We start from the raw sequence: 144,179 nt of genomic DNA on the forward strand, positions 1-144,179 counted from the left end.
AAGGTATTCTCAAAATATTAACAAATAAAATTACTTAATCCATTTTTTGCAGAAGAGAGTTAAGGATGAAGAGAATTCTGCTCTCTCCCAATGGGAACCTCTCCATTCTGCAACATACCCTGAGGGGTAATGAGAACAGACATTGTCCTGGTCCTATGATCTTTGAAATTAGAGGATTTGTCAACGCCAAAGCAAGATAAGCTGAGCTGTTATTAGATGCCCTGTTATTTCCATGGGAGGGGAGGGGGGACGACAAACCCTTTATTATCTGGTCCGGAGGATGTTGAGATTACTCATGCTTGGTTACTAAGTTTGACATTTTCCCAAGGGTGTCTCTCGCTCCCCCTTCTCCGATTAACCGATTCAATTCCAAAGAAAGAAAAGGGGGACTACATCCCTTCCCTTATGTATGTCCCCTACCCAAAGTCCACTAGTGAAGCTTGCAACACATCAACAACAAAAAACATAAAGCATCTCATAGCCTCAGAAAATATATAATAGGCAAGAATTGATGGCACCCATTATGTGCCCACTTACAATAGCCTTCTGTGCCTCACAGATTTAAGGTATAACACATGACAAAACAATGTAGTACTCGCCTTTACGATAAAACATAGACTATTTTACAATACTAAAAGGCCTGGTGTATTAAAAGTAACCTGCTTTATGTGTATGCCCTGAGAACTGCCATCTTTACTCCCTTTCACAGGATCTGGATGATTATTCCTCCCCATTAAGTGTTTTCTCCCCTTTTGTTAAATTACTGTCCCTCTTTGATAGCAGCTGTCTTGGTCTGGAAGCCTTAGTCTGGTTTGGGAGAAGAGGTGAATCGGGGATGCAGTTAGGACATTAGTTAGATATGTTACTTCCACCACATTTTGACACAAATCTCAACTCCCACAAGTTAAAAGTATTTTACTTTTAAACCCACCCTTACGAAAAAAATGACTGCAGTTTTTCTGAAGTAATACTGCAGTTTTTTGGACATGAAAAAACTGCAATACTGCACATTTACTGCAATCTTACTGCATTTGTACTTTACTGCAGTTTTACTGCACATTTACTGCACTTTTTTTTATATTTCAAACCTACAGTTGTACTTCAATGTACTGCAGCTTTATTGCATTTGTACTTCCTTACAAAAATAACTGCAGTAAAACTGCAGGACAGTGAAGTACAAATGCAGTAAAACTGCAGTAAATGTGCAGTAAAAGTGCAGTATTGCAGTTTTTTCATGTCCACGAAACTGCAGTATTACTTCAGAAAAACTGCAGTAATTTTTTCGTAAGGGCAATATCTCCACAGCAAAATGACAAAAAAGTTTTAATAAATGAAGATGGTAATGCTAAAAGTCGTAATGGTGACAGGCTCAAACTTTTAAAGATGACCCATTCATTGTTGCAACCACATTGCCAGCAAACAGATAGATCATATAATAATTGTTAAACATTATAACTTTTATGCATGAGTGATGCACCATTTGTGATGAATGTTGAAGGTCTAACAGCACTGCAATATAACTTCTGGGATGGATGAGGTCCTCATGACATTTTTTAATTCCTATTCCATTAATACAATAGTATCTCCCCAAACTCACTTTCTGAATGGTATTTTGACCCCACAGAATGTTGGGCAATATTGTCTCAAATTCCTGGATTCCATGAGATAATAAAAATGGTAGTTTCTTGGTTAGTTTGTTGCCAAAGTCTGAACTCTTACCGGAGATTCCTGGCTTTACAACAAATCTAAATTGTAAGATTTTCAGGACAAAGATAAATCTGATAAAATAACAAGCTCTGTATTAGGTAAACACAATATATCCCTTTAGCAGAGCTTAGTCTCAAAGTATTTTGATGTCATTTCCAAGGGAAAAGGAGGCCACATGGAAGCCATAGTGGAAATCTCCCAATGTTAAAACCAGCATTACCTCTAACTTGTAATCATGCATGTTAGCTATTGGTAAAAGTGTACGAGAGCTTATCATAACCAAAGCCGTATGTTCATTTCCAGGCAGGGACGTGAGGAGGGGCAGGAGGGTAGTCTCGACATTAAACCCCAAATGCTGCTTTAATGACATTTTCTCGGGATTTGTGGGAATGCTTTCTTCTGAGTAACTTTTCAGGAAATAACTTCAGACTTTAAAGAGCTGTACATTAAATCCTGCTTGTTGGTAATTATTCCATCATAAATCAAGTTTGTGATGCATTTCATTAACTTTAGAATCAAAGAAACACCCATTATAGGAGCAAAGATAGAAACACTTAAGCCTGCATTCCTCAGTGATTCAGACCAATTTTAACTGTTTCATCTGCCGATCCTGCAGCTAAGCAGCAAAGTGTTAACTACTATTCTGCTAACACCTTGTGGGAACCCGAAGTGTCGTTATTAGTGTTGGTAGGCTTGTAATACAGTGTCAAAAACAACAGGGGGTAAGATGGATACCCAGCTATTATTTAATTAACCACACTAATTTATTTAATGGCGCCTAAATTGCCAAATACCTATAATACTGAGGAATATATTTCTACAGTAAAAATTAAAAAATAAAAAAATATTTAAACACATGTAGCCACTAATGTAACTTCTAAGTTTCAGGACACTTGCGGTTGTAAACTCTTTTACACATGTGAACCGAACATGCACTGACCCCAACACTTTGATTGGAACGTAATGGATTCCACTTAACGATGTATTCTTTTCTGCTAAGCCATTAGTTGCTTTAAAGTTTTTTTACATGACTTATAATTCGATTTGTAGAACCAAGGAACATCTACTTTCCACAGTTTCACTGATGTGCTCGCACTTGTTCTGGTTGTTAATAACTCAATCTGCAGTATTATGAATTGACTGATTAATCTGGATACTTGGCAAGGCAAAGTGAAATTTCTGTAGTCAAGTCTGGATCTGACCATGGAGTGAGTAACCAAACACATGTCTCCTTTACTGTAAGTGGATGCTTTAATCTCTAGACTACAGCTGGAACAGGTATAATTTCTTGAGCTTTTAGAGTTTGGCCTTTACTAGTTAGTACTTTTATTGGAAGTTTAACCCGTGAAATAACATTTTATTCCTACTGTATTCAATTGCATTGTTATGCAGTAATCTAATAGAATTGTAGTGGCAGACATTTCAAACGGCCAAAGAGGGACACCTGTTTTAGGTGTCGTGGCACTAGTGGGGAAGGACATTACCAAGACTTTTTATGCCACTTTCAGACCGAGTTAAAAGTAAGGCATTTACACTATTTTAACTTTTGGGGTTGTGGAACACTGGCACACACTCATAACTACTATATAAAAACGAGGGACATTTGGGGAAGACTAGGGGTGGGGGGATTTAGGGCAAAAGGAGACACTGTCCCTAAGGGGCACTTAGGAGGTATAATATTGCATAAAATTATCTTATTTGCATTATGTTCCTGTATGTCTCTAAATACATATAAACTGTTTTTGTGTTAAATATTATTGTACAATTCATTTGCTAAGTACAGGGAAGGCAGAATGAGAGTATTGGGTCCTGACCATACCTGGGAACTTCCTTGTTTAGGCTACCCATAATTCTCTCTCTTATCTATGTGAAGGCTGGGGCTAGTCACCTGTCGGGGTGAGGCTAGCCCCAGACGACCTTAAGAAGGTGAGGAATGGGAGGCAGTGGGCACAGTCAAAGACAATTCCCCTGCCCAGAGAAGAAACCGACCTACAGACCCAGGGGAGCAGGGGTCCTCCCAGAGATGAAGGGTCAAAGCCAGAGAGTTCCCAGATATGGCCTCGATACCAAGTATGAAGAACCCTGACATGCTCCATTATTCCTTTCAACCCAACTGATGACAGATGACATACCAGGAATGCCACAGAATACCGTCTCTGAAAAATATAATAAATACTAAACAGAACCTCCGATGTTATCAGGTAGTCCTAGTTACGAGAGAAAAAAATGTAAAGAGTGACAAATGTAAAATATAAAAAAATAAGTGTTCATGTTCTTGTATCAAAGCAAAATTGTAAACACTAGTCCATGCTTGCATATAGCTCAATTGCTTGTTTAGATCAAATGCTTTTGCAAATCTAAATAGATTACATCCACAGTATTACTTTGTTTGATGTCCATTACATATATATCACCAGAAACCCAGGTACATCCATCAGACCTTACATTTATCAAACCATGTCGATAATAATCTTGTTTCCTGTAATATAATCCAGCATTGCACCCTGTGCTATCCCTTCAAGTATAAAGTGTGCAATGAAGGCAGTGAATTGGTAGAAAAAAGCTGAATGGAGATCATACAGATGTTACCATTAGTGTTTGACCTACAATCCTATTGAGGTGATTTGAAACACAAAAAAATAATAAATCCGATTTCACCCGACGTCTACAAACTTTATAGTAATAATATTTCAGAAACAAAGATAAATGTATTACTTAAAGAGCAATCAGGTACAGATAACTCGAGAAGGAACATTAAAATGAGTCAAGTACATCAGTTCTTGGTGTTCCCCCAAAATCACCCAAATAGCCAAGGCCGATCATAAAGAAAATTGATCTAGCTGTATCGGTCCAATAAAAGGTGAACTCTTTAGTCAAATATGATAGCTTTTATTGGGTCAACATAGAAAACACAAGTCTCAGATAGAAGTGTAGGCGAGACCTCCAAGGTTACCAAAAGCTTATGTGACTCTCCATATTCTTCAATAAAAGATATCATGAAAAAAACTTGTTCAGATTGATCAAGAACAAATATGCAGGCAATATATTGCCAACAGTTTTAGTACAGTATCATTCCAAAGAAGCGCTGTTGTATTTCACTTTATTCTTTTTGTATGAGTTTACGTATCGTGCTCAATATTAAAAATAGAACTATTTAATATATATACCGTATATATGACAAATATGGCTTAATCGTGCTTAGGAAATATGAATAAGGTAAAGTTTGTTATATGTTACTAGTAAAGTATAAATAATTCTAAAAGTAGTTTTCAAACCATAATGTTGAGCAAAATAAATGAAATCCCACCGTTAAAAGCACACCTTTAATTTGCAACATATAGTTTTTGATATTTATTTTTGAAGTATAAATACTTATTTTGGAACACTTTCTTTAGCTTATCCACCTGTGTTTGCATGCATTCAAAATAAGACTGCTCTAGGCTACAGAAATAAAACAGTTTTGTTTCATTTAATTAAATACAGTAATTTCACCTAAGCAGGAACAATGCTGTTTATTTTGTCTGGAGCACTAGCCTAAACCTCAGCAGCTGTTGTACTCTTGCCGACATTCACCATTACTACTCAAGAAACGTTACGTATGTTGATTATATGTAAATATATAATCATACTTCGTAATCTGAATAAAATGCTATACACATGCATGCATTTTTCCTTAAATAGGAACTGACGGTTGGTGGGCTGTTTCTGCAGCGGCATGGACTCGGCGTACGGGAAAAGTACGTAATTTCTCAAAAAAGCCTAGTTGTATAAGTCAACGCAGAAATTTCTATTTATTTCACTAAAGCGTGACACCGTCCACTGACTGGTATCATTGGGCAAAGATGTCAAAGTGAATAGCACAATTTTAAAATGACCTCCCAGTGTAAGGATAATTATCAAATCCCAAATCATGAAATAATTCCCATTCCAAGGTTTATTGCACCTTCACCTCATGGCACAAAGCTTTCTTGAGTCTAGGAGGGAGATATTTGTTAAAAGTAACTCCGGCAGTTATATACAAAAGATATTCTGGTGGAGCTAAACCAGGTATCAATTTACAGAGTGGTCCTGCTGACCGGACCATTATATTCGTTGCTATGGAGACCAAGCTACTTTTTAAACTTTGTACCAGAATCAATTTTGTACATAATTGCCAGTAAATTACTCCTGTGTGTAACTGGGTTAAGGCACACATTCCAATCCAACATACCTAAAGATACATAGGTATACTTTGTCCATTCTCTTCCCTTACAACGGAATATAAATACCATGAAATGTTTTAGTCTTCCACCTGTATGGCGGAAAAGTACTTAAACCTTTAAGAGAAGCTGCAAATGGAGTACTTGCTGCACACAGTGCTGGATGGCAGTGAGTTTTGAATTTCGGTTTCACAATCAAAATGGGGCCTGGTCCTCAAAGTCTCTGTTTTGGAGGGAGGAGCCGGCTGTGCCTTTTGGCCACCACTTCTCCTTGAAGGCTCCTCTTTAGGGCGACCCTAGAAAATATGGCCCTCCCTAGGCTTTAGTATGGAAGGGAAATGCCGCATATTCCCTTGGGGAAGTGCGGCCTCGGAAGACAAATATGGAGGACCTGGTTTCTACTGTAGCCCTGCCACCTTTGGAGTACCGAACCCACAGATTTTGTTTTTCCACAATGACTGGGAAGCACAAGACCCTCTGGGTTCAAAGCCATGGGGGAAAAAAGAATCCCATGGTGGTGCTACCTATTTGGTAGAGCTAGCATTAATTCAATTTAAAAAGAAGCATAAATACTACCATAGAAACGTGCCTATCTCAAAATATTCCTGTTTAAATTTCTTCTGGACTTCGCACATACGTTTCAAACCCTTTAGACATGAAAGTAGAACATCTGTATTGAGAACTGTAAATAGAAGCTAATAGACCTAATGCTATTATTCACATAAAACTAGGTATATTAAAATCATTACTGCAATATCACCTTCATTTTGAATATACTACAAAGCTTCCATCCGGTAATGACGTGTGGATTGTTGGCAATAATAGAGGTAGGGAGGGGAACCAGCAGTTAACTTGTAACTACAAGCTGGCCAAAAGTGCAAAAATACAAATTACAGTACTGTGGAAATGTTTTAGGCAGGTCTGAAAAAAACGCTGTAAAGTAAGAATGCTGGAACAAATGGACGTTAATAGTTTATTTTTATCGTTTAACAAAATGCAAAGAAACCTAGTGCAATGAAGTGAACGCCATACAAAAAAATAAAATCGCTTAATCAAAGGTGAAAAGCAGAATACCTGGGATTACGGATAATCTGGCATTGTAGTCATCATGCAATGCAGTCATTGTTGGTCAAGCTGGCCCAAACCCTTTTTTAAGGCATTTATAGTATTTATTGCCAACTCTTTTGGCGGTTAATTCAATATGTATTGTTCTTGCTGTAGAGAAATCCTTCCTTTGGATAAAATCTTTGCTCTTCCGATCTCAGAAGATGACCTCTTGTTCTTTATATATTTCTGTTAATGAACAGGTCACTGTAGAGCTCTTTCTATTCACCCTGTACATAAATATATATATATAGGACTTGACTTTGAATAAAATGAAATTGTCAATTTAAAGACCTGGAGTGTTGACCATCTTTTGAAAGTGTTTTATATATATATATATATATATATATATATATATACACACTGTTATAATAAACAACTTTCTAGGGTATATAAATACAACGTTTTAGTCTTTCCATCTTCCATCCCCTTATTCATTTTGTAGCCCTCCTTTGCAGTTTTTAAGGAACAGTGCCCAGAATTGAACATTTTCAAAGCAAGTTCTTTTCATTGATTTTTGAAGAGGCAAGATGATATTCTTCTTCTGTGAATCAATACCCTGTTTTATACATTTGAAGGGGCTGACTGGCATTGTGCACTGTTGCTAATTCTGTTGCTGACAATTATTCTCTCCTTAAGTGAACTTGCAGATGGGTGTCAGCAGTGATACCTACTGAGAGGGAAAGCCTGATCATGTGATCTGGCCTTCTCTGAATGATATGGTACAATCTGTTGGCAGGAAGCCATGTTTGTACTCTATAAATGATGCCGCGGATGCCTTGCTTTTATGTTTGAATGCCAATTTCTTTATTAAATCTCCTGCCTTGTATTACCGGTAAGCGGTATTAGTTTTAGGTTACTTCTTTTGTATTTGATTCCCAAAAGGTATGCATTGATGTGCGCAAATTTCAAATGTGTGCTTAAAGGGTATTCCACTTGTCTTCTGCGATTTGTCCAGAAAAAAATCTAGCCCTGTCTACATGTTCAATAGAAGCCCCTATTCTGTGAAGTTTTGCCCTCCTATTATGAAGTTCTTGGTGAAATAGTTACCAGTTTCTTTTAATCTCAAATGAAACCATGTTATAGTCACTATTTCCCAAGTGTTCTCTTGGATGTTTGAGATATGCTCCCCGTTGTTCCTCACACCTTACTGGGCTCTAATTTAGGATTCACAGATCAACAAATGCCTCCCCTTTTCTATTTACACTGACCCTTCTAAAAAGTGAGTATCCTTAAGTTAACTGACCAGTCATGCGTATCATCCCTCGCTTCCGTGATACTGATCAAACCATACCGTTTCTCACTATCCAATATCTTCAGCTCACACATTTTCAAGCTTCCTGCATTTGCTAAAAGAAATTTAAGATTACTCCCCCTTTTTGGTTTATCAGCGGACAAACACTTCATGACTGGAAGCTTAATGTACCTCCTTATTGTCTATGCTAACCCCACCACTGCCCTCACCTAATTTTCCCAAAGCTAGACCCCTTTACAATCTACTTTAACTACCTCTCCACTTCCATCTCTGCCCAGAACCTAGTTTAAAAACTACTCCATCCCTCAGCCCCCTCATCATGGAGTTGCAGTCCATCCCTGCTGTAGAGTCTGTAGCGAACTGCAAAGTCTGCCCAGTACTTAAAAAAAAAAAAAAAAAAATCCCTTTCATAAACCTCCTGCTCAGCCATGTATTGATCTCCAACACCTCTTCCAGACTGCCAATGACAGAGAACCTGTACTGTGCATGAGGGTTAGTGCTAGGATTCTTAACCCTTGGCAAACTGTCTTTGGCTTCCACCCTCCAGCATGCATATTGTTATTTGTGTAATAATTTGACCATTGGTTGTATATATGACAGGATCTTTACTAATGGCTACTAGACATCCTCATTTCAAGGGCATAAAGAATTTTTTTAAAGTAAGAGTTGAGGTTTCCACTTCTAGACAGGTAGTCATTATGAAGGCCCAACACCAGCAAGTTCCTCCAATAAGGGAAGAGCCAATCCTGTGTAAGGCACGCTTGAATGGGTGATTTAACTACACATTATATAGGACAAGCAAAACTCTTCCTACACAGAAGCTTACTCTATGGTTGGACCTTCATAATGTGCAGTGAAGTCAAGGAATTAAAACCACAACTCCCCTTCAAGCTCTCTAATTACTGAATGAACACCCCAAGTGTAATACCGATGTCTAAATTAGGTCAGTAAATTATATAGGTCATGCTAATGGTGGAAAACACTCATGGACAGACTTTGTTATTTGGTAGGTATGTATCAGTATGTGGAGGTGAATGTGCTTATGTTGAAAATAGCAGATTTTTCAAGTGCAGAGTGAGGGTGCACAAAAGATTTAATTAAACACAACTTCAAATTCCTTGGCTTCCATATATCACTTAATGTAAAGGAAAAACGAACTGTTATAGCACAGTATATCAAATGTCTCTTGGATGGTAAAACATAAACCGCCTATAGGTATACAATTAATATCACACAATGGGAAGGCATTTTATTTTAGTAGCTACGTGAGCATACGTTTTAGCTAACTGGATGTTCACTTTGTGAAAATAGGTTATGGGTTAAAAATAAAAAAACTAATATTTAGTTTACAAGTTATTGCGACACTGTATTGTGTCAACAGCTGTGACTGATTGAAGTTGTGGATCACTGTAAAGAGACACTGATCAGCCATAACATTATGAGCACTGACAGGTGAAATGAATAACACTGATAATCTTGTTATCATGGCACCTGTCAGCGGGTGGGATATATCAGGCGGCAATTGAACATTTCATCCTCAAAGTTAGTGTTAGAAGCAGGAAGAATGGGCAAGCGTAAGGTTCTGAGCGACTTTGACAAGAGCCAAATTGTGATGGCTAGATGACTGGGTCAGAGCTTCTCCAAAACTGCAGCTCTTGTGGGGTGTTCCAGGTCTGCAGGGATCAGTAGCTATTGTCCAAGGAAGAAAAACATTTTACATTTTCTTTTATGTTCCGTGCATCGTCGGGTGCGTCGCTTACCTGGAGAACACATGGGACCAGAAAGTATGGAGACCCCACCTCTCAACTTACAGGACTTAAAAGACCCGACAGGTCAGGGCTGCTTTGGCAGCAAACGGGAAATACAGAATATTAGGAGGAAGTCATATTATGGCTGATCAGTGTATACTGCCATTTAAGATCATTGGACTACATCATCAGAAGTGGGACCTATAGGGGCATCACTGATAAACCATGCTTGAGTCACTTTTCCTCTAAGGCAGAAAAGAATAAACCTCTGATGCAAACAACGTAGCAGTAGCCACCTCCAGCCTTCAAAAATTATTAAATTAAACAAATTACTCGCAGTGCTTGCCTATGGACAGACAAGAGGGGTTGGGTGGTTATGCTAAATTACCATAAGATTGTAATACAAAAAACTGACTCCATTATTTTATTTGTACCATATGGTTAATCTGCTGGATGTTGTTGTCGGTTCATGCTGTCTATGTAAGGACAAGGGAATGGATTATTCAGATACAAAAAAGTCTAATTCTTTGTTCCATTGTAATTTGATTGAAAAAGCAGTACATATTTTCAGACCCACTAAATTCATATTTTTTACTGAAAACTGATATGATATAAACAAAATTCTTGCATTAATGTTTTTCTTGATTATTAGACATGTAAAAGGTGTACTTCTAAATATTGTTTCAAATATCACACCCACAAGAATCATCTTTTCTTTGAACTGGGTACCGTCGCATACTATTGAATGCTTTTTTCAGCGAATGAAGCTATAGAGACGGAAAGGAAATAACACGCTGTCTGTATGGTTCATTTAGAACAAACGCAGTCTGAGAAACGGTTTTGGTCACTTTATTAAATGAGATATTAAATATATTTTTTAAAGTTTCAACTACTAAACATCACTTTGAATGGTGAAAACACAGAGTATAATTCCAGACTTGAATGCTCGCTCATTAAAAACACACAACTTTTCAGTCCTTCAGTATATTACAAAAAAAAAAAAAAATGTGGGAAGAAGTAACTTTCCTACAGTACTTCAGGATATTAAATACAGAAATCAAAAAGAAAAAAAAGGGGCAACCCTTCACAGCTGTATGATTTCAGCAGCCAAAGCTTGTTAAATGGACCGAAACTACTATACAACTGAGACATACATGTACAATATCACAAATACCAAGCCAAAACGCTTTACATCCAAAATAACAGGTCTTGAAGTGTGGAGAATTTCGCAGGCAAAAATGTAGAACAGGCAACTGTTAACTTTGCTTAAAAGCAACGGCAACTAGTTAAATCACCTAAAATTAAAATGGAAATAATAGCATTTACACTTTTCCAAACGTACGTCTCTTAATATCTGTTAAAGCTGGATGTTAATGCAAAAAATGGTAAATATAGCTAAAATGTTCTAGTAATAATTGTGAGTGAATGGTCCTAATTGCATCGTCCACATACAGCTTCCCATTCAAAACGGGTTAGTAGGATACACAACCACGCGATTACTTCTGATTTAAGAAACTTTTCTTTGCACATTTTTAAGTTTTGAGTACAAATAAAAATTCTAAGCACAGATAAAGCATGTAGAAGGGCGAAAAACCCAACTTACGCACACAAACATATCATGGGAAAGCTTCACCTTAATATTTCAATCTACAAGCAAGACTTTGATGAGAATTGCCAACAGTACAACCGACAGGACAAGAAACCATGAATCACTTATAAATGACAGTATTACAAAAATAAAGATGTACACAACGGATAGAAAGCAACCGTTTGTCCATGTAATACTTACAAACTAATTTCAGGAAACAACTTAAACATATCCCTTAAAGTGTTAGTTTATGTGCAACAATATATGTTATTGGAAGGATTATATCAGAAAACTATGTTGGTCTAGTTACAGGATCTGTGCTCATTAGAAACAATCAGAGGGGAAAAAATAGGACCTTGAAATAATGCTGCACATTTATACTGCACATCTATATGAATGTTCGTGGAAAAACACTCATATGCAAAACTATACCAGTAATTAAGGGGTGGAAAATTCGGAAATGTATAATCAGCCTAGTGAGCTTCAGTACTACAAAGTAACCGATGCAGAACTTTGAGGCCTGTATAATAATACAAAAACCAACAATTTAATATATCTGAAATGAAAATAAAGCATTTTACAGCCAATGGATTTATTGGACTTCAACATGCCATCAACAAACCAAAACAAAAGTTATTCCTTCATTCAAACACTAATGGTTTTATAGCGGAGGTTGGAGGGTGTACTTCCTAACGTGAGAGCTACATCTCTATGCATTTTGAAGGGGCAGCCCCAGTGAAGTTCCCATGCAAGAATGGTGAACTGCCTCTATATGATTAGTGAATACTACTTTATAATGCACAGACAGATCAACTATTCTTCCAGTAAAACTCACCAGGGACGGCCCTTCATAACATACAATAAAGGCTGACTTGGAAATGTTCAAGTGACCTGCAAACTTCAGGAATAAGGGGAAAAAAAACCCTACGTTCTCACTTAAAAACCAAGCATAGAAGAAAAATAAACTTAATGTCTTTTCTGTAATGAAAATGTACACAAGTTGGGGCGCTAACCTTGGGGAATATTGCACAGAATGCAGTATTTAAAACATGTTGTCTTACATAAAATGTCCTTCATGTTCCATGGGGTCTGTAAATAACCTGTAATAAGCCTGGATATTCTTTTATTTGTCAATACATGTTTCATTAAGTTCTTGTGCTTAGCAAAGAATTGGCCATCATGTTTATAGACCCCTACAGTCTGGATATGTGTGTAAGAAAAGCAAGGCCCAGCACTGCCAACGGATGCTTGTTTCAATAATAACGATGGCATAAAAACATGGCAACTATCGCTGGAGCAAGCAGGAGAAAGTCAATGAAAACGTGCTGAATTTTCCACTTAATGTGTATTAATGAACACGTACCCATCGGCACTGGCTTTATGTAATTAAAGTCTCCACCATTAGCGACGGACAACCTTTTCTGGCAGACTACTTCCAAGGTAGGTCAACTGCACGAAAACGACGAGCGTTTTAACATGACCTGGAATGCATGGCTGAAACATCTCAAACTACAAAGTGTTAAACTCAAGAAATGGCCAGCACCTGTCTCTGTATTCTATACTGACAGCTTTGAAAGCAAAATTAAAAATGGATTGTGGATAACTTTTACATAAATGTGTCCCTCTCACTTGACCTGTACTGTAATCAGACTGGTTGCCATCTACGTAGTACATTACCACTCGTATTAGTTATTTTCCCAGGGCTTACAGGGACTTTGGAAGTGCATCTGTAGGACTTAACTACAGGTGCAAAATTTTACACAACGACAACGATTTTATAAAGGAGCCCACAACCACCATTATTATTTTAGGGCAATTAGCGTTAAGTACCTCATGGATTTGTGAGCGGTAGTAACATAAGGAACGGTACATGTCCGCTGTGTGTGAACACAGCGATCACGGTATCAAACTGTTAAAACCATCCAGGTTTTGATACACAATTTAAATAAACATGTTCACTTACAAGCAGAAATTTGACCTACCGTGTTTTAAATGTGGCTTTGCTTTAAATGTGCAAACTAGAGCTCAATTTTGAAAAATGTTTTTTTCAGGAGCCAACCAATTATCTGGACCAATTAGAATCATCATCCCAAAAGAACTTGGGATGGTCATGGGGGCATGTTGTTGAAGTTGACATGTAAATAATATAAGATGCAAAAGAAAAAAAAAAGTTTAAAAAAGAAAAAAAACTATATTTACAAAAAGGCACAGGATGTGCATGAAACATTTAAAAGCAGACATTAATATGCAACAAACATATCACATGAACCTCAAATGCTCCAAAGGAGTAGACTGGCGGTCTCTGGCAAGAATTTCAAGAAAGCTTAAAACAGAAAAATTCTGGAATCCAACGTCATAAATACATGTTAGACAACAGTGCTTTAGGCTATGTGATATCTAAGACTTCAGCTGACAAGAAACACTTATTTAAATGCAAACGCTACTTCTTAGATCATTATGGTGTTTTAACCAAAGTCAGTCAGGTCGAGTCATGTTATATGCATGGATCCAAAGCAGTGTTTTGTACGGGTTCTGGTGAAGAGTGATGGCTTCTGCACCACAAAATTATGTTCACCCTTCTGCTGCACCAAAACATGTACCCTTGGTCTGATACAATGCCGCCGGGCACCTGTAAGGCCCCTTCTTCACTGGGTTGTAACCTTAGTGGATGTTATAAACTGCATGTAAGGTGCACTGGGCTAATAAGGAACAAATCTTCTGCATACCGATTAGCCTGCTTCTGAGGTGGCTTTGCAAGGTCAGAGGCAAAGGGGCATATAGATTTACATAAGAGAAGCTGGTATAATTACTGAAGGCGTGTTTTCATTGAAAACATGTCTCTTCTGCACTAAGGAAGCAAAAAAAGTTCATTGCAGCCCCTGTGGACTCATCTCGAACACCAACGTGTGAAAACTAAAAAACAAAAACTAAATGATTACACTGCAAAGCTTATACAGTTTGGCATTTAAGAAAAACCAAACGCCATTGCTTTTGTACAGCAAAGTTATGTCAAGCCATCGATTTCTACACAAAAAGGGAAAGGAAAAAAAGATCTCTATGATTGAAACAATCCATGTAAGGGTTCTAGTGCAATATCACATCTTTTTCACTTGAGAGCCTCCTGCACTTTTGTTTCTCATGGGCGGTGGGGCTCGTTGCAATGGATGCCCCTGCATCCCGGGTTGGTATATTCCTTGCAGGTTGATCTGCGAGAAGTTGGCTGCATTCAGTAGCATGGATGCAGGCTTTGGCAACATCATGCGACTGAGCGCAGCCTGCTGCTGAAATGCGATTTGTTGCTGCTGTTGCTGCTGTAACTGCTGCTGCTGGTTGAACTGCTGCTGCAACCTTCGGCTCATCAATATCCGCTGGACACAGCCAATTAACTGCACAGAAAAAAGGTTCAATTAAGCCAGTACCAACACCAAAGTATTTTCCTTTAGTGTGAATGACCCCACGGAAATATCTTTGCATTCATATAACTGTTTTCTTATAGAGCACCAAGGCAGGCTAGCCAGGCCCGTGTCTACACAATGCAAAACTGCTTTTTAGGAGGTGCCATTATGTTCTGAAGTTTTAATGTAAAAACAAAAGATAAAGTAAATTTAAACAGATTTTTTTTAATAAAACAGCATTTGCTGTCTGCAACAAAGAAGAGTGGAACAAAAGCGACTTCAGGAAATTCTAAACTAAAGAACACGGGGCTTCCATCTCAAATATCCAGAGGGAGGGAACAAAATAGTTTCTGCTCTGAAATCAATTAGTAAAGGGACACCCCACCAGATGGGAAAGCCATTAAACTTATCACCATCACTAATAGGCTAGTATCCAATGGACAAGGACTGTAAAGCGCCCTTTCAGTCAGCATGACCACGCGGTTAAGCCGTGTTCATGAGTTAAACATTGTATCCGTACAGAGCAAAGCCAAATTCACATTTATTTCACAGAGGTTTTGTTAGAGGGGGTTTTCCAATATAGTCACAAAAGGGGCAATTCCTCAGGCAGGACTGGGAAATGCTGAAACACAAGTGGAAACAGAAATGTAATGGTGGAGGAGTATTTTGATGAATGCTGTTGATCTGGCCAGCGTGGTAGAGAGGCCAGGACATTCCTACGCAATGCGGACTGAAATTAACTTGTAACCTGGTGACTGGAATGACTTTTAATTGAGTGAAGCCTGCAGCTGGAAATAGCCGTACAGGAAACACTGGCATTAACAATTCAAAGGGATTCCGCAGGAAGGATAATGCTTTATTTCTTTGGTAAAGACTCAACTACTGACAGTGCCAGAGTCTCTCGGAATGCACCCCGTTCTGCATGGACATGAGATAAAACATTAGGGGTGGAAGACCCATTCCAGGCCTTTTCAGTTGCTAAATCCATGGGTTCAGCATCTTTGGAATACTTATTTCTACACTGGTTCTTGGATAACTTTGGTCAAGTGCTTATCTAGCAATGGCAGGGAGAGCAACAACCAGGTGCATCCAAGACTGCATGACATGAATATGCAAGCAAGGAAGGAGACAAGCATTAACTTTCACGGCAGCACAGCTCTTAAAATGATATTTTAGCTGCCTTAAGCACAGCCTAGGTGTTAAGATATCTTATCCATAGTTCAAGAAAACAAATGACTTTACATTTCTGGTTATATATTGTCCTTCAAAGACATACTAATCTTATCCGATACTCCTACTCACAACTGTAAAACAAAGCCTGGGATTAAGAGTCTGCCTGTAAAGACTCTACTGAAAAGCTCTAAAGAAACATTAGCAATATTCAGTCAATAGCATGATTATGGTTAAAAAGTGATAGAGCATACATAGTTCCTGGGGGTATTACTACCCTAAGAAAAAAAACACACCGTTAATGCATTCCCAGAGTGGGTGCTACCTTAAACAACATTTTGATTAAGGGCCTAGTTCCTTCTAGGAAAAATAGTTACCATCTGCTGTTTGGTCAAGACATCGTTATAAATGGCCTCCCGCCTCTTGATTTCCAGCTCTTGGCTTGACTGTCTGCTCAGTGCCAAAGATTGAACCTGGGCCTCTGACAAGGTGGGATTTTCCTTCCACTGGGGAGGAGATATTACAGAAAGGTTAGTGAATAGCAGCACAGATATGCAGAGATAAAAACATTAACATTCAGACAGCGTACCACTGTTGCAATGATGTCATCCAACGGCTGGATTCGCGCCGACGCTATGTTATTGGTAGCTTCAACTACCTTTTCTCTCCCTTGGTTAATGAGATCCTATAAAAATACAAAAATGCAGGATGAGTGATCTAAAGTATAGAGAAAACTATACAAGTCTTTTAGCGAAAGGTTAATAGAACTACTAACACAGAACTCAGATTCTCTAGACTCAAGTAGTAATTATTCCTTGCAGCACTAGAGGGGGGAGCAACTCTTACCCGTGAAGTGCATACCCTCACTGAATGGGTTAAGTAAGGGAACAGCTGTAGAGTAAGACAAGCTATCAAATCACTTTTTGTCTTCAATGTATGTACGGCAGTTGTAAAATATAAAGATAAACCAGTCTCAGTGTAACTGCACTTGGTTGGGGAATCACTCTTTAATGGCCATACTTAATGCAATCTGTTTGGATTATACGACTTACCTCCAATTGCTGGTTAGTCAGAGAGGACAACGCTCCCAGGTTCAACGGCATGTAAGGAGACTGAGAGTTGAAATTCATTTGAGAATAGTTTGCCCCAGCCGCGACTGTCATGTTAAGGCGATTGGTCAAGCCCTTTGAAAGAAATACATGCAGATGCTAAGGTTTCATCAACTATATTACGTTGCTTCACCAAGCGTGCGAACAAATGTAATTAACAGAGGCATTTTAAGGAGAAAACAGTTGCTTAAACAGTATGTACGTAATGTGTAACCGAACAGCATGTACCTTTACTCTTGGCTCTGCACATAATCTGGGACTGGGATGTGCGGGGTAAGAAGGACACTAGTATTTACCACCGCTCATATTAAATACTGTTTAAAACAATGCAAAAAAAAAATGCTTAAAATGTCCATCAAAGTTAGATAAATGACTAGTCCCACACACTAGATTAATTATCCTATATATGCCTTTCAGATAAATCTCTCCCATCCCCTCTGAATGTTTTTGTGGCTGCCCTCATCAGTATGTACCGTATTGGCTCGAATATAGGCCGCACTTTTTTCCCCCACTTTAAGTTTTTAAAGTGGGGGTGCGGCCTATATTCGGGCTCTAGCGCCCGACGCCCGGGACATGCAGTCCCGGGCGCCGGGCAGGCAGCGGGGTTAAGATACAGATCCCCCGCAGCGGTGCAGGGGACCTGCATCCTTCTCCCCGATACGCTCAGACAGCCTCCCCTGCCAGCACTTCCCACGGGGGGGGGTGCCGGCACGGGAGGTTATCTAAGCGTTTTACCTCTGCCCCCCCCTCCTCGACTTACCGGAGCAGACTCCCGGGTGTCTTGCGGGGCCGGCGGGAGACATTTACGCAATACGCTCATGCAACTTCCGGTACCGGAAGTTGCATACGCGTATTGCGTACATGTCCCTCGCCGGCCCCGCAAGACACCCGGGAGTCTGCTCCGGTAAGTCGAGGAGGGGGGGGCAGAGGAGGACAGCGGCAGCGGATCGCGGGGAGGGAGGACAGCGGCAGCGGATCGCGGGGAGGGAGGACAGCGGCAGCGGATCGCGGGGAGGGAGGACAGCGGCAGCGGATCGCGGGGAGGGAGGACAGCGGCAGCGGATCGCGGGGAGGGAGGACAGCGGCAGCGGATCGCGGGGAGGGAGGACAGCGGCAGCGGATCGCGGGGAGGGAGGACAGCGGCAGCGGATCTCGGGGAGGGAGGACAGCGGCAGCGGATCTCGGGGAGGGAGAACAGTGGCAGCGTATCTCGGGGAGGGAGGACAGAGTGGCAGCATGTTTTTTGGTGCTTTTTTAAAGAAAAAAAACTTTTTCTTTAAAAAAGCACCAAACTTTTAGGGTGCGGCCTATATACGGGGGCGGCCTATATCCGAGCCAATACGGTATGTAAAATTAAAATCAAAGGGAATAATACCAAGCCCATGCCCCAAACTGAACCTCACACTGTTTTGGTGGTTTTGATGTAAAATGTATAACACATGTATACATCACTGCCGGGGCCATACTTGTCTAACGTAACAACCGAAATCCTACTGCATGCCGATGGACAGTGGTTAACGCCATTAAAGAACAATGTGCTACAGGCTTAAAGCTGCTCCTGCAGTCTGTCGAAATGATCATTGAAAAATTATATTGGCAACATCCTGCAGGGACGGTAAAAGTATCACCTGATGTAGACTAGTATGACGGTGGCAAAATGACAGTGTGCAGGGAATTTAGAAACCCCATAGCCTCCCTCTCTTTGAACCATCGATACGCAGCAGACTATATGCGGTCCCAATCAGTTCAAGGACTCACAGCAGGTAAAAGATAAAGCTAGAGAAATACAAACTCATTGGCAGTAAATCACTATACGTTTGATCTACAATTGGATAAAAAGCCTTACATAGTAACATAGTATTTTGAAAAAAGACATAATCCAGCCTATAAAACAGATGATAAACATCAACTGGAACAGATGGCGAAGTGAGTCAAGAGGTGTTTCTCGTTTCATCAGGTTGTGTCAGGTCAAAGACAAATCAACTTCAAAACAAACTTTGGGCTGTTGGGTGCTGTATATTCCATAAAGCTTTTATTTTTAAGTGAAATGTTCCTTTTTGATGGGCTTTAATATCATCTTGCTTTGGAAAGTTCTTTAAAATATACCCACTGGCCACATGAGGGAAGCTACTCGCAACTAGGGCTGCAACTAACGATTATTTTAATAATCGATTAATCGGCCGATTATTTTTTCGATTAATCGATTAATCGGATAAAAAAAACAATATGCAAATTTTTCGTTTATTTAAAAGAATTTAATGAACTGGATGTTAAAAAACAACTTAAAATTTACATTAACATTCTTATTTTGTTATGATGTAATAAAAACAATATTTTCAAAGTACAAGAACCCAAACACAATATTTATGAAACAAAATAACCCCAAACATTCTGAAAAGAGGTGGACTATTACTGTTCAAGAAACTTTGCCCCAGCACTTTGCACTTTGCACCCAGCACTTTGCACCCAGCACTTTGCACCCAGCCCTGGCACTTTGCACCCAGCCCTGGCACTTTGCACCCAGCACTTTGCACCCAGCACTTTGCCCCAGCCCTGGCACTTTGCATCCAGCACTTTGCACCCAGCATTCAGCACTTTGCACCAGCACTTTGCACTTTGCACCCAGCCCTGGCACTTTGCACCCAGCACTTTGCACCCAGCCCTGGCACTTTGCACCCAGCACTGGCACTTTGCACCCAGCACTTTGCACTGTGCCCCTGCACCCAGTCTCTAACTCTGCCCTGCACCCAGCCCTGCCCCCACATTCTGCCCTGCCCCCACACTCACACTCTGCCCTGCACCCACTCTGCCCTGCACCCACACTCACACCCTGCCCTGCATCCCCACCCCCACTCTGCCCTGCACCCAGTCTCCCACTCTGCTCTGCACCCACACTCACACCCTGCATCCCCACCCCCACTCTGCCCTGCACCCAGTCTCCTGCCCTGCACCCCCCACCCCCACTCTGCCCTGCACCCCCACCCCCACTCTGCCCTGCACCCCCACCCCCACTCTGCCCTGCACCCACACTCACGAACCGCTCTGTGCGAATGGAGCCACTCGCACAGAGCGAACCTCCGCGAGCGTTCCCCGCTTCTGCTACACGCTCTGCAGTCTCCGCCTTCTTTTAGCTACGTGACGGATGTGACGCGTTCCGGAGGTAAGTATTCTTCATGTCTATGTGCACGGATCGCACAGAGCGAACCGCTCTGTGCGAATGGAGCCACTCGCACAGAGCGAACCGCTCTGTGCGAATGGAGCCACTCGCACAGAGCGAACCGCTCTGTGCGAGTGGAGCCACTCGCACAGAGCGAACCGCTCTGTGCGAGTGGCTCCATTCGCACAGAGCGATTCGCTCTGTGCGATCCGTGCACATAGACATGAAGAATACTTACCTCCGGAACGCGTCACATCCGTCACGTAGCTAAAAGAAGGCGGAGACTGCAGAGCGTGTAGCAGAAGCGGGGAACGCTCGCGGAGGTAAGTAAAAGGAGCCGAGTGCTCCAACAACGAATTGATCACTCGATTAATCGATAACGGAAATCGTTATCGATGATTTCCGTTATCGATTATTATCGATTTTATCGATTCGTTGTTTCAGCTCTACTCGCAACCAAGACGCAAGCAGTGCTACACAGAAGCCAGTCATTGAAATCAGAATTGGAAACTGGGGGCTTTTAAAAGGGACAGTTTACTGTCCACGGCAGCCCTTGTAAAGAAGAATGCATTTTGAAGAACATGCATTCTTCCAAAATAAAAAACACACATATACACTGAGGTCTGATCAGAGCCCGGCCTGCGGAGCCAGAGCTGATCAACCAGCAGGGCATTTGGGGGAGCATAAAAATCCCCCCTATGCATTTGTAAAACGGATAACAAGAATCTTTTAAAGGACCACGCAGCTATGATACGCATTAAAGTGCATATGATAGAGGGAGCATCCGCTTTATGATGTTGGGTTCTTTCCCTTCAGCCCTATTTAAAATAAAATGCAGAAAGGAAGTATTTTCTGTTTAAATGCGGATACATCTACCGCCTCTTGTGTTTATACCCCATCTCACTTATTACCCAAGGTAATGTTTGGTTTATGCTTGGAAAGATTACTATTTTTTGAAATTAGGAATAATACAGAATGATTTCACAGAGGAAATTTAATTTTGTTAAGCGACAGGAGGACAACAACTTCCAGACTTGAACTTGTATAAGTAGCCCTAAATCTTACTCTGCATTAAGAATACCAGTTTAGAACAAGGAGTGCTCCTGTTATTTAACAGCCAGTGCCATGATGTTAATAGAAGATAAATAAAATTATACAAGTAAGCCTTGTGCATAGAGCTAACCTTCTTCTCTGCTTCATACTCGTCCCATGCTGCCTTTCTGTCTTCTTCAGTCAGAGCCTCCTCTTCTTTGTGGTCCAGGAGGGAGTCGTGTTCATGGTAGGTCACTATGTGCTCCTTCATGACTTGCAGCAGCTCAGCAAGCACCGTATCCTGAGAAGGGACAAGAACATAAGTGTCCTTAATATGTTTTCAGACAGACGTAGAGGTGATAGAGATGTCCTGCTACTGGCCTTGATATCTAGCCTAAGAAAACAAAATATTACCTAAAAAAGTAAATATTTATATATTAATTAGTGTGTTCAGTCTAATTATTACAGATGCATTTAATAAGAGGCATGTATATACTTCAAATACGGGATACATCTTCAAAACCCAAAAGGTATAGAGACTTTTACAAGGAATACCCACACAATATAATCTGTGTGCCTGACTGTTACAAAACTAAAAGGACTACACGCAGATGTAAAGTTACTCAACGCAGATGTAACAGTTATATATTTAACAGCATACCTATCTAATATTAATCCATCAATATTTCCAAGACATTTCAAGACAAAAAACAACCCAAAAAACTGAATGCATCTCAACTACACCCAAATATCTATTTTTGTATGAAAGATACAGAATTTGCAATGTTTCACGCGTTATCCAAGAATCCAAGCCGGTATCTCCTGGACTCGCACCAAATCCACTAGCCCGGCACTCTCGAAGGAAGAAGATTGTTTCAATTTGCTGCCATGTGCCAACTAGCTGTCAGTACAACGGTGAACATAATAAACATATGGAATGAAACATATTATTGATCTCTTTAGGGAGCATATATTTTAGTGCCATAACTTATGTTCAGCCCGTCCTTGAGATTGTTAAACTTACTGTCTCTAATTATCAAAATATATCATTCAACAAGACTAAGGTTCGGCCTGGGCAATGAAACAAGAGATTGCAAAATCAAGCAAAGGGCTTGATAATCGTCTTCGTTCTTATACAGGTAGGCATGAAGACTCTGGCCTGCAACATATACCTTATGTATTTTATTATTGTGAAAAGGCAGATCTATAGCACACAAAAATACACAAACAGCTTTATTATTAGAAACCACAATTACCACTGAAGTAACGTTATCAGCCCCTCTGATCTCTGTTGCACAACGGGCTTGGCATTTTTATTACATTTCTGAAATTGGTGATAAGCTGCCAACTCACTATTATAAAACAAGTCATGTATAATCTGCCAGCCCCAGGGAAGCGAGCCAAGATTAGTACATATGTTAATTGAGTCTGGCCGAGTATTCGAATTTAAAGACTTATATATGCTATTTGGAATCCAATAAAACGAAGATGATTTCTGGAGGTTTAATATGGCTGCTTGCTGGCTTCGCGGTTAGGGAAACAGATACAAGCACCCTGAAATTACTGGACCCAAAATGGGTCTTTGCTGTAATCGTCTTGTATCATATAAGGCACGTACGACGTCAGCTCAGGCCAGTACTGCCCCTTCGGGTCCAAAGGCCGCCCTACAAAGGACTATACTCAACTCTCACAAGTGCTTCATTTCCTATAGGTACAGGTTTGAAAACAAACTCAGGGGTAACCATGTCAACGGCATGCAAGTTTTCCTCCTCTTCTGCCTCACATAACAAAATGCAACTTGGCACACATTACTAGGCTCTCAACTGACAATACAAATACGACACCTACAAAAAGCAAAACAGAAAAAAAGTTTATATTACGGGAACCAGCATCTTAAAACATGAGCTGCAGGAATTCGGAACGCATCGGGTAACTAAAGATGGACTAAACACTGCATTAATATAAAAACCCAATATATTCAAAGTTGTAGATTTGACTACGACAAACTCACGACTGCATCAGGTGCGCCTCCACATCTCACCATGGAAGAAACAGGAAAGCAAAATTAAGATTAAACGCAACCCTGAAATCTACAAGCTTCCCAGAAACCATCAAAGCTACCATGTTAAATGTTAATCTATTCCACACAAGTCAAATAACACTTTAAGGTAAAATAATCTGCAGAATGCCTGTCATGTTTTATTTATCGTATGATAATAAAGACAAAACTGGCACTGAATGTTTTTATAGGTGTTAAAATGATCAGTAAGCTGGCAGCTCTGCCAAATGTTCTTGCCGACGGGTACCGAAGACACAAAAAACCCAGGTGTATTATATCAGATAAGCGAGATTTCTCTGAATTCTGCTGCGCTACTTTATAAGAGCCAGCACAAGAGATGTGCTCGAGCTCAATAGATACACAGAGAACTTTGCTGAACTGCGTACAAGTAATATACAACTTAAACAAAACTCAGAGCTTTCTAGTAAGCTCTTTCATACGCATTCTTCAAAGTGGGAAAAAACCCATGTACCAGACCTAAAAGATGCAGCTGCCCTTACCTGAAATGAGCGGTACACGAGACATGCATGTCGGGGCAGACTTCCATTGCATCTGCTGCGCCAGCGCTGTATCTGACCAGCGGTAAGTATAATATGTGCCGGGAGACAGGACTCCTTTAGTCATCGGCAACAAATGCGGCAGGGGATAAAAGGACGCCGCATCTACATAATAGTAATATAATAATAATAGTCCTCAATACCCTGGTACCCTACACAGCAAGAGGTTTTATCTCTCATATGTAACTAATGCTGGAAGGCACCAACAAATGCAAATGTGTGCCTGCTTCGTAAATACGCAAGCACTGTATATCTGAAAGTACTTAGAGACACTCAAGACCGTCATATACTTTAACATAACTGCTTTGTTAGAGCGGCTGTATGGGGCACCGGACTGCCCCATTTAAGGAAATCTGGAGAATTACTGCCCCATTTCCTTGGTGAAAATTCGGTATTCTTGTTTCTTTGTTGATCGACCAATTTTGTAACAGATTCTTATAAAAATGTAGCATGTGCTAATGTATTGTTGGAATCAAAACTAATCGCATTCAGGATCATCTCACCCCTTATTAACTGCTCTCCAAAAAAGGGTATTCACTCAAATAATACAAACTGGGGCTAAGGACTAAACAGCACCTGTTGTTATTAAGCCCTGTATTAGACAGCATTAACCACAGACAAAGTTTTTTTCGAAGGTGGTCATGAGCACAAATACTGCTCGAGTCATTCTTTGCCCACAATAGTGGAAAAATGGAATAAACGCAGGACACAGGAAGAGTAATTAGAGACGAGATCCCCCCATCTTGCCCGGTAGACATTGCAAATAATGCAAGACTAAATATTACGGCATTTCTTGCTGGCAAAAGGTACATCATTGAAGTTTACAGTATGAACTAAAGCGGGAGTTTGCAAGAACGTTCTGGTTTCAACTATTACGTCATTTCTAATTCCTGCATTACAAAGGGCTAACCAGTGAGATTTCTTGAAACACCTTGGAACTATTACACAGGGCCATTTGGGGTTAACCCCCCCCAAAAAGTCCTTAAGCGACAAAGAAATCTTTGGGAAACCCTTTAAATTTGAACAATTAATGAAAGAGCACATGCAAGTGCAATTGTAGATCTTAAAAAGATTAGCTATTGGAAAAAGATAAGAACGACTGACAAATCACAAATTAAGGCCAATAAATTGAATAATCAAATGGCAGTTGTTATTTTCCAGCCTGCCTCCGCATGATGAGCCAAGTTCCCAATCTCCGGAACTAGCACAGCGGCAGCGGTATCGCGCAGACCTATTATTGGATAGATATTTAAACCTAATTGAGCATGCCCCCCCACACACTCCTGTCCATGTAGGCACACAAAGATTTACCATACAGAAAATGTTCTGTTGTAAAAGATTGAGGCGAAATCATACTTGTCTGGATCACCGTCACGTCTAAGAAAAAAAAAGATGAATAGAATACCTAACATAATTTAAGAAACGTAGGTAAAACATTGCTAAGAAAAATGTACTTCATCGTATACGCAGCTAAGAACGGGGAAGAAAGCGCCTCTCTCGTCTGTCTAAGCTGTATTTCTCTTGCTGTAGCAACATTAATTTGCTCCTTAACCAGCTGCAAGGTCATTGTTGGTGGTCTGCTCCAAAAAAAAATCATTAACGGGAGAGGGGGTAGATAACGGGTCCCTACAACACAGCCAGTTAAGAAGTTAAAAAAAAATCTTTTGTTTACTTCATTAAACCTTATCTTGCAAGCCTAAATATGATCTCCAAGGTACGACATCTCATCAATCTCTCCATGAAAAGGGACGTGTTCCCACTCTGAAGGAAAAAGCCATTATTCTACCGTGTAAGTCACCTAATATTCACGTCAAGCTTCAGTTCACACTGGATGGCGTTCTTTTTCTGTGGGAAAGATCTATGTTGGATAACTGCATGGTTGAAGGGAAGGGGAGGAGGGGTAACAGGAGACGGTACTGGGTTACCTTTCAAAGAATCTCAAGTGAAAAGGAAAGAATTACTCTGAATAAGCAGAGCTGCAAGTTGCAATACATCTCTACTTTTCATTGGACAGATGAAGGTTTTTGGTATTTAACAATCATGCCTGAAACAAACTTACTTCTGATGCCTATTAACAAAAGGTTTTCAATTAAGTGCTACCAAAACCATACCAAACGCACTGAAACCCTCCCCGTCCTTTGAATAAGCTGGCTAAGCAAGAACAGAACTGTCCATCCACACACACTGGGAGGTTCCAAATGCCCAAGTTGCATAAAACGTTTGTGTGTGTGTGTGTTATGACGTGATGTCAATGAGAACAAAGCGATGCCCAGGACACAGGTACATCCCCAAGAAAGCTGGGTTCCTGATCAACTGTGTGGTTGCAGGTTGTGGCCATAGGTCCTTACAGAGCAGCAGTATGTGTAATGTTAGAGAACACATGCAACGCTACAAATATTAAAGTCACATGTGGGGAAAAAACTACACATTTCCTTAACAAAACAGAAAAAGCGGTAAGCAAACAAATGAATAATAAGACGTTAAACAGTAAATATTTATATGGTCGCTTCTAGTGCAGGTAAAGTTTAAGAAATCTCTTGGAAAAGGCAGAGGTGTTTCAGCACTAGACAGCATGGGCATCACTGCCCCTTTTACCTTGGGCAGCATCGGGGTCTCCCGCTTTTTCTTTTTTTCAGAGTTTGTGTCATCCAATAAATCTGGCTCAAATGCGTAAAGTTCAGTTAGCTCATTCATTGTGAAGTGCCGCTCAATTTGCTGTTGATCAACAACTCTGAATGACAACGATTGCTTGGTAACCTGTCTGTCATAAATCTTCTCTTCCATGGTACCCTGTTAAAGGAGCACAAAAACAAAAATCCTCAATCCAAAAGATTAGCCAATATAAGAAATGACCTGCCAGTTCTAACAATCAAACTAAAAGCCAATACGTTCAAAGACATGTTCATCTTATGCATTCCTGAGTTTCCAGGTATTTACTGTCCTTTATGCACACAACTTCTATAGTAAATAATGAGATTAAAATAGACAGTTTTGCAAACATCATTTCCTTCAGACAAGAAAAAAATCAGTTTACGTGAAATAAAGCTATTTCCAAACCTGTGCAATTCAAAAAGATTGCCAAAGGCTAGCTCTGCTAGGTACAACTAGCTCTACTATAGCACTTTTAAATGTGTAAAAAGGGTACATTGATGTTATAATTTAGCAGACTGATTAAAGGAATTATTTGTGCCTTATTTACACAATTGGGGTGGTAAGAGCTCACATGGACAGATTTATACATTTTAATAAACCTAATTCTTTACATACCTGTGCCAAAAACCTATAAACAAACACAGGCTTGTTCTGCCCAAATCGATAAACCCTGAAGATACTCTGAATATCATATGATGGGTTCCATGAGGCATCAAAGATAATCACACGATTAGCAGCCACAAGATTTATGCCAAGGGATCCTGCCTTTGTAGAAATGATGAACAGACGGCCTCTGGCAAGATGAAAGCGGAGAGAAGAAAGGCAAACGTTTACGCAGAACAGTCAAAAGGAACACTGGGCAGCTGTTATTTGCAACACAAGACTCCTTTTACCTCACATTGGTCTCATCATTGAACTCCTCTGCCCATTTTTTCCGTGTCTGAGCCGTGGTCGACCCATCTAAACGGTAGTAGTCAATATTTCTAAACCACTTTCCTTCACCTAGGAAGATAAAAAAAAAATACAGAACTTTTGCAAAGGCTGAGCAAGCGATTTGATGATGTTCAACAGCGGAAGGTTGAAGAGAATCGCTAACCATTTTGTGTTCAAGTGATTGTTATCTAGGTATCAGAGAACAAGCAGTAGAGTCTCAATGCCTAAACTCTCTCATCGAAACAGTAGCCCAGTGACTTAATGTTGGCTTGCAACGACAGAATTAAGGGCAAACCTACACTTAACACAGGGCTCAACAAACCCTGGGTGTGAGGTCGCCATGGTGACTAGAAATCATTTCCTGGCGCCAAAGGTTTTTTTGTAGGTCAAGAGGGAGCACTGGCCAGGAACACATGAGCATAGGGCGCGAGCATGTGTCACTGCGAGGTGTGCGTGGACGTCAGCATATAAATGTTAGCATGTGTCAGTTACCTCACGATGTTATAGTGGGTAAGCGTATGGTTGTAGCACGAGTGCGTGTGTGTCAGTAGTTGGTTTTAGCGTGTGCGTGTGGACGTCAGCATACAATCTTGGCATACGTAAATTACTTCATGATGTTATAGTGGGTAAGCGTTTGGTGGTAGCATAAGTGTGTGTGTCAGTATTTGGTTTTAGTGTGTATGCGTGGACGTCAGCATATAATGTTAGCATGTGTCAGTTACCTCATGATGTTATAGTGGGTAAGCGTTTGGTGGCAGCACGAGTGTGTGTCAGTATTTGGTTTTAGCATGTGTGTGTGTGTGGATGTCAGCATATGAGGTTATCATGAGTGTCAGGAATGACCCTAAGGTTACTGGCACCTAGAAGATGGTGAGAAGGAGTAGGAGACTGCTTGACAGACTTATCATTGATACGTATTTGCCACATTTTAATGTATTAATAAATACTTAATTTCTGTTATTTATTACACAGTGATATCTTTAGAATAGGACATTTATTTTGCATGAATATATATGTATTATATTAAGGGTACATATGATGGAGCATCATAGACAGAAAATAAAAACATGTTTGAAAAAACAGCTCTTACATATTTTGCTGGCTCCTACAAATTTGACATAACGATTATTGTATCCGTTTAAAAAAAAAAAAAACAACCCATACAGTAAAGAATTCTAGGCACTATAGAACAATGCAGAAAAGTTGTTTTAGGGCTAAAATATTAAATTGGCTATCAATTTATTAGTACCGTTTGACCTTTCATGAAAGGAAAGCAACAAAAATACAACATGGAAAAAAAACAGCATAAAAAATATTTTATAAAACCTATTACATACCTTTATAAATAGTGGGCTTATCTTCTGGGGACGTTCCGTTAGCGAATTGCAAGAAATCTTCTATCAAATCCAAAGATATGAGGGACTGGCTGAACACTAAGCTAAAATGTATATATCAGAAACAAAAGTTATTTTAGCCGAAATAGATTTATTAGAGATTTCATGTATATAGCGACTTGACACATGGCACCCATACACAACACTTGTAACAAGAGCTCTGCTGACACAGGGTTTGAGTGATGGCTTTAAAAAGGCCATAGGTCATTCCTAAGGGCAAACAAGGTGCAACTACAGGTTATTCTTAAAAGCAGGCGCGGAGGCATGATAGTGATCTGGGAAATGCAACTACTCAATCTAGCTCTTATTTAGGAAGTGATTTTAATCAAAACAATCTAGACAAACTTTAAAAGGAAATCCGTCATGTCTTTGTTGTAGTTCTAAATATACTTCCATGACCCGATGTTTATTAAAGCGGCAGTTCAATGTCCAATACAGACCCACTAAGGAAGAATTTCTTATCGAAGTACTTGGATATGTATTCTTTATCATTCTTCCTTTGAGGAAGAGGTGTGGTATATGTTAATGAAAGGTATATGCTACAAATCCCCAAACATTAGTATTGAGGGGGATCATCGGCTCTTATCAGAAGTCGGAAAAGCTGCACATATGGGTCATATTTTAATCACGAGGGATTTTAATTACCCAGACATTGACTGGAATACTGAAAACGTAGGTTTAGCAAAGGTCTGTTTTGTAACCGGTTAACCCCATTCAGTACTGAGGGTTTTTTGTAGCCGAGACAGTATTTTTTTCAGTTTTAAAATATGTTGGTTTAATCAAGATTCCCCTTTTCATGTTTAATGTACCCATACAGATTAGACATCTTCTTTAGGACAAGCATGGCTTTGAACATTAAATGCAAGAAGACAACATGTTGCAGAAGGCCATAACCACATGACATCCATGTGAGTTAAGAAACATCCAATGTTATGGGTTTCTTTGCAAAATAAGTACACATATGATAGCACATTGCATTTAAAAAAAAAAACATATTATATATACTAATGGTGTTTGTGATTTTGCTCAGGAGCGATTACACAAAGACCTCGATTTGTGTTGTGGAATTCCTCCATAGCGAGGCATTTCAGCAGCCCTGACAGAGCAGAGCTCAGGAGGCGATCAATGATTGCTTTCTAAGCTTGTTTATCCCCATGACACGCCAGGCACGTCATTGGTACTTTATTGTATCTCTTTTTTGTGATGTAACTGGCACATCAGTCATTAAGGGGTTAATATTTAAATATGGTCATATGGAACCTAGAAAATAAAAGCATGCGCATTACAAATGAATACATAACAGCAAACATATATAGCTACATAACTCACACTTTGTCTCCTAGCTCTTCTGCCATGCGTAGAATCTCAAAGAGAAGCATCATTTTCCCGGAGTGTTCCATGATATCAGCATCTGCTTCCGTTACAAATTCTTTATACCAGTCTGCGGCTGGGCTACCAGGGTTGGATGCAGCTGGGGCTTTGCCAGTGGGAGGGAAAAAAACAAATAAAGGTAAAGAAAAGCGGCTCATTTGAAGGTTGTACATGCACTGCTTTCAGATCTGGAACTTTGAGTGTTATCAAACAAAAGAGAAAGGTTAAAAAGTAATAAAATCTAAGCGTTTGTCTCCAATTACATTGATAGGCTTTCTATCAAGTTTGGTGGAATTCGGCAGCTTCGTAGACATTAATGTTTAACTACCGAGGTTACAATTAGCTAAACTTTGGCAGACATTTACCAAGTAGGAAATTATCTGTGGTCAATAATCACATGCCCCGCTAACACTATAATGGGAAGTAATAAGTATACATAAAATTATCTTACTCTTAACTTCTACTTATTTCTGATTACTGCTTTCCTAACCTAGGAGTTTAAAAAGTTGTGTTTATTCTGTGCATCGTGGAAAGCTGGTCTCCAAAAAACACTCGAGCTCTACATGGAGCGGAACACGGAAAAAGGTTTTTCTGCTAAACTGCAGATTGAAGAACTTTTGGAAGCAGCAGCAGCGCACAACGTAGAAAATCACAAATACAAATCACGTGGTCATCATGGCTGAGGAGCATAACTTCAAATTCAAAGATAGCAACTTCATTCACTAGCTCTAGGTGTGAATTCAACATTGATTTTTTAACCTGATTTTACTAAACGGAGAATAATGAGACTGTGCCAGAAGACATCAACAGGAACATCACTTGAATTTTTTTTTTGGCAATCTGACCCCAGGCCAATGCAATTTAGACTAAGGATGGAGAGTTACTAAGAAAGTTTCCACAAGATTAGGTTAGCAACAAAATACGGAGACAGCAAAAGTCTTGACTACTGTTTGCACAGCTGAAAAAAATAACCATTTAAAAAAATAAAACTACCCAAGCATTTTCATACTACATCGTGTGTGATGAACTAAAATGAAAAGCAATTAAAGCGCTGCTAATTAAACATTCTGCCATACTGAGAACCTTTTAGACAAGCTAACATTCCATGTTACCAACAGGCTATATTGTTTGGATGGCACCAATGGATCATATCTTGGTTCAACTGCTATAAAAATACTTGGCACAAAGCAATGTTCAGGTATTATCTTAAAAATTCCTTTATGTCTGATCACGAGTACTTTAATGATGTGCTGAACAGCCCAACTTCTTTAAAGTTCGGGACTTCTACTCACTTTCTTCTACTTTAAGCGATGAACTGTTGGTAACAGCATCAGCCGTGGAATCCTTCCCGTTCCCACCCCGTGATCTGGAATTCCAAACTTTAATGACCTCTACATCATTGTCACTTTCCTCTTCACTAGAGCTGCTATCGTGCTTGCCTTTTCCTTTCGTTTTTTTCCTAGAAAACAAAACATCGCTTTATTAAAAAAGTTCCAGTGGAACCATTTTCATTTTTTTTTTTTAAATGCACAAACAAAAAAAATAAAAATTACAAAATTAAAAGTGCATAAAGGAAAAACCCAGAAAAACAAATCGCTTCATCAATTTAATTCAGATGTTGGCAGAACATAAAGCCACGAATAAGATTGGTTGGAATTTAGCTCTGATTGTTTGACTAATTCCTGGTGATCTTTTACATTACGTTATTGTTAAGTGATTTTCTGGCAGAAGACAATAAACAAAAATAACCATTCTGGTAGGTAGAATGCTTTCCAGCAGAGGCCAACGTTGCTCATAATTAAAACACTTTCCACCAATTGTAGTCATAAAAGTCAAATCATTCAAATAAGGTCGCGACAGAATCCATGTGAAACCCTTTAAACCCCAGGATTGTCAACTGGCTTACTTTACAACTTCCTCCTCAGAACTTAGGGTCATAGAAGACTCCTCGGAGTCAGATGCTATGAACTCATCCATGCTGTCTTCATCAAAATAGCCCTGTAAAAGAGACACTTGTGACGTCACTGATATGGATTATTTAAAGGCAAGCAATGTCATTTTAAATTGAAGTCTGTTCAAACATCTGTTTAAGTCACTTGGAAAACGCCTGGCTGACATCTCAAATAAAACTTTAAAATTGGGCATACATCTTTAAATATAAAGGCGCATGATCAGAGATCAAAGGGAAGCAGGCAAATCTATAGCAATTTACTCGCAAAAGAAAAAAAAAATCCATTATTTCACTGAAATTCAACCCACTATTTGGCATAGATTTTTGGGGAAACATTCAGACAAAAATATGCAGTCTGATATCTGTCTTTACCTTATTTTCTTTGCTAATATAGTCCAGCTGCAAACACCAAGGGTGAGTCCAGATTCTGCTTAAAACTTGGAAATCCTGGAAAAGCTTTGTTCCAGACTTGCCCCGGACTCCTCCTTCAGCGCTTGCACCAACACCTGTTCATGCAAACGTTTAATAGGGTTAACACCAAGCTGTCATTTTTGTATTAACGCCCATGATATGCAAGTCAAGGAGCATATTATAGGGGGTCCCATTAAAAATAATAAACACAAGTTTATATGAGAAATCCGTGGTAAAGCTCTAGCCACCACAGGATTGAAACCCATTTCTAATAACTCAAATACCCAGAAGTTTTCGGACTCTGTATTATAGAAGATTGACCGGCTCAGCCCCCTCGTACATAGTCTGATCTAAAAAAACAAAAATGTATTCAGGGGCGGTGAGCTTGACAAGTGTTCATTTCAGGAAAACCTAACCAAATTTTCCTTGTCATGACCATTCTGTGCCATTTCTTAGGGCAATATGGAACATTTAAGGTTGGCTATTCTTCCTAAAAGTATCAATATGATATTTTTTGGAAATTTTGCCAGCACTCAAGACACAGCGGATAAAGTGAAAATGTTTTGTTTGTTTGACAGTCTGTTTGGAAAGATTATAACTCCATTACGCTACTTTAAAAATACGTATTCTGAGTTTCAAAAACCCGAATTCAAAACATCTCGCTTGTTCTAACAAACCACTTGTAATGTGAAATGCAGACGCATACGGAAGTCAATTTATCATCGAAAGACTGGCAGAGAACTTTATCATCACTTAAACAGCAATTCATTTACTTCTAGACTGTAAGCTGGTTTGAATAGGGGGCGCTTTAACTTTTGCTTCAGTTTGTACAAATTTGTATGCCTAGTTTACAAATATAAACCCAATAGCTGCTGATCCTATTAGATTAAAACAGTCATATGTCAAAATGTAAAAAAAAAAGCGTATTTTTCGGGCAAAAAATAAATTACTAAATGCAACTGAGAACAAAGTGTATTCGTGTATCACACGAAAAAGAAGGTAATATTTACAATACAAGATGCTGCAATAAAAACATTTAATGGAAATTTAAAGCGAAAGGAAGAGGGGGGGGGCAAATGAGCCGCTCTAGAAATGTTTTAAAGTTACAAGAACGTTAAGGATTTATTAGATTACTTACTCAAATACTTAGTTCCCGAGGGCAACTAATGTAACATGATTTATTTTTTTTCAATGGGTATCTTAATACCATGAAATCCAGCCTAATGATAATAGTCTGCACCAAATTTGAAAGAAAAAAAAAAAAAAAAAAAAATCAACTGGCAAGTTATCTAAGGCATCCTTAACTATACAAACACAAGCAAAACGGCTTAGTGAATGGTGCCCTTTTGTACCCAGATTTAGCATCTGCTGTCCATCACGCCTTCGTAGACGTATGATATCATTCTGTTTTTAAATTAATCCTGTTTAAGAAACTTCAGAGACTAATTCCAACAAAAGTCGGAAGAAAACTCTCCTAGAATGACTATAGTAATTAGTTCAGACCCAACATACTTAGCGCAAAGGGGGAAAAATAAGATTAAAGAAACATTTTCATCTTCTGGTGTCTAGAAATGTCAACGTAGAAAGTGGTTAAAAAAATATATAACCTGGTTAGCAAGATAATGGTTCTTCGATGGGTATTATCAGATTGTGCCGAAGAATGATTTCACCGTAGGGAATGCATGGTAAATAATGACAGGCGAGATGCCTGGATGTCACAATCAACCATGCAGGGTACCAGAAAGACATTTTATTGATATACTGGTAAGATTGGCTGCTGAGATGATATTCACATAAGTATTTGTTGATTTAGCGGCTTGTAAAGAGCCACATATGTTCAATGCTACCAACTATAAGCTTTCAGGAAAACTAAGCAGCGTGTTAAGGACAGGCGACACGCTTTAAATGGCTTTTCAGCTATTTGTGATTAAGTATTAAGTTCATAAATACATTTTACTTCAAGGTGGTTCCTATGTTAAGGGAGGGCCTCCCAACTGTGGAACCAGAAAAGGCCACCTGTGCCCATGAAAGCCACTTGTGAAATGATCACAAGAACAGTGGATGATCCACAAGAGATTGGAAAACACACTGGTGGAAAATATGATGTTTAGAAATTGGCACACAGGCAAAGTGATCTATCCATGAACGATAGTTGTTTGGACTAACAACTTGATCCAATCTTGGCAACGGACATGGCATTATCCCGGCAGAATGCTCGGCATCATTGCTATGCACACAATTTGTCAGCCTCCAGTTTCTTCATAACTTTACTTAAAAAAGAAGAAATTGCATTTAAATTAAGAAAAAAGTGAAAGACCTACCTGTTAAATGGTCTAAGTAGTACTGGTAGAGCTTGCACTGAATTGGAGACATCCTAATCGATAAAACGTATTCATGCTTTGGTGGTAAAAACTTTGTTAGAGCGGTGTAATCTCTCCTCTGAAATGCGAAAGACACAGACAAGCATAATTCAGTATATGAACATTTATTTATAACATTTACTGCTGTAACCTTATCAACATTCAGGTACCCGTAAAGCCGCTGTGAAACGGATGTGTTTGCCCAGCATGCAAAGAAAAAACCTTGTAAAGTACCTAACTAAAGACAAACACACAGTTAAAGAAGAACAAGTTACCATATGGAAAGCTTTCCCTTTAAACTTCTATGCTGCCACTGAGCTGTTAAAGAAGGGGTGTTCAATGAGCCCCAAACATAACCCTTTAATATACATGGTACAGACACAAAGCCTTTAAAGCTAATTATGTTAACATATTTGGTAAATGAATATTTTTATCACTAACTCGTAATTCAACTAGTTTTAAAGATAACTCGCCTGCACACATCCAGCCAGCATCTCATAGAGAATGTGAGCGCGCTTCTTCATTACTCTGACATCGACCATCGTGGAATCCGCGCACTGGCCGTTCTGGATAGGATTTATAAAGCGATTGCGGAATTCTTTTACAGAACCAAGCAAATTCTCCTTGATGAAATTAACCATGCAGTGATCTGGAGAAAGGGAGACAGACTTACAATCAGAAACAATTGATAGACTGCAAATTAAGTAACATTCTTCCTCCGTCCAAGATCCATTGAAACCGTATGCTGAATATCAGTTGTATGGTTTACATAAAAAACAATGTGTCCAGGTGGCTGCAAATCAAGTCTAAAACAAGCAGACATTTTCAGTATGATATTCTCTATTAAACAAGGTAACAAAAAGACAAAATAGTGCAAGTGGACATTAACAGGACACTCAACCTGCTCTTACTAAACAAGTGTTGGTCTGATTAAGCTCCTTGTCACTGATGTCACGAGTCCTGCCCAGGTTCACAGCTATGATATATCTTCAATGACTGTATTTTCATTTGTAAAAATGTAAATGTTAGGTGGTCTAAATGTTAATCACCCTATTGGACAAAAAGCACATTTGCAATGCACACTGACTCATTAGAAACAGGTTAAGTACGCAGCGTCATAAACCCCCCCATAAATCTGGCTTTACAAATTCATTTCCTAGACATATTTTTTAACTGACACATACCTGCTCACTGCTATGTGGTCTCAAGGCGGCAGCCATGCCCGTTTCATCGGGTATTAGTGAAGCAAACTGTATTTAATGTAAAACGCTGCTCATGTAAATTACCTAGCAGTTGCCTCCTGACATGGGATGAATGAATGAACTCAGATACCCAGGACTGCGTGGAATGTGCTTGCATGAGTATTCAGAGGCACTCAGAGCGTGCCGACAAAAAAACATTACGCAGGCTCCAGGAAAGGGTGGGGAAGAAAATACCCAGAGTATACCTTTACAAAAAAAGCGTTATTTAAACAGATGCAAATAAAAAAACTCACATTCAATAAGGTTATTTTGCAGAGGGGTGCCCGTCAGGATGACCCTCCTCCTTGTTCTTATGGAATTCATAGCCTTGGAAATAGCCGATAATTCATTTTTAAGAATGTGTCCTTCATCACAGATTACAAAGTCAGGACCTAGATATAAAACAGAACAATTATGTTGAGATGCATACAAAAAAAGCCATTTTAGGCAGAAAAATTATTTTGTATCTATTCTTGCTAAATAGTCTTAAGATATTCTCCAATGTACACCAGTAACAAGACATACATCTCAGCTTTAAAATAAACAATTACTGCTTCTGAATATACTCTGCAAGTAAATAGAGTGATAGACAAATGTAGGAAGGCTTCACAAACCAGTTTAATGTTTCGTGATTTTTTTTGGTGTATACATACAGACTGACAGTGACTTATCCTGGCCTAGGCCAAATAGGCCCAGGGCGGCTGGGGTAAACCTGCTGCAAAACTTAGCAACTTGGGAAAGCTCAAATTTTACATAGTAATTGGTATAAACTAAAAACTGCCAGCAGGTGAAAATTAACTTTGCTATAAAAAGTATTTTTCCCCATGACTCAATTATATCCTTTTTAAAAACTAAAACAGGATTAAATATTTTTCAAGAAAAAGGGTTTTTTTTAAAGGCTAGGGCTTATATAACAAATGTGTACTCTACCAATTTACCAAATACTGCAATTTTATTTTTTATTTATATAGCGCCAATCAAACTCTATTAAAGTGTAAGTGAACCCACTTTAGAAGTCAAAGTTATCTTATTTTCCTATTTTCAGATGTAGTGATCTGGCAGCTTATGGGCTATAGATGTGCTGATGACATCACTATGTCTTGGCCAATCAGCAGAATGCAAGAGCTAACCAATCTTTTCACTGCCCATGTAGTGAGAACCACTCACTTTGGCTCAGAGATGGTAGAAGGGATCCAGTTAAAATCAACAATCTTGGTTAAAATCAGAGCACTCCAGGAGCAGTGACCAGATCACCGACTACAAATAGGCAGTGCTTTTACCCTGGCTTGTTTATATAAAATGGTTACATTTCCTGGAAATAAAGCATTTATTTATTTAGCTCATCAGTAACTAAGTCTGCCAGAGTGCAGCCAGACCCGAAAGGGGTCCCCCCAGACAGGAGTGAGTGCAGCCAGACCCGAAAGGGGTCCCCCCCAGACAGGAGGGGAGCCAGACGCGAAAGGGGTGCCCCCCCAGAAAGAAGTGGAGCCAGACGTGAAAGGGGTCCCCCCCCAGAAAGAAGTGGAGCCAGACGCGAAAGGGGTCCCCCCCCAGAAAGAAGTGGAGCCAGACGCGAAAGGGGTCCCCCCCCAGAAAGAAGTGGAGCCAGACGCGAAAGGGGTCCCCCCCAGACAAGAGTGGAGCCAGATCGCGACAGACAGGAGTGGAGCCAGATCGTGACAGGGACCCCCCCCCAGACAGGAGTGGAGCCAGACCCGACAGGGGTCTCCCCCAGACAGGAGTGGAGCCAGATCCGACAGGGGTCCCCCCCCAGACAGGAGTGGAGCAAGACCCGAAAAAGGTTCCCCCAGACAAGAGTGGAGCCAGCTAAGTTTTCATGAAAACATGAGTTCTATATTGTAAGATCCTAAGCACTGAACAAAAATCCATAGGCCTACTTAACACTGAATATGTTAAAGGGTTAATTCTGAGCATAGCCTTTCCCACTTCAATTATTGCCTCATGAAATCCACCAAGTTGTAGGAAGCTATTTTATCTTCGTTTAGAGCTCCACACTACCAGCTGTTGGCGTTAATGTGAAATATCTTTTCAACATTAGCACCGGATAACCCCTAACCACATACTGATATCCAAGCGTTTGCATGTAGACCCCCTCTACACGGACACAGTCATTAGGAAAGATCAAGCTGTGTTCTTTATTCCTTCACACAATCCCAGGGGAAAGAGATCCGGCAAAGGGAAGCATTTCACAGTTTTATGACGTGCAAAGTAGTAAAAGAAATGTACTTTTTCACTACTAAGAACGGCCGCAGTTGATACAAACCGTGGATTTCTGAAGCACCCCCTCAATGGCAGCGTAAAACTCAAAGCCTTTGGGCCTGAGCTAAGACAATATTAATGAAATAATGTTATTCGAATAAAAATTAACAAGTGCAATCAAGCTACAGGTTATTTTCTGTGACTGAGAAGAGTAACAAGTTGCTATCGCACAGCAATGAGGAATTGAGCTAATCAGGAAGGGCTCCAGGAGACCTCCCTTAGCTTTAGATATTGAGGATGTTTGTAATTGCGTTCACAGCAAGGAAACCATTCTCCACCCCGCTATTAACCCAACAAAGGAGACAAGCGGCTGCAAAACACAACGTTGGATGATACGGCATGAGAAATTAGGATACAATTTCATAAGAAAAATGGACTTAATATCCTTTCTATGATTTGAAAAGTGTCTTGTTCTGTTATCCAAAATAACCACGACTATGTATGTTGAGACGGCAATATGCGACCCTGTGTTTGCCATCTTCTTATATTCATACAACATACATTTCGGTAAGATGTCATTCAGCATATATTATCTTGTGAACATTTAGCGTTGGCTAATTGTGTTGAACATACTGTATATGAAAAAAAGAAGCCTTAAATTAAAAGAAATAAGGATACAAAACCAATAGGAATTACATGTATTAACCCCCTTCAGTCCCAGGGGTTTTTGGCACCTCAAAGCCCAGAGCAGTTTTGCCATTTTTGCAGTATGTCGGTTCAGCGATTATTCTCTTTCCCTGCGAATAGTGTACCTATGTAAACTATATATTGTTTTTCAAGGACAGAAAGCTTTCTTTTGATACCATAGTTGGATGATTAGCTAAAAATTTAGGATGAGAAATTGAGTAAAAACTAGCGAAAGTTAGAAAGAAAAAAAAAATTATATATATATATTATATATATATATATATATATATATATATATCATTCAGGGCAAGAAAGTGTTTACACAAAGGGTTGGCGTAAGTCACTGGACTGATAACGGTAATATGGGCCTGATAAATCTATGGAGTGCGGCTTCCTTGGCTCCTGAGGATTTTGTCATTGGGCCAAACTTTTTGTGCTGTCTTGTACGATCTCAGATTACCTTTCAAAAAATTAAATAATTTTAACTGAGCAAAACAATAGACAGATTTTTGGGGCCAAAATGTATTTTAAGCTGCATAGGCTGCTGTATAGTTATTAAAGCTATATCACTTTCTATGTAAATGGACAATGAGAATCTGGCATACTTTAAGAAAAAAAATGGTAGTCCTGATAAGTACATTATGCCTCTTTACCTCCTACTTACTGAGTTTATGCGTTTCAGCCACACACATTGCCAACGTGTATAAAATGAAGCCCATAGAAAGCCATCTCCATAGCAAACATTAGCTGTAGAACGGGTTTTGTATGAAGTGCTGAGTGCCAAAACATGGCGCTGTCATACGAGGACACCTGTGCCACAATCCAGTTTGTGAAATTTCTGCCCCGGCCCACCGCAAGTGCCATTATTGTGAAGTGGAAGCGTCTAGCGGTAACCGCTCAGCCACAAAGGGTTAGAGCACACACTGGATGTCTGAAGGACGGATGCCAGGAGAGCGGTACCTACCTGAACGCAGAGCGCCTACATTAAAGTTTGGTGGAGGAAGGATGATGGTCTGTGGGCCGGGCTAGACCACTTAGTTCTAGTGAACGGTGATGTTTATGTGACGGCATACAAACACATTTTGGACAATTGTTAACTTCCAACTTTGTGAAAAACATTTGCACATAGGCACTTTCCTGTTCCAGCATGACTAAATGGGAACAAATTCCCACAGAAACTCCAAAATCTTGTGGGAAGCCTTCCCAGAAGACTGGAGGCTATTACAGCCACAAAGGTGGGCAAAACCATATTAATGTCTGGTTTTGGAAAGGGATGTCCAACAAGCTCATAGATGTCAAGGTGCCCACATACTTTTGGGTGTTTACTAGAGATTTACAGATTTGAAAACCAAGTGCAAGAGGTTACACAGCTGTACGTATACATAGTATAACATGGGAAGATAAATACACTTAGAATCATCATACATAGATGGAAATGAAAGACCAATCACACAAAACACGAGTGGAAGTGGCTCCATGTAGACTGCTCTGGCTGCTCTAAGCTTGTATTTTACTTTGAAGATGGAAAGTGTAAGGCTGAAAACTAAACGTATCCTAAACCACGAAGTTCTAATATTTATATTCACTCTTAAATGCAGATCCGATCGCAAGTTCCTGATTGAGACTTTCCCCACTCCCTTTCATATTTTTAATTAAAATGGTTCCCAGCAGTGAATATTTTCCCATTTAAAGTCACAGCAGTGAGCCAGAGTAACACTCTGCAGCCACCTTCTACAGACGGTCCGCTTCGCTGCCAGCTCTGACTCACGACCCTAACAGGATCCAAATAATAGCACAGCTGCACTTTAGCCTCGTCTCCTGCGGCCAGAAACTACTGGATGATAACCGTGCGTTATGTCTGCTTTCTGCGACTACGCTGCGCAATGTCGGGACGCTCTATAAAAATACACAAAAAGCACAGCATAGGAAAATCCATTAAACTCGCATCTCATCGCAGGTCAAATTCAAAGCAATGTAATGCAGGCACATGAAAAATCACTACTTCAAGTCTTAACAAAAGTGATAATGTTTATCGTAGGGGGAACATAAGGGTGTCTTCACCAACACTTTCATAATCTCTAAATTAATTTGTAGCACTGCTGGGAAAACATAACAGATAAAAGGCACAAAGCCCCCACTGGTTGCTGCTATATATTTTCTATATTACTGTCTGGTCTGCCACTAAAGGATATTAATTTGGGAAATGCGACATAAAACATCCCTTTCTTCAGTGCTGCAGTTATCCGCATCCTAAGGGGACTTTCACACCACAATGACTCAAGCTTGAATGTTTCATCATTATTCCTCTGTGTTTTATTGTACCAGCCAAAGATTAAAACTATTCAAAGGTTTCATTTTAAACCATATTTATTGGGGCATTTACCTGGACATTTTAAACTCTCTCATACGATGTGCAGCTGATATGTTACTGTTTATAGTAAATTACTATTTGAAATCGGCCACTGATATAGTTTATGTGAATAAAATTAAAACACAGTATAGGCGGGGTGCAAGTAAGGAACCCTACCTAAAACTGCACTGTGAGCAACTTTGAGCTGTCACCGTGTGTATTAGAATGTCTCTCCTCTCCTGGCTTTATATTTGTATGCACCTCTTTCCATCTGCATATCTGTGATTTGTCTTTGCCAAAAGTGAACTTACAAAAGTATTCAAATTCATGAGTTCACCATACATGAGTCAAACCCGAGCAAGCTTCTCCTGTGAGAAGAGAAAGCCTAAGAAAATTAAGTTACTTTATTTCAATGAAACTAATCATGTATTATGCAGTGCCTGCCCTATTAGTGTTGGCCCTACACAAAGCACAGTGAAGCTGTGAGTTGGAATATTCATGTTAATTCAATAAACCCCTAAAACTTTACTCTCTGAATGTGATGAAAGGCAGCTACTCCAAAGCCTTCACAAAAGATGACAGACGCCATAAGCATCCCGAGTAAGAAAGAAAGAAAAGTTGAGCACTGTTGAAATGTTGGGAGTTCTGATGGTAACCTTCCTGATTTTACCCATCATTTATAAAATCCACACTAAGCTTTCAAATGAATAGCTGCACGTGGATATGTGCAAAAGCCTGTTCTCTTGACCTGGGAATGAATTTATCATAATAAATCTGCAGTCAATTCCCTAATGACATGAAAATTAGCAAAAATACAATAAACAAGACGACCCTACAGCAGAAATGCGTTTTAAGCCATTTGAGGGTTGTAATTCAATAAATACAGAGTACCATTTTAATGATTACAGATTAAGTCTTGCATATGACTGAGCAAACTCAGATAATTAGATGCAAACCACAGGCCAACATATATAGTAAACAATAACGGATTGTGATGGAGCAGACATTTTCCCCAAACTACCATCAAGGCATGGACGCCACTAAACCTCTGAAGGTGTGCTGTGGTATCTGCCGCCAAGACATTCGTGGTAGATCCTTTCCGTTGCGAGGTGACCCCTCCATGGATGAACCCTGGTGCCACGTGTTCTCCAGTTAAGCAATGCACATGCGCCCATGATTCATCAGACCAGGCCACCTTTTCCATTGCTCCTTGGTCCAGTTCTTATGTTCACGTGCTCATTGTAGACACTTTTGGCAGTGGACAGGGGTCAGCATGGGCACCCTGACCGGTCTGCGGCTATACAGCCCCATATGCAACAAAGCGCGATGCACTGGCACCTTTCTATCAGAACCAGCATTAACTTTTTCAGCAATTTGAGCTACAGTAGCTTGTCTGTTGGATTTGACCACACGGGCCAGGCATTCGCCCCCCCACGTGCATCAATGAACCTTGGCCACCCATGACCCTGTTGCTGCTTCTCCTTCCTTGGACTACTTTTGATGGGTACTGACCACCGCTGACCGGAAGAAAAAAATGTACCTTTATGAGTCAAAATACCAGAAATAAATTATAAGAAAAGTATGATTTGATGGGGTAAAATTGGCCTGGTTTAAAGATGTCCCTGAAATGGACATGGCCACAGACTGACCAGATGTCAAAATTCCAAACAAAAAAAAGAAAAAATCTTCACCTTCCAAATGTGGCCTTTTAGCCATCAAACAACCCATACGCATGGGTGCTATCATTGTACTCAAGAGATGCTGCTGAATACGCATGTAGCTGTAGCTGCATGGAGCTGTAAATTCATACCTAAAGTATGTGTGGGAAAAATCAAATCACAAAAGAAACTACCGCAAACTGACAACAGCTGGTAGTAGAATTAGTCCATGGAAAGAGTTGAAATATTAGGATTTGAAATATCCTGGGGTATCTAGTTTTCAAACCTATATGGTTTGATTGGGGTAAATTGAATAGGCTGGCTTTAAAGATGTCCAAAATAGGACATGGGGGCAGGATGACAAGAAAAAAAAAGGTTTTGAAAAAGCAGTATTCTACTTCTGCTTATGGTCTTATAACTTGCAACAAATACATTCTGTGTTTTGTAAACTCATGGCAAATATTAGAATCTATTTACATTAGCTTTGTAGAAGAGTAAACACTTTTCCAAACAAAAGTCAGAAAACGTGCTTGTTTCCCCAGATGAGTAGTGCAGAAGACATAAGATTACACGCATCACTTAGTTCATATGATGATGTTAAATGCATCACCTTAAGGTTATGTTAAAGTGAGACCTCACCTGGATCAACTAGAGTCTTCTGATATATTTCCTTTAGTTTCTTACTCTTTACACTCCTTCCTTGAGTGAGGTTCCGATACATTTCATAACCAATAATCAAAACTCCTCCTCCATCATGCCACCGCTGCATTAAGAGGCCTCGCTCCTGAGGACGCTTTACTGTGGCAAGCTCGATAACCTGAAAGAAAACACTGATAACTTAAATACAGGCAGCAAACAGATACGCATTTACAACAGGCATAAATTGCATACAATCTGTTGCTTAAAGGAATGGCTACTAATTCAATGAAGCAAAAAAATGGGTGAGGGAGATAGGTAAATGTTTTATGAATTAAACAAATCTTATGTCTATAAAAAAAAAAAGTAGATATTGCCCCTCTATACCTTCTCATACAAAACAAATTAGAAAGATAGCCATACCCATACCATCCATAATTTTATATAAACATATCTATGCATACAAAAAATATAACTCCAAAACAATTTGGACAAAGCACATTTCTACTGTCTCTTATATAGCTCTAACTCACCTGTAGAATAGGCTGTATAAAATGTATTTAAAAAACAAATATGCAATAACTACTGAACTGTTGAATAGTTCATATAGCTCAAGTTCTTTAAAGCTTTATCAGACGCCTGACATGTCTATGATTGCGCAGGCTCACTTGTACGCTTTGTGATTTTAACTCAAGTCTATTTTTGTTATTTCTTTCAGACTGTAAGACTTCAAAACATGGGCATTTTAATACATTTCCCAGATGAACACTCATGAAAGACTATCCAATTTAAATCAAATTAAGGAAATACATAGGTTCCTGCAAATACGGAACCAGTACCAGGCATATGTCACAACTGCAAATGAAGGTCTGTGATATATACTTATAGAGCTGTGTATGGCAACACTTTGGAGAGCCATGTTAACTAAAAGAAATAGATACAAAGAGCCAAACCTCAAGCTTCTCATCATCCTCCATGCCCTCTTGCCATTTTTCAAACTCGTTGACCCAATTCAAGACAGTGTTCAAAGGACAAACGACAAGAGCTGTGCTGAATTCCAACTTATCGCACAAAAGAGTTGTATGAAGAAAGGTGACCACCTAAAAAGAATCCCAAATAAAATATCACGTCAGAGAAATCTCCAACTTAAAAACATAAATACTAACAAAAAACATTTCAGATGTATTTTCAGTTTACCCCGTGACACGGGGTCATTAATTCTGTGGTAGCATAACCCAACGGATAACTCTCCTTCCGCGATAGCAAATGTGTATGTAAAACGTGCATTGCTCAATTAAAATAATTAATTATCGGTAGGTGTAAAACACTTGGTATATAGCTTCACTTTAAAGCAAGCTGGTGGTATTTACACCTATGGGTAATTGTTTATAATAAAGTATGTTTAACTTCACTGGGGGGTGGATATCTACTGGTGCAAGCCTGTTGCATTTCATACACTAAGTGAATTTAAACATGCATGGCGAAGGGAAAAGACAAACCAACACAAAGTACAAGACGAGGGACAAAACGCCTAAAGTTTCTACAGCCGTTTGGAGTTTATTTTGTGAAAACAGACCTGAAAACAAAGCAAACATCGTTAGACTACAACATGTCCCAGATTACAACATGCTGGCCAAAAGAACATTGAACACTTGGAGTGCATGTAGATGGCTCAGATGTAGCATGTTAACAAGAACAAACGAGGAAAAAGGAATGGCACTATAATGAACTAAGTCACTTGCAGGCACTGACTTCTAACTACAAGACAGACAATCTGTTCTAATGTGGTCAGCTTAGCTCTAAAAAAAAAAAAAAAAAAAAAAAAAAAAAAGGATGCTCAAGTCTCAGACACATGTATTGCAAAGTGTGTCACCTCGTTAAAGGCACAGCATTTTTAACAAATTTTTGTACGCAAGTGAGCGCTTTTAAATAACGTCCTTGAATATAAGCAGATCACTGAATTAGTTCAAAAGCGATGGAAAAAAATGAACTGGAAAATAGACAAAGGTATCAAGTAACTAAAGTAATGAATAAAATATGTAGGTTGGTTAAATAATAAAAAAAAACCTCAAACCCAGAGTCCTTGGGGATAAAATAGATTATTAGTAATTTTTGCATTAGTTGGTGGATGATATCCAAATCTTACCTGAAGAGTCTTCCCAAGACCCATACAATGAGCCAGAATACAGCCAGAACCTTGTTCTTTTTTGGTTTTCTTTACAGACTCACAACAGCAATCCCACATAAACTGAACACCTGAGGGGAAAAGAACAGACTGATGACCTGAGCTGGAATCTGATAATACTGTGTATAACGTTACACATGCTGGACATTGAGGCAGCAACCGACACACAGGGACCCAAACAAGTGTTTTATGTGACACGACTAGAGCAGAGTGACAAGCTTGTGTCCAGGTTGCATCAGGATCAGTAATGGAAGAATAGTGTACAGAGGGGGGGGGGTTGTTTTATGGGGTGTAGAGGGTGTAACGATAAAAGAACTAATGTATCAAAGAACTCAAAATGAATGGCTTCACATTTCTTACCGTCCACCTGGTGAGGTTTAAGTTTTGTAACCATGTTCCTATGAACCTGCACCAAAGGTTCCTTCGTCTCTTCATCTTCGTCCAGCACTAGTTTTGTGGTAATTGGACATTTCACCGGTGAAGCATCTTCAACGACAATGACCTAAACGAAATCAATATAAATATATATTTACACTCAAACTATAGTAACCATTTAGATGTTTTATTGTGTTTTCTGAAAATGTAGAAGTAGAGATCTGTAGAAACAAATTGAGGGGACTTCTAAAAGTAAGTTACTACATCAAAAGAAAAAGCAGAGCAGATTAATAAAATGCTCACAGTCCTGTTTATTACATACCGTATACAGTGTGCATATTACAGTTTTTATTTCATGAATTAGGTTGGTTAGCAGGGAAGGGAAATAAGGATGCATGGTATGCATAAAAGTGTAATGGTCCAATGAACAGGAACATTTCACAGTTACTAGTTTTTAAACTCAGTACCAGAAATATTCGATGGTGGACCAAAACCCAAATGACATGAGTGAACAGTGAAAAAGTATTTAACCCTTACAGTCCGCTATGGATGTAAACGTACAGTTGTGTGAAAAAGAAAGTACACCCTCTGTATTCTATGGTTTTCCATATCAGGACATAAGGCTCACCTGTTCCTTCGGTCTAAAAATTAGGTAAAAAGATGCTGAGATGAAAATATTACATATTGCAAAGTGTTCTGATTAATGCAACAAAAATAAAGCTAAAATGGAGAAGCCATGTATGAAAAAATACACCTCTACTGCTTCTAAAGGAATTCAGTTGCTATGTAGCAGACAGGTGCTGCTAATCACATGCCCTTGATTAATTCATCATCATCAAGTGTGGTCACCTCTATAAAAGCCAATGTTTTAGCAGTTTGCTGGTCTGGAGCATTCAGGTGTGTTTTAACACAATGTCAAGGAGGAAATACATCAGCAATGATCTTAGAGAAGCAATCTGGGAAGGGTTATAACAATTTAAAGTCCATCATTCCACAGTGAAAACGTTTTTCAAAAATATAAACACATTCAAGACAGTTGCCAATCTTCCAAGGAGTGGATGCCACAGGAAATTCACATGGACATGGCAGCCTGGTTTAGGTTTGCAAAGTTGCACATGAACAAACCACAAGACTTCTAAAACAATGGCCATTGAAGATGTTTGGACATAATGCACAGCACCACGTTTGGCGAAAACCAAACACAGCATATCAGCCCAAACACATCATAGCAACAGTCAGCACAGTGGCGGAGGGGTGGTAATTTGGGCTCATTTTGCAGCAACCGGACCTGGGAACCTTGCAGTCATTGAATTGACCATGAACTCCTTTGTATACAGAGTAGTCTAGAGTCATTCTGAGACAATCTGTCCGACAGCCAAAGCCTGGCCGAAATTGGATCACGCAACAGGACAATGACCCCAAATCTACAACAGAACGGCTGAAAAAAGGATCGAGGTGTTGCAATGGCCCAGTCAACGTCCAGAACTCCACCCGATTGAAATGCTGTGGAAGGACCTTAATATAGCTGTGCATAAACAAATGCCTGCAAACCTCAATGAACCAAAGCAACTTGTAAAGAGTGGGCCAAAAACCATTACTTCAAGTTATTGCTGCTAACGGTGATTCCACAAGCTATTAAATTTTTGTTGAAAAAAAAATCATGACACTGTGGAATATATGTTGTTCATCTGAGGTACTCTTTATAACAACTGCAGGCCTGACTTTTTTTGCAGCAGGGACATCGCTGGCTTTCTGCTGACTGATCATTTGTAATATCTCCCAGTACAGAGACTTGCTTGGTGATCAGTGCAGGGTGATCACAAGAAAAGAGTGAGAAATAAGTGGGTAACGTTTCTTACATTTAAAAAAAACCCATTTGTTCTGAAAACAAGGGGTACTTTGTTTTCACAAAGGAAAAAGGGAATCTTAATGGAATCCACATACAGTAAAAATGACAAAATAGCACTGGGACTTAAAGTACCAAAAATCCTTGGTACTGAAGGGGTTAAATCAAAAGAAATCTATTTAACGAAAATATTTAAATCAAAATTAAACACTATTTTAGTAAAACAAATCAAATGGGCGATGTATACAGTGAACAGCTACCAGGCCTGTCAGCCCATACACAATAGCAATTTGAGCTTCCTATACCTCTCTAAGCTTCAGCCGTTCCCGTTCTCTTTCTGCAATTCTTTTCCTCCTCTCTTCTTCCTCTTTCAGGGCATTCTGAGTTTCTGTCCGAAGCTTGTCATCTTTGAGAATCCTCCTGATCTTTTTCCTCCCTTTGCCCGGTGATTTGGAGTCAGAGTCGTCATCTTGGTCTCCATCTTCTGAATTACTCTTAAATGCAAAAACATCAGCCGGTCAATAATTCTATTAGAAAGGAAATTAAATTAAGTAACATTCCTCAATCCCTATTCAACTCCCTGTGGACTTACTATAATATAAAAATATATAAAATAAGGTACTGTGCACCGGAATGATGAGGCTCTGTAAAGGAAGCAATGAATTAGGAGTATTACTGTAATCACGGGATGTTGCTGAACATAAGAAATCCTTAAAACTGGCTTTTTTTTGGAAATTTAGCATCTCTTTTTTTCTCAACAGTAGCATCTGAGCCATTAATGAAAGTCTGTGGTCAATGATGACTAATAGAACAAGATAAATGTAAACTTACTAAACATTTTTGTGGATAATTTTCTATCATTCTACCTGTAAAATATTAATAGAGGGATTTACAAAAGGCTAATCAAGTGAAGCGTTTGTGAAATTTTAAAAATAATCTAAATATGTGCATTTTATGCCATTTTCACAGAAAAAAGTTAATGTGGAAATAACAGCCTGCTGGGCTCTCAATTAATGTAAATGTGCATGTGTTCCTGTAAGTTTACGCAAATGTTCAAGGTCATGCATACATTTAATTGCATGGATGTGTCATTTTATCTCCAGGCCTACAATAACTATAAATAGGAATATTTAGGACAAGCAAAGTATCCCATATTAATAAAGACTGTCATCAAGAACTTGTATCATACAGTTCTTTGCAGAAAGCAGCTTTTTTTTTCTAACGATTTTAGTTCTGTAATAAGCCTTTCATTTTTACTTGACTGACCCCCACTCTCCTCCCCTGCAGCAGTAGCAGCCACAACTCTCCTGGGATTTGAGATTTGGGATCTGTGAGGTCAGGGATGTTGGACAAGGCTTGCAATCAATGTTTCAATTCATGCCGGTGGTGTTCAATGGAGTTACGGTTGAGGCTCTGTGCAGGCCACTAAAGTTCTTCCTAGCCACGCTTGCCAAACCATGTCTTTATGGACTTTGCTTTGGGCAGAATCATGTTGGAAGAGGAACAAGGGCTTCTCCAGAGTAGTATCAAAGTTGGTAGCAAACAATTACCTAAAATGCCTGCACGCTGTAGCATTAACATTACCCTTCACTGGAAATAAAGGTCACAAATGCACATTTTAGGTAGGGTTCTCTAGGGATCTGCCAAACCCAGACTTGTACATCAGACTTCCAGGTTCAGCACTCCCTGAACACATCTCCACTGCTTTAAATCTCAGTGGCCGTGGGCTTTACACCACGCCGGCCAACACTTGGTATTGCACATTGTTTACACGCTGAGTGTGCGCGGCCTACTGCTTTGCGGCTGAGCTGCTACTCCTGGACAGCTTCATTTCACAACAGCAGCACTTACAAGAGGACTGAGGTAGAACCAGCAGACACATCATGTTATGACTCGAGGCAGAAGTGGCATCCCATGACAGGGCCATGTTTAAAGTCACTAAGCAAATGTTTTTCTATGGAGATGGCTTGCTCTTATACGCCTGTTAAACTATGGGTGAGGCTGAAAGACCTAAACTCAGTAATTAGGAGGGGTGTTTACATCCTTTTAGCCATATAGTATAGTAGAACGTGTAATGGTACCTTGCTGTCACTAGAGTCCTCCTGGACTTTAATCCGCCTTCTTTTCTTTTTCTGCTTTTGCTTGTAACTACGCTGGTTCTCTTCTGCTTCTTTCTTTGCAGCCCTTAAGATGTACAACAAACAAAAATTACGTTTTTTCATATATTTGTCAGCACAAATACCAGAGTTTGAAAGAATAAGACAAACAAATACCTTGTCCGGGGGCGCTGATCGTCAGAGTCACTGTCGCTGACTTCCTCACTAACTCCAGACTCCTTACTTCCATCAGAGTCAGAATCATTACTGCTAACTAGAAAATGGAGAAAAAGAGAAATCGATCAGTGTCTATAATCTCTCGTGCTTTGCCAACAAGCTCAGCCCAAAGAGTTGCTGGATTCTGCTGAATTTGGCTGTTCCAAAAGACTGCGGAAAAGCCTAGATCACACGCCTAGATCACACGCCTAGATCATTGCAGATGCTGTGTATCTATAGAACATGAAGTAAGCTGGAACTTAAGAAAAAATGAAAATAAAAATTAAACTTAGGACAGAAGCTATGGCCCTGCTGCAAAATCTAAAATTTCTTCCCATTCATTGGCTATTTAAGTAATTCCAATGGCTTTACAGTGCGCAGCGCCGACTGGAGGTATGTAGCTTGTGGGTAGAGAAAGGGGCAAGTATTCACTGATCACGCAGCAAGTACATTTTGTTACCTTCATTTCTGTGACTCGCATTAAAAGCCAAACCATTTGGTGCCTACCCCTATGAACCTACTACAATATTCCACTGATCTTCCATTTGAAAAGTTAAAGCAGATGAAATTATTATTAAGCACCCACCTTTCCTTCTGCTCCTGCGTTTTCCATCCTTTGAGATTTTGGATTTTTCTTTTCTCTCTCCCTTTTGCTCCCCAGAGTCTCCATCACTCAAGGTTAGCTTGTGTCTCAACAAACGGTGTCTGTATCTCGGTTTCTTGGCAGAATCAGAGTCGCTATCAGAGTCTGAGCTTCCCACATCCTCATCCTTATCTGCTGGGAAGAAGTCACAATTATGTGTTAAGCTTTATTATTAGGCTGCCACATAGGAAAAGGGCATTCAAATGTTTCAAACCTCTTAAAGTTAAATCTTTAAAAAAAATCAGATTGCAATTGAATAGAAATATTATCAACATTCTAAATACACTACAGAAGCCACAATTAACTATGGCCTTGTTTAGTACACAAGTTCTAAGAAATCCTATGACCAGGATAAATCATAAAGGCTAAAGTACACTCCAGCCCTCCTATGAAATGTAATGCATACGATGGAGGAAAGAAACGAGTTACAAACAGAAGGATCGCGGTACCTCTGCCCTCTCGTTTGCTAGAGATGGGTTTGGTCAAAGAGCCCACCTAACAACGCCAGTGCCAGCTCATACAAATCAATGGGGGCATCTAATCAACCCACTATACCAATGCATTTTTTCACTATTTTCCAATGGGGAAACAAGGTGGGCAGAAGTTGCATTTCCAGCAGGTTTTTTTTTTTTAACCAAAGTCATAAAATGCATATTAAAGCTGATCGCCCCCCTTACAAATAGGCAAATTCCGCAGTGATTAAGAATGGGTATTTTTTTGGGGGGGGGGGGGGTCGGACAGTCAACAGCAGCAGGCGTAAGGTTTTTACTAACGTGAAACATTCTAATACATTTGCAACATGACCAAGATTTCACACGACTGCTCATGCTGGAGAGCTAACATCGAGTTTAAGGAATCCAAGGCCATGTTTTCTTCTTTTAAATATTTTTATACATTAATTCAAAATCCCATTAAGCGCACTAACACGCGAGAAGCCAGTTTTAGTGGCGGTTGTGGGCAAATGCAGAACTCATTTATTTTCAAACCAGGAACTGCAGAAGCATGATTAAACCATCTTAGGAACCCATCATTTGTAGGGGAGCATTTAAAATGCGACTAGAATAACTCCTACAGCTTAACACTGACTAAGTACAAGTGAATTCTCACCCTCATCGGCAGCTTTTTCAGACCCCCTCTTTTTTGTTTTTTTGCTCGGCACCGACTCTTCTTCAGAAGTCACGTCATCATCCTCGTCATCTGAGGAAAGGTTAGCTTTGATTTCTTCCAGAAGCATTTTCTTGGCAATCCTAATGAAACACAAGAAGGTTTCTTAATTTAGTTACATTTTTTATTTAGCGATAGGCTACCTGTTATAAAGAAAGAAAACATATTAAAAGGAACCCCACCATTTTTTGGGGGTAATTTTTGTTATAGATCAGTATCAGATTTTAAAAAAGTTTACATATTTTTTTTGGTTCTCATTTTTGCATATTGTTCTCAGCTACATATCAGCTATCTGTATATGTTCTAGTTCTGTTATCTTGCCGCCTCGATAGTTCAGACTGAGAATTGGCTCAGCGTGGTGTTTGGCCGTGGAAACTCACCCGCAACACCACGTGGATGACAGTAATGGCAGCTACCGGGTGTGCGGATAAAGGGAGTTTTTATTGGCACAAAATGAGATAAAGCCAGTTTTTAATTTTTATCAATGCTTACCATTAATGTATACAGCGTTGTATATTACAATCATGGGATTTGCCCTTTAAATGTCACCCCCATCCCCCCAGCTTTGCCCAAGTTTCAAGGTTACAGATGACTGAAATGCACAATAAAAATAATACGTGCACAATTCATTTCATTCACTGTAGAGCTGCGAGTAAACACGTTGCACAAACCGCTGCTATTTTAAGAAATAGATTTTTAGATTTAAGAGATTTAAACGTCGATGGAGGCAGCCGGTAAAAATGACATCCGAGGTTGAAGGGCTGTAACCATAGAAACGGAAAAGGCTCAAGTTTTATGTAAATATTTAGCAGTAATTAAAGGGCATATATGCTCATTTACATTTGCTTAACATACTTAAGTGCAGCTAATGTATTACATGGAACACCTTTTAATGTTTAAATACAGTAAAGCATTGATTAGGAGCGCACGCCTATTTTGCTTCATGGATCAAGAATCGTTTCCACGTCATTCTGAAGTCTCACCCGGGAATCAGTCTTATCGCAAACTCTAGAAATATGTTCACGATACAGAATAGATCTCCTTTAACTCTGAAGCGTGTGGAATGAGTTGGTATTACACGTGGCTTGTTCCACGCGTGCCTGCGCTTAATGTAGGCCTGAAGGATACACTAAAGAACAGCTCTCTCAATATGTAGACTTAATATGTTTCATCCCTTGAAGGCTGCTGCTTTTCTTTACTCGCCCCCTGAAAGAGACTGCCTGAACCAACAAAACCCAAAAGAGGGACAACTCAATGGGGAGGATCAATCATTACAGAAATTACACGATTTTATTTTATGTATGCAGCTATAAAACATTATTTGGGAAATAAATACCCACTTTAAATTTCCATGTTTGGGGAATGAACTTGGGTTTTAGAGTTTCCAGGAATTCTTTTTAAAAGTCTGGATTTCTTTAAGTATTCAGCTTTCTTGTTTTAAACACACAATGTCAAGACCTCCCCACTTGAATACGGTGCCCCCCCCTTTTATTAAGAAATCACAAAAACCTTAAAAAAAACACTTCACGAGAGCATTATGGAGGGTTTACCCCATTATACCACATTGCTGGATAAGACGACATATTCCTATATAATATCAGTCAGGTCTTTTTTTTTTTTTTTTTAAGGAATCTAGTACTATAGCGACAGTCTGTCAGTAAAATGCTGGAGGCTAGGTGACCCGGCATTTGCTCAGTCCTCTATGAGAAGAATGTTTCATTATTATTAATTATTATTATTATATAGAGCCAACGCTGGATACAGTCCAGGGGGTGGGGTATGAAAGTTGTGGTATATACCAAGAATGTTTTTAATTTAACGAAAGCAATAAATGGGTATTTAAAAAATTAACCAATAACAGTTACTAAACCCAAAACCTTTTAAATGTCACCAGACTTTTCAAAATACTATGTCCGATATACAGCGGTGCATCATAGCTCATCAGCGCATGCACAGGAGAAACACAGACGCTTACAACTGGGGACATGTCTGGTTTAGTGTGATTTTCTACGATTAAAAAAAATAAATAAAAAAAATAAGAGGCTCAGAGAATTCTAAAGCACGGGGGTTTTTGTGACGGGTGACCATATAAACACTAGTTTTACCGATCTGAAAGCGACGGCCGCACCGTACACAACGGGAAACTCAATTTCAGAAAGGTTATTCGGGCCGCTAGTTAGATATTTCAGCTTATGAAGTGTTCTGTTACTTAAATATGTCAGAAATTATTCTAAAATGTTTTTTTGTTGTTTTTATGGTAAAATTTCAGATACACTGGGTGTAACTATGAAAATCAAGCAGTTTTTCCTTATTTAGTGCTCGTGTTGTATTTAAAGGGCAGTGATCACAGTATGTAGTTTTAGATCCACTACTGAAACATACTTAATACTCACGCTTGATAATTACTCAAGGTGAGTTTAAGAAAAATTCAACGAATTGACAGAAAAAAAAATGTATTTAGAACTAGTTTTTCATATTAAAATGATTTAAATCAATTCAGAAAACAAGGTTATCTTGATCATTGCGTTTTCATTTACAGCAGAATTTGTTGAAACCCCAAGGATGAATGACCTATGATGTGCTGAATATGAACTTGGCGAAAATGCAAATTAAATGCGTGGACAAGACACGTTTAAAAACATTTATTGCATTCGTTAAAGCAAAATGCATTTGTACACCATATTCCTGCCAACAAAATACTGTCATTTAAACATAACCAGTCGAAAGGCAGTAATGCAGAACGTAAAATATACGGAACAAATTGAACAAAGTACACAGCACTGGGTAATTTACCCCGCTACGTCCAAACTACAAACAGGCAGCGGATCGGAGTTAAATGCCACGTTCCGGGCACGGAAGTCTAAATATGAATAACTGTAGCTGAATGGTACGTCGGAGGGCTTTCTGAAACGGCTTATTGAGAGTTTAACTAGAGGAAATATGAAGATTTTATCTTTAAAAGCATAAGAAGCAGCAAAGTTTTGTCCAAGAACTTTGATGCCTAAAATCTAACCTAAGTTAGAAATGAAATGATCTTCACATACAGCCATGGTATAGATCACATGTAAGACTCTGCTGTACCTCACGGCGTTAAGCATTTTAATCATTTTAAATACCCCGCCAGACTAACCTTCCATGGCAGTAGACAGGGAAAAACCAACAGTGCTGTGTTTTCATAAAGAGTCATTAAAAGCAAAAGGAAAAAAACAGGGAAATGACAGAACCAGCATTTCCTTTGTGTGAGTAACGGATAAAAAAACAGGTATTACATTTGCTAACATGACAGACAAAAACCTTAGTAAGTGATAAAAAAAATATTAAATATTCATCTCTGCGTTCAGAAATAAACTTCTTTATACGTCATTTATGGAGATTTCTTCAGGAGTTAGCAGCAGACTCAGATGAAACATGATACAGGGGTGTCCAACCTGCGGCCCTTCAGCTGCTGCAGGACCACATCTCCCACAATGCTCTTTCAGCTAAGGAGCTGGCTGAGGAGTATGGGAGATGTAGTCCTGCAGCAGCTGGTGGGCCGCAGGTTGGACGCCCCTGTGCTAGAACTTTAACCCTGTGGCTGTCAGACACATAAGCAACGAATTGCTTTTAACACCCATCCGACACACACACACAGGGGTAAATGTATTCATCAAAAAGTTCACAAATCGGAATAAATATATTTTTTAATTTATAAAGATGCAAAAAAAATAAAGCAGCAAACTACGTATTTATTTTGCGTAGATGACAGAATTGACCTCAATTTCATGACTTCTCATTGTATTTATAATACAAAAAAAAAAAACTTCCATTAAAACGGAGCTAAAACCTTTTAATAGGTACTGTATAGCAACTCACAGAAAAATCAGGAATCCTAAACTTTTGGACCCTCTATTTGTTCAAAACGGACAGCATTTGCATTGAGCCTCGACTGATTCGCTTCGAACCAACTCTCAAATTAATCCAATAGACCAATAGCAATACTTGTGTGATTTTGTTTCATATTCAGTGTTCCCCAACGTAAAGCCACAAAAACTGACTTCATTGAATAGGTCAATTAACTCAAATTTTGTTGCCATGGATGGTTATAATCCCCCTACTGCCCTCAAAAAATGGAGTTGAAAGTTAAAATCCGGATCTGTCTTCACCCCGTTCCATTATCTTATTTATTAGGACAAGAAACACATGGAAGCATAGCAGTCTGACAGTATTACCTAAAAATGGGAATGGCTCGTATTGAATGATCGTGCGAAGACTGTTATTTATAAGGACTTTTGCTACAACAAAGAACAATACAGTTGCTGATGTGTATTCTTATAAGTTGCTCATGAACCATACTGTGAGATGTATTTCAGTATCCAAAATTGAAATACCTACTCGCCACTCCCAAAGCAGCCTCACAGCAGTTTTAGTATATTGACATACGTGTTTTTAATCTCAAAAACCATTAAACCGCTGCTGTGTTCTGTATATAATGCTTTATCCATTTAAATACAAGATGTCCAGAGAAATCAAGTGTTGAAATCAGACATCACGACCGCTTTGGCATTCTGAAAATTGTAATGCTCCTACGTAGAGAATCATCAAATGTGTTTGTACTTTATTTATACAAGGGTCTTCTCACTTTTAGATAATACGGCCTTTTAAAAAAATATATATATGTTTTAACCACCTGAGCTGGAAAAGTCTCACTTAATGGAAGTCTTTACTTTAAGGAAGGGGGTATTCATGTCCAATGAGAAAATGTTGCAACAAACTGCAGACGCTTAAAAAATATTTACGTCATTAAAGTACTTCTTGGCAAGATAAAGTAGTTTATCAGACAGGGTAAAGCCAAGTCAAAACGGGGGACATCAGAGCGCAACAGCGTGTGCTCAACACGGCCGAAGCATCAAACAGCTGCAAACACAGCAGACAATTCTGTCCAGTGTAGACCAAAAGAAATGATATATTCAGAGCTTAGAATCATAAAAAGCCTGCTATGCTCCATGTGAATCTTTCATGGAATTAAAGAGTTGCCATTAAGATGTTTAGAGGCAAAAAAAAAAGATAATGGAAATCAAAAGTGAAGAGACCCCACACCACAAGGTGTTTAAACATGACATTTAATTCTTTAAAATCAACAATGGTTCAGGCTTCCTGAACAGAACACGAAGGAACAGACTTATAACGCTGTGTATTTATAACACACCCTATGCAAGGTGTGTAAACACTTTATATAGTTTTATTTCATTGGTTTTCTGTTTTTTGGCCTCAGATTGGCAGCCACTCGTTCAAACTTGCGAGCAGCCTGGAATCGAGTCTTTACAAGGCAGGAAGTCCGGGTTTGTACAACCTGCTTGCTCTTCCGTTGCTTGGCTTTGGGCCCACGCTTAGGGTGTGTTATAATCTTTTTTAAGTCCGTATGGTTGGAATCATACCTATTCTCGGGATCGTCGTCATCATCCTCCTCCTCCTCATCCTCCGCCACACCAGCTTTTGTATCTGCTTCATCGCCTGCGATTTGAAAGAAAGATGGTTACAAAGCATGTTGACCTTTTATTACCTTCGACTACTAGCAGAAGTGTAAATATAAAGTATGTAACTCCCAAAAAGAGGTACTTCAATAGAGACCAATCATAGCTGTGCTATATTTTATCCATACGCCATTACACCAACACTAAATTTGTTATGTATTTCAGGTTTCACATTTTTCGTTATACGGCTTTAGTCTTTGCTTTAATTCCCACTTATTTTATCTAACAAGGCTCTCATTTTCTGTTGCATTCAATGAATTAATGATGCTTTCGCATAACGTCATATACAGTTAGCTTAACAATGTTTATATTAAAGTTCCAGCACAACATTATGGAAAGCAATAAGCCTTTTCGGTCTCGTACTAAACGGCTAAATGAATTCAGACATTGATGTAGAAAGCGATTCTGGTGCAGTAAATCCAAGTTCATTCCAAATATACCGTTCGATTTCACCAGAATCCTTTTCCACAAACAACCCTGAAAACACCACGACCTGCACAACATTTGAAAGGGAATGCTGTGCGAACCATTTGAGGCCAAACAATTTGGTGAAAGTTACCTGCAATACATCCCTTATGTAAACATATTCCACCGACGTGCAAAAATAAACATACCCGAGGACTGACAAAATCCAGCTGTAGATAATATTTCATTTTCCACCAGGGGTACAATCTTTTGCTCATCAGCGCTACCATCTTCTGAAATTTGACTTGGGTTATCCTGGTCGTCTTCAGATAAATCAGACGAGGAAGAGACTGTTTTCTTCTTTGAAGATTCACCTTTTTCACGAGTGGATCTCCTGACCTTTGGAGACTTTTTACTGTTCTTGTCTTCGGAGGACTCTGCGCTCTCTTCTCCCTTCTTAGTTTTCTTGCTTATCCCTTTTTTGGCCGAAGAGATTTTACTTAGGCTTTTTATTTCCTTTTCCAGCTCCGAGTCATAGTTTGAGGAGTCAGAATGATTCCCACGTAATTTTTTTGTTGCCGCCGTTGAATTTCTAGTGGTCTTTTTTCTTGTGTCAGAACCAGAACTTGAGCTCTTCCTTTTCCTTTTCCCAGAATTCTCCAGGGACTCTTCCTTAGGTTCGGCTTTATTACAAACCTTTTCCTCGTTACCGCTTTCAGGTTCAGAAGAGCTATTACTCATCAAAGCCGCCTTTTTGAGGACCTCTGGCATTTCGTCAGAATCGGAGGCACTTTTTACTTCAAGTTTTGCAGTTTGTTTGGTTCCAGAACTTTTTGATTTGGGACCGTCATCTGAAGAGCTACCTTTTCCTTTATACTTCTGCTTACGCTTTGACGGTTTTTCTTTGTCTGTGTCATTGCTCTCCTCTTCTGTATTAGACGCAATACGATTTTCATCAGCAGGGCGTCTCCTAGGTGTTGTTTTAACACGAGGAGAGCGTCGGAGTTTGGAATCTTCTGGCTCGCTATGAGAAGAGTGCTCATCACCTTCCTTACAAGAAACATTGCCATGGTTGTCATTTTCAGAATCACTTCCCTTCTTTGAAGATTTCTTTGAGTTACTACCATCTGCCCTCGAAGGGGAACTGGAGAGCGAGACTGGTGTTAGCTTCACAACCAATTCCTTCTTGACCGACATCTTTGTTTCTTTACCACCCTTCCTGCTTTTTGGTATTACTGGCCCAATACCAGTTTCAGAATCTTTTAAAATATTTTGTGATTCCAATGCAGAATCCAAACTATCAAAAATATCTTCTGGGACTGCAGAAGGGACCGACACAATGTCAAGGTCAAGAGCTTCAGGGGCATTGGGTTGAAATTTATCAGAAGCCTTAGACTTTTTCTGAGGCGTACGTGACTTAGATTTAACACCCTGGCTCCCACCCCTGGAATTTTCTTTAGTCTCTTTCTCTGATTCAGGACTAGAGGACCCTACATTTTTAACTTTATCCATCTTGTCAGTCTTGCTTCCATTTGTGCTTTCCTTTGGCTTTGAGCTGACAGTTTGTTTCTCTGTCTTTTTCTGTGATTTAGATTTTTTATTTTCAAAGTCACTTCCGCCATCCGCATCTCTGTCTACACGTTGAGTCTCGCTTTCTTCTCCGTCATCTCTGTGCTCATTCTCTGCTTGCGTATCGGCTTCTTCCGATTCCATACTAATATCCAATTCCTCTTTTGTTTCATCGTTGTCCACACATTGAATTCCATCCATAGGCACAGTCTGCTCTCCATTCTGTTCCAGACTTTCTTCTGCGCTGTTAGCCAATTCTGTGCCACCATTCTCCTCAAATTCTCTGTGATCTATACTTTTGCCTTTTTCACGTGAAGTGGGTGACAGTTTGTTTTCTTTATGTTTTTCGTCACTTAATATTCTCTCTTTTGGTTGCTTATTCTCATTGGTACTGCATTTGCTTTTCTTTGAGTCTTGCTCAGTGACTAAATGAATCTCCTCAGCCAAAGTTTCCTCCAAAGCTAAATGAGCCTTCTTCAGGTCACTCAAAACAGACTTGAATGCTTTCAGCTGTCTTAACTTGACTTTCCTGCTAATGTCAGAATTTTCAACGTCCTGCTTCAAAAAATTTACAAAGCTTGCATTCAGGTTTGTGGTTGTCTCAATTAGCTTTTTCGCTTTTTTCAGCATCTCTTTTGGCACCTTCAGCGCTTTGTAAGAATAGGTTACAGCCCCGGAAAATGCAGTGAGCACCTTTTTGTCCCGTCCGTTGCAGCTTGAGTTTCGTTTGTCTGAATCAGTCTGATTGCTTTTGTCGGGATCCACTTTCATTTTCTTCTTATGTTGCTGTAACAATTGCTCTAGGTTTTCAAACACACTGTTGCATGCCGTAACCAAATCCAGTAAAGGTTCTGATTGACAAATGTAACACTCCCACTTGCTGTTCTCATCCATTATATTAGATAGTTCCTTTCTCCCAAGATTGCGAAGAATGCATTTCTTGCAGAAAGCATTGTGGCAGTAGTCGCAGCAAATCAAGTTTCCACCTTCAGCACACCATCTGGATAAACAAGAGGAAAAAAAAAATACATTAACACAAGATTAATTAGAGAGCTATAATACCACCCCCATAAACAACCAATCTGATCACAACTAAAAATATCAACAGACAGGCATTTTTATGCAGACATGATATAAAAACTGTGGCAAGAAAATGTGAACACTTTGGAGTTACCAATATTATATATATATATAATAAATGTATCTTAAAATATGATATGATCTTATAATAATGAACAGTCTGCTTTAAATAATTATATTGTTCTAATCCATATTGAATACATCATTCAAACATTCAGTGTGGGTTGGAAAAAGTATGTGAGCCTCTAGGCTAATGACTTCACCAAAAACTATCTGGAGTCAGGAGTTACCAAACTTGGACCTCAATCAATGAAACAGGATTGGAGGTGTGAGGAGCTGAAGTATGGTTGAGGGAGCATCGTGATTTAGAGCTGCTTACATCATTGAGGGGACAATGAATCCGGGTTTATCAAGGATAGTACAGGATAATGTCAGGATGGATGTCTGCCGGCTGAAGCTCAGTAGAAGAAGTGTAATGCAGAAGGAAAAATGACCCTAAACATCAAAGTAAATCTACTAGAGAATGGCTTCAAAAAGAAAATCCTCCTTTTTGGAGTGTCCCAGTCAGATCCCTGATGTTAACCCATTAGAAGTGCTGAGGAATTACCTCGAGAGGCATCCGCACCAAACATCCTAGGAATACAGCTGAGCTTAAAGAACTGTAGTGGGAAAATGTTTCTTTAAATTTCTTAAAACTAAGAGCATAATTGCAGTAAACCTTTAAAGTATATAGGAAATACTGTTTTTAAGCTTCCACCCTCCCCCATACAATATGCTGGTGCATACATATTCCATAAAATATTGGTCGGATCCAACCGAAGATGGTCCCCACTCTTGGTTTAACCCGTTATGAAATCCAAGGGTTCTTACTTTTTCCCCACCAGCACTGTGAATGTTTATTGAGTATATTTAATAAAGACATGAACAGTTATCAATGTGTTTTATTAGCTTAAGCACATTGTGTTTGTCTATACATGTGATCTACATCAGATCACGTATATTTTACACAGGCCTGACAAACGCTCACATTAAAGTAGGATGTCATTTTTCTTACATCTATACCACTGAAAGAATGTATCTTAACTACTTGTGCATGTTTTCAGTCTCTTGATTATCAAGTTTGTTGGTGACAGGGAAATAAATGCATTCTCATCATTATTTGTCGGTTACAACACAGTCTATCACACGGCCTAAATGCTGATAAGCACTCACCTGCACTGTTCATCCATCCCATCAGCATCCTTGTTAATGTCATCACTCATATAATATTTATAGCAAGTCTGCAGGGAAAGCAAAACAGTCATTAAATTGGGTTTAAATAAAGTCTTAATTGGGGTTTTCATGAATCGGTGGAGAAAATGTTTCCTTTAGTGGTCCATCACATCCTACTAAACTGGCAGATAACTGGTCTCCCCAACAGATCTATTAATACTATGGGACTGTGTTATGTTGGCAGAGCCTACGTAGGCCATTTCCACCCCGCGCCGCACACCCTTAAAAGGTGGAGTGCCAGGATATCATACCACGGTGCTCAGCTGTAAGGAGGCGGCGCGGAGGGGGCAGTTGGTGGTGGCTCTGAAGGTAAATACCCCACTGGTGGATATTCAGAAAGCATTTGCAAGATCTTCTCATCAGTCTTCACTCGGATGAAGACTTCTCCTAAAGGTAAATATCTTTTCCCTCCAGAAATTATAGAATAGATTTTGAAGTATCATGCGCTTTTCATTAGTGCGGCTGCATGGGACTGTATACTGTCCGTTTATCGTACACAAGCCTCGGTCTAGCATCAGAACGCAAAGAGTTTTAAAACTGTAGGATATTCTCATCTATAACCAATTCTGTGTTAGAGGAAACTAAGAGCACAGCTCTCATAAGTCAAAGGCTTGCAGACTTGCCCAAGCAAAGCTCATGCAGAGATGACACCGCTGCAAAACACACTCATTAGTATACTTATGGCGGATTAACGGCAGTATTTGTATATATATTTTGTATCGTACCTTACAAATGAGTACTTTCAGGGCAGGATGTCTATAAATGGAATCCTTCTGGAAATGATTTACTTGTTGCCCACACGCTGTGCAGCTGACTATCCCATGCAGTCCTTCCTCTAGAAAAACAGAACACCACATGCCGTTAACTCAACACATCATTTAAAAGGGTAATCAGATTCCCAACTTCTCCCAGACCCCGCAATACTATGCCTTTAAGTGTCAAAAATAAATTGTAAATATTGCTGTTAAAAAGGCAACGCTTTTACATTAGATTTACCTGTACGTTTCTTAGGTATGGCTACATCTGATTTAACTTTAGTTCTGTTGCGAAATTCTGGTCCTTTGAAGTCATCTTTATCTTCATTCAGAACAGGCTCTGGTTGTACCACCACAGTACCTAGTCAAGAAAATCACACTCTAATCTGCGGTGTTTCCCAGGTAAGATATTTTTACCCCCCTCAAATATTGGATCACATTAAGAATAAACGAGCACCAAAATCCTGCATAATGGCTACCAAAGGTGAATACAATACATATCCAAAACTATAAATCAGTGGGTGAAAAACATATGGACAGAAAATAAACTGAGAATTACCTATGGGCAAACTTTCCATATCAACCTCATGGTCTGAATTCTTTGTGGGCGTTTCTACACGTGGAATCTCTTCTGGTACCTGCTCTTCATCCGATTCTACATATTTTGTCACAAAGATGGGTTTTCTGTTGGGGAAAGGCATACATAAAAGTCAATATTACTTTTTACATCGAGAGCCCAAAAACTAATGCAGTTTTACCTAGTGCGTGGGTGATAACGTACTTAGAACGACACATACAAGCAAAGTCACTCTGCTTTGAAGCTTACAGTGTAAAAGGTGACAGCAGGCTTTTGTATCAAAAAGGTCTAAATCAATAATTTCAAGGCTCAGCATAACCAATTTTTCAATCACACCAATAGGGGGAAAGAAAAAGTCTAAAGAATGGCATAGCTGCACCAAACTAAGAATAATTGTTAGTAAAATATTGCCACTTAACCTTTGTCAGGCTAGTGTCACTAGAATGTATTCATCAGCAATGCTACCAAGTAACAATCCCATCACAAGATTTAGGGATTTGACAATTCTTTTGGGGAGAAGCCTCTCTGGAATTGTGCGTGCACATCGGTGTAGCAGCAGATGACATTAAAAAATATCAGGTTACTTTTTAGTACACTTAAAACACAAAATAAAGGAAATTGGATTAAAAACAGAGGACACTGGAATGAAATATGTAACACTATGTACAGCAAGCACAGGTACACTTTCATGTACACAATTTATTAACAGCCACCCTTGGGCTGATTTTTTTTTTTTTTATTGATTTACCTTTTGGAGCGGGATGATCCCAAGGACTTGGACTTTTCAAAAGAACTACTCCCCTGTGGGAAGAAAGTGAAAAGATTACTTTTAAAAGGATCGTCAATAAGAGAATACTGTATATTAAAAGTTAAATATGTTTAAATGCAAAACAGTACCTCTTCCATGTTGGTCTCTGATGGATGCAGTCTATGTGCAGAATTTGATTTAGCTGTAATACAGACATCACCGTAGTAAGATCTCAATGGAACAGATAAAGGAAGCAAGATCATGCATAGCAAGATTCAACATTATCATTGTGTTCTTATATGTACACACGAATCAATGCCATTGTCCACATCTGCAAATTTCTATTGATGCAGACGCTGTGGTATAAAGGGAGACTGTCAAGGATAAAATGACACTCAGCAGGAACATGAGTGCCCTCAAAATTGTATTTTTAATAAATACAGCCCATTGTGCTTCTAGTTCTGCTAGTACATTTGTCAATTTGTGTTTCACATACAAACACTTGAAAAAATATGCCCAACTTAGGAGATCTTAAGGAGAAAGGCTGATTTATCCTATAGCACAAACGGCTGAACTTCGGATGCTTGTGTTAAGCCTACCTCCACTTTTGCTCACAGTCTGTCTTGTAGGGGAAGTTGTGTCCTCTTCTGAGGAGTGAGCCAGAAACTCATGGAGTTTTTGTACCAAAGTATTTAACTTGCTTTCACTATAAAGAAAAAACATGTATTACTAAAACAAAATACAAATTATATTAACAAATATATTACTAAAAAAAGAATTTGATGGCGCATAAGAACCATTGGCACGTCTAGTCTGCCTATTTTTCCTGATTAAGCACTGAAACCCCAACCAGCATTTGGTCCTTTCCAATAGTCAGGATAGCTTAACGTCTCGCGCATGTTTGAAATCTGTCACTGTATTACCGTACCATGTACCATACTCTGTAATGAAAGAATGTCCTTACATTACAGCTGAGCCTCTAGTTTCAGACCGGCCATTGGTACCAACATTTTTCCTTTCAAACAAGCTTGTCTCCTGTACATCGATAAATTCCTTTAACCCCTTAAGGACAATGGGCGGTCCCTAAACCCATTGAAAAAGCATTTTGAGCCCGTACATGTACGGGCTTTGTCATTAAGGGGTTAATAATATAAATTTTATTACAAACCCTCTCTTTTTTCCTTCCAAGCTATAGATATTGAGATCCCTTAGTCTTTCCTGCAAACCATTCAGCATTTCCGTAGCCCTCCTCTGAACAGTCTCAAAAATATCAATATACTTCTGGAGACCGGGCGATCCAGGACTGCACGCAATACTGTAGGCGAGGTCCGACCAGAGATGTAAGCGTGGCAGAGCCACCTTCCTCTACCTGCTACCAATACCTCTAGCTATATAAAAATAAATTGCTTGAGAGTCTCGTTTAGGTTAAAATACAAAGCAGTCCCACTGATTGAGCTCCTTGGTATGCAATATAGCCAAAATAATTACAGGACTCGCCAAACCTGGGGTACTTTGACTAAGCAGCAGGCTGAGCAATATATGGCGTTTAGTGTGAAGGAATCCACAATACTTATGCCTTAGATAGAGGTTTTTGAATGGTATTCATAGGGTGTGCACAGAAGTCTTCCTTTGTTTTGTTTAAAATATTTCCTTGACATAAAAAAAAAAAACAATGGAAATTGTACATTAGGCCCCCAAAATATTTAGATTTTTCCATGCCAGCTCATCTCAAATATTGACTATTTTAGTATGTCATTTCACGTTATTTACCAGAACACTTCAACATAAAATATATTAACTACGTTTCATACAAACCCAACTTAAGCCCTTGCTGCCAATGTCAAGATGTGCTATACAAGATTAACGTTTACCAAAATGTGTTGCTAGGTTCCGTACCAAGAGATTCTGAGCAATGCTATGCTTCCAGCTTTGTGAAAACAGTTTGGGGAAAGACCCTTTGCTATTCCAGCATGACTGCCCCAGCGCACAAAGCAAGCTCCATAGAGACACGTCTGGGTGAGTTTGGGGTGAAAGAACGTGACCAGCTGCACAAAGCCCTGACCTCAACCCCATCGAACACCTTTGGGATGAACTGGAACAGAGTTTTCGATGTTCTCATCCAACATCAGTGCCTGACCTCACTACTGGATGAATGGGTGAAAACTCTCACAGAAACACTCCAAAATCTCATGGAAAGCCGTCTCAGAAGAGGGGAATTGTAAATCTATGTGTTTAGAATGTAATGTCATCAAAGTCCCTGTTGGTGTAATGGTCAGGTGTCCCAAAACTTTTGCCCATATAATGTATATATTAGCCCATGGACAAAGTAGATATACATTTTCACACAATCTAAACAAACTTCACTTTTAGAGTAAACACGGGAATATTGTTGACACCAATGGTCTCTAAGGATGTTAGTGTTTATAAAGATACATATATATTCATCTTTGACTGCCACAGACGCTACCTGTGGCATACCAGAGATTCTGGGACCAGGTCCATTTCTATGATATGAAAACAGCGCCGCTAAATTAAATGTCATTAAGCGCATTGTTAGAAGTAAAAAATAAAAAATGTAGTGAAATAATTGAACAATTTTATGCAATGCTGAAATGATAGCACATAGCTTGACAAAACGCAAGCGCCAGGTCACCATGGTAACAAGAACTCACTTCTTGGCAAGTAGAGTTTGGCCTTGGATCCCCCAGCTCCGGCACGGCTGCCGCCCCCCACCCCTGGGTCTGATCCGGCGCTCAGACGCAAGCAAAGTGAGGAATGTGAGAGAGGAGCTGACAGCGGCCAACAAAGCTAGAAGTGTAAATGTTACTGCGCGTTAGTGAATATGCATACGTAGGCATCTTACTGTGGGTATGAATAGGTAAATGAGCATTGGTGTAAATATGTTAATATGCGTGTTAAACAGTATCGTTGGGGGAGGGGCGCTTGGCTCCTAAATTTTTTTGGCTAGCTCCTAAATCCTAACCAAATTTGTCAACCCCCGCATTGAGGACAATTTTACCTTCACATACTTTTAATCTGCAACCAAGTCAACCAGATATTTTAAACACGTCTCCTATAACAATCATTCTCACTCAGGATTGTATCCATTAAGATCTGTTCATGCCACTGGCGTTAAAAAAAGAGGGGGGCGATTAGAGAATTTCTCACAGAAGCCCCCACTACAGCACAGAGGGGCTGGCATTATTTTCATGATTAGCAACAGTAATGCCAAAGATTTTGTTCCAGACAATATTGAGGCTTTAAATCAAAATTCCATAGTTGTCAGTTCCCTGTTACAATGTTTTTTCCCCCCATCTCTCCTCTTTGTGACAATTTTCACACGTCCCACATCTGACAATCTAGTAAGCGATGCCCAGCAACATGCGAGGAGCAGCAATATAATCCAGGCTTTCTAAAAACCTCTCCGACCAAGTAACCAGAATGAAGTTTTTCTTAAGTATCTCATGTTTATCGGGCAGCCTCAACAGAAGTTAAGTGACACACAAGCATACACACTATATAAATCTAGCGAAGGTGTATTAATACCGGTGCTTCCTTGATAAGCAAACCAGTTTGCAAAATCTAACTCACTGTCCTAAGAATTGTACTTATACCCGTCTATGGAAATACACGTTGCTAGAGACACAGAGAGGTCTATTCACTAAAGGAAGAGTTCTGTTACAACACCCCAGGGTGGGAGAGTTTGTATGGGAGTTCTGGTTCCAACTCCCTGAGTTCACTTTATGTAATGATGGTCCAAGCCAGTGAGCTTCTGCTGCAGAAAAGCTTGTCTGGTCCTATGTAAAGTATATAAAAACTATATAAAATCAGTAAGATTTGTCAAATATCAAATTATGCATCATACAGAGCCAGTTCAGCCATTCGGGCCTGAGAAACCTAGGAGCGAGGGCACTTTATAATGTAAATTAAAGTCAAGAAGCTGAAACAACCCTCCCTTTTAGTGAATAAATACTAAACACAGCAACTGCCAGGGAGGATTTTTTCCTTTCAACCCAATGGTGAGGCAGGCAGGTACACATTACAAATACTACATTTATTCAATAACATGAGTTAACTGGGGTTGGGAATTTAATGCAAGTACTTCACTATGAAGGGCACCACAACGTATAACCCAACGGGTACGGTAACGAACTTCAATGACTGAAACTATGCATTAGAGAAGGACAGAGTCCTATTTGCAAAAGAAGCCTACTCTGGTTGCCCCCTCTTCATGCATAGTGACGCAAAGACCCAGCAAGGTCTCATTTTAATTATATCTGCCAAGGGTTCTCTTATCTATATAGCGCCAACAACTTATGCAGCACTTCTTACAATACATATTTTAAAGGGATACAGCAAGACTAGAACTGACAGACTAAGACAAACCGATACATTAGGTGCAGAGGCTTGGCTCGCAATCTCACCATCTTGAAGGAATGGGATGAGCGCAAACATAAGGCAGAGAGAAAGGTGAGAGGTAGTGTGGGGTTGTTTCAGTGACAGGGAAGTTCTAGCAGCTTCTTCTCTGAAGAAGTGGGTTTTGAGAAGTTTCTTGAACGTTTGGAGGGAGGGTGAAAGATGAAGGCTCGGTGGAAGTAGGTTCCAGAGATATGGGGCAGCACAAGTTAGATCTTATAGACGGGAAAAGGAAGAGGTGATAAGTGAGGAGCAGAGCCTTAGCCCATTAGAAGAACGTAAGGATCGATTAGGGAGTGTTTGTTTATGAGGGCAGAAATGTACGGAGGAGCAGCGTTACGGAGGAGCAGCGTTACGGAGGAGCAGCGTTACGGAGGAGCAGCGTTACATGTTAGCACAAGGATTTTTAAATGTAATTCTTAACGTGATAAAAATAGGGAAGCAGAAGAGGAGCGAGCGGCGTGCAAGGAAGATAAGCCTAGCAGCAGCATTTATGACAGACTGCTGAGGAGAATTGATACTCCAGAAGAGCGTTGCAGTAGTCAAGACGGGAAATAAGGGAATGAACCAGAGTTGTTGTGGATTCTTGGGTGAGGAATGGGCGGATGCAAGAGATTATTATTATTATTATTATTTTTAACAGAATAAAGACAGACAAGACCAATTAAGATTGCTTGTCCAGAAAACACTATAACACTCCATAACCAAAAGAAAAGATCTGCTGCATGCCAAATTTATTAGCGGAGAAAAAAAAAAAAAAGGTGTTCCAACGAGAGTATTTTACAATTTTGATTCATTTTCATGTATACCGAGAACTATAGCAAGACATCAATGAACAACGCAAAACCCTAAGTGGCAGATCCGTATATATTTTAGGCTGTAACCGGCAGCATCATGATGATGATGTTGTACAGGTTTCTGCAAGTTACAATTCTTTTCGACTTTATTGTAATTCAAACGATTTACCAAAGCAGCAGCAACGATTTTATACATCATCTTGCGTTAGTAGATTATTTCATCCAGCAACAACCCGGATACTAAAAATGCTGCTTTACTAATACCCAATAAGCATTTCTTTTTTAAAGTCAGTGACATAATACTGTGGATGAACCTCATCACTGGGAAAGGGAGCAGAAAGGACAACAAACCAAAGTTGTGAACATGTGTTTAGGTATGTGAGCACTGGTCACCCATATTACATCATGCTGTTTCTTGCACCCCATTATATATATACACACATGTACATATATTTATATATATATATATATATATACACACACATATATATATATAGCAACGATTACATCACTACATATTTATTAAGCCCAACTGATTTCTATAAGATACCACAAAAAAGGGAAAATCGTGCAGCAGACACATACACTAATCATGAAGTGTCTGTGATAGCACTGTGCCTGAATGTAGTCAACCGAAAACACTAGCAGACGTATTAACGGTGCTTTACACCCCATGGTATTTTTCCTATAGAAATAATAAACGACAGTTTTGATCTAAACATAATAATTGTATCCGTCACCGTGAATTCTCCCGCCTGAAGCAGATACAAAGCTCTGCGGCCTACCTCATGGGCTCCGCTGTCATCTCTCAACCAGGTCCCAACCCGCCGACAGGCCTTCCTCACCGGCGCCCGGCCATTTCCCGAGAGCCTTTAGGAAGGAGGAGGGTCAGGATCGGCAAAGAAAAGAGGAGAGACGTGAGAATCACTACAGGCGGTAAAAAGGCCTCTACCCCGGTGATATGCTAATTCGAGACAGCAAACGTGAGATAATTCACTGTTCGCTATCCGGTAGCCTCCTTCAGCTCTCGGGGTTCTGTCCCTTCCCGGCCTGTCCTCTCCTCCCTCCGCCTCCTCGGATCACAGATCCATTACACAGCGGACAACCAGAAACAAAGCAGCAGCCGCCATCTTGTCAAGGGAGGGAGGGGAGAGGTGAGACGCATTGAATTGGCGCTTCCTCCCCCTTCAGCCGCTACTAGGCTCTCATTGGCTAGTCACTGACCTGTGGAAAATTTTGGATTGGGTATCGCTGCGAAGGTGGGGGTACTGCTGCAACCCTTGACGTCACTAAGCAACGCAGGAGCAATTGGGCGAATGAGGCCACATCTGCTTTTGTTATGTGCATTGCATATGCATAGGACTTTTATGAGGGTTTTGTGGAGGCATCCCAGCCAATTCTTCTGTATACGTTTTGTAATATCAAACTGTTGCTAGTGGAACATCACTATTATTATGATTATTAAGCACCAACATAGTCCGCAGCACTGTACAATATAAATATAGTGTTAACATATACATATGTACAAATAAAACAGGGCCCTCCCGTGAGCTTCCAACTCCGACCAAGAATGGTGGTTATGATGATAGTGTTTGTGAGCAAAATGACCGCTGCAAAAGTGCATCAACTTCCATTGTGTGTATATGTGTTTAATTGTGGCAGCAGTCAAATGAGTGCGAAGGAGTGCAAAATCACACAATAAAATATGGCACGTACAATGTATACGTTGTTTTTTCTTGTCACGTTCTTTAGGCAAAACACCTACAAAAATGAACACTGCGGCTTTATTGAATCCATAATGGACATACTGTATATACAAAGGTTGCCGCTTCCAGTTATGCTGCTGCCACAAGCTTGATTTTAGGCATTGGGCCATTAGTGTTCTTGTGACCCCCTCTAAACATAACCCCCCAAACTACCTGAAAAAGTCATTTCTTAATAGACAGAGATACACCGTAATATTACAGCAATTATTATAGAATTATGTATATACCGTATATAATAATAAAGTCTGTACTATTCTAATTCTGCTTGACAGCAAATCTAGACAAACGTCCGAATAGTTTTCCCATGAAGTATATGGCACACTGATGGTACTCACAGCGCTTCTCATGAAACCAGTGGGTCGTAGTTCGGAACCTACAGAGGATAATAATATGTGACAAATGTGCTAATGTTCTAGCTTGACAAAGCTTTCCATTAAATTGTCCAAAAATTAAAATCAGTGGTCATGGATTCAATGACCTGACTAAACCTTAATTGGCCATAACAGTGTAAAAAAAAAACACAGTAAGCCATTCAAGCTGGACTTAACCTCATAGAATGAATGAGCAATGACGGTGCAAAACGCACAGATAATTCTGCATTGAAAACATAGAATAAATGAGTATCTGTGAATGAGTGAATGAATAAATAGCATGGATGTGTAAGTGTGGTGAATGTATGGCACAGGCAGGCTGTTTGGAGGGCAAAGATGCCACAGGGAGCCTGTTTGGGGACAAAGATACCACTGGGAGGCTGTTTAGGGACAAAGATGGCAAGTCCTATGCCTTTATGCTTGTGTGTGTATATATATATATATATATATATATATATATATATATATATATATATATATATATATATATACACATACACACAGTCTATGGATAGTTACCAGCACTCTAGGTCTTTTTCCAATAAATACAAATTCCTCTTTTGCAGGTCAACGTTTCAGTCTTTATTTGACTTTCATCAGAATGTCTCTTCTTTGTATATTTTGTGATATTTTTTGTGTCCAGTATTGTATGTACGTTTTGTTATACTTAATCTTTTATATGTTGATATGTTTCTGCAGTCCTGACTATTTCTAGTAAAAAAAAAAAAAAAAAAAAAAGACTGAAACGTTGACCTGCAAAAGGGGAATTTGTATTTATTGGAAAAAGACCTAGTGCTGGTAACTATCCATAGACTGTGTATATTACTTTGCCTTGTTACCTTGCACCAGGCTACAACAGAATTGGTTTGAAGTGCAATAGCATATTATTGTTTATATATATATATATATATATATATATATATATATATATATATATATATATATAAATATAGCTCATATGCATTTTTGCATCAATTGCCATTCATTTGTTTTTAGTCCAGGACATTGCAATGCTATGTCAGGTCTATTGAATCAAGCCCAGCAATATAACATCACACATACATGACAAGAGAACACCTACAATTGTGATGTGCGTCTTCCTATAAATAACCCTAAACACTACTTATTGTTGCTTAGTTGTTCTGGTTCCTTGCAACTAGCACCACAGTGATTCGCTCTCAATCACACATATCTCCTGTTACCCAAACTTCTGCCTTCCTCTGATGACTTCATTGGCTTCTTGACCTTTGGCTTTTTCTCCGTTTATGAATCTGTGATGCTGGCCTTAAGGTCTGGATTTGTCTGCCTTCACCTCTGCGTCTTCTTGTTTAGTACCTTGTCTCGCCTTAGTCCTGGTACTATCACTTACTCCAGAGTAGTTGTGCTGGTTGATTGCTCTGCTAGTGAGATATTGCATGGGTGACCAATACATCTGCATTTGGACTTCAGCACTACCAGGTAACCCTTAGACCCTGTCTCCAAAAATATATAAGTGAACGTACCATCATGTGCCATAATGCGGTTAGACACAGTAATTCAGCTGGAGATGCTCAGGACAAGATATAATTCATTAACACTGCTGCACCTAGAGTTAAGTTATGAGAGCCAAACTTGTTTTTTGAGCAAGATTCTTAGGCGAGAAACAAACAATGATAGGAATAGGATAGAAAATATACAGTAGTTTTTCATAACCATGTGCTAAGTGGTCCTTCCTGCATTTCTGGATACTAGCTCTGATGTTACTAGAGATCCTTGAGTGTCAGCCCAAGTCTGTCTACAGTACTTTGTTATTAAGTGAAACCTTGGATTTAATAACTGGTTGAACCTTCTTTGGTAGCAATGGCCTCAACAAGCCCTTTCAGTAGCTTTGGATCAGAGCTGCACATTGTTCAGGAGGAATAACTGCTTAAGCTCAGCCATAATCTTAGCATGTCTGGTGTATACAGCTCTCTTGAGGTCATTCCGCATCGTCGCTAATGGGTTAACGTCTGGGCTCTGATTGGGCCACTCCAAAAGGTGGATTTTATTATTTTTTTTAAACCATTCTGTAGTAGATTTACTTTACTATTTAGGGTCATTGTCCTGCTGCATCACCTAACTTCTACTGAGCTTCAGCTAGCAGATAAACTTGGGAACTCATTGTCCCCTTGATGATGGTAAGCTGTCCAGGCCCAAAGGCAACAAAACAGCCTAAATCATGATGTTCCCTCCCCCATACTTCACCATTGGGATGTTTTCATGTGGATAGGCATATAGATGAGCGTACAAACATTTCCCCCAAACAAGGCACCAAGCACCTAAAGGCTCCAAACAGGGCTTTAAAATTCTGTCTTATTACCTGGGTTTAAAAAGTGGTGCAGTTTCGAACCTGGGGGAGGCCAGTGTAAAGTCTCCAGGTTGGTACTGTAATGCTACCTGACTGACTCCCAATAGGACACCTATGGAATGGAGTTTTATTCCCTCCTATGTGTGAAGGACCCTGCTGTATACTAACAAGCCGTGATTCTCTGCTGTAAAGAGACTGTTTATTCAGCTGCAATTTAAAAAAAAAAAAGGCTATTTTTTACTTTCTGCCTCCTGTCCTGCTGTGAGAGCACCCTGTAGAGGCACACACTACCACAGGTGCCCTATTTACTACATACGTAGTGTTGCATGTTCTTCCTGATAGTCTTAGTTTCATGTGTCCACAAAACATTCTCCCAGTAACGTTGAGTTGTTGGCAAACGTCAGGCGAACAGCAATGTTAAATTGGAGGGCAATTTTGTGGTGTTTTGCCATGAACTCCATTCCTGTTCGATGTTTTGCATATGGTAGACTCATGAACAGATATGTTAACAAGTTGCAATGATTCCTTTATTGTTCTTTTTTTTACCTCATTGAGCATTCTGCCTCGTGCCCTTGGGAGTCATCCTGGTTGGGCACCCACTAAGGTGGGTAGCCATGGTACTAAATTGTCTCCACTTACAAACAATGTCTGTAGACTGATAATATGTAAACTCTTTGAAATTACTTTGTAACCCCTTCCAGACTTATGCAAATCAACATTTTATTATTGATTGGAGGTCTTCCTAGATTTATATTTTGCGAGGCATGGTTCACATCAGCAGATGCTCCTTGAGAACAGCAAACAAGATGTTTGAGCTTTTTTTTATGTCAATGTAGCTCCTCAATTTCTTTTTATTGATCGGACTCCAGGCTTGACAACTCCCGGCTCCAATTTCCTTTTGTTGCAGTGATTAGCTTAGTGGTTCACATACTTTTTCTAACACACATTGTGTGAATGATATATTCAAAATGGACAAGAACAATACAATATGTGTGTTCTTAGTTAAAACAGGTGGTGTTTGTTAATTATTGTTAACTTACATGAAGATCAGACCACATTTTACGGTTATCTTACTCTTTCTTCCCACTGCAGACAATATCTACTGCAAAGTGGTATTAAGTATGTAAAGCATGAGATGCATATTCATATATGTAAAAATGTACCTACCTCTATTTATCATTAACAATGTTTCAAACAGAGTACTCTGCTTCTACCCAAGGTATTTAATTTTTGTAGATAAACAAAAAGCACACACACACATATATATATATATATATATATATATATATATATATATATATATATATATATATATATATATATATATCAAGAGAACTTGAACCTCTATGTATTGTGAAAATAGTCTGCTAAATGATGATGAGCATGTTAGCTAGTATCAGACAACATAGTATGCCAACAAATGCAGCCAGAAAAGTTTTTGTGGTTTAAATTGGTTTATTGAAAACTATCGAGATGATAAAGCAGACCAGTAAAACATTTTTGAAACATAAGAAATTACAGTTTCACTATGGCTGCCCTAAACTGTGGATCAGTACCAAATTTCATTTTAAGTCAGACGCTTGCAGAGTTGTAGTCCAACAATAATTGTGCAGGCATGCTACTGTTTATTCTCAGTTTTTGGAGCCGTAACCACATTATTGCATTTCAGGCACTTTGAAGTGTCAGCACAATGGGTAACATTTAACATTCAGATATATTGCTTGGGGGGAAAAAAAACCTCACACAATCTTTGCATCTCAATAATCAGATAAAGAACTATAAGCTACAGGCATGGCATAAGTCAACCTTCCAATGAATATTTTACAATTTCCACTTTATTTGCTACTTTCACACATTAGTTCTGGGAAGTGTTTTTTGTTACCAAATAATGAGATTTCAGGTATCATGCTTCCACTATAAACAGAATAATTCTGTGTGTGATATATAAACAAATAGTATGTGCGATAATCTGTACAAGGAATATTATGGTTTGTGCTTTAAAAGTGTCACCACCTCAACTGTTATTTGGAAGCTTCAGATAAAGCCCATCGTCCACAGATGAGCAAAAAAAATACGTTAACTGCTCATGACGGGTACATAAAAAGAAAATGAAAATATCCCTTTTGTACATACTAGACATTTCCCTAATGAGCAGAATAAAACCGAGCAACCACAATTACATATCCGATTACTTTCTATGGTGAGCACACAATCTCTAGGTAAATCAGTAAAAAAAAAAATTAATCAGTATCACTGGAAAGGTTAGAAAATGCTGTCAAGAAGAATTAAGGAAGCATTTTAAGCTTGTAGAAAATACCCCAAACGTACTTGGTATGACCAAATCAACATACAAACAAACATACGTAGGTCAGAAAGAGAAACTTACCAAAACCAGTTTTAGTAAGAAGCTAAAATATCAGCATTCTTAACCCCTTAATGACAAAGCCCGTACATGTACGGGCTCAAAATGAGTTTAGGGACCGCCCATTGTCCTTAAGGGGTTAATAGAAAGAAAAATTTTCACATGCGTGTCAAGATTAACAATGTCCTACAAGCATTAATTAATGAACATAACCTTACAAGAGAAACACAAAATGTAACTACTACATTATAATCACCATTTTAAAGTACAGACTTGTCAAAAACGTAAAAGCGACTTGACACTTTGAAGGAGGTCAAAAAAAAAAAAAAAAAAGAATATTTACTGCATTTTACTAAGGCACTGCATGATTTCTTTGGTTCACCCACAAAAAGAAAATCTCATTCAGGAAAAAAATGTTTTGCAGCTGGAGGAGTTCTCATCCTCACCTTAGTATAAAGTGGTCTAGAACCTTCAACAGCAGAGGTTATAGAAGAGATTACATGAACCGTTCAAACTTTGCATTTTCTTAGAACAAGCCTGACGTTGACTTGGTTCTTCAATTTTTCTTTTAACTCATGAGAAAACTAAAAAAGAAGAAAGATGCAAGGTTATAATGGTACATCAGCACAATAATATGAAAACATATAAAATGAGTACAGACTAAGGTAGAGAAGCCTACTTAGAGTTGAGGAAAGAAAGAACAAAAATATAAAACTTTATAATGTCCATGCCTAATAAAAAACAGAGTTACAAATTAGCAACATATTCCCATAAAGCCTTGCTTGCAATGGCTGTGCCCAGACATTGTAAACAGAACATACCAAAAGAGTAGCGCTGAAATATATATAACAGTATAGATAGAAGATCCCATTCCACAAATAAGGGTTGAAAATTTCAAAGTTTAATTAGACCAGTTAAAAAAAAGAGGAAAAAAAAAAAAAAAAAAAAAAAGTGGTACACCAGGATGATAAGGTCTTCCAGATTTTCAAGTATCGTAGTGAAGTCACCAACTTCCTGCTGTGCAGCAATATCCCTGTGAATGGTTCTGAGAGCACCCTTATTCTCAGGATCCTCCTTTAAATTTTCAACCCATTAGTTTTAGTATGGTCGGATCTGGATAACATACAGGCCCCTTGGACAAAAAGGTTTCTTCACACAAAAAGGTGGCCTCACACGCAGCTGCATCGCTCTGGAGTACCAAATCCACCTAGGCCAATAAGGAAGACCAAAGCACCGTCTGACGATTTTCTTGAGTACTCGCACTATCAGAGCTAACTGGAAATTCCATTTTTGGGAAAGGGCATCTAACACCAGAGGATGATCCCTGGGATTCAGTAAAAAGAAGAGGGGTAGTTTTGCGTTTGTTCTGGAGGCTATGAGATCAATACCTGAGACTCGCCATCTGTCGACCACTAGCTGAAAAGTGTCCTTGTGCAGGGAACATTCACCTGGTAACATTGGGTGCCATTTGGACATTCAGAGTAGAGGACTGCACTGGGAGGCGGGTCCCGCCAAAAAACTTGCGGGCGGTCTTGCTGGGGCTGCGGGCGGGAGGTCAGGCACTGTACCTGCAGGTCCCGGTAATCCCGCGCAGTCCCGCAAGGCTGCCTTCTTGCTGCTCCCTTACAGTGTCTCCTAGCTTGCTCCGCCCAGGAACAAAACGGAGTCACGAGATGTGACGTCACTTCCTGTGACTCCGCCTTGTTCCTGGGCAGAGCAAGAGAAGAGACGTCGTGAGGGAACAACTCGAGGGCAGCCGCGCGGGAAATCAGGTAAGGAGGCGGGCATGATTGGCCACAAATGTGGCGGGAGCGGCACACCCACATTGTGGGAGCGGGATTAAAAACCGCGGGAGCGGGATTAAAAAAGTAGTCCCGCGCAGGGCTCTAATTCAGAGCTCCCCTGATATGAAGGGCCAAAAAGACTTTCTGCCCAATGACAACATTGTAGTGCTATTTATGTAGGGTACCACCGACCTGTTTTCTAAATGGATCTGCACTGCTCTGTTTGCAAGGAGGTGCTGCCAGGAGTCTTTTCCACCATCAAAAATTCTAGGTGGTGATGACCAAAGGTGCAAGTGTCAGCTAATATCTCCCTGAGGTAAGTCTGTTCTGGTATGACCACCAAGCCAAAGAGTACAGAATTAGGGGAGGTAATCTTACATGAGTATCTAATGATGCCATCTGTCCATCCCATCGAGACAGCAGGAAAGACCGAAGCAATCTCAGATGTCTCAGTCTTGCCAATGGCTCCGTTTATCGGGATGTGTAGAGCGGATCTTTGCTCTGGTTCAGAGAGTAAGTGAGACACCGTGAATCTTCTAGAGGAAGATCTCTGAACTAGAGGCAGAATCCTCTTGAAACAATACTGTTTACCCATGCATCCTGAGTCAGATGATCCCAGGCACCTCTGAATGCTGTTAATAATCCTACTTGATGCCTTGAATGTTTGGGAAATTCCTCTTCCTGTGAAGGCGCCACCCCTTGAACCCTGGTCTCTTAACCCCTTAATGACAAGACTGTTTCTTACTCTTCGTACATTTGGGACAAAGGCTCTTAACATTTTTTCAGTGTTGCTGTAAGGGTTCTTCTCTCTCATTTTGTGCACCCACACGCATTATACCTGCATTCAACCTGCAGGAGGAGCTCGAGTTCTCAAGTGGGTCTGGATAGTGAACTTAGTGAACAGCAACGTCATTTGCACAATGGTGCTTGTAGTTACTCCTCGGAGCAATCACAAGGCTTTCGGGGTAGGGAGGTTGTGTTGCTACATGCCTCGATACGTATGTATGTCCCCTTTAAATTTCCATGTTTTTTTTTTTTTATGCCCCCAGGGCTTTGCTAAGTCTCCAAAAGATCCAGGGCTAGAGCCCATAGCAGATATGATAGCAGTGTAGTAGAGAGGCTCACATGCTTTTTGACCAACCAATCTATTATGAAAAGCCCTAATGAAAACCACATCTCTGACCCAGCAATCGCATTCAATGTGGTATAATACGTGACCCTATAAATTACCATCAGTGTGTATATATATATATATATATATATATATATATATATATATATATATATATATACATACACACACACATATATACACATATACACATATACACACACACACACTACCCAGCTATGTACACAATCACCTATTAATCCACAAAATGCAATAGTTGGCCGTCAGCACCATGACACGTACAGGTCTGTACTACCGACTGAGCAATTTTAGGATGCCTTAATAATATTTGCATAAACAAAGGAGGATTTTTTACTGCCATTCCACAAGTCAGAATCACTTTACTTTTTTTGCTCCAGTGAATTCCTCTTTTCTATATGAGAATAAGGCAGAAAATCAAGGAGACATGAGACTGAGAAGTAGCCAGGGAAAAAGGGATAGAATATGGGGAGAGGGACTTGAAAAAACGCATAGACGTCATTTACAAATGCAAAAGAAAAAAAAAAAAAGAAACCATGCAAGTTGACTTCGATTGTGCGTGAAAATTAGGTAGAAAACAAAAGTAGCACAGCTACTTGAAAAACAGTTACTTTGCATCTCTTTTAAGGACTTCTCTTCATTTTTCTGTGTTTTAAAAGATGTTCTGCACTACTATCTTTTTTCTCTCTTGCTTTCCTCTTTTCTTGCTCTTTACATCCAGTTCTATTCAATATTAACAATTTCTTTTAACCGCACCCACTCCCCAGAAAACGCCACCTTCGCTCCCTACCTGTGGCCTAGCAGGCAGCCATCTCTCTCACTGAGCGCTGGAAAGGACATCACTTTCTGGTACTCAGGGTAGAGAGAATACAGCATTTAAAGAGAACATGTTGCAGGACCAGATCAGGTTATCGCTACACGGTGGTCTTAGTGGTCCGAGTGGGAAAGACCAGAATCCTTTGTGACGGACACAGGTCCCTGTCGACCGCTACTCAGGAGTCTCCTTTTGAGGCTATGGAGTAAAGATCGGGGGCTTCAGCCCCAGTATTCAAAGTACTTTATAACCCATCTAAAGACAAATGCGTATTACACTATCCCTTTAAGTAAAAAATAAAACTTGGTTTAAATAGCCAGCTACTGCTCTAATTCGGGGGAGTCTAACGAAAGTTGCTCCCTTTCCCCATATGCATGCATCAAAAGAGCTCCAAAGCCAATGTTTGTAATATTGGTATAGCTGGATTTAAATGAAAACCATACAAGTAGTTTAGACTTGAAACCCAGGTATTTATATATAGACTTTAAGGCAAACTAGATCTGATCACGTGACTTAAACCCTTTAATTTGCCAGTCACATGCTAAAAAAAGTGTTTTTTCTTACAATTGTTGAACTGAAACACTTTATAACTGAATGCAGCATTATGAAGATAATTCATGATAGATTTTTACAGATTAAGTGCATTCTGCATTGGGTTACAATGTTTAACAATAATCTTCATTAATATACCTGGACATTCTCAGAGGGATTGTCTTGCAGCTGCTGGTCTGAGTTCCTGTACTGCCAATAAACACTTGTCTCTATTAGACTAGCGCAGCCATATGCAACCTACCTGTATGGGTAACCATGGTATTTTGATCTGAAGACTGATAGCAGCCAGCTGAAGAACAGAACCACAAGCCCTATCCCAGCTATACACATCACTGTTAATAGAACAAAATAAAGAAAACACACAACATCAAAACATGTATCAGGGCATGATAGCAAAAGACATACAACCACCTCACCTGGCTTGAAAAGATAATCATTGATATATTAAGCATCAAAATACAAAAAAAGTGAAGCAATGTTCTAACTAAATATAAATATTACACTTTCTGGTGAGGTGGTGCCGCAAAGACACAGGAACGAACTCCCCAAGATGTTCCAAATTACCGTATTGGCTCGAATATAGGCCGCACTTTTTTCCCCCACTTTAAGTTTTTAAAGTGGGGGTGCGGCCTATATTCGGGCTCTAGCGCCCGACGCCCGGGACATGCAGTCCCGGGCGCCGGGCAGGCAGCGGGGTTAAGATACAGATCCCCCGCAGCGGTGCAGGGGACCTGCATCCTTCTCCCCGATACGCTCAGACAGCCTCCCCTGCCAGCACTTCCCACGGGGGGGGGGGTGCCGGCACGGGAGGTTATCTAAGCGTTTTACCTCTGCCCACCCCCGACTTACCGGAGCAGACTCCCGGGTGTCTTGCGGGGCCGGCGGGAGACATTTACGCAATACGTGCATGCAACTTCCGGTACCGAAAGTTGCATACGCGTATTGCGTAGATGTCCCTCGCCGGCCCCGCAAGACACCCGGGAGTCTGCTCCGGTAAGTCGAGGAGGGGGGGGCAGAGGAGGACAGCGGCAGCGTATCGCGGGGAGGGAGGACAGCGGCAGCGTATCGCGGGGAGGGAGGACAGCGGCAGCGGATCTCGGGGAGGGAGGACAGCGGCAGCGGATCTCGGGGAGGGAGGACAGCGGATCTCGGGGAGGGAGGACAGCGGCAGCGGATCTCGGGGAGGGAGGACAGCGGCAGCGGATCTCGGGGAGGGAGGACAGCGGCAGCGGATCTCGGGGAGGGAGGACAGTGGCAGCATATCTCGGGGAGGGAGGACAGTGGCAGCATATCTCGGGGGGGGGGGACAGTGGCAGCATATCTCGGGGGGGGGGGGGGACAGAGTGGCAGCATGTTTTTTTTTGGTGCTTTTTTAAAGAAAAAAAACTTTTTCTTTAAAAAAGCACCAAACTTTTAGGGTGCGGCCTATATACGGGGGCGGCCTATATCCGAGCCAATACGGTAAATACAATCAAAACCACGCAAGTGTCTGCGCACCCAAATAATAAGTGAGTAAATATGTGCAACACACAAATAATATGTCCCCCTCGGCAGAATAGACAAACGGTTTACGGGCGAGTATCACGGATAGCATTAGTGTACTAGGTGATACTTACTCTTCCTCTTTCCTACATCCATATCACAAGTGGCAGCTTCATGTAGAAGAACCATCCCCAGAGTCACGCCACCATCTAAGGGAAGATGTAAGGTGCCAACAAAAACCAAGGACATCTTTTCTCTGAGCCTCTACCCAGAGTTCAATGATTTATATTATACATTTATGCTAGCTCACATGGAACTGATGCAAGTGCTTAAAAAAGGCAGTCTCTTTACACAAAGCAGATACTAGTACTCTTAATATGGTAAACTGAATTGATAGGGTAATTTCCTAATCCTGGATTTGGATGAAAACATTTTAAAAGCACATTACAATCATAGGCGTAAATATGCAACACATTGGTAAAAGGTATATTATACACACTCAACCCTCGCTATTTGCAGGGGTTAGGTTCCTTTAAAACCTTGTGAATACAGAACCATTGATCCTATAAAAGGAAGAAGGTGTTGGGTTCCAGCAGGACACTGTTCACCAAACACTTTTGCTATTGACCACCACTCATTTCATGTACCTTTTTTTTTTTTTTTTTTTTTTTTTTTGTTATGCCATGAATTCTGTATTTTATACACATTTTTTCCTTGTAATAGTAGTGTGCACAATCTTTTGGTGTACCAATACTCATTCTCTGACACTACTCATTCACACGCAAATACACTATTATAAAATTCTAGTCTCACTGCACATGGCTGCGAATACCCATGCAAATCTATGAATACGGAACACGCGAATAGCAAGGATTTACTGTAGTAAAATTCCCAAGCTCTAAGAATCTAGTCTTTCCAAGCGACTGCATTGTACGTCACAATTGGCTAATGTTACCACTTGAAGACACCACAGATAGTAAATGCAAGAGCATTTGAGATTTATTCTGCCAGAAAAGATAACAAATTAAAGCTATACCGAGATTACGACCCAAACCCTGTAGCAGGATTAAGAAAAAAAGGATACTGAACAAAAGCACAATGTGTGTTTCAGCCACAAACTGAGCTTGACTGCTTCCATGAATGTAATTCTGCAGAGAAAAGACAATATTAATTTGAAGGCACCAGCCAGAAATGTACTCCATACCATTTGCATTCCCAGAATGTTTTTAAATATGAAAGTTATTTGCGGAACTGAGTAGTGGTAACTTTATAAATTAAGTATAATCCACAGATGGACAAGCAGGAAGAACCAGTTCGGAAAATGAAGGAGACCGGATTCTGTGATCCTAGAACTCTAACCATATGCAACGCGACAACAACGTTATTGGAGTAAAACCATGAAGTTCAACATATCAGTTAACACTGTATTTACCACTTGGCCTGTATGTGGGTTCTTGTGTGCGTAAGGAGGTCCTCTGATATGATTCCACATCTGCCCTGATGTCATTGCCAATACGAAACACTAAAATGAGGAGGAAAAAACTTTTGATGACCCATCCATTAGAACTCATATATAACAATACAAAATTATAATACACATACCACCATTCATATACAAAAACATGCCTCTGAGGTACAGTTTTATTTACAGATGTTTTCAACAAAGTGGGCACTTACCAAGGCAGCCAATGCCCATCCAGTTTTGTTATACAGGAAGTCAAGATTGCTTCTTCTCAAGTACACAAGGCCACCAATCACAGCCAACAGCAAGCCCAGCATCAATGGGCCTGCATAATTAGGAGGCCTTAAAACTCGTATCTGCAGAAACACATTATGACAATTACTTTTCCACCCTTTAGTGCAGCTTACTACTAGTGGCTGAACTTATTATTTGTGACATTTGCCAATTGTCGCCAACGTGATGTTTTTCCTGGCACGTCAATTGTAATAATATAAGTAATTTGCAGGCCATTCTGGCAGTCCCCAGGTTTCTCAGCGTCAGAAAGGCCTGTCACTTACATGGACATCTGTCCTGTCCGAAATCCAGCGTGCAAGCTGCTCCGCTGCAAACCCCCGGACCTGCAGCTCGTATGTGTCACCTTTCTTGGGCTTCCCCTTGGGAGGGAAGTGAATGAAGGTCGGAGCCGAATTCATATTTAGCTATGGAGACAAAAGGGCAGTTATTAGTAGCTTAAATATATTGTTAAATGCCTTCACATTTGAAATGGTTGAGTGCAAACTATAATGCCTTGCTTACCCAAACAATTGGTAAGGAACCGCAACTCAGTGATCATACGATACATGCAACAAGTTCTACTTACAAACTCCATATTTATATATTAGTAATGTATTGGGTCTACTTTAAAATGAAATAGAGATAAGTCACAGTACAGTCTTTAATAAGAATAAATATTCTTCCGTCTAAGTATATGAGGCAGGTAAACTCTTGAGTAGCAAAAAATGTGAAGTTGTGGTTTCTAAGTACTTTCTCCATAAAATACCAAAAGCAGCAGGAATTATACACTACATACAAAGAGTGTCTCACGGCAAAGATTAATTCATGTTAAACAGTAAACTATTACTTGTCTATCTATCAAATAATTGAATACTGTTCTTAAATAACAAACCAGAAAGCTATAGGATAATGTTTCTAACAGAACAAGAAGCAACACTGGTGCATAATATTCTACCGTTAAAAGAAAAACTTAGCAAAAAAAAAAGCAAAATTCACAAACAGCATTTAAAAAAGGTCCCGCGTTGACAATCTCAATTTGACTACTGAAGAGAAGGAACATGTGCACAAATGCAACTTAAGAGTATACGTTTAAATGTATATGTTTTACCATTTGAAATACATCGGATCCTTCATCAAAATCCACCATAGCAAAGAAAATCCTATTTGTAAAGGCAGTTGAATAACGCCAGGAGTTGGCCAATATCTGGTATTCTTCATCAGCCTGCCTGCGAAAATAAGAACGTCAGAATACCACAGCCACAGTGTGAGCTATATTGAATACCATGAACTTGCAAAAAACTGATGGATGTATAATGCAGATTGTTGTAGATTTTTCCTTAATGCTTCTCTGGTTAAAGGAGCCATGGTGTGGGGTACAAGTGTAAAAAAATATTCTACAGATTGTTTAAGTCAAAACAGACACATTTTAGACACAGTGGACAAAGTGGAAGATATTGAAATCCAAACAAAACAAACTCTTTGTTTCGTTTCTTTTTATTTCGTTTGGGCCCCTCCCTGTTTTTTGACATTAGTACAAATTAACAAAACTGTCAAATTTCATTAACAGTCATTCGAACCCGAAAACACAAGCTTAAGATTTAAAATGCAGGTTGTTTGTAACATTTAAAAATAAGTACAAATTATTCTGCACTCTTCAAAATACAATTAAAAAATTGTATATTTCTATATTGAAATAAAATTCAAAGTACAAAAGAAAAGGAGACAACAAAATAAAACAGGAAAATATGTGCAACACATGAAACCTGGTATACTTCCACGATTACAGAGCACTAAGGGTCACCTCTATCAGTAACGCACAAAGCAATATCCATGTTTTAGGAGTCGGTGCTGTGGTGACACGATTGGGGGGAAGCACATGCCACCGATGGGACCCTCCTATCAAGCGGGAGGCATGGGCCCTGCTGGAGCCTAAGTGCTCCAGGCTTCATGAGGTCCCATGTTTCATCTTGATAGTGTGTGCATGCAAGCCAGGGACTCCATATTTTGTTGTATAAAGCGATAGACCCCCCCCCCCCCGAGCGTAGGACACTTCTTTAATTTGTTTGGAGACTGTTGTGATACGTGGGGGTGCTGTTTTCCCTTTTTTCTACCAATTGCTAGCTTCATTGCTAATAATATATGTACCCAGGGTGGGAGTTGTGGAGTTCTGGAAGAAATGTAAGAGGACTATCTCAGGGGATAAGGGCAACTTGAACACCAACAATGTCCTCAGCAGCTCAAACACCCAAGACCACACCGGCTGGAGAACCAGGCAGGACCACCACGCATGGATGAGTTTTATGACAAGCTGAGGAGTACCATTTTCCAATGTAATACTGTCATACTTACAAATTACAACATGAGCAAGGTATAAAGAGCACATTTTTAAAAGTAGCCTAATAAATGCTAAAAACAAAACCCGATGAGAACACTCCATTGGATGTTATGGTGCTAAGAACTTGTTTTAAATGTTGTACTATAGAAACATACAAAGAAACTCAAAACTTGACAGCAGACAAGAAACATTCTGTTCATCTAGTCTGCCCATTGTGTTAAATAAAAATTAATGAGTTTAAAATACATATAGGAAGCCAGGTATGTTTCCTGGTTTGTTCTTTTCTAGGGTCATTTGTGGACAATTGCCATTTCTGTAACTTATGTCATTAATAAGAAATAAATAAAAAAAAGAAGTTCTGGTCAAATTCTTACTTGCATACAACACATTGTCTGTGTGACTGAAGAGCGGTAAACATAACGACGACAGAATAATTCCTTGGGGGAGCCTTAACAAGACGACGGAATTTGTCACCATTCATTCGAATAACGGGTCTCTTACTGGCCCAGTCCATGAGCTGTCCAACTTTCTCCGATAACACCATCTATAAATCAAAAGCAGATGTCACATCAGGGGAGCAGGATGGCTCAAATACAGCAAAATACCCCCACAACTGCACTGCAGACCCAGAAGCTTGCATTCCAATAAAAGGACAAATAACAGGGTATTACACCTGCTGATGTTTTCATACTTCAAACAGAACACGTAAACCCTCCACCTAATGACAGACTACATGAGCATACCTGGGAACTTTCTAAATGAGCAGAGCCCGAGACTCTTGAAACATTAACCTTTTATAGCTGATCTTGCAGATTCTATGCAGTGACTCGTCAAATGCATTACCCAAAAGGCTCTAATAGCAGTCATCATGGAAATCTTGACCTGTCATTATCTAAAGATATACTTAATATAGTCACCTGCATTAAAGCAGGCATATCAACCATACTAGAAGCAATAGCACCAATTGGGAGCCTTACATGTGATCACAGTAGGGTAGCATGAGACGGAGTCAGCTCCGGACTGGGTGACCCTGAGAATCCACCCTTTCACTCTAAGATTGGGGCAAAATCCCCGAGACTCAGTGTCTAACCCTGAAAGCCCCCGGGTATGTAAATGAAGCATTAACTCTACAATGGACCCGCAAGCCGATGCTGTTACCTACACAGACGCACACATGCTAAAATGCCTCTATTCTTTACTCTCGTTTTAAACATATTCACCTCCTTTTTCTTCTGTCCATCAGAGAGACCCCCCAAAAGGGCGAGGAGTATACCCCCAAACAGCAGTGCATGAACTGCCGCCATGTTGCCGGCTAAACTTTCCGCCAACAAGGAAGAGAATACTGAAACGACCCAACGTCACAACGCAGAGGGAGGGCCGAGTCTGTGTGCCAGCATGTGATTGGAAGATATTGCTTTGGACCAGCCAATAAGACAGAAGCAAGCTGTTCCAGTCTTATTTGCTAGTATGAATGAGGGAGGGGTACGCTGACAGGTTCATTCACTCGTCGTGTTCCTGTGGGCGCCTTTCGCTTAACTGTATAGTAGTAATGCATACAATTTGTTTTGTCGTTTTGAATTATATCAGGGGATACGCATTCATAATATACTGTCACTAAAATGTTAATTCCAAGCTAAAACGTTTCCGCAGCTGTATATATATTTTTTAACAGATGTTTAACCCTTTTTTATCTACAATGTTTGGAACTTTTAGGTTATAATACTAATATTGTTATTAACCTCTTAAGGACTAGGGGTCTTTTTTTACACTTCAGGACTAAAGGGTTTTTAGCACTTTAAAAAAAAAACAAAACGCAATCTATAAATGGTAAATAGTTGCAATGCCCCGTGCTTACACTGATAAAAGGGGACATCCATGTCCGTCAGTTTCGCATAAGATTGTCAGAAAATCGAGAAGACAAAATCCAGATAACTGTTTAAATGAATGGCGGCACTTACGTATACATTTGTCCCATTAATGTTCCCTTACATGAGCCAATGCCTGTTTTGTTTTATGGTATTGAATCCATATATTGACTGAGATGTGTTTACTACATGCGCAGATAATGATCAGCATGGAACAGAAAGAAAAATCCAATTATGTAAATTGGGGTAACTTTTATTAAACAAACTCATTTTTTAGCATGCCTTTCCTTTTTTGTGTTTTGTTTTTAAGTAATTATCATATATCAATAGTGTGTTTCCTTTCATGGCGCTCTCCATTCACAGGCTCTGCTGAAACAAAGCATACCTGAGAGTAAGTAGGAATTTAAACTAGAGCAGGGGGTATCCATTAGCCACAGGTTCCTACAAATGGATAATCCAGTTGCCTCGACTAAATAGTCACCAACGTGATGCGCATGCTGGTGTAGCCATGAGGCAGGCACTTGCCAGAGATCAAGTAAGTATAAGATTGATGGTTCCTACTATGTGGAAGCGGTGTATAAGCTGCACGCTTCAAATATGTACATGTGTATGTTTGTACATGAATGTGGGAAATGTAGGAAAAAACACAGTTTCTATGCTTCCATATCATTCAATTAACACGGGATATTAAACCACAGGAACACTTGTGAAATCATGGCTATATTACATCACGTCACACTCCACACATGTTACATTGGCTTTGCTGTGGCATCAAAAGACATTCTGCTCACGAAATGTCCCAGCTGCTACCCTTTCCGAGTACTGGAACTGGACATGCTAAACTGCTGGCTTTCGCTCTAAGTGGTGTTTTCCTCGACAGCTAAAACTGGTTACATAAAGCCAGTAGTACAGACTGCGGTGTGGAATTTTAGTAGCTATTAAACTAAAGGAACACTCCAGCCACCGTATGCATTTTAACCCATTAAAACCTTCTTGACATTTCCTTGCTATCATGAGAAAAAGTGGCCCAATAAAATAATAATGGCATGGAACATCATGAAGAAAGTAGCACTACCAGGCAGTTTCTAGTGGAAGGGACTGCCTCACATCCGAGGCAGACCTGTGAAAGCGCCATTCAGCATCCCCATGCTGGAAGTATTGCGCGACATTGACATGCCCCCCAAACTACACCCACATCCATTATGTCATAAAATTCACTCTATCATACTTTCACACTCTCCCTCATGCTCTCTGAATGTCCTCCTACCTTTCCCACTGTCTGCTTTTGTGTCTGGTGTCTCCTTTCCCGCAGTTCCACTTCTCTTGCTTCTTTGTGTTCTTCTGTCTTCTTTCTATGTCCGTTTGCCCCCCCCCTTGGTAACTGGCACATATTTTGCACTTATTCTCACATAAACAGAACAGGGTGGTTCCCCTTATGGTGTCATATTGACATCACTGTTTTTTTATTTTTTATTTTATTACATTTTATTGATCACAAAATGATTAGTAAGCTGGGCTCCATTGACCTGCCTGGTTGGCTGCAGTACCTGTAGTACTCGGACAGACCCCCTGGAAACTCTTTTTACTTTTACTAGGTACTGTCATCATGTAAGAGACAGGATGCTTCTCACTATGGCGCTTGTGATTGATCTGAGGAGCTGAATGCCTTGATATCGAGGCATTTCAGCAACACCAACTGAGCTTAAGTGGCGATCGTTGATTGCTTTCTAAGCTCTTTTTAAGCAGACAGCTTCTATATTGACTATGGTGAATTCCTGAGAGGGATCACATGGGGCCCCTGCAAGTATTTTTGAGAGAAGAAAGCGATCAACTCATTTGGTCCTTAAGCCACTCATGACAATGGCTGTTTTAACATTTCTGCGGTGCTCTTTTAGCAATAATTTACTTCTTTCTCATTTACTGTACCCACACAAGTTACACATTGGTTTTTTTTTGTCAGGACAAGAAGGGCTTTCTTTAGATACCATTATGTTGATCGTATCATAGAATAACTATAAAAAAAAAGTATAAAATATGGTAAAAAATTGTGGAAAAAAGGACTTTTACTTAAAAAAGCCTTTACTCATCTACAAAAACTAATGAAAAAAAAACCTGCTAAATAGATTTTACTATTTGACCTGCGTTTAGAAATACCTAATGTTTAATAGGGCAATAAGTACAAGTCATTAAATTTACCCCATCAAACCATATATGTTTGAAAACTAGACACCCCAAGGTATTTCAAATGCTAGTATTTTAACTCTTTCCATGCACTAATTCTACCACCAGCCTTTGTCAAACTTTGTGGAAATATTTTTTTTCACACACATTTTATTTCAGGTATGAATTTACAGCTCCTGATATATGTCACTGTCAAACAACACCCCAATATGTGTTTTTTAAAACTAGACACCCCATGGTATTTCAAATGCTGGTACTTTAACTTATTCCATGCACACATTTTACCACCAACCTTTGTCAAAGTTTGTCAGTATAAATTTACAGCTACTGTTTTTTTTTTACCGGCAAACAACACTCCAATATGTGTTCAGCAACATCTCTCGAGTACAGTGATACCTCCCAGGCATTGTTTTTTTGGTTATTTGAGAGGTAAAAGAGCACCTTTGAGAGGTGTGCATTATTTTGAATTTTCACATTTAGCCAATCTGTCCCCATGTCCTATTTTTGTGGACAACTTTGAACCCAGCCAATTCGATTTACCCCATTAAATCGTACATTTTTTAAAACTTGACACCTCATTGCCATTTAAAATGTCAGTATTTTAAGTTTTTCCGTGCAAGAAGTTTTGTGACGATATAGCGCAAATTTTTTGGACTTGCTCTTATATATATATTCAGACTTTTTTTTTACGCTTTGTTGGAACTGGATGATTCCCCTGACGGTGACATCATCTTTTTTCATGTTACCATATTTTTTCTTATTTGTTTTTAATTTATTTTACTAATCACAATTTGACTTGCATGATTAAATGCAGTACCTGTATTCAACCTGCAGAGGGAGCATAGAAACTCAAACTTGTTGGGATTTTGAAAGGACACTGCCATATTGCGAGAAGCAAAATCTCTTTCGGTGGCGCTTGTGACACTGTCCTGGGGTGTGTTTTTGGTGTCACCCAGTGGCGTCTCCAGCTTTCATATTTAGGGGGGGCACATGGGGGGCCAGGGACCAAAGTAGGGGGGCCAATTATAAAACGGTACATATACACTATATATATATATATATATATATATATACCGTATTTGCTCGATTATAAGATGACCCTGATTATAAGACGACCCCCCAAAATCTAAATATTAATTTAGGAAAAAAAACAAAAAGCCTGAATATAAGACGACCCTATAGGAAAAAAAGTTTTACTAGTAAATATTAATTCATGTAAACAATATTTTCATATTTAATAAAAGCTATGATTGAGAAAAATATATATTTTTTTATTCCTCCAGAGGAAGGAGGGGGGAGGCAGAGTTATGTGACACTCTTCAAGCTTCCTGTTCTCCTGCTGCTCGCGACCAAAGCACCGGTAAGCAGCCTGGCCCCAGCAGACATTTTGAGGTCTGATTAGTAGACGACCTCGATTATAAGACGAGGGGTATCTATCAGAGCATTTGCTCTGAAAAAAACCTTGTCTTATAATCGAGCAAATACGGTATATATATATATATATATATATATATATATATATACATACATACACACGTTAGACGTGTATTTTTAACTACATAATATGCACTTATCTCTTTGAAGTAAAGACCGTGATTGAAATATGATTTCAAAATAACAGCTAAACTGGCAGTTATTTTTCATTCTTTAATATTAGCCCCTGCTGACAATATATATAAATATTAGACCCTGCTGCCGATATATAGAAATATAACACCCTGCTTCCGATATATATTAGCCCCTGCTGCGGATATATACTTATATTATACCCTGCTGCCGATATATATTAATATTTGACCCTGCTGCCAATATATATTAATATTAGCCCCCACTGCCAATATATATTATTAGTCCCTGCAGCCAATATATATAATTAGCCCCTGCAGCCAATATATATTAATATTAGCCCCTGCTGCCGATATATATATATATAAATAATAGACCCTGCTGCCAATATGAATATAAATACTAGACCCTGCTGCCAATAAATATTAATATTAGCCCCTGCTGCCAATATATGTTAATATTAGCTCCTGCTGCCAATATATATTAGCCCTTGCTGTCAATATATATTAATATTAGACCCTGCTGCCGATATATATATATATATAGTATTAGGCCCTGCTTCCTATATATATTAATATTAGCCCCTGCAGCCAATATATATTAATATTAGACGTTGCTGCCAATATATATAAATATTAAAAACACTGCTGTCAATATATAAATAAATATTAGACCCTGCCGCCAATATATAAATAAATATTAGACCCTGCTGCCAAAACATATATAAATATTTGCCCCTGCTGCCAATATATATATGAATATTAGAACCTGCTGCCAATATATTTTGTAGTGAAAAAATTGGACCCTACCCAAGCATTTCCTTGGGCTCCGCTCAACGCTCCCTTGCATGCAATCACTCCCTCCGCTACCATACCAAAAAAAAAAAATTTGCCACACTGACTGCAGATCAGAGGAAGACCGTGAGAGTCAGTCCTGCACCGTGACATTGAGAGGTCCTCTCCCCTGTAATCATCCCCAGAGTCCCTTTGTCCCCTCATTCACTAAACCATACCGCTCTTTTACTTACACCCTGTAGTTCAGGTATAGATCAAATAAACAACACATGGAAACAGCACATGCAACTGAATGAGATAAAAAAACTTGTATTTGCAGGTATACATAAATAATGTATGGAAACATAGCATTGCAGGTATAAACCAACAGAACACACAAACCCAGCATTGCAGGTATATATCAACTGGAAATCACATGTACACTCAGCACTGAAGGTATAGATCAAATAAACAACACATGGAAACAGCACTCCAGGTATTGATCAACTGAATAAGACATACAAATCCTATATTTGCAGGTAAAAATAAATAATGTATGGAAATATAGCCGATACAGATCAACAGAATAACACATAACCCAGCTTTGCAGGTATATATCAATTGGAAATTACATATAAACCCCTTAAATTACAGGCATAGATCACTGGTCACACACCCCCAAAGCCAACCCTGGCCTCCACACTGCCCACATAGAACCTGACCAGCACCCAAATTACACATACATAGGACGTGCCATCTTTGTCGCCAAACAGCCCCAGCATGAGTCAACTTTGTCCCCAAACAGCTGAACGTCCGCCATGTGTGTCCCATAAACACACTATCTGTGCCATCTTAGTCCCCATTGCATAAACACCCTGCTTATACCATCTTTGCTTTTTTGACAAATCAATAATACACCTATGATTCACAAACACTTTTACAGTCACTCACTAATTCACACAATCATTTATTCTTTCACACATTATTATTATTATTTACACATATTCATTAATCCATTCTCTCTCTCATTCTGACTCTTTATTTCAATATTCTTGCCACCCTCCTTTCTCCCTATCTACCCTATCTAACCCCTCTCCCTATCCTATCTACCCCCTCTCCCTCCCAATCTATCCTATATACCCCCTCTCCCTCCCAATCTACCCCCTCTTCATCCCAATCAATCCTATCTATCCCCTCTCCCTCACAATCTATCCTATCTACCCCCTCTCCCTCCCAATCAATCCTATCTACCCCCTCTCCCTCCCAATCAATCCTATCTACCCCCTCTCCCTCCCAATCAATCCTATCTATCCCCTCTCCCTCCCAATCAATCCTATCTACCCCCTCTCCCTCCCAATCAATCCTATCTACCCCCCTCTCCCTCCCAATCAATCCTGTGTGTGCGCGGCTTCACTGTTGAGCGCCGGATATGACCTCATATACCGGCGCTCAACTTGAAATGCTGGCACTGCGACCAAGGCAGAGGCCTCGCGGAGAAGAGTGAGAGGCGCCGAACGGTTTCTGAAAACTTATTCCTCAGCGACCGCTCAGCGCCTCTTTATCTCCTCCGCGTCTATTAAAAAAAAAAAAGACGGCGTTTCAATTGGGGGGGCACACGGGGGGGCACAGCATGATGTAGGGGGGGCCATGGCCCCCTCTGACCCCCCCTGCCGACGCCACTGGTGTCACCTCCTAAGCTCTCTTAAATCCCCTTTAAAGTCATGATGCGCCAGGCACGTCAATTGTCATGAAGGGGTTAAGGGGTTCCGAATGTAAAAAATACTTTCTGATAAACCAGAAAAGAAACATATATGTTGCCTTATTATATATATTTATGTATGTATTCATGGACTATACATCTAAAAACTGTATGAAAAGAAAGCTCTATCTGTCCTTGACAAAACAAAATATAATTGTGTGGGAGCCCATAACATAAATAAGAAGAATCATAGTTAAAGAGTGTAAACATGCTAAAAAAAGGTTTTTGGGCACAAAACACCCTTACTAAAGTAGGGGTTAATGCAAAGCCGGCCTTAGGTGTTCTGGCGCCCTGTGCGGACTACTCCTTTGGCGCCCCCCCATCCCAAAAAAAGAAAGGAAAAAAAATCTTGTCACAAATCTCACCTTTCTCACTATCTATACCCTCTCCCCTTTATCACTATCTATCACATCTGCCCCTTCTCACTGCCTTCCCCCCTCTGCCGCTTCTCACTATCTACCACCTCTGCCCCTTCTCACTGCCTTCCCCCCCTCTGCCCCATCTTACTGCCTTCCCCCCCCTCTGCCCCATCTTACTGCCTTCCCCCCGCCCCTCTCCCTACTTCTCATTATCCTTCCTTACCTTGTTGAGTCCTGCGGTGAGAGCGGGAGGCGTCCGTCTTCCCGCTCTGCTGCGGTGCACGCTTCACAGAGAAGCTGCCGGCACCGCCACGGAGAGTGAGGGGCGCCGAGCGGTTGCTGAAAAGTTCACGAGCGACTGCTCTGCACCCCTGCCTGGGACTTAAATTAAAACATTGGGTTTTTTTTGTTGTTTTAACTTTATTTAACATCCTCCATGTAAAATAAAGTAAAAAAAACTTTATTTAACATGGAGGATGTTAAATAAAGTTAAAACAAAAGAAAACAAAAAAAACCCCTGATGTTTTAATTTAAGTCCCGGGCAGGCGCCCCTGTTGCCATGGCGCCCTGTGCGGCGGCACAGGTCGCACACCCCTAAGGCCAGCCCTGTTGGGAGGGACACATAACCTACCTCCTCATCCTTGTACTGAGCGTAATCTTGGAGTACCAGGACATGACTTCACATAATAACGTCTCCAGAGGTCACACAGGTTGGCCAAAGGGGTATTAGGGAGGTCTGTGCCTGCTGTGATGTCAAATACACAGGAAAGCCTAGATCTAGATTTTACTTTGCAGTCTTATTTAGTGAGTGCTGATGTTGGTGTGATAAGGCTGTCAAGCGAGCATTGAGATTGTTTTTACTCAGCTCAACAGTTGAAAGGGTGATAGTAGGGTATTACGTCAAAGTTGATACTTTATTGGACCAAGATACAAAACGATGTAAAGTTACAAAGGTTTTCAGAAAGTCACGGGTCTCTCCTTCAGATGGAACATTTTCTGTGAATATTACCTGTTTAAATGGTTCTTTGTCCTTCGCACAGGAGTTGGGGTGGCTGTGACTCCTCTTACAAAGAGTACGCAGAAGAAACAGGAGTCTCAAGTGTCAACGTGAATCAGAACACACATGGCAACATCTCCACAACTGCACTTCGGTGCATGTAACTTATATTACAGAGAAGGAGAAACCACGCTCGGAGATTCCCATCAGTAGGGTGAAGCTATCCAGAGATGTTCTCTATATTTCTCTGATAACCTGTATGAACCTTCCCGATGACATTGATTCAGAAGAAACTCTTTAAAGATGACAATGCATCAACATGATTCTAAGAATCATTCCTAGAGTCCTGACTTGGTATGGCCACTTTCACGTTCCCATGAAACCACCAAACTGTTTAAACATAATGAATTATATCATTAGAGAGAAAAAAAACAATTGAAAAAAGTGAAATAAGTGCATTGATATTCAATAAATGAATAAGAAAGAGTTGAAATAAGAGTTCACACTAGAAAACTTGTTCAAGGCTCCACAATATAATAATATCTCCATTTGTCGGGCTTTTGTATTGGACCTACTTGCCAGATAAAATTGAAGATCTGTGATGAAAACCAGGAATACATCGCTCATAACAGGATTCAGATTGAATTAATGAATTTTTATTTATGTATATTTTGAAGAAGCCAGGTGTTGTATCTTTAAAACAATATCAACGTGTTGTCAGTTCCATTGTACAGTTGTGTCTATGTTAAGTATCTATCGTGTATTTAAAATATTTGAAAGAAAATTAAAAGTGTAGCAAAGTCTTGGTATTGTTCTTACAGAGCTCCACAAGCAAAATGGACACTTAACTGCATAAGTTGTATGATTTATATCGAAAGGTGTCTGTTTGGACATCAGAGGTCTCTCCTACAGAAGAAATGGTGACGAAAAGACCTCTGAGGTCTAGAAAGCTTATGTGCTTATAGCATGGACCAGGTTAAAAAAGTATAAAGATCAGTGGGTGCAGGGTTATGTAGCAAGAAGGAAAAATAGGAAATTAGAAATGTACGTACCTTTGGTATCCAGGTAGATAATTCCGATACCAGCCTGGAGTTGTTTAATTTTTTTTATATATATATGACACCCCAGCCTAAAAAGCTTCCATCCACCAATTGGTGTACCCAAAACAAAAGTGCTCTGTGAAGACATGTAGAGTATGTTCTCTCCTCCATACACAATGAAAGTTTGGTGCTGGTACATGTCAGAGGTAAGGGTGATGCACAGTTCCCAAAACCACAGTGCATTATCAATATGTCAGGCCCCCAGCCCCTCATCATGCCCCTTACCGGGGTCTTTGGCTGGACGCCGTGCTCCGTTGCGGGGCGGACTACGTCCTCGTCCTCCGGTGCCTCCCGTGCCGGCAACCACGCGGCGGATCATCCGGCCATCACGGCCGCCGGCGGCAGTTGCTGCGAGGCGCGCCCCCACGCTGTTGCGGCCGCGCACGGCAATTACAGCAAGGCGCGCTCCCGCACGATCCCAATCTCAGGCGCCCTCTGCTGGCCGCCGCACGGTAGTACAAGGCAGACTAATTAACCCCTAATTAACCCCATGGTGGGGAATACTTATGCTCTCGGGTATAGGTGGTAACACCTGTGAGTCAGTGGGAGGAACCTGGCCTGTAGACTATAATAACCAAGCTCACCCTTCAGTCTGAGCTTAGTTATTGAGCTTCTAGTGCCTTGTGTTCTGCTCTGTGCGATTCCCCATTTCTCCTGCCTTTTTGTGTTTGACCTCCTGGTATTCGACTTCGGCTTGTTTCTCGTTATTGCTCCTTCGCTGCCTGCCCTGACCCGGATTTATCACTCGGACTTTGTTTTTTGGCTTATTCTTTCCATCTGGTGCTACCCTGCTCTACGCTCCCTACCTTTCCAGCTAGCACCCCGACAGAATAACTAAGCCATGGAGCCTGCAGGAGTGGCTGAAGCCATTCAAGCTTTGACCCAGCAACTTGTTACACTGACACAGACTGTTCAGGGTGTACAGGATCAGCAACACCAGCTTCAGACTCAAGTCCAAGCACTGCAAGCGGGCCCTCCTATGGGGGTCCCACTGCCTCCCCCGATTCCTTATCAGGGTCTCCATGATGAGGGGGCAGCCGCTGCACCAGAGCCACAGGTCAAGCTCCCCGAACGATTTGACGGGGACCGTACACGGTATCAATCTTTTATCACAGCCTGTGAACTCCTCTTCGCGCTCAAACCAAGAACGTACGCCACTGATTTCGTACAAGTCCGTACGGCTATCTCCTTGTTGACAGGCGGCCCTATGACATGGGCACACCACCTCCTACATGTAAACCACCCGGCTCTAGCCACATGGCAAGCCTTTCGTCGGGCTATGGACGCTTTGTACGACGATCCCCATAGAATGGCTTCAGCAGAAACCACTTTGCGTGCCCTGAAGCAAGGACGTCGACCTGTTGAGGACTATACTGCAGAATTCCGGCGGGTTGCAGTTGAAACGGCATGGAATGAACCTGCTTTATTGCATCAATTCCGCCTAGGCCTGTCTGACACACTCAAGGATGAGCTAGCTCGGGTAGGGGTTCCCGGCACCCTGGAAGAAGTTATCTTCCTCGTCACCCAGATGGACCGACGTCTTCGGGAACGACGACTGGAACGTGCCACTCCTTCCACACCTTTCTTGCGTTCCCCAGTGCCCACTCGCACTCCTGACCATCCACCACAACTTCCAGCCGAGGAACCCATGCAAATCGGGATGATTCGAGGACCTCTCTCCGCCGCTGAGAAGAATAGAAGACGCCAAGCTAATTTGTGTCTCTACTGTGGTGGTGCGGGCCATATCGTGCACAACTGCCCCGAACTCGCCTCCCGAGGTAAGCCTCCTACTTACTTTGCGTCATCGCTTTTGGGAAATAACGCTCCTCACCTATCTCTCCCTGTTTCCCTGCAGTGGGGAGATAAGAAGATAGCTTTAACCGCTATTATTGACTCGGGTGCCAGCGAATGCTTTATTGACCTGTCTTTGGCAGACTCCCTCTGCATACCCACGCAAGTCAAGCACCATCCACTGACGATTCAACTCGTGGACGGGAGCAACATTCAATCGGGACCTGTCATCAAAGAGACTGTGTCTATCTCGTTGATATCTGGTGTCAAACACTGTGAAACAATAAAGTTTAATTTAGTCAAATCACCTTTGTTTCCTCTGATCCTGGGTTTACCGTGGCTCCGCCTCCATGATCCTCTCATACGATGGGCGACCGGTACTATCTCGTTTACATCTCGCTATTGTCGCCATCGGTGTCTGTCTAACCCCGTTTTGGCTCTCACCAATGGAGTCACCCCGGGAGAAAACTCAAGTCTTCAACTCCCCGCTCCCTACATGGTTTTCCGCAAGGTGTTCGATAAAAAGGAGGCCGAGCACTTACCCCCACATCGATCCTATGACTGCCCTATAGACTTGCAACCCGGAGCGGCCATACCGTTCGGTCGCATTTTTCCGCTATCAGAACCTGAACTGGTGGTGCTCAAGGACTATCTGGATGACAGTTTAAAGAAGGGCTTTATCAGGCCTTCAACATCCCCAGCCGGCGCCGGGATATTCTTTGTTGGGAAGAAGGATGGAGGTCTAAGACCCTGCGTGGACTATAGAGAAATCAACAAGATAACGATAAAGAATAAATATCCTCTTCCTCTAATCCCTGAATTGATGGATCGGCTACGTGAGGCTCGTATCTTCTCCAAACTTGATCTACTGGGGGCGTACAATCTCGTACGTATCCGCAAAGGGGATGAATGGAAGACAGCGTTCCGGACTCGATATGGCCACTTTGAGTATCGGGTAATGCCATTCGGGTTATGCAATGCACCCGCTACTTTTCAACATTTTTTGAATGATGTGTTCAGGGACATGCTCGACAGGTTCGTGGTCATCTACTTAGACGATATACTGATCTACTCACCCACCTTGGCGGAACACAGACAACACGTGATTCAAGTTCTAACACGTCTCCAACAACATCGACTATATGCAAAGTGGGAGAAGTGTGTATTCGAAACTACTAAAGTGGAATTTCTGGGCTACATCATTACGCCGGGGAGGATAGAGATGGACCCCAGGAAAATTTCAACCATACTACAATGGCCTGTACCAACATCAGTCAAGGCAGTCCAACGGTTCCTAGGGTTCGCCAACTTCTACCGGCGCTTCATCAAAGGCTTTTCCCGAATCATGCAACCTGTCACATGCCTAACCAAGAAGGATGCTCGCTTCGCATGGACCCCACAAGCCCAACAGGCCTTCGCTGAGTTGAAAAGGAGGTTCACTGAAGCACCCATCCTCGTCCTTCCAGATCCTCGCAAAGCCTACTTCCTGGAGGTTGATGCCTCGGAAACAGCGGTAGGTGCCGTGCTTTCACAGCGTCACGGAGAGAAGAGCCTCCTCCACCCAGTTTCGTTCTTCTCCAGACGTCTCAGTCCTGCTGAACGGAACTACGGTGTCGGATATCGGGAGTTGCTAGCCATTTTACTTGCTTTACAGGAATGGCGACATCTTCTGGAAGGGGCCGATCATCCTATCACGGTGTTTACCGATCACCGCAACCTGGAGTATCTACGGTCGGCACGCCGCTTGTGTCCCAGACAAGCACGGTGGGCCCTATACTTCACTCGTTTTCAACTCCACATCACCTATCGCCCGGGGGCTCAAAATAAAAAGGCCGATGCTCTCTCCCGACTCCATGATCCGGTCGAAGAGGGTCCCTCACCTACCCACACCATTCTTCAGCCTGGTCATTTTTTAGCCACGCAAGGCTCCATCCTCAACCAAATCCGTGAAAACAGTCGGGATCCCGAACAAACCACTGGTCTCCCTCCTCTGCGTTGCGAACATGGACTCTTATATAAGGACAAACTCCTTTTTGTGCCCACCAAAGCTAGAACCGTTGTCCTTCATTCTGTACATGACCACCCCTTAGCTGGGCATGGAGGCGTCAAAAGCACCTTAAAATTGGCCCAACGCACCTATTGGTGGCCAAACATGGGGCGAGACGTACAGCGATATGTACAATCATGCGATACCTGTGCCCGTTCTAAAGGGAATACCACAAAACCTGCTGGACTGTTACAACCTTTACCCATTCCTGAACAACCTTGGTCCGATGTGACTGTAGACTTCATCGTCGACTTACCCTTGTCTCACCATTGTGACACCATCATGGTGGTAGTCGACCGGCTCACCAAGATGGCCCACTTTGTCCCCACATCCGGAACACCCACGGCATCCACTACCGCTGAGCTCTTCATTAACGCTATTTTTCGTCTTCATGGGATTCCACGTTCTATTCTCTCCGATAGGGGGGTCCAGTTCACATCTCGCTTCTGGAACGCCTTCTGTAATGGACTACGTATCGACCGTCGTTTATCCACCGCATACCATCCGCATACCAATGGTCAAACTGAGAGGACAAACCAAATACTGGAGACCTATCTTCGTTGTTATATCAACTCCGTTCAAGACGACTGGTCCCCAATGCTACCTCTGGCTGAGTTCTGCTACAACAGCCTCCATCAACGATCCATTGGGATGTCTCCCTTCAAAGCCAACTATGGATACGAACTCAAGTTGCATCCTGACTTACCTGCCTCTCAAACCGTTCCGTCTGTTGCTGAACGTATACTCCTCATTCACCAAGGACTGAACACCCTCAAATCACATCTCTCCCGAGCCCAAAAGGAATACAAGCGATATGCTGACCGCAGACGTAGACCCGCTCCTTGTTATCAAGTCGGGGACAAAGTTTGGCTCTCTACATCCAACCTCAAATTACCCGGTCCTGCGAAGAAACTGAACCCCAAATACGTTGGACCATTTTCCATCACCTCCTTAATCGGTCCAGTGGCAGTTCGCCTTGACCTTCCTCCGTCTTGGCGTGTACACCCTACCTTTCACGTGTCCCTCCTCAAGAAATGGTTCCCAAGCTCGGAAGCATCAACTCACGCTACTCCTTCTCCTGTCCCAGTTGCTCATGCTGAGGAATACGAAGTAGCTCAAATCCTTGACTCCCGGATTCGTTATGGTCGCCTCGAATACTTAATCCATTGGAAAGGCTATGGTCCAGAGGAACGATCCTGGGAACCTTTGTCCAACATCCACGCTCCTGCCAAACTACGAGCTTTCCATCGGGCCCATCCTGGCCGTCCAGCACCATGTCGCGCCCGGAGGTCGCGTCTAAGGGGGGGGATCTGTCAGGCCCCCAGCCCCTCATCATGCCCCTTACCGGGGTCTTTGGCTGGACGCCGTGCTCCGTTGCGGGGCGGACTACGTCCTCGTCCTCCGGTGCCTCCCGTGCCGGCAACCACGCGGCGGATCATCCGGCCATCACGGCCGCCGGCGGCAGTTGCTGCGAGGCGCGCCCCCACGCTGTTGCGGCCGCGCACGGCAATTACAGCAAGGCGCGCTCCCGCACGATCCCAATCTCAGGCGCCCTCTGCTGGCCGCCGCACGGTAGTACAAGGCAGACTAATTAACCCCTAATTAACCCCATGGTGGGGAATACTTATGCTCTCGGGTATAGGTGGTAACACCTGTGAGTCAGTGGGAGGAACCTGGCCTGTAGACTATAATAACCAAGCTCACCCTTCAGTCTGAGCTTAGTTATTGAGCTTCTAGTGCCTTGTGTTCTGCTCTGTGCGATTCCCCATTTCTCCTGCCTTTTTGTGTTTGACCTCCTGGTATTCGACTTCGGCTTGTTTCTCGTTATTGCTCCTTCGCTGCCTGCCCTGACCCGGATTTATCACTCGGACTTTGTTTTTTGGCTTATTCTTTCCATCTGGTGCTACCCTGCTCTACGCTCCCTACCTTTCCAGCTAGCACCCCGACACAATAACAATAAAACGTAGTGGGGTATTCCTTTCTGATCAAAGTCAACAGCCCTACCTAGTGTTAGGCAAAACCACAACATGGTATACAAAAGTTGTGATCTACCTGACCCAAGTTTCCGTGTTTAATACATAGGTGCTTTAAGATAAATTTGAAACTGGAAAGAATTACACTTTTGTAAAGTTCCAGCTAAAGATTTTGAGAAACATCCTCTGATCCAAAGACAAAAATGGCATTTTCCTTGTACAATCCCCCCACCAAACGCACAAAAAGTCTGCTATAAAAAAGGTATTAGGACAGACTCCTTAGGTACCACTGCCCTTCCTGTCCCTCTCTACCAGGACTCTGTATCATACAAAAATACGGAATTGGAAATGTTTTCAATAATATATATATATTGTTCTGCTTTTGCTTTAACAGTAAGATTGCAATGACATCCTGGAGTGTTTTGATTCTGTTTTAGTTATGTTTATTATTCACACTATAACTTGTCTTAACGCATACCTTGAATAAAGGGAGATTTGAATTGAGATTAAAAAAAACAAAAAACCGTAGGATTGCTGCAATTTAGTTAAACAAGATGAAAATTTAGGGTATTTTGATGGCACATGACCTATATAAAAACTCTACGGAGCTATCAAAAAGTTTGTTCCAGGCAAATTCAAAAAAAAAATAATGTAAAAAAACCTATGCATGTAGGGTATTTCCATAATCTAAAAAACATATACTGGATTTCTCTGCCATAACACTTAACCTGTGCCAAAAAATTCTAAAAAACACAGAAGCATTGGTGAAAAAAAGTTCAACAAAGTATTTCTATAGCTAATTTCGGCAGTGATTGGTGGCCAAATGTCTGCTTGGAAAGTGTCCTGAAGCCACTAGTGACATATCCTAGATTGGGTGGTGTTTATGGCTTCTTTGTTTAAAATTTCCGGTTACAAACCCAACATACTAAATGTAAAAAAAAACAACAGTTCCAAAACAGCAATATACACTTTATAAGCCCAATTAAAATGCTCGAAATGCATATACAATCTGGACACCTGAATTGTTGTTGGGGGTATGTTAGTGAGGGTTTAGATATATATGAAAAATATGGGGTTTTAGTATTTTGTATAACATTACTCATTCTAAATGTTTAACTATGATGTGTGTGAAGATGTAAGTGACGTCTACACATGAGACGCGCTGATGCAAATTTGTAACCTTTTAAATTCATACATTGTCCTTTTTGTACACCTGTGCATTGGTGTTTTTTAATAAAGCATAAAATGCCTGGCAAAGGGCCGTGAGGAAGCCAGCCCTGCAGCTCTTTAGCGTACACACTGGTTGGGCCCGATCCATTGGTCTGGATAAACTCCATTCATTTTTGTTATTACATATGGTTACAGGTACTTTTAGTTAATAGTATAAAAAAACACAACAGAAACTGATGGTCATTTCATTTTTTTATTATTAATTACAAAATTAATTAATAGTCCAATTAATTAGTCCTGAAAGCAATGATCATGGTGACAGCTACCTCGAGACTCACGAAGAGTCACCTTTCAGCACACAGGAGAGGAAAAACCACCCTAAGGGGGGAAACCTCTGGCTTGAAAGATTGTCCTTCCCTCTGGACACTAAGAGGTTAACTGTGTATTTATACCTGTAGAGAAGAAAAGGCAAAACGTAATTGACAACACGGAAGCACAAAGCTTCTGTGGATGATTATGCCTCCACCGCAAGCTCTTTCCCTTTAATAGACTGCCTTAACATCATCAGTTCAATATAAATGGACATAGCATTAAACATGGAGATGGATTTACACATGGACATGGCATTAAACAATGACATAGCATTACACTTGGACATAGCATTAAACATGGACATAGCATTACACATGGACATCGCATTAAAAATAGACATATCGTTACACATGGACATAGCATTACACATGGAGATAGCATTACACATGGACATAGCATTAAACATGCACATAGCATTTCACAAGAAGATAGCATTAAACATGGATGTAGACCTACTCACGGACATAGCATTAAACATGGACATAGCCTTCCACATGAGCAGAGTATTAAACATGGACAGAGCATTAAACATGGACATAGCATTAAAAATGTACATAGCATTACACATGGACGTAGCATTAAACATGGAGATAATACACATGGACATAGCATTACACATAGAGATAGTAATACACATGGACATAGCAGTACACATAAAGATAACATTAAACATGGACACAATGGACACAATCGCATTACACAATGACATAGCATTAAACATGGACATAGCATTAAGCATGGATATAGCATTAAACATGGACATAGCATTTGTCACGGAGCTGGCTAGTCCGACCGACTACCTCCGCTGTCTTGTGCTCCCTTAGCCTGGGACAACACACTTTCCCCGGTTCCCCAGTCACTACCCGAGACTCAGTGTAGGGTAAAACCAAACGAAGACTGATTTATTTTGGACACACAGGGCTGGATATATCCATCAAAACACATATTTACATAAAATAAGATATTGGGACACAAACCGCCCCCCTTAATCTGCCTCCCAGAGACAACAGGGGCAGTAACGAGATTAACATTACAATGGGGGGGGGGCTGATTTATACAACATTAAACTGAAACAATGGCAGTCACTCCCTGGTTGCAGATCCTGGCTGTCTGCTGGAGATAATCCCCTCAGCCAGTGATGAGATGATACTGCTGGGGGTAGCTACAAAAGTCTTTACAAACCCAGGGCCCATAGTCAATAGGGAGGAGGCTGGCAGTTAGGCCTCTCCAGTGGTCCCAGTGATGGAGGGTTCCGTCACAATTCTCCCCCCTCCGAATTGGACTGACACAGGAGGAAACCCCAAACTGGTTGACTCCGTAGTCAGTCAGTTCATTTGGCCCATCAATGCCCTCCCAAAATTGTTGCTCCTGCTGCTGGGGAGATGGGCCGGCTGCGCCATCTCCCGGGTACCGCTGGGGAGTGATGCTTCCTGCATCCCCTCCCTGGTGCTCCTGCTGCCGTTGAGGAGGGAGGTCAGGCTCCTCCTGTCCCGGAATTAGGTTCTGCCCCTGGGGAGATGGACCGGCTATTCCACCTCCCTGCTTCTGCTGGGGAGGCGGGTCGGCCGCTGTATCTCCCTGAATTCCTGGGTCGGCCTGCCGCTGGGGAGGGAGGACCGGTTCCTCTGCTCCCGGACATGTGAGCTGCTGCTGGGGAGAAGGGCCGGCTGCCACATCTCCCTGGATCCCTGTAGCCATTGCAGGTGTTGGGCAGAAGCCAGCAGCTCTCTGCCCTGTTGCCAGCTCTTCAGCTGGGGCTAAGGGATCTGGGCAGACTGCCCAGCATTCTGAGGACCCAGGTGTGGAGACCGCAGTGTTATCCACCCCTCTTGGGTTAACATCCTCAGATGTAAAATCAATTAGATCCACAATCTCTGGATCTGGTTGTGGTGTAAAGTCACAAAGCTCTGGTATCGGATCTGGATTAGCTGCCCAGCATCCCTGTGAGTCAGGGGTGGAGACCGCAGTCCCATCCACCCCGCCTGAGTCAACATCCTCAGATGACGACTCAATCACATCCACAAAATCCCTGGACACTGGGGCATTCTGTTGAACACGGTCAAACAGTTTTTTATATGCCTTTTCCAGTTCCCACTCCTGTGTAATTAAAAAGTCTAAATCACCTTTAAGTCCTAGTGCATCTGGGAGGTCCCACTCCCTGAAATCCCGGATGTCCTCAATGCGCCACTCCCCTGTACTTCCGAAGTCCGGATCCTCCTGAAGACTATCCCATAATAATCCTGGGCCACCAAAGTCATAGCCCTCTGGAGAACATTCTTTCACAGTTCCCCAATATGCTTGCTCTGTATACCACTGCAGAGCCCTATAGTGATTTTCCAGCTCTACCTCCTGTTGGACCAGCTTGTCCAATTCGGATACCCATTGCACCTGGGGTTGCTGTCCCAGGAATGACATCCGTAGTTCCCGCTGGTCTCTAATCTTTTGTTCGGAGCTTGGAAGACACTGACCCCGGCATATAACAGCCCTCTGCCATAGTGACCGTCGAACCAGTTGCCTCAGATTCTGGTATTGTTCTGTAGGCAGAGTAGTGGTGTAGCAGGAGAGGATGACCCGCAGCAGCCCCTGGAATTCTGATACCACATCCATGTCCTCGTCAAGGCGACCGAAGTCTGCCGTCCTGTCGGTTAATCCCGGTAGAAAGTAAGTGTCCCTCAGACTAAGAAGCAATCCCGCCGCTTGCCACCAATGTCACGGAGCTGGCTAGTCTGACCGACTACCTCCGCTGTCTTGTGCTCCCTTAGCCCAGGACAACACTTTCCCCGGTTCCCCAGTCACTAGCCGAGACTCAGTGTAGGGTAAAACCAAACGAAATATGAATAACACCGTGAAGAAACCAAAAATACGTGCTACTTAGGTGAGGTGTGATTAATGATAAATAGTTAAATATAATAATACTTCCCTAATATGGACCGCAGCTGCCCAAACGACACTCTCCTCAAAGTGTGAAAATGCAAGCAAACCAGAAATATATGGGGCGCAGGTACATATATAGGGAAAAAAAACCAACACAATATAGTGTAGATGGTATGTTCAAATATGATGGTTAGGTGATATATTGCACTCACAAGTGAAAGAGATAAATCCAACCCATCAATAAAGACTGTAAAAGGCTTTAATATTCTTCAAATGAAGATCTAAAAAACAAACTTAAAATAGTGCAGTATCTTCAGGTAAAATAAATATACCAATAGTAATGCACTCACAGTTTTTTCATGCACAACGTGCATATACAGGTATTTTGATTAAAATTCCATCAAAATGAAGTCCAATTGAGTCTTTCTTTCTACGCGTTTCGCCCCTTGGGCTTCTTCAGGAAAATCAATTGGTGGAGATGTCCGTAAGTATCAAAAAACAGCAATCTGTGTGTATTTCCGTTTCGTATGTCTGCTCTTTTATAGCCGTTTCTATGTGTGTTTCCGTATGTGTCATCGCGTATTGACCTTTTCCCTTTTGTTGTCATCGCGTCTCGTCTGTTATTTTGAAGGAGGTAGTTGTTCTCCCGTTTGTTACTAAAGTTTTGCCGACGAAAAAATGAGAGGCCGCGTCACCTATAAGCTTGAAGATCCTCAGGATGCGTCACTCGGGAGATAAGAACAGATATATAATTTACCGGCCTCGAGAATGTGATCGCTGTTCATATATTAGAAAAGCGTGGAGGATGAATCGCTTATTGGTTTCAGGACGGCCGCGATTAACAACTAGGAAGAGCGAACGAAACGGAAGGACCGGGACGAAATAAAATAAAGAGAGATAAAGTGAACAGACCAAGAAGAGAACCAAAAAGAGAAAATCTTATCAGTGGAGGCGAATACCGATCGTATCGCGGATCGTATCACGCCGTATTGCGGGTAATAGATAAATAAATAAATAAAAGGACCACGGGATGTATGTAAAACTCTAAATAATTTTAACTAAAAATAACTCTGAAAGTTTCGTGTAGGACTCTGAGTGTATGTCATCAAAATGAACTCTAATCGATCAAATAAAATATATCCGTTAAGATGATTAAAAGGCTCGGTTGCACAGCGAATCCCAATTGTATATATATTTGTTCATAATAAAATTGTAATCATGTAAGTATGAAATGATAATCAGTGAGTTAATAGTTATTATGAAATGTGTTTGTTTGTTGATATCTTAATGGTCATGAAAGTTAATGCTTGATGAATAAAGATGGACCTAAATGTACTGCATGTTGTATGCTAATATGCTGAAGTATGTGTACATGTGTGATTTAATACTCGTTCGTGATAAAAGTGTATGAAAAAATTATAAATGAATTTGCTGTGATTTATTAATGATCATTATAATCATGTGAATATGAAATGATAAATAATAAAAAATAATAAAATACACAGTGGGCACACAAAGCAGTTTATACTGCTACCAAAACCTTAGGTTAATAGGGAGGAGGTTTAATTGCACCTCCCCCAACACATTAATAAGGTTTTGGTAGCAGTATATGGTAGCAGTATATATATATATATATATATATATATATATTATATATTGGCAGCAGGAGCTAATATTAAAGAATGAAAAATAACTGCCAGTTCAGCTGTTATTTTGAAATCATATTTCAATCACTTCAAAGAGATAAGTGCATATAATGTAGTTAAAAATGCACGTCTAACGCATATATATATATATATATATATATATATATGTACCGTTTTATAATTGGCCCCCCTACTTTGGTCCCTGGCCCCCCATGAGCCCCCCCTAAATATGAAAGCTGGAGACGCCACTGACTAGGACCCGATGCAACACCAAGAAAAGAGACAGCCCTACGGAGAAGGAGAAGCTGTTTCTATGGGGACGCGTATAAACAGAATGACGCCAGTATAAAGCGCACATCCAGCCTCCAATACGTCCTCACGTATTGTGGAATGACAGAACAGCGCCACCTAGTGTACATGTGCGTACAACACGTCCTCATGTTCTGGGAAACAATGTTACACCGCCATCTAGCATATATGGAAGAAAATACAACGAATTAACACATAAAAAGAGTGGAAGAAGTGATCAACTACTTTTTTCCTGAGGAAGCCATTAAAGCCGAAACGCGTTGAGAAAAGACCTTTTATTTCACTTAATCGTTTGACTTTTACAGATTTATATTTTATATATCTTAAAGTACTTTTTTTTTAATTTAAATAAAATTATTTTAAAGGCATATTCCCATAATAAATCTATATTTTTAAATATAAGCAGCAGTTGTTTATTCTCTGGGGGTGGTTTTCCCACTCCCTGGCTGGAAGAAGTTGGCACACTGTATCACAGCGTTCGGGGGATTGGACCTGAAATTCCACGACATTTGGAGAAGAGATCCTGGACACCGTGGGCTTCCCCTACCCCCAGAGCCGGCCTTAGGCGTTGTGGCGCCCTGTGCGGACTACTCCTCTGGTGCCCCCCCCTTCACTACCCCCCCTCTGCCCCTTCAAACTACCCCCCCTCAAACTACACCTCCCCTCTTCCCCTTCAAACTACCCCTCCCCTCTGCCCCTTCAAACTATCCCCCCTCTGCCCCTTCAAACTACACCCACTCTGCCCCTTCAAACTACACCCCCCTCTGACCCTTTAAACTACACCCCCCTGCCCCTTCAAATTACACCCCCCCTCTGCCCATTCAAACTACATCCCCCCCTCTGCCCCTTCAAACTACATCCCCCCCTCTGCCCCTTCAAACTACATCCCCCCTCTGCCCCTTCAAACTACACCCCCCTCTGCCCCTTCAAACTACACCCCCCCTCTGCCCCTTCAAACTACACCCCCCCACTGCCCATTCAAACTACACCCCCCCCTCTGCCCCTTCAAAATACATCCCTCCTCCAAACTACACCCCCCTCCAAACTACACCCCCCTCTGCCCCTTCAAACTACACCCTCCCTAACTTACCTTGTTGCCGGAGTCCTGCGGTGAGGCATCCGTCTTCTCGCTCTTCTGCGGTGCCGGCATTTCATGTTGGGCGCCGGAATAGTCCGGCGCTCAACATGAGATGCCGGCACCGCGACAGAGTCACGGAGAGTGAGGGGCGTCGAGCGGTTGCTGAGAACTTCACGAGCAACCATTCGGCGCCCCTGCCCGGCACTTAGATTAAAGTTTTTTTTTTTTTACTTTATTTAACATGAATAATGTTAAATAAAGTTTAAAAACAAACAAACAAAAAAACCCGATGTTTTAATTTAAGTCCCGGGCAGGCGCCCCTGGTACTATGGCGCCCTGTGCGGTCGCACAGGTCGCACACCCCTAAGGCCGGCCCTGGGTTAATGCATTATAGCCAGGATTATCATAGTGCCCACCTTGCAAAAGCATGGGGGATGCTGCAGAATTCCCGCACACACATTTGCCCCACACCCTGCTAGTAAGCTGCAGCGTTGGCGTTAGTTTAATGAAATGCATGGAGGGCACTCCAATCGATTTTAATTGAACTATGTTCCTGACACTTTTAGCTGATACAAGCAGAATCATTAGTAAACCTGGTCACTTTTAGGCTCCGACTACCCCAAGAGTTCCCAGGTATGATCATCGGCCCGCAGAGGACATGCAGAGCTGTGTTATTAGTTATAACATTATTTCAGTTATTACATTATTATTGATGTATTATTTTTTACAAAAATAAATAATGTGTGCCACAGTATTGATACAGCACTTTAATATGCATTATTTTTGGTGAGATGTCACTGGCAGCGTGTATTATTAGTGCCACCTTTAAAAAGCCCACTTGTACAACAAGACACTTATAACCTGATGGTCCCCTGCAATATTATTATTATTATTATTATACAGGATTTTCAGCAACCTACTTTATTATGTGGTTTTCTAGCCAATGCATTAGGCGTCCAATTATTAATGTAATAATAATAATAATATCCAATTATGTACATTATTGAGACAATAATGTAGAAAAAAATAAATTTTCTGATATCATAATTTTGGGAAAATAGTAAAGCTAATTCTAGATAAATTTTGCAAGTAATGACAAAAAAGAAAAGATGTGTCAGAAGTGGGATTTGAACCCACGCCTCCATTCGGAGACCAGAACACCCAGTATGCGGAAGGAGTTCATTCCTTGAGTCTGGCGCCTTAGACCACTCGGCCATCCTGACACTTGTAGTTCTGATGCTACTATTGTTGCTTAAACACTATTTCGTCATGTCGCCCGTGATAATGATCAAGAATATAAGTGTTTATTATTATTCTCCACTTATGCGATTGCTTTTTCACAAAAACCGAGCCACTCCTATCGTGTACATCGCTATTATACCGCTCTTTAATTGTGAACGCTTTCTTTCCCTCACTCCTTTCTTTCCCGTAATATGAAAACAAAACCAGACATTCCCAAGAGCATACTAAAATGTTATTCCTCTTTTTATATTACTGAATACGCCTTTGGAACCTTCATTTGTATCTTACAGAAAGCCCGAAGAAAAGATGGAACTACAATTCCCGGCATTCTGAGAGACATTCTTTCTTTCCTGTTTCAATGACGACAGGAATGGGGAGTGGCCACAATCAGGATATCCCGCGCAGCCATTTTGTTTTTCTCCATTTCTTTCAAGGGTAAGGAAAGAAGGAAGGTAGAAACATGTTCCCCTTGGCAAGATCCGTGCTGTCCGCGACCGGTAAGGCTGGGATAAATGTGTATTTACTGCAAAGGTCTCTTAATGGCCCCTTCGCTCATAATACCTGTCATTTGTCTGTGTGTTCCTTTATGAATTAAATGCCGCAGTCTCAGCCAGGCGAGTAACAACTTCTCCATTGGATGCCCTGACAATTCTTGTAGAAACCCGCAGCCTGTCCCGTTTTCGTGGGAAAACATCATACCGGTAATCCTTTTAAGGCTCCAAACGTCCACTAGTAAAGAAGACCATCCACGCGTATTATTGTCTTATATAGTGCCATCACGTTCCGTAGCGCTGTACAATGGTGTGCTGTATTGTAGACAATGCAGCTGCATTTAACCAAATGACATTTGCTGCTGCCTGCTTTGGATAGTCTATTGTGACATATAGTGAGTTGCCTATGTTACTGCAAGACGCACCATGAGAAAGATAATCCCCTAAGTAGATCTTCTTTAAACCTTTAAGTTTTTACATCAGTTTAGTTCCCATCTGTGCGCCAACGTTAGTTTCATACTGATTTATCCTAAAATTTGGGAAAAGGGCTTTCGCTATTAAATGGCATGTCTGCCTTTCGCATGCGGGTATCTGAATGATGTTTCTGGAACGCCTTGACCTTGTCACACAGGGTATGTCATGGTGCAGAAATCTAGGATTTTCTTGCTTAGCTTGACCAGGGAAGGAGCGCCCCTTGGTAATATCAGATGTCAGAAAGGCACACAAGATGTAGGGACGCTAATGGATATCCACACAAAATGATTAGTTACCAGTGAAACTGGGCATTCTATTGTGTGTGTGTGTGTATAATATACATATATATATATATATATATATATATATATATATATATTATAGTGTATTTAGAGATTCCAGATGGCCAGTAATATTCCCCACACCCAAAACTTTAACACAAAATCGGAATTGAAAAGATTGTTTATATAAAGGTATTGTTTCTTAACCCCTTCAGTTGCAGGGTTTTTGGTACCTTAGTATTAGGGTTTTTTTGCCATTTGTATTATGTGGGTTTAATTAAGAGCCCTCTTTTCTGTGTTTGATGTACCCACACAAATTAAACATCTTTCTTTTCAGAATTAAAAAAATAGCAAAAATATCGTGCTAGTGGAGAGAACCCCCCCTAAAAATAGGTTGGCCCCCCCTTTTATTTCTTCCACACTTTAGGTGCCACTGTTAATCTATGGCCGATGCCAATGCCCCCTGATTAAAGACCATACATTTTTTTGTTACAGGGGGTCACATTCATCCCTTATATAGTACCCTATAGGGTAGTGATTTTAAGTTGTGGTTGGGGAGCAATCAGATATACCGGTAGGGTCTACCCTGTTCTCTGCTGACCTTCCAGTTGACTTCAGCAGTGACATCTCCCGGAGGAGATTGCCTGATTGGGCAATCGGCGTTCCTTATGTTATGGCTTACTGGTGCTTGCACTGGCTACTGTTATACGATTGGTCAGCAAAAAGCCAACAATGCTGGGTTCTGCCGACCAAAGACTGGCAAGCCTGATCTCCCTTGTAGTGAAAGTGGTTTTTTTTTTTTTTTTTTTTTAAGGACGTACATGGACTGAAGTAGTTGGTTGTATAAACTGAAAGGAACGTAGAACAAACTACTGTGCAGATCTCTGTGTGTGTGTGTGTGTGTGTATATGTATATGTATATATATATATATATATATGTGTGTGTATATATATATATATATATATATATATATATATATATATATACAATAGTATATGAAGACCAGAATTGACCTTGACAGAACATGCAATGTGTTCAACTAAAACTCCCAGAATGAAGTGTATTAACTTAAAAGGTAGTTTGCAGTTGTGCTGCAGCATGTGATTGACTGTGTAATATTTAGTAAAATGAATGAGATTTCTTCAGTCTGCTCACCCTGTTGAATTATACAGAGCCAGCTAACCCTTTCAAACTGGGGAAAGATGCTGGTCTTGTCCCTTCGTAATGAATAGAGAGGAAGATGAAACCACAACCCACCCTTTAGTGAATAAACACCAGAGAGTAATCTTCCTTGCCACACCTTTGTGGTACATTCCTGTATTAAATGGAGTAAAACAAGAATAAAAAGTGTGATCACTTCTAAGATGAAGAGCAGGCAGGAACACAGTGGTGCCTCATCCAGTTTGCAGAGACCAAGGCTTCATGCGCGATCTTCTGTCACTTTTGCTACTGAGAGAATCACTCGTTTTGGCTTGTAAATCATGGAGGGGGATCTACTTAAGATTCCCATCTACTGATCTTAGTTATAACATTCTCCACTTAATCTGCTTTTTGGCCCCTGTACATTCTGTCTACACCCAGTAATAGGAAACATGTGTTAGTATTGAAAGGATCATTCTGTTTAAGTTAATTTCAGTTTGCATATTTAATATGGGTTTAATATGAGGAACGAGCAAACCTTCATTCTTTAATGCGTATTGATGAATTTCTTTCTCCCCGCGCCTCCAACAGCTCGTGGGGTTCAGAGAACAGTCTCAAGACAGGCTCATCACAAGTCTGGACCTGACTTCCATGACAAGTATGGAAACATCATCCTGTTATCTGGGGCAACATTCTGTGTTTCTATTTGGACTTATGTGAGTATTACTTCAAAAATCGCATTACTGTTCATAACCCCTTAATGACAAAGCCCGTACATGTACGGGTTCAAAATGCATTGTTTTCAATGGGTTTAGGGACTGCCCATTGTCCTTAAGGGGTTAAAATATCTGCCGTGGTTGCCTCCTTGGCATTTGAGACTAGGCTTGTGATCTTTCTTCAGACAAATCTGGCCATATTGTATAAATATCGATATTGTATACAGAATATAACTGATGTTTCTGAATGTAAAATACTATAAAAGATAACTTATATGGTGGCCAGCCTTGCAGCCATAATCCATATTGTGGTTTGCATTGCTTTATCAGTAGGGTGGAGTACTATAGAAATTTTAAAATGCAAAGCAGATATTGATAATTACCATAAAATATCTTGGGTTTAATGCGCAGTTTACCCTCTTTCCAAGAATTCTAACGGTGACATTGAAGGGGTTAACTCTTGTGGTTTCAGTCCCAACGGGCTGATTTTGTATGTTTTCATTATGGCATAGCAGATAAGTATATTTTAGGCGACTGGTTCTCTGATCCATGACAGTGCCTTAAACACAAGTGACCTAACGATAGTTACAGATTTTTATTTTACAATATCTTATTTTTAACAGCTTTTAATATAACAAAGTGTTATCTGTTCAGTGATTAATGATGCTTTAGCTCACTGATCATTGATAAGTTTCAGCAATCATGAGCCAGTGACCTAATCTGATAGGTGCACATTATACACAATTACTTTCTTTTTCGTACAACATTGTGTTATTTTATACCTGTATATTATACGCAGGTGAGCATTATACACGATTTGATGGCACCGATGCAGCAGACATTAACATTGTCTTTAGAATTTAAAGAAAAATCCTGGTTGAACACAGTTTGGTTTCTGGGTTCTGTTGCGTGTAATCCGACAGGACCAGCGATCTGTTTTATGTTGATGGTGTGTTTCATTTCTCTAGGTTTCTTGAACAATCTTTTCTAAATAATTAAACCGTACACAACATGTGTATTTAGGAACTGTATGTTTTTGCAAATTGCGTCGTGTTTACCATGGGGCTGTTAGCAGGCATAATATTATTGCACATGTAGTTATTTAACTCTATTTGTTTCTAAATATCTTCTGTTTCAAATACCCTTTCCTAACGCTATATAATGTCTCATTTTAGGTGATCACACAGACAGGGATCACTTGGAATCTGTCTCCAGTAGGCAGAATCACTCCAAAGGAATATAAGGACCAATAGAACAGATGCGGCTGTTTTGGACGTTCCTCAGTATCTTTAACATGCCTATACTGTGTACATAAACGCCTTACCTGCATACTTAGTCTTCATGTATGAGGGGGGGTTCTGCTGTAATAAATCCAATTTAAATTTATATTGTGCTCCTCTCTTTACTCTTCACCTGCATTTTGCTTATTTATGATTGCGGCTCTACATTGTCAAAAGCTCAAGGCTAACGCTACAAATTCAATACATGTCTAGTATAGACGCTGGTTATACATACAGGAAAGAAAGGGTTACAAGAATCACATAAAAAAATTGTGTATTATACGCAAATGCTTTAAAATTGTATGCCTAAACCAAAGTTCGGTATTGTGACCATATAACACATAACTGGATGCATTTTTACCGAGGCCTTCTTCAGAGGTTTTTATAAAGCATAGGTAAGTAATGGAGTTATACATAGATAACGCTGAAAGAAAAGACTGAACATAGAGGAAGAAAGAAGTAGCAGCATAAGTGATACAGGTGAGCCTGTAAAAATTGCCATATGCATGTTAAACAAAGGAAGAGACATTTTTATATTTATATACATGATACATATTACACATTGCCCTGCAATATGAAGCCAAAAGGACCACAACAATGCATATAAAATAATTCTGCCCACAATTCATGAAATGAATAATAGTAAAACCACACACAAAAAAAACCCAACAAATTCAGCGATGTAACTCCCTAAAGATGATGATGTTCCACCAAGGTGAATAAAAATAAACAAATGTGACAGGTGTAGAGCAACCTCAACTTGAGAGGACAATGTAGTAAGAATTTCATTCCCAGGATACATGCAACTGCAAAGAAATCCACCGAAATCTATTGAGCTGCATCTTGAAATCCATAGATGTTTGGAGGATTGCAGGGCACAATTAAGAATATGCCAATTGCTGCTTCAATGTGTTTCTAATTTTTTAATGTTTTTTGGAAACTGTGGGTGGCTTTTTCCTGGTATTGCTTTGCAGGCTTATCTCAGTTTAGACCGATTACAGTACATATTTTGGAAAAGTAGACTAAACTAAATTCAAAGCTGAGCTTCCTTCCCTTTGCCTGACTTTTTATATAATCTGAATAAATTGAATATTGCATCAAATCCTATAAATGCCATTTCTCATACTAGATTTTGGGTCCAAGGATAACCAAGTACAGTTGTACTTTGAGAGGTTGAGAGACTAATTCACTTGTTACCTGTACTGCTGCTGTGGACTCAGTCTATTGCTGACATCATGTACACACCCTTGCGGTCAACAGTAATTTATCTAAAACTCTTCTACAGCTTGTCAGTGATTTTCTACTTCCACTTAGGGCGCTGGTATGAGATACAGATAGAGGGAAAGAAACAAAAACAATAGCATAGCCTGTAACAACCAATCAATCTATTTGTGTGGTAATTATTGCTGTGATATTCTCGCTCTTCTCAGTTACTTGGAATCTGAATAAAATGACAGCAAAATGAAACCAAAAATTGGATAATAAGATTGCACTCACGAGATGTGCACACTAAACAAAATGCTTATGCGCTTTAAGTAGAGATGTAGGACAGGCAGCTCCCAGGACGTCTGGATAATCCTTAGGCGTTGTTATGGTTTCAAAAGGTAATGCTGATATTTAGTCTTCAAGTCAAACTTCCAATAAAGTGCCCGTGCAGTCGAGGAGAAGGGGGTCCAAAAAGGACCAATTCCCATGTATTTGCCAATAATAATACCTGGGAACTCTCCGGGTTTGACCCGGAGATTGCCGGGTGAGCGCTTCTCCTCCGGTTCACCAGGTCAAGACCCGAATCCTCCGGGGGACGGGAGCAGGGTCTTGATGCACCCCACTCCCTGCCCATTTTTACTTTAAATGTTTCCCACTGCCGTCAGCTGGAACGCCTGGCCGCGTCCCGCAAGGGAAGGCTCGGGGTAGCCGGAGCCCAGAAGTTCCCAGGTATGGATATACCCTTATTAAAGTGCCAATGCCACACGTATTAACCCATAATAGGGACCACATGGGGTGGGCGGCAGCATTTGTAACCTGGCTGTGAAATACAAAATTGAAATACAAACACGTAGAAGAAAGGCCTGTGCTCAAACTCCCATCACTCTTGGGCGGCAGCAATGGTTATAGTATTCACCAGCCCAAAATACATAGAATAAACACCAAATTGTTACCTGTGCACTATGCCAAATCCCTATGCTTATTTAGACAAATGGAGGATTTTAGTTTCACTCCAATGGCCATTTAAAGTGTAAGCTCGCCTGCCACGTCACGGCAAACCTCTTAGGCGAGTCCTACACTGAACAATTCACCTTGCTACTTTGAGCTAAAGGTAAAAATCTCTAATGAGATAGAAAGGGGAATTCTCTGTGTAGGACTCGCCTAAGAAAAAATAGTTCACACGTGAATTAATATTTACTAGTAAAACTTTTTTTAGAGATGAAAACCAAGTTTGAGAAATAATGTGTTTGAGTTTTTTAGGTTTTATTATTATGTCGAAGTAAAATAAGAACGCAATTAGAAAAAAGACATTGTGATAAAGAGATAAAAGTACAATGAGTACAGTGACACATGTTAAGGTAAATTTTTTATTCTTCTGTTTGTTTTTAACACCCAATTTGTTCATTAAATTATTTAAGTGCATGGAAAGTGTAAAGATACCAGCATTTGAAATACCCTGGGGTGTCTAGTTTTCAAAAATATATGGTTTGATGGGAGGTAAATTGAGTTGGCCAGCTTCAGAGATGTCAACATGGGACATGGGGACAGGGTTACCAGATTTAAAAAAATAAAAGGTTTTAAAATCGCAAAATGTTACGTGTACTTATTACCCTATACCTTGCAAAAACAAAAGCAAAAAATATAAAAAACATTTGATATTTCTAAACTCAGGACAAATACAAAAATCTATTTAGCAGGTTTTTTCATTAGCTTTTGTACATGAGTAAAAGATTTTTCAAATAAACATTTGTTTATAGGAAATTAGATAGGATCAAAAAATGGTATCTACAGAAAGCCCTTCTTGTCCTGTAACAAAAATATATATAAGTTGTGTGGGTACACTAAATGAGAGAGAAGAAAATTACAGATAAAGACGAGCACCACAAAATATGTTAAAACTGCCTCGGTCCGGAAGTGTACAAAAAGAAAAAAAGGATATTTTTTATTTACTGGGAATATTGTGTGAAAGGTGTAAGGTGCCTTTTTTTATATGTATTTACACATAAGCTGTACTAAGCACACAATTCACTTTGTTATTTATAGGTACCGTATACCACCAAAGATCACAAGGTGGCAGCATACAATACATAGTATGTCATGATGATTAAAGAATGTCATTGATAAGCACGCTGCAACATTCAAAACGGGACCTTTCCTTTGTGTAATAACAGTGAAATACAGCGCTTGCAGTAAAAAATATAGTATATGTATTTTTCATTTTTTTGTATCACGGTGTGAATAACACGTTTAATTTTTCAGAATTTGTGTCATTTTCTTAAATTACTCATGATGTTGAACACTAATATGTTACATCTAGAAGTCCACTTTGACAGTGTTTATATATATATATATATATATATATATATATATAATGCAAAACTTCAATGACTTTGCCTATTAATTGTTTTGGGCCGTATTCCGGTTCTCAGAGACTTGGGTCTTTCTGTTGTGGACATTAAAGCCACACTACTAGGTATACTAGGTTATCATCCTTAAATCCGTACTTGGGTAAAAGGTTGGATACCTGTAACCGCTTCAATTTTTGACTTCAAACTCAAACCTGACTTTTTGGTAAGAAAAGGGGTTGGCTTTGGTATGCAATCCTTATGATAGGGATACTCTAAAACTATATAACTCACCTTCCTTCAATGTTTTCATAAAGAACAAATCACCTCACCATCTGACAACAATGTTTAAGAATCCTCAATTTCCCGGGGCATGAAATACATGATTGAGGGGCTATCTTGATCCAGGTGTAATGTATCACACACGGTGCAGATTATTTTCTTTAATCAGTTACTTAACTTTTTCCCATATCCAGTATTTCTCCAACCAAAAATTGCCCTCTTAAGCACACTTCCTCTAAATATCGGTTGTCACATATAGACAATGGAGATACATCCTCATTGGAGCTAAAACTCGTAAAGCATTATAAATAAAGTGTCTGTCAGTGGTTCCCTCCAGGGAAAAAAATAGTTACATTGACTGAAGAAATGATCTTTACTCTGGGATCTGTCATTTACGGTATATGTACCTGGGATATAGCAATCTTTTAAAGTTAGTATATCTACATTACACTTTTTTTGTATTAAGAGATATGAACATAATTATATTTTCAAATGATGTAGAAAATGTTGTTTTACGTGTATAACTCTGATGTGAGACACACGTTACTTAAAGGTGCTGTTTCTCTAGATTCTTATATTATGTACTACTATGGTATGCATCTTAAATATGTTTAAAATAACATACTGTTTTGCTATATTTCCTTGTTGAAAGAAACACTTCAGTGGGCTTCTTAATCCTGTCTGTCTGCTCTTGCTGTCTCTAAAATCACAGATACAGTGTTACTACCGATTACCTCACACCCACTCCCATCACTCCCATCACACCTATAGTACAATACACCTTACTCTATCATACCTATCGCACAAAACAACTCGCTCAATAACACATATCATACATCACTCCCATCATAACTATCATATATCATTACTCACTCCCCATAACTGTGTATTAGGGTGTGTAGAGCTTTGCAGGAGCATGAAATGGCAGATGGGAATGGCAGAAGGGAATCAGACTGCTGTGATGCAATACACAGATGAGGACTTTAGAGGAAAGCAGGACTCGGTTTCTAGGCAACTGAAGCATCTCAATAAACTTTTAAGCTGTTTTTAATTGACAGGAACATTAGGGAGAAAAACAAAGTGATATTTTCTTTATTTCTCTCTAAAAATATTTTAACCCCTTCGTGGCCCAACTATTTTTTTAATTTTGTACATTTCCTGTCAGTTTCTGCAGTGGTCCCTTAACAGTTTGAAGGCGTCCCCATCTTGGGAAAGGCATACTTACCTTCAATATGGCAAACGTAATCTCTCTGGAGATCAATCACATTGTGCCCCTGCAAAATCTTTGATCGCTTTCTAAGCTCCTCTATTTCCAGTACATGCCAGGCGCTTCAATTGTTGCTAATTCTTTTCTGTAATGTGCCTGACACGTCAATTGTTGTTAACAGGCCCCCTGGGTGGAACAGCACCTTTTATTTTAGCATTCTTTTAATATTGTTTTTTTCCCTTACTGAGGAGTAGAAACCAGGGCCGGCCCAAGGCAAAATGCCGCCTGGGGCGAATTTTAAAATGCCGCCCCCCCCATATCTGCCCTTCCTCTCCCTCCGTTCCTCCACACTCCCCCCTTCCCTTGTACTTACCTTTCAGCAGTCCTGCAGCGAGTCTCCCTGTTCGGTCTCGGTGCCGGCTTGTAATGCTGAGCGTCGGAAGATTTCCGGCGCTCAGCATTACAAGCCGGCACCGAGACCGAACAGGGAGACTCGCCGCGGAGGAGAGAGAGAGGGGCGCCGAGCGGGTACTGACCACTCGGCGCCTCTTTCTCTCTCTTTCACTTTAAAAAAATTAAAAAAAAAGGGCTTGGGGCGGCAAAGTGCCGCCCCTTCAAAAGTGCCGCCTGGAGCGGTTGCCCCACTCGGCTCCATTGTCGGGCCGGCCCTGGTAGAAACGACCTAACAACAATGTGTCACTTGCCTCATTTCCCTCAACTAGTAGGAACAAAACATTTAAAAAGGAAAAAAACTGGAGAAAAAAAGAAACTGGTAATTTAGTGATACTGCCAAAAAGTATTTGATATATGGGACACAAACAGTGGCGACTCTAGGAACAATATATGGAGGCACATAAGATACCACAGTCAAACCTGGGGAGGGTCAATAGTAAGTTCCACCACTAAATCATGCCACTGAAAAAAACGAAATAAATACCTGCAATATGCAATGATAACTTTTTTATATTGGATTTACATAATACTTAGACAATCTTTCAAAAGATTTCCTCTCTTCCTCAGGTATTGCTTCAGACCTCAAAATTGTGCCCCCTCAGCTATTTTTTTTACAGATTTTATTGACACCGCCCTTATACACACCTGCCCATAAACACACATATACACATACACTGCTCTTACACATGACTGCCCAGACATGCTGCCTTGACACTGCCCTTACACACACCTTACACACACCTGCCCATAAACACACATATATACACACACTGCCCTTACACACGCTGCCTTTACACATACGCTGCCCTTACATGCTGCCTTTACACATACATGCCCATAAAGACACATATATACATACAACTACCCATACACACTGCCTTTTACGAACACCTACCCATGAAATCACACATACACTGCCATTACACACAACTGCCCACACACTGCCTTTACACACACCTGTCCATAAATACACATATAAACATACACTGCCCTTACATACACCTTCCCATAAACACACATATACACATACACTTCCCTTACACACGACTGCCTTTACAAACACCTGCCCATGAACACACATATATACATACACTGCCCTTACACATGACTGCCCTTACACACTACCTTTACAAACACCTGCCCATAAACACACATATACACATACACTGTCCTTACAAACACCTGCCCATAAACACACATATATACATACGCTGCCCTTACACATGACTGCCCTTACACATTACCTCTACAAACACCTGCCCATAAACACACATAGACGCATACAGGGGCGGGCTGGGCCGGGGGGCAGGGGGGCAATTGCCCCCCAGGCCGCCCTAAATCCGGGCCGGTGGGCCGGACGGACGACCGGCAGACAGACATTCAATGCGGCTGCGGCCGCAAAGTTAAAAACTAAGCGGCCGCGAGCAGGATTGAATGCGGCCGTCATGCGTACCTGGCGGGGGAGGGAGGGGGCGGTCCGCCCCGGCTGCCGCTCATCTGAGGGGTGCCACCATGCCGGCACGCCTCCAGTTTCTGGAGGCGTGCCGGCATGGTGGCACCCCTCAGATGAGCGGCAGCCGGGGCGGACCGCCCCCTCCCGTTTCGGTGCGCGCGGCAACAACACTGAAGCCACGCCCAACATTTTCCGCGCTCAGTGCACCGGAAGGACAGGAAGAAGAAGAAGTAGAAGAAGAAGTAGAGGAGGAAGAGGAAACGTGAGAGTGAAAGAAGAAAAGGTAGGAGAGAGTGGATTAGTAAGTGTGTGAGAGTGATGGGTGTTATGCTGAATGTAAGTGTGTGAGAGTGATGGGTGTTATGCTGAATGTAAGTGTGTGAGAGTGATGGGTGTTATGCTGAATGTAAGTGTGTGAGAGTGATGGGTGTTATGCTGAATGTAAGTGTGTGAGAGTGATGGGTGTTATGCTAAATGTACGTGTGTGAGAGTGATGGGTGTTATGCTAAATGTACGTGTGTGAGAGTGATGGGTGTTATGCCGAATGTAAGTGTGTGAGAGTGATGGGTGTTATGCTGAATGTAAGTGTGTGAGAGTGATGGGTGTTATGCTGAATGTAAGTGTGTGAGAGTGATGGGTGTTATGCTAAATGTACGTGTGTGAGAGTGATGGGTGTTATGCTGAATGTAAGTGTAAGAGTGATGGGTGTTATGCCGAATGTAAGTGTGTGAGAGTGATGGGTGTTATGCTGAATGTAAGTGTGTGAGAGTGATGGGTGTTATGCTGAATGGAAGTGTGTGAGAGTGATGGGTGTTATGCTGAATGTTTGTGAATGAGGGTTCCAGATAGCATGGATGTGTAAGTGTTGGGGGATAGCTTGGCATAGGGAGTCCGTAATCACATTCCTTTCATGCCCAGATTCCAGCATGTAGTGGCTGCCTAGGCATGATAGGAGTGTGATTGCTGTTATAAATTATTTTTTGGTCCAACTTCGGTGTGTTAACACTTTTATTGGACAGAATAATTCAATGACAGTATTAATATATATATATATATATTGATATATATAATTGCAAACAGCAATCACACTCCTATCATGCTAAGTCAGCCAGCACATGCTAGAACCTGGGCATGATAGGATTGTGATTGTTGTTATATATATGTGTATATATATATATATATATATATATGTATATGTGTTAATATTATTGTTGATTTTTTTGTCTAATTTTGGTGTTACTTTTAATAAAGTATTTTAAAGTTTTTTGTTTGTTTTTTTTTTTTTTCTGTTTTGGCCAAGTGAATGCTGAATTTTTAGTTTCAGTCCAGAATTTTCATTTCGGTGCATCCCTACTATATACTTTGCCAGTCACTAAAGTGGTAAGCCTACACCACATCAATGTTTGGCTTAGTATATAGTGATAGGGGTTGTCAGTGTCTGGCTCAGTGTATAGGCACACATTGACGGTGGTGCTGCTTAATCCCTAAGTATATAATGATAACAAATATGCTGTACCCCTGTCAATGTTTGCCTAACCATAGAAACTATGCAGTTTTAAAGTGTGTGTGGGGGGTGCCACATACAGGGTCTGCCACAGGTGCCAAATACTCTAGGTACGCCCCTGCATCATGCGGCTGTCAGACCCAATGGCCATGCCTCAGCTCCTCTTCCCACGTCTTAAAAGGGGTGTAATGAAGAGCTGAGGCATGCGGTGTTTGCACGCCGGCCACTTTAATTTCATTAGGCACTGGTGGAGTGACTGCCGCACGACGGCCGCTTTCAATGTCGCTCGCAGCCGCTTTGATGGTGCAATGGGCCAGTTGACTAGACTTGCCCCCCAGGCCTTAGGCTGCCAGCCCTCCCCTGGACGCATACACTGACCTTACACACATCTGTCCATAAACACACATATACACGCCTGTCCATACACACACATATATACACATACACACACCAGCTTACAAATACCTACACTGCTCTTACACACACCTGCCCATGCACACAGACACACACACATATATATATATATATATACATACACACGCCATTGGGCCGCTACGCAGGGCAAAAGGGGCACCCGCCCCTTAAGCCCGCAGGGGCCGGGCAGCCCCACCAAGGCCGGCCTTAGGGTGTGCGGCCGCACAGAGCGCCACTGCAGCAGGGGCGCCTGCCCGGGACTTAAATTAAAACATCGGGGGGCTTTTTGTTTGTTTTTTTTAAACTTTATTTAACATCCTCCATGTTAAATAAAGTTAAAAAACCACAATTTTAATTTAAGTCCCATGAAGCTTTCAGCAACCGCTCGGCTCCCCTCACTCTCCGTGACTCCGTTGCGGTGCTGGCGTTTCATGTGAAGCTGCACCGTGGCAGAGTGGGAAGATGGACACCGCGCGCCCCCACCGCAACAAGGAAAGTAGGGAGAGGGGGGGTGCAGTGAGAAGGAGCAGAGGGCTGGTTGGGGAGATCACACTTTTATACCTGCCTCGGCCCTGAAGACTGGCCCAGGGAAGGCGGCCTCTCTGCTCCCCCCTCCCCTATGGATACGCTACTGTTTTAGGGGCTTTGTGGTGCAACCCTTGAGCAACTGCCTAGTGTTCCAAAATCGGAGGGGGGGGGCAAGGAATAATATAGAGGGGAAACTGCAGCAAAGCCCTTTTATGAGAGTGAAAGAAAAAAATGCCCACATACTTAGAATGACTTAAAGTGATTGTTGGAGAGGTGTAAATCACAGGTGGACATATAAGTCCATCAAGAAATGTAATCTCTAATATTAGTTTTGGCTAAGGCACCTATATACAAAATATAGAGATCCTCAATACATCTAAGCCCAGGTAGTCCAGTCGTCATGAGGTCAGGAGAGGCCAATCATTTTTCTTTGGGTATCTTTTAGGTATCATTGTTGCAGGAGCTGTAAATTCATACCTAATGTAGAATGTGTGTGGGGAAAAAACACAAAAAATACTACTGTAAACTTTGATAAAGCTTGGCAGTAAAATGTCTGCATGGAAGGCGTTATAATACCAGCATTTTCAAAAATACATGGTTTGATGGGCTAAATTGTATTGGCCAGCTTCAAAGATGCCCCAAATAACACACAGGGCAGAATTACCAGATTTGTAAAAAATGGTTTTGAAATAGCAAAACATTACTTATACTTATCGCCCTATACCAAAAAAACATTGGGTATTTCTAAACTCAGGACAAATAGTAGACTCTAGTTAGCAGTTTTTTCATTAGCTTTTATAGATGAGTAAAAGATTTTTCAAGTAAAAGTCAGAAAAAGTCATTTTTTTCTACATTCTTTATAGTAAATTATATGATACAATTAAAATAATGGCATCTAATGAAAGCCCTTCTTGTCCTGAAAAAAAGGATATGCAGAACTGTTAAAACAGCCATTGTCGCAAAGGGGATAATTTGTAATTTTGACATCTGGTCAGTTTGATACTATGCCCTGTTTGTGACATCTTTGAAACTAGCTAATTAAATTTACCCAATCAAACCATATATTTTTGAAACCTAGACATCCCAGGGTATTTCAGATGCTGGTATTTTTACTTTTAATGCCAGGACTTTTGCAAAGATAGAGCGCCAATTTTATGACTTACTCTTAAAAATTATTTATTTCGTTTTTTTGTCTACATTTTTTGGACATATTTTCTTTGAACTGGATGATTCCCCTTATGATGGAATGGTGACATCACTGAGGTCTTTTTTATTTTTAACTTTTATTATATTTTTAAAACTTTTTTTAGTTTAAATTTTTAAATATTTTTAACATTTTATTTCACTGATCACATAGTGATTAGTGAGCTGGGCTTCATTGACCTGCATGGTTGGCTGCAACCATTGCACATACCAATACCACTGATTGCACATACCAATACATTTGACTTTTTCTCCTGAAGAAGCCAGCGGACTACTGGCGAAACACGTAGCGAGAGTTTCCTCACCACTATAACAGCTGATTTGGGACTGATTTTGGTTTACATTGCGGTTTTGCACACTATTTATGTATAGTTGTGCCTCTTCCAACTGTAAGTGTATCCAGACCTCCCTATTCCTGTTTTGTGATGATATTGCACCATTTTTGGTCTCCTTGTTTTTATAGATTTTAGAAGCCATTAAATTCTGCTGATATTCTACTGAACCTCTGATGAGCTTGCTTTATCCAACGTGTTTGTGAGTGGATCTTACAACCTTTTTTTATTTTTCATTTGTGTGTCCATATTACACTATTTTTTTTTTTTTTCTCTCCCCATTTATATGCGCTCCATGGTTGTCATATTGGTTGCTGCAGTACCTGTAGTTAACCTGCAGGAGGAGTCCTCTGGGAACTCTTTTATTTTGAATGGCATATTTTGAATGGGAGCGATAAAATGGGGCCTCTATACCTAGGAACTTCAGCAACACTGGTCGAGCTTAGGAGACGATTGTTGATACTAAGTACTTTTTTTAACCCCCAGGGGCCACCATCATTGAAAGGCATAAAGCCTCGATGTTGAGGCATTGGAGCAACACCAGCTGAAATGTTTGTTTAACCACATTTGTTTTTGCTTACATAGATGATATGGTATACATTGCAAAGTATAGGCAGTACAGCCATAACATTATGACCACCTGCCTAATATAGTGTAGGTCCCCCTTTTGGCATCAAAACAGCCCTGACCCGTGGACTCCACTAGACCTCTGAAGATGTGTTGTAGTATCTGGCACCAAGACGTCAGCAGAAGATCCTTTAAGTCCTGTAAGTTACAAGGTGGGCCTCCATGGATCGGACTTGTTTATTCAGAACATCCCACAGATGCTCGATTGGATTGAGATCAGGGGAATTTGGAGGCCAAGTCAACACCTTGAACTCTTTGTTCCTCAAACCATTCCTGAACATCTTTGCTTTGTGGCAGGGCGCATTATTCTGCTGAAAAAAGGCCAGTGCCATCAGGGAATACAGTGTCCATGAAAGGGTGTACATGGTCTGCTTAAGGTAGGTGGTACGTGTCAAAGTAGCATCCACATGAGTAGCAGAACCTAAGGTTTCTCAGCAGAACATTGCCCAAAGCATCATACTGCCTCCCCCGCCTTGCCATCTTCCCATAGTGCATCCTTGTGCCATGCGTTCTGCAGCTAAGCGTTGCATAAGCGACACACATGCACCTTGGTCCAGTTCTAATGCTCTAACCACACGGCCCCCCATGTGCAATGAGCCATGGCCACCCCTGACCCAGTTCACCGTTTTTCCTTCCTTGGACCACTTTTGATATAGCCCTATCCAAAAGTTGTCTACTGTCCATGATCAAGCATAGACTAACATAACATAAATAAAAAACAAAAACATAAACAGCAATAAAAGAACTCTTTTAACCCTTTGGTAACAAATGGACATTGTTGAACTTTTGAGCTCCCGTTAACCAGAGCCTTCCTTTGCAGGACGTGGTCTGGACTACTCACTGACATTAGTAGGAGGTGTGGCCATGTCCATGGCCGGTCCCGACTATGTTGTGGCTATCCTGTAGATGTCGCGGTACACCTCCCAATTTAACAGTCCTGCTCCCACCACCTGGAAGATTTAGGTGTTGACCCAGAGAATCGCCTCTTCTCCCGGAGTCTCTGGACAAAACCTGGAGAGTTCCCAGGTATGATTATTATGTATAAAATTTGCCAGATAAAAAAGATAATATAAGACATCAAAGAGGGGGGTGTGCGTGAGGTATTTGCAATGTAAATATACTGGACCAATTGGGGATTTTCTTTTTCACCCCATATGGAATATTGAAAAATGTCTTTGTAACGAATTTGCTGGTATTTGGTGCTCTATATCTTGCCACAGTAAAATCATACCATATAGTGAGATATCACAGAGTAGAGGGCGTATGACACATCTGCATTAAAAACATATCGGTCCAATGGGAGATTTTCCTTTTCACTCAATGCAGAAATATTTGCAAATGTCAATTGCTGGCAATGGGCTAATCTCTGAAGTTCTATAACTTTATATTTTTATATAAATCATACCATATTGTATGGTGACAATTCCCCCTAAGTCCAACCATATATTTATTTATATGATATGTATATGTGTATATGATATGAAATACTATTTACATATAGTATTATATGTCTATTTTCTCTGTTGAAGTTAAAAAGTGTCTGATGGTTTGACCACTGATTTGGAACTGATAGCTTGACTCCAGTGGATCTCTGGCGGTATGTAACCCTGGTGGAACTCAGCCATGAAGGGTTCATTCTGTTAATATTGTGTATTTTGTTGTAATTATAAAAGACTTCTCACATGTCTAAAAACTGCTCGTGTTACATAAATACATTATAATGGAAAGTGTTCTCTGCAGGGGAGGGCTGGTATTTTCTGGCCGGGCAAGTTGGATCCAGCTGAGTGGCACACACTCACACATATATATATATATACACACTATGCACACACACACTCACACATATATACAATCACGCTCACACATGTGCACACACTCACACATATACACACAATCACACATATATATGCACACTCACTCAACCATATACTCACTCACATAAGTAGATACACACACGCTCACACATACTCACATATATACACACACGCACCCACACATATGCACACAAACTGAACCATATACTCACACACTCACACATATACACACACTCACCGTCCACACCACATGCTTGCGTTGTCTGTAGCTGTTCCTCAGGCAGATGTTTCCTGCTGTGATTATTCACAGCCAAAGTGAATAGCATATCCGACATAAATGAATAATACATAATTTATAAAATTCTAAATGAATGAATATTAATTAAAACAAGATGTATGGTCATACTCCAGCCTGTCTCTCCATATATGTTTTTATATGTGCACATAATATATTTATAATTTTTTTTTTATTTGGCCCACAACAGATGTATTATGAAACTAAATGAAATAAATCCCTTATAATAACTATTTATTCATTTATAATGTTATAATTGATTTATTATGCATTTATGTCGGATATGCTATTCGCTCTGGTTGTTTTAAGGGGGTTGAGTGAATGATCACAACATGAAACATCTGCCTTCTTTACAGCGATTAGTATGACTGCATCCTTACCAGCTTCTTACTACATCCTGCCGCAGCATCTCAAGAGTTACTAAGACCTTACTTACCCCGAATAAACCTCTGGAACACAATAGACTCCTGTTTGTTGTTGAACGGCAGGCTGACTAGCCAACGGCGTGAAGGAAGGCGAGGGAGGCTGACCAATGGCGAAGCCGGGGGCGGAGCCAGCGCTGCAGCTGAGCCCCTTCCTGAGCGATGATCGTTGCAGAGTGAGGAGAGGCTGCCGTGCGGACTGGGGACTTCTCGATAGGACATCATCACGGCGACGAGAGCCAAGGAGGACACGGGGCTTCCACCGGTTAGTGGCGATTCCTGTTTTTGCATGCGTTTAATGCACTACGGTGTTAAAGAATCACTTTGATGCACACGGCCCGACCAATTCCACAACTTAAGCTGGTTGCGGGCGGTGGGAGTTGTAGTCCAGGAAAAGTGCCCTAACCGATACTTTTTGCCCCACAGCGAAGCGTGCTGTGCGGTAGTTCTGCCGGCTGTAGCAGCGCCTTGTATGCTGCCTGTATACTCGGTCCTTTGCATGTCGTGATGATGCCCGGCATGTCCTCACTACGTTCTGTATTTTTTTTCTGACCATGCCCCGCATGCCCCATTCCTTTACTATTTAAAGCTTAGTAGGAGCGTTTTCTATACGTGGATGATTTACTTCCTAACATCCGCGTGTGCTGGCTTCTTATTGTATACCCGGATAGAATGCTCCTGGAACCTGAGAATTGTAAGTTTTAAATATCACACATGGACCCACATCTGTTTCTTTGGCATGGGCATGTTTTTTCTTCTTCTGCTGGTTGCCCTGGCACCACATACTATAGTTACACATATAGAGGGTATTATAGTGCTTATATTTCTTTTTATTTAACGTAGTGACTCCTTGGTATGGCCCAACATTCTCTCTGCTATCACTGTGGCTTGTAGCTGCTCTTCCTGGTGTCATGTGAATCATTTAGTGCTCTGCATCTCCAGGTGTAACACCTGTCGTACTGTGATATCCAGCCACCTGCTCTCCCACCTCTCTTCCTGCCCCATTCTCCTTTCTCTAGCCGCTTGGCCACTCATTCCATGGAAGGGAGGAGTTCTCTTTGGCAGGGAGGGTTCATACGTGGCTGGAGACCTGGGGTGGGAGCCTGAGATTCCTGTCTCCAGGAAACCGCAACACCATGGACTCCCTCCTCCTCGCCCGCGTCCTGTACCAGTGTCCTGGGAGTCACAATTACACTCGCTGGAGTTACTAGGCAACAGTGGCCTTTGTTGGCATAGACAGGAATCCACCGCAAGGACTACTCCTGACTTTCTAAACGAGGCTCAGGCAAGAGACGGCCCTCCAGCTCAAGTTGGAACATTGCTCTTGAAGTCTAGGAGTTTGTTACAGATGAGGCTGTCCGGCGGGAAGGATTCCTGTTGCCTCACACTGGCTGTTCTTTGCGCTTGACCGATTACGTTGCACCAGTATAGATTTGCTACAGAAATGCTTGTTTTTTTTGTGTCGTGTGAAAAAATACACAAGTCCATCAAGTTCAACCTCATTGTTGATTCGGAAGAAAGGCAAAGAAGTGATTCCGAAAGGGGGGAAAAATCCTTCTTAACTCCAAAATGGCTGATTTCTCATTGGATCAACAAGCAAAGATCCTACCAGACTTTTTGCTGATCACTTATGTTTCATACGTTCTACAACAGATCTTTTTCTACTGACATTCATGTCATGCACTAACAGCGGGCAGACATCCAAGCATCTAACTTATTTCTCCCTATAATACAGATGTCATTCTTAAAACATACTGTCACCTATATACATCTTGCTCCTGAATCATACAAATATATATAAGAGAGAATAAAATCATAGTTATCTAGTTCCTTTCTTCCCATAGTGTTATGCCTGGAATTCCTTAGGGTTATAAGGAATCTACCAAGTGTTGCGTTCCGTGGACCGCGATGTAAATCGAGACCAAGCATTTGGCACACATTTTCTAACCGCATTCTTCTTTGTATGGTTGACAAGATCAGCTCGCTAGGATTAAAGATTCAGAAAGAGCCGAACACAGTTAAAATAATGGAGTCCATGCTTTGCCGGTCAGGCTGTGGGGCAGACATAGTAGTTATGGGTCAGATGCGCCGTTTTGTACTTTGTGATAAAAGTCTGTTGTATCTCTTGGATTAAACAGAATATATATTTTTTTTTCTTATCCTGTCCTGCTTACTACCGGGGAGGTCAAGATTATTCTCCCTTTACACATGATATAGATGGCGTTCCTATAAAAACACTGGGGAGATCAATTTGATTCTTAACGAGATACTCCAGTCACATGCATTGTGATGCACATTATAGCCGAGTGGTCCTTCCTCGCTGCCTTTGCTCACGTGGTGATTTCAATGGGAGCGCTTTCTCGCCACTGATTGGCTGCTTTCTGACAAGTCCCCTGAAAATGGAGACGATTATCTGCAAATTGGTTATAGTAATGCTTATTAGAACAAGCCCCCCCCTTACTAAACATTCTTGTAGTAACCTGACGTAATGCTAGTATTTTGGGCACGCTGAATGTAATAAGGCTGGAGATCGACACGTTTATGTGATATGGGTATACATCTAACATTTGACCTTTCATGCCTGTAGTTTTACGAACTAGAATTGTTAAACTCGGCTCTTACAAAGAGGCCCTGGAAGATGGATTATTAAATCTACAGTTGTAACATATAAATTGCATAATCTGAGTATTTTTAGCCCGTTATCCATAACTTGCTTCTTGTTTGCATAAAGCCAGTTGCGTTCTCTCCTGCTGGGCATTCCGTTTTCCCTAATAATTGGATCTGCGTTGCAATCTCGGTGCATGTCTGTAATGTGCATTTTATAAGCTGTTCTTCCTCACGATGCCGGCTCGCTTGTGAACGTGTTACAGGTTGTGTGTGGCTACCAAGATCAAGGCTGTCCCAACATTTATAAAAGACCAGAAAACTAGTAGGATTTACAGCGGACATTTCAGTAAATGCCCGATAGGCGCCTTTGGACAAACCTTGTCATGGACAATACAGATGTTTAATGTATCTCTATGCGTGCACAAGAGGCAGCCATTGGAAGGTCTAGAAGAGGTCAGGGTCTCCACTTTAACACGAGTAATACAGGTATTTTTTCATAAAGTAAGGAACACAATATTAAATAAAAACATTACAATGCTATACATTTACGTGCAATTTGTGTAAAACTGGAGTAGGTCACCCTAAGCATCTGCTTAATCTGCATGCTTGTTGGCACCATCTTTAAACCGGCCTTTGTGAATGCATCTTAAAATGCCGTACCTTATTTCATTGGATCTCACGGATGTCCAGCGTTTAGGGCTGTTGTATTATAAATATGAAAATGAAGTCATTTCCCTCATTTTAGCTGATGAAGTGTAGAACCTTTTGACCAGGTGGCTCAGCGAGTGATTACACTTTTAAACATCCGCAGGTCTGTGTTTTGTGAGAGTTTATCATTTTGCAGATGTGAGCAAAGAAAAGTCCTCAAAATGTTTGTTTTGTTTTTTTGTTCTCCAAGTCTGTGGCCCCCAGCGGCGGATTCTGGTCTTAGGCAGCAGGTCCAGGGGGGTGGCAGTCACCCTGCTGGCAAACAGACGGGCAGATCAGCTTCTTGGGCAATCTGCCACCGCGTATCCTGCTCAGTGGGCCGGTTACAGGGGAGATCTTTGATCTCCTCAACTGGCCCATTTACACTATGGAGGCCGACTCAGCACATCCTCCATAGTCTGCATTAAGATAGGTCGGGCTAGGGCAGCGCAGAAGGTAAATGCATTGCTGTGAGTGATAGGGGTTACAGTTACAGGACCTAGTTTTAATATATACTATAGTACAACCCTCCCCTTGCATCTCAGCAACAATTCATTACATATGCATGCTGAGATACTAATAATGGTTATTGTTTACCGAACTTGTCGTTAATTTTTAATGTAACTAATTAAGAGTCCAAGTGTGATTTTGATTTACTTATTCTGAACTTGGGAAATTTGTAAAAACTTGTTTTGTAGGAGCTAATCCTTACCGTCAAAGCGGGGGCTGTTGTATGACACAACAGGAAGTGAAGCGTGCAAGGAAAATTGCTTCCCTGTGTAAATGGAATTCCAAATATTTTACTTCATGTTATTCTATATACAAGCGAATGTATCAAAATAATGTTCTATATTGAATCATTTTGGTTGCCAAATTCACTTGGAAAGGGAAACAAATAGCTCAGTACCTATAAATCAATGTGCTAAAACTTAAAAATACTATAAACTATTTTTCCTTCCTTAGTTACTTTTGAATTATAAGAAAACTGCATAATATTGCATTTCTAAAAAGCATAGAGACCTTTGATTGTTTTGTCTTCAGTGTTTTGTATTAATGGCGTAAATGATTACACTTGATTATGCCCCGTTAGAGTTTAAGCACTCAGATTCCTGCACGCTGACGGATTTCCTGTTAACTGTGATTTTTTTGCTGATCTTTCCTTGTCTGTCCCCAACCACTCAGTGTGGAGTTTCCGTTTCAGCGGGCCCACTCCAGAGCTGAGAGCCATTCCGGCTCCGTACGCGCTGTAACCCTTTCAGAGCTGCAGGGCATCCGTCACATGCCGACATTAATGAGGCACAGCATGGTGGAACTTTCTTATACAAAGGAGAATAGGAGTAGAAGGGAAGACTTCAGAATTTTCCGATTCCACTGCTTTTTCCTAACACAACTGCAATGTTCTTCACACACACCTCTGGCACTCAGTGTGTAAATGGTTAATAATTTGTGCTTAATTCAGCATGTTGATTTTTTTTTTATCACTGGGTTAAAAGAGCTAGCAGACCACTCTATATTTTATTATTATTTATTGTTTTCTATAGCACCATCCTATTCCGTAGCGCAGTACAATGGGTAGACAGGAAGTAACTATAGTAAGTATATAACATAACATTTTGACTTACAGAAACAGGCGAGGAGTTTCTCTGTATACGAGTCGCTCATACAGTATACAGAACGGAAGGGTATGCTACATATACCGGATTTCTAAAGGTTTCACAAATATTGAATTGATTGCAGATATTTTAACAAAGATGCTTCTTCTTATGAAAAATAAGGTCTCACACTGAGAAACTGAAATCATCGGTATGTTTTGCTGCAGACTTAGGGGTGACATGCTAAGAAGAACTAAAGGTTTGGCTCCTCAAGACGTCCCTTGCGTGGGATAGTTTTCAAAAATGTAATCTTGGAAAGAAAAGAAAAAGTTTTGTTAAGATCCAAATGATTCAGGTTATACATTTGAGCTTAAGTGCTTCTTGATGTATCTTTTTAGTAATATTTAGTAAACTATACAAATAGTTCTTAGGCAATCCGAGCTACTTAGCCGTCTAGACCTTATCAGAGAGTCAAGAAGGAGATGAGAAACATTTAACACTATACATTCGGGCAAGAGAAACGGACAATATAACTTTCTCTGATGTCCACATCATTTTTTTATTTTTTTTTTAAACAGAACTGTTTCCTCTTGAAAGTTAGAATAACGCAAATTTACTATGTATAAGTTGTCCTCTCTACATGCCACCGCATGGGTGAGATTAGTGGTGAGCAAATCATTGGGTGGTTTTTCTTTTAAAATGAAACTTCATCAGAACATGACAGGGATTTTTTTGTTTTAGTCTTCATTTTGTTGTTACATTACGGGTTTCCCACTTTACAAAAAAAAAAAAGAGTTTGAACCACAATATAATTGCTCTTTTACTTTTGATGGGGCAAGATCTATTTTGAGGCATCATCCATAGGTTGATGAAATCGAGGAGGACATACGGCAAGTTTAACCGCGTGGAACGTTGGAGTACAGACGTACCTCTTTGTACTGAAAACTGGAGTAAAAGTAAAAACTACGTTTTCGTAGTGCAACATTTTTCTTTGTCTTATGTAACACATAATCCGGATAAGGATATGAATGACGGATTTGGTATGGTGATAGTATAGTGCCCACCCTATTTCTTTAACCTCATCTGCGGTGGAATGTTTTTGTGTCTTTTCTGTTCTGGAACTCGGCATTCTACATCCTCACATGATTCTCATTATGTTGGAGGAACAAACTCCAGCCCCTTATTACATCAGCCGTACACATAGTGCTTGTCCTCCTGCCGGGAGATGCATATTTGTGGGCAGGAGAAGAATTTAGTGTGCATTACATGGTGATATGCATCTGGAGAGCATGTTACATACTGTACGTGTTTAATGTATCGTCTGATTTCTTTTACAATAGAGTGCTGAGAATCAAGATCACCTTTCCTCATCCAAAACGCGGCTCAATCCCTCTGGAAGATACAGGGTTAATAATAACCCCTTTTTAGAAGAACCTGTTTTTTCATTGTACAGGTTGGCTTACAACAAGGAAGGAGAATGAATATTTGTTTAGCTGTAATGTTGATGTGACGTTGTTAAGCTCAGGGGAGTTACTGGGGGTTGTGAGTATTAAATAAAAATGTGTTTACCGAATGTAATGAGGCATTGAATGAAATTTTGGCAAATAGCCCCTATTATGTAATGGGAAATTATTCTTTATCCTGTGGAACTACTTATTTGCTGTAAATGTAGCCCTGATTAATGTATGCTGCTTTTTGGAAGGGGAACAATATTTTGAATAATCTGCACTACAATGAAATGACAAAGTTTGCGATGAGAGCACAAAATAAGGGACATCATAAGTGATCATCTAGTGAAGGGAAAAAAAATCAAATATATTAGACGTTCTCGGCCATTTTGTGGCCCCTAGTTTGTCAGAATAATTAATTTAGTGGGCCATACCATCTCATCTCTTTGTAAAGGGGAATAAGGAGTAAGACGGAATATCCCTGCAAGATAAACTGCGAGCAAGGCTTTCCTCAAGTTGTAAACACAGAATTTGCTCTCTTTCATGACATCAAGAAATGTAATTAATGAAAGTACATGCGCCCTCAACAGACTGCTGTCCTCCTTTACATCTTGCTTTGTATAACTATGTAAAATACGCTATTTTTTATTTATGTAGTGCCAACAATTTACGTAGCCCTCCCTACAGTGTGACAGAGCTTGAATTGACAAACGAAGATGAACCAATACATTGAAATAGATGGCAGCCCTCCCGGTTTCGGCCAGAGAGCCAATGGGAAAGCTCTGGGTTGCGGGAGCGCACTGTGACATGCGCCACTCCTCACTCGTTTCCCCCTTTAAATATCGGGAACGCCCAGCCATGTCAGAGGGATTCCTGCATGGATCCTGCAAGGGGGCTTTGGGTAGCTGGAGCATAACGTTCTCGGGTATTTACATTGGGTAAGGGGGCTGCTCGCAGGCTTACAATCCACAGCAACCATAAAAATCACTTTTGTTCTTTGATATGATTATTCGTATAATTGACTTACAATGTACTTGACACATTTGTCTAAAATTTAGATAAATTGGGGAGTCGGCTTGATATTTTTTAGGAGCCACCCATAGTGTCCCATGTCATCTTATGGATTGCTATCTATATAATAAATTTATGCAAACTATCTTTATTTCCTAGTGTATTGTATGCTTCATACCGTAACATGGTAATGAGAAAAGCTCCATATAACACTCATTTAAATAAGGACTGCCCCATTTTAATGGTAGACTTTGTCTTCTGAGATTCAGGTGCAAATGGAAATGAGTTGCTGAACAGTACATCCAGACCTCACACTGTTTGCACCCATTCCCCAAAGCCCTGCATTCAGTGGTAATACGGAGGTTGGGTGCAGTGGGGTGAAACAAGGTTCTTGTCCGCTCGCTGCTGTGGTCGGAGGGCAGTTTCCGTTCGTTCAAACCCCAAATCTTTGAGCTGCAGTGCCGGAGTCACAGAAGCTGTAAACGTTAATCTTGCTTTATGCATGAAGGAGCTGCTGGCATGACGTAACATCAACTGTATACATTTTTTTTCAGATGCTTAAGATGGTTGTGAGTATGAGTGAATCTAGAACAGTGTTTTAAAGTCATAATAAAGTGAAAAGATACAGCATTACGTGTGTTTTAAACAGAAGTGTTATTCTTTTGGCCATTCAGGTGGTTCGAGATAAAGCTGTGATTATACTACATCATTTTATATGGGGCTTTTCTTTGGTTTAAATGAGATTTGGCCAAGTTGACGGTATTTCTATAAAAGGTTCAATAAATGGCTATGTAAGTATTCAGCTTCTCAATCAAAATGAAACTGCAGTGTCTCATGCAGCCTTATCAAGAATATCTATTAAAGCACTTTAAAATGCATTCTTGGGGCAGGCAGCAGGAGATGCAGCTGGGAAATAGGCAAATGCCTATGGGCAGCATATTGTAAACCATTAGATGCGTGCCTTCTGTTAAATAAAGGCAGACTTTCAGCTGCTTTGATAGACAAAAGCCCTTTTAGAAGTGGAAGTCTGTATAATATAATTTCACAAGGGCTGTGATGAGCATTTAACCTTTAAGGAAGCGCTAAACCTGAAAGGATAAAAAAAATGAAATCCCTTTAAGCTTCAACATCATCTAGCAGATCAGTATAGTAATAACAGTTTGAAGTAAAAATCATTTAGCAGTCTTCTTGTTTCCATTAGCGGGTCTCTAAATCTCCAGATTAAAACTTGCCAAAGAAACCGAGTAGGAGCATAAAGCAGTGCACAGTGGAAGTGCCTGTCAAAAATGGCCATTAAATGGTATTCTACTTTGGGGAGCAACTGTAATCGAGTCGTATGAAGTAGCATATGGATTATAGTGTGTCCTCCTGTAAGCTAAAGGTATACTAACTCTGCCATACTCACACCTGCACTTAGTTGAGTAAGGTTTCTTCTAACCTAGGAACTATAACCATCCTTCTCTTTGTATCATTTCCCCAAGCAGACATGATGCCAGATAGATTTGAGTCTCACATACATGTATATATAACACATACATTAAACATATATACATTAGTTACAGTATGCACATGCTTGTAAGGTGCTCTACTGCTGAATGGCATCTATAACCGAGTAACTGATCCTCTGAGTTTCTACATCCCACATGTTACAGTTGAGCACCTAATGGTGATCAGCAGCATGTGAAGCATACACGTGTCCTGGCCGACGGGGGCAGTTGGGACAAAAAGTCTTTATGGATAATGCATAGGTAAATCAGCGAGGAAGACTCGGTTTAGTGAATATATGCCAGATCAACATCTCTGCTCTTATTTAACTAGAGATTGTGTAGTCTCTACACAAGTAGTGCAGTTCTGTCTCTGTAATCAGTCCTGCCCCACGGTCATGTGAAAGATAAACGTGTAAAACGAGGCAAACTAAACAGTCGCTTCTGAGGGCCACAGCCTGTGTATTAGAATTATAGCAACGCTCATTCAAGGAGTTATAATTTGCGTCAGTGTGTAAATCTAGAATGAAGTATGCTGTTGGCTATGAAGGCTTCCTTAAGAAGTTTGAATGACCAGCAGCCGATGGGTTAACTGTCAGCCCAAATACAAAGGTAACAGTGCCTTTTTGTCTTGTGGTGAATAGCCTTACCTTCAGGAGGTTTAATATGGCCTTGGAAAATCAGAAGTATCAGTTGTCCTTTGATCCATGTCCCCTTGTTAAGTGTATGCAAAGCATTGAAGTGACTCACATTACCTCCTAACTCCAGCCTTTGTTCTGCATTCTGTGGTTTTATTTCATTCTTCTCCGTGGAATCCGCCAGCAAACAGATTTTTATCCATCCACTACGATAATATTGTGCTTGGATAGATCAAGTGACATTAAAAGGAAATCTTCTGAAATATACACAATTTGGGCATTTACATTTGTGCAGACACTGAGCCCCCTGCAATTCGTATATAACATCGGGTCAGTACCAGGTTAATATAAACTTTCTAATGGATATCTGGGGTGTTTTGATGAAGCAATGGAAGCACGTTGGGGCATTGTTTTTAATTAAAAGTGTAATTATTTAAAATACACAATTGATTTGACTTTTTTCTTAAAACGCACCCATATCCACTTGTCGCGTTTTATCGTCACATCCTGTGCTGTGTAAGGTAAGATAGCAGTCCGGCTAGTATGTAAATAAGGGTAGGATTACTTCATTTTCACTGGGGCTAAAGGTGATTCAGTATGTTTGGTATGGATAGGCAGGGAGCTGGCCGGGCTCCATACACCTGCTTGTTGCCGCACCCTTGGTTACTGAATGATCGCAGGTAACTCCTGGTCTGGTTCTTTGGGGTCATTTTGTCTCCCATTTTAACTCCCATTTAACCCTTCAGTTATTGGAATAGCAGAGGGATCAGCAGTGTTACTTTGTTGTTTGCATTAAAGCCCCATTCAAAAATACAGCCGCATTAGATTGTAAGCTCCTTTGAGCAGGGCCCTCCTCACCTGCTGTTTCTGTTAGTCATATTGTTATGTTATATACTACATGTTTTGTCCTGTCTACCCATTGTACAGCGCTACAGAATTTGATGGCGTTATATTAAATAATAATTCGACCTTCTCATGGTCGTCTAGTGCTGGGAAATGCTTCCCTATTAGTAACTGAACTTAATATTTAATTTCTCATGCTGTTTTGTCATGTGGAGATGGATAATATAAGCTTTGTTTTTATTGTCTGATGCGTTAACCAAAAATGAGAGCATTCTATGTAACACGTTGTAGGAATATGCACTGATTGTGAACTTTTGCATGTAATTGTCTAATAAAATACACCATAAATGTATAGGTTTACTTTTTTTTATGTTCATGCGATATAGAGTACTTGTAGGCAAAAATAATGAAACGTTTAGCGATACAGCATCAAACGTAGAATCCCCCGATGCAAGAAGTGCCGGTGAACCATGTAACTAGTCTTTGCAGACCACGATAATATGGAGTAGATTGTACAAAGTGCTTCTGATTTTTAGTAGTAAAATAGTTGTTAAATGTTGGGACTTCGACCTGGGCTTTTCCGTTTTATCCGTGGTGTTTTGCTGTGGAGATCAAGTAGTGGCAGTTAAAATGATTTTCGCACATGCAAAATGTTATTTTCCCCTTAACGTGGCATAGAGAAATTAGGCTGAATTGTTAAAATAAGTATTTTGGAATTTTGCTTTAAAATGCTGCGAGTTGCCAAGCAAGTTATTTAAAGCCCCCACTCTGTACGGATATGTACACATGCCTACAGGAGAATAAACTTGCCGTTCCCTGTACGCAGACGCCCACATCCAAGCACAGAAATCACAGCCGATGTACTCAACAGAAGAGCACCTTTCACTGTGTGTGTATATATATATATATATATATATATATATATATATATATACACACTAAAACCTTAGTGTAATATAATATTTTCATAGAGGTGCCTTGGTACCAAATTTTTTATGTTTGGAATTGCCATATTATTTAAAATAGGTTCCCATCTTATCTGTGCCACAACAACTCTAATACTTGTGATGGTTATATATATATATATATATATATATATATATATATATATATATATATATATATATATATATATATATATATAATTAAAATTATATACTAGCGTCCCAAAGGTTAGAAAAGAAGAACAATTTTTGTCCATTAAAGTAACATGACATGGATCAGAAATACGGGGTAGACGTTGTTAATGTGGTAAATTACTTTTTCAGCTGGAAATTTTTTAAAGTGGAATATCTTCATATGCATACAGAGGCCCTTTATCATCAACCATCATTCCTGTGTTTTAATGGCACATTGTGTTGGCTAATCCAAGTTTAAAAGGCTAATAGATCATTAGAGGAATTTTTGAAATTATTAGACTTCCAAATTCGGATTCGTACAAGTTGCAATTTTAATGAGAGTGTGAATGCACAAGCGAGCGAATGAGGGTGAGTGACAACAAAATTCTTTCTGAATGTAGAAAGCCCTCCAATTTTCATCAGAACCGAAAGGGCAGGAAACATAATTTGTTGTCCAAATCGCTTTTGGTCCACTTGCACAAGTCTGTTAGGTATTATAGCCTAGCGTCCATTAAGCCACACTGTTAAATTGGCAATATCTTCCACAAAATTATTACCTGTAGCTAGAGACCTGATTATTTATCTGTTATCTAGCACAATACCTCAAGATGGTCTGTTAAACAAATTTACTGTGACTAAGAGATAAGATTGCTAAACAGAATTAAACAGTATTTGGTCCCATTGTTTCAGCTTCTTGCAAGCAGTATAGCCATGTAACATTATATAGGACTCGCCAAACTTGGGGTACTTTGATGTAGTGGTGAGCTGAGCAATAAACGGCCGTATAGCGTGACGGAATCCCCAATATGTATGCCTCAGGTGCTTTAAAATGTATTGTAATAGAAAATATGCAACACCAATAATGGTCCGAATATTAATATATAAAATTATTGTAAAGTGTATTATTTTTGGTTTTCTGGCTGCTTGTGAAATTTCAGCCTATTCTGGGCCGGTTGTATGTAGATGCCTGCAGGTATTAATTCATTGCGTCTCTGGTTGTCTTGAAACCATAGCACGCCACACTCCAAATGTTGAGCTGTTCCATCAAACTACTGTCAGGGGAAGTGTCTGATTTATCACTGTTACCTTACAGCATGGATAAAGGTCGTAGGATCATTAAACAAGACACAATGTAATGGGTAGACCGCTAGGTGAGAGGTTAAATATGATAGGGTTTTTTTGCTGTTTTCTGTGTAATCTGAGTAGAGGGGATTGAGAAGTGTTGCTTTGAAATAATCCACTTTGTGTCCTTTGAATGTAAATTTAGTGTCAGTACGTTCCTGCTCCATGTTTAATGAACAGCTTAAAGACGTCCAGATCCATTGCTGTCCTGAGGGTAAACTTCAAAGGGGAAGTATGTAAAAATGCTAATATTTACAAATCGTCAAAGGATTTATCTTAAATAAAACCAAATAAGATTTGGTTTCAAAAAGATAGCACAGACAGATGTAGATTGGTTAAAAATAGGATAATTTGGGATTTTTGTGTAACCTATGTATTTTATTTAATTTATTTACAAACCATACTCCGTGTTATATAGAAGTAAATGATTTACTTGGAATGCAGTAAGGAAGTCGAGCTTAGTCTATAGCAAAACACGTGTAAAATATTTGTATGAAATATACTAGCATATTGTAATACGTATTGTTATTAATGTTTTATATAGCACCATCAACTTCCATAGCGCTGTACAATGGGTAGACAGGACATAAGTAGTATATAATGTAACAATTTGACAGAAATAACAGGTGAGGAGGGCCTTACTCAAACAAGCTTAATATTAAAATGCTCCAATACTCTAACAGTCTGTTATATAACCTTCCCAGCGTTACTAGGGATGGCCGGGTTATTTCTTTGGCTGCATTCATGGTTGAATGGGTTTGTTTGTGTTTGGTGGGTCCGTCTGCACAGCATAGAGATATATCCGGTATGAAGTGTATACACCTCGACTTCCCTTATATGCGTGTGTTTAGAACTTGCTGTATCCTTTCACACCTGCTTGTCACTTCCCTATATTCTGCACTAGTCACGTATTTGGAATGTGGACTGGGTGTTTACTTTCTATTGTCTGCAATTCGTGGTCCACCCGACACGCCACAAATCTGTCTCTTTAAGCAGTTTATAGTGGAAGTGGGTTTTTAGTCCCTCAAACTTCAGTCACATAAGGTATGTGTTTAGGAAACACACACACATCATTGCTCCAACAATCCCCTTAATAGTGTATACATTTGAAAGGAGACAACGTGTTTTGTGTATTTGCCAAACCCTTACTAAGATTTGGGGGCCTTAAGCATCTCTAGGCCGGCTCCCCTCACAGGCCATATTTGCATGACCTGAGTTGTGGTGGAACTTGGTGGATGAAGACTTCATGCATTCAGCATGGACCTCTGCAAGGTCCTTATTGCCTGACGTGCCTCGTTATTGAGCTCTGTAGGTTGAGTCCAGGATTAAGAAAGGTCTACAATCTGTTACTAATGACATTGGATTTTCAAGCAATGAATCATTTTAATTCTGATTTTCTACAGCCTTGAATTTCAATCTACTTTTTAAATGTCTTTGCTGTGATTCTAACTTTATTGTGCTGATGATCCAAGCCTGCCTTAAAATTAATGTTAATATTCAGTATCCATTCTTATGTACATATGTTTTTTTCCATCCTCTAGCCTGACGAAGAGCACCGACTAAGAAAAATTCCAACTGCAGATACCCCCATGAACAGGAACCCAGCACAACATTTGTCTGCAACAGCAGCAAAAAGACGGGTCTAGGTAATATTTCCTTCTTTGGGTTCCTTTATCTGTCACACTTATCAGTAATGTATTAAAAAAATATTTTGTTAATATCTCAGTAGGATTTTACACATTTTTATTAATTATGCTATAGGGTTTTGGACACATTTTATATCT

At 40.5% G+C, this 144,179-nt stretch overlaps 4 protein-coding genes and 1 non-coding gene across 5 annotated transcripts in view; 2 read left to right on the forward strand and 3 right to left on the reverse strand.

Annotated features, from left to right (window-relative positions):
* Positions 1–14,550: 14,550 nt before the first annotated feature.
* ATRX (ATRX chromatin remodeler) lies at positions 14,551–70,671 on the reverse strand. Its single transcript, XM_053473439.1, has 35 exons — positions 70,384–70,671; positions 64,985–65,091; positions 64,535–64,587; positions 64,386–64,438; positions 63,620–63,744; positions 63,302–63,421; positions 63,031–63,140; positions 62,246–62,313; positions 58,594–60,953; positions 57,884–57,959; positions 52,413–52,552; positions 51,249–51,440; positions 50,624–50,720; positions 50,432–50,534; positions 48,656–48,844; positions 46,490–46,631; positions 46,091–46,200; positions 44,898–45,044; positions 43,948–44,125; positions 36,648–36,785; positions 35,626–35,801; positions 35,114–35,231; positions 32,754–32,887; positions 32,337–32,428; positions 31,722–31,889; positions 30,389–30,541; positions 29,003–29,103; positions 27,626–27,734; positions 27,348–27,525; positions 26,676–26,870; positions 21,616–21,765; positions 17,219–17,350; positions 16,756–16,851; positions 16,544–16,672; positions 14,551–14,987 (listed from the first exon to the last, which is right to left on the reverse strand). The coding sequence occupies exons 1-35, from the start codon at positions 70,401–70,403 to the stop codon at positions 14,697–14,699; spliced, it is 6,750 nt and encodes a 2,249-aa protein (XP_053329414.1). The 5' UTR covers positions 70,404–70,671; the 3' UTR covers positions 14,551–14,696.
* A 5,897-nt stretch (positions 70,672–76,568) lies between these two features.
* Positions 76,569–87,633, reverse strand: MAGT1 (magnesium transporter 1). Its single transcript, XM_053473441.1, has 10 exons — positions 87,496–87,633; positions 86,650–86,819; positions 85,049–85,166; positions 84,225–84,365; positions 83,883–84,023; positions 83,638–83,727; positions 83,290–83,353; positions 82,340–82,414; positions 80,965–81,055; positions 76,569–77,007 (listed from the first exon to the last, which is right to left on the reverse strand). Exons 1-10 carry the CDS (start codon positions 87,577–87,579, stop codon positions 76,992–76,994), a joined length of 990 nt encoding a protein of 329 aa, XP_053329416.1. The 5' UTR covers positions 87,580–87,633; the 3' UTR covers positions 76,569–76,991.
* Positions 87,634–111,247: 23,614 nt separating this feature from the next.
* On the reverse strand, positions 111,248–111,358 carry TRNAL-CAA (transfer RNA leucine (anticodon CAA)). The gene is made up of 2 exons: positions 111,321–111,358; positions 111,248–111,293 (listed from the first exon to the last, which is right to left on the reverse strand). It is a non-coding gene; the product is annotated as a tRNA-Leu (tRNA).
* A 372-nt stretch (positions 111,359–111,730) lies between these two features.
* On the forward strand, positions 111,731–115,866 carry LOC128503371 (cytochrome c oxidase subunit 7B, mitochondrial). Its single transcript, XM_053473442.1, has 3 exons — positions 111,731–111,874; positions 114,356–114,480; positions 115,656–115,866. Exons 1-3 carry the CDS (start codon positions 111,838–111,840, stop codon positions 115,731–115,733), a joined length of 240 nt encoding a protein of 79 aa, XP_053329417.1. The 5' UTR covers positions 111,731–111,837; the 3' UTR covers positions 115,734–115,866.
* A 28,089-nt stretch (positions 115,867–143,955) lies between these two features.
* AMOT (angiomotin) overlaps positions 143,956–144,179 on the forward strand; it is a 20,214-nt gene continuing 19,990 nt past the window's right edge. Inside the window, exon 1 of the mRNA XM_053473440.1 lies at positions 143,956–144,041. The gene's annotated coding sequence lies outside the window, so the exon portion shown is untranslated. The remainder of the gene's footprint in view (positions 144,042–144,179) is intronic.

The sequence above is a fragment of the Spea bombifrons genome, chromosome 8 (assembly GCF_027358695.1).
Source record: "Spea bombifrons isolate aSpeBom1 chromosome 8, aSpeBom1.2.pri, whole genome shotgun sequence".
Classification (NCBI taxonomy): Eukaryota; Metazoa; Chordata; class Amphibia; order Anura; family Pelobatidae; genus Spea; species Spea bombifrons.

What these genes read in the sequence shown, in the direction of transcription:
- MAGT1 (XM_053473441.1), bottom strand. Translation starts at nt 87,579, where the DNA reads ATGGCGGCAGTTCATGCACTGCTGTTTGGGGGTATACTCCTCGCCCTT. An exon ending in ATGGACAGAAGAAAAAGGAG is followed by an intron (nt 86,820 to 87,495) that starts GTGAATATGTTT and finishes TTTGATTTATAG; the next exon opens with ATGGTGTTATCGGAGAAAGT. An exon ending in AGACAATGTGTTGTATGCAA is followed by an intron (nt 85,167 to 86,649) that starts GTAAGAATTTGA and finishes TTATTTTCGCAG; the next exon opens with GCAGGCTGATGAAGAATACC.
- ATRX (XM_053473439.1), bottom strand. Translation starts at nt 70,403, where the DNA reads ATGACAGCGGAGCCCATGAG. An exon ending in ACGCAGGAGCAGAAGGAAAG is followed by an intron (nt 50,721 to 51,248) that starts GTGGGTGCTTAA and finishes TCCATTTTCTAG; the next exon opens with TTAGCAGTAATGATTCTGAC. An exon ending in TGACTAACCAGCAATTGGAG is followed by an intron (nt 16,852 to 17,218) that starts GTAAGTCGTATA and finishes GTATTTTTATAG; the next exon opens with GATCTCATTAACCAAGGGAG.
- LOC128503371 (XM_053473442.1), top strand. Translation starts at nt 111,838, where the DNA reads ATGTTCCCCTTGGCAAGATCCGTGCTGTCCGCGACCG. An exon ending in ATCCGTGCTGTCCGCGACCG is followed by an intron (nt 111,875 to 114,355) that starts GTAAGGCTGGGA and finishes CGCCTCCAACAG; the next exon opens with CTCGTGGGGTTCAGAGAACA. An exon ending in GTGTTTCTATTTGGACTTAT is followed by an intron (nt 114,481 to 115,655) that starts GTGAGTATTACT and finishes GTCTCATTTTAG; the next exon opens with GTGATCACACAGACAGGGAT.